General features: G+C 33.6%; 5 protein-coding genes across 13 annotated transcripts; 1 reads left to right on the forward strand and 4 right to left on the reverse strand.

Annotated features, from left to right (window-relative positions):
* Window positions 1-3,238: 3,238 nt before the first annotated feature.
* On the reverse strand, window positions 3,239-59,044 carry GLS (glutaminase). Of its 9 annotated transcripts, XM_070109285.1 has the most exons (10): window positions 58,968-59,043; window positions 58,100-58,902; window positions 32,396-32,496; window positions 17,289-17,318; window positions 13,180-13,419; window positions 11,810-12,067; window positions 10,924-11,039; window positions 10,533-10,813; window positions 9,369-10,115; window positions 5,615-7,765 (listed from the first exon to the last, which is right to left on the reverse strand). In XM_070109285.1, the coding sequence occupies exons 2-10, from the start codon at window positions 58,451-58,453 to the stop codon at window positions 7,643-7,645; spliced, it is 2,250 nt and encodes a 749-aa protein (XP_069965386.1). In that variant the 5' UTR covers window positions 58,454-58,902; window positions 58,968-59,043; the 3' UTR covers window positions 5,615-7,642. The 9 variants fall into 9 exon arrangements, with proteins under 9 accessions (XP_069965388.1, XP_069965386.1, XP_036219116.2 ...); XM_070109287.1 differs by lacking the exon at window positions 5,615-7,765 and adding an exon at window positions 3,239-4,477 and having other exon boundaries at window positions 58,100-59,044; XM_036363223.2 differs by having other exon boundaries at window positions 58,100-59,044.
* Window positions 59,045-65,011: 5,967 nt separating this feature from the next.
* Nup188 (nuclear pore complex protein Nup188) lies at window positions 65,012-73,265 on the reverse strand. Its single transcript, XM_036363232.2, has 11 exons — window positions 73,129-73,265; window positions 72,845-73,064; window positions 71,944-72,783; window positions 71,712-71,883; window positions 71,539-71,648; window positions 70,780-71,478; window positions 69,387-69,655; window positions 67,265-69,332; window positions 66,446-66,600; window positions 66,167-66,380; window positions 65,012-66,101 (listed from the first exon to the last, which is right to left on the reverse strand). Exons 1-11 carry the CDS (start codon window positions 73,149-73,151, stop codon window positions 65,154-65,156), a joined length of 5,718 nt encoding a protein of 1,905 aa, XP_036219125.2. The 5' UTR covers window positions 73,152-73,265; the 3' UTR covers window positions 65,012-65,153.
* A 3,756-nt stretch (window positions 73,266-77,021) lies between these two features.
* On the forward strand, window positions 77,022-81,807 carry LOC106621207 (uncharacterized). Its single transcript, XM_014239954.3, has 2 exons — window positions 77,022-77,208; window positions 80,413-81,807. The coding sequence occupies exons 1-2, from the start codon at window positions 77,160-77,162 to the stop codon at window positions 81,408-81,410; spliced, it is 1,047 nt and encodes a 348-aa protein (XP_014095429.1). The 5' UTR covers window positions 77,022-77,159; the 3' UTR covers window positions 81,411-81,807.
* LOC106621204 (uncharacterized) lies at window positions 81,775-83,473 on the reverse strand. The gene is made up of 2 exons (XM_014239952.3): window positions 83,033-83,473; window positions 81,775-82,528 (listed from the first exon to the last, which is right to left on the reverse strand). The coding sequence occupies exons 1-2, from the start codon at window positions 83,421-83,423 to the stop codon at window positions 81,888-81,890; spliced, it is 1,032 nt and encodes a 343-aa protein (XP_014095427.3). The 5' UTR covers window positions 83,424-83,473; the 3' UTR covers window positions 81,775-81,887.
* A 3,104-nt stretch (window positions 83,474-86,577) lies between these two features.
* On the reverse strand, window positions 86,578-88,476 carry Obp49a (Odorant-binding protein 49a). Its single transcript, XM_014239953.3, has 4 exons — window positions 88,379-88,476; window positions 88,254-88,310; window positions 87,062-87,214; window positions 86,578-86,986 (listed from the first exon to the last, which is right to left on the reverse strand). The coding sequence occupies exons 1-4, from the start codon at window positions 88,421-88,423 to the stop codon at window positions 86,612-86,614; spliced, it is 630 nt and encodes a 209-aa protein (XP_014095428.2). The 5' UTR covers window positions 88,424-88,476; the 3' UTR covers window positions 86,578-86,611.
* Between the last annotated feature and the right edge of the window lie 55,703 nt (window positions 88,477-144,179).

Consider the following 144,179-nt stretch of genomic DNA (forward strand, 5'->3'; position numbering starts at 1 on the left):
GTCTTAGATATGTCTTTTAGTTATTACACTGAGAAAATATAAATATTAATTTTACACATTTCTGGATCTCTCTATTTTCTTAATCATAACACATTTTTCCATTTTTAAGAATATATCTATCACTTGTACATGGTTCCAATTAAATATATGAAATATGTGCAAAGGAATCGGGTTATCTTTAAGTTGTGATACATATTTTACAGGGTCTCCTTTGTGGCAAACTGTTAAGGGTATAAAAAGCACACTCCCAGTATGTTAGTTAACCGATAAAGTCTATTCTGTTATAAATAAAAATTTAGCGCCAGTGTAATCAATAAATTTTGAAATAGAAGCAAAAAAAGCTGTGTACTGCTTTTATAAGTTAAAATATTATATACTTCTTGAGGTATTACAAACTAGAGCCAAAATACGAGGTAATACAATATTTTGGTATTTAATAATAATATTAATTTAGTATACAAACATTTCGATTACTTTATCTGCAGTAAAATCATTATAAATATTAATGATCTCAGAAGATAATTAAGTGAAAATAATGTCAAACATACATAAACAACTTGGCTTAGTTCCACCCTTTTCTAATTGATCGTCACTGTTTCCACTTATATATATACGATTGCTATCAAACCATGCTTTAGAACTGTAACGAAGGCCTTAAAATATCAAAATCAATACCAATGAAATATAAATGGGGTTCAAGAGGCAACTTATTACCATAACAGCCTTAAAAACAACATCCAACAATCGATTATGCCACAGATATCTCAAATAATTATATCTATGATATTTCGGCTTACATTATATTCGGCTACGCCTTTTTTTTATAAAATATGAGGTTATGGGGTCAAAATTATGGGCTGGACTTTTTCTCTCTGTCTGTAACCAATTAGAACTTTTCAGTGGAAAAGCCGGAAAAAACATTGTCTCTATAAAATGAAAGGAAAAATGGGTCTTTCCGACAGCGAATAACATTCGACTTTAATTTTCGCAATAAACCCATAAAATTTTTAAAATTTTGCCAAATTTCTTTTTTCTCTTAACTATTATAAAACAAAATTAAAATATTATTTTAAGAAAACTCAACATTTTTACTTATTTAAATAAAAAAATGTACCTCAGAAATTTTCTTTTCGTGTTTCGAAAATAGTATTTCAAATTTATAATTTTAATTTTTAATTGTGTTTAAAAAATTTTATGTTACTAAAGAAGCGTAAATTTTTAAAAACTCATTATTTTAAATTCTCTTTTCAAATAAAAAATTTTAAATCTTAGAATTCTCACGTTGAAAATTGTGTATTTGATATTTTTTTACCAAAAAATGTTATTCCTTTTATTTTAATTATTTGAGTATAAGTTCCAAGAAGATTTGCTTTAAAAAAATTTTCAAAACATTTTTAAAATTTTTTTTTATGAAAAGAAAATTTCAAATAATTTTGTTTCTCATGTTGAAAATACTGCATTTGAAATTTTTTTACCACATATTGTTATTACTTATAATTTAATTATCTGAGTGTTAGTTGCAAACAGTTATATTTTACAAAAAATTTAGCAACAGAAATTTTTAAATTTTTCTATTATATTTTTAGGTTGTTTAGTGGCACAAAATATTGTTATAGTTTGGTATAACTATTTTTATTTTTTTTAATAAAAATTATGTTTATAGTTTATTGTTTTCCGTTTAATTTTGCAGTGCAAAACTGTTTTTAAATCGTTCAATTATTAGTTTCAACAACATTAATATTTTTGTTTATTATTTTAAGCTAACTAAACATGTTGCGCGGTGTAATTTTTAACTTCCCGCTAAGAAAATGGAAAATTTTCTAAAAATCGGGAAGATATTGGTTTCACCCCATTTTGCAAAAATCGAGTTCTCAACAAATCTCGACGTTCTGAGGGTCGAGGAAGCTTCCCCGAACATTTCTACGATGATGTCCGTATGTCTGTATGTATGTGTGGATGTATGTGTGTGTGTGTGGATGTATGTGACCCTCTTATAACTATTAAACTGCTCAACCGATTTGAATAAACTAAACGGCATTCCAAAGAGTTTCATTGCACTTGAATTTCGTGTAAGTTTGGACCCAATCGGACCAGTAGATTTTTTTTCCAATTTTTTCCAAACGACTTGACCGATCGACACCAAAAACTAATCAGTTCTAAACCTTGAAAAAACACATCGTTTGCCGCAAATCGGGTCGAAATCGGTTGATTTACTTGCTAGATATCGAAAACGAAAAATTTCGAAGAGCTCAAAAGTAGTGAAAAAAGCGAAATTTGAACGTTAGCGTATGAAATTAGAGGGAAGTTGCAGGGATGGCCCTTGAGGCCAACCGTTTTCCACATTTTTTTAAGTATTTCCAACATTTTTTTCGTCATAATTTTGATTTATGTTTTAGAAAAAGAAGACCGACCCATTTTTTGTCAGCGAATAACATTCGCCTTCCGTTTTCCTAACAAACCCCTTAAATTTATATGGGAATATATCAAAGGCAAAAACGATTTTGCCACTTCTTAAAAGTGTTTGTCATCGAATTTGAAAAGTCTGGTTTGGTCACAGATTTTTTGGAAATATTAAAACATCCTAGCATCATTTACGGTTCCGGTTAACAATGAAAGAGTTTTTTGGAAAATATTCTACCTAAACATCCCATCAGATGAGGCCATTTGTGGCAAAATTGTGTCGGGTGAACTTATTTATACAAATGAGAGAGCTGTAGATCTTTTTATTACACATAACTTTAACATATAACTTTTTTCCATGCGATATTTGTATATACGCGAAATATCGATCTGAAATTTTACACACGCCCTTTTCTTCACAAGAAGCTGTTTATTTGTCGGAACGGCCAATATCGGACCACTATTGCATATAGCTGCCCTACAAACTAAACAATCGGAATCAATTGCTTGCATGGAAAGCTTTTCAATTTAACGATATGTCTACACGAAATTTTGCATGGATTATTCTCTAAGGCAACGGTACAATATCCTGAGAAACAGTTCAGATCGGACTAATATAGCATAAATCTGCCATACCAACTGACCGATCAAGTTCTTGGAAGTAATATTGTGTGTTTGTAAAGGGTATTATAGCTTCGGTGCAACCGAAGTTAACCTTCACTCTTGTTTTTCCTTTAATTTTTTATTTTTTTTATCTTTCTTGTCCAATGGGTTTCCTTCTAAAATTATTTTTTTTTTTTGCTTCAAAAATTATTTACCTAAGTGTAATGAAACAAAATTTGTTTATTCTTTCAATATAGTTTGTGTATTACACACTTTATTTTATTTAATACACATATATGGTATAAATATATTTTTGAATAAGTATTTAATGCATAAGTAGAGCATATTCATGCAGTTGTAAAAGCATTGCTAGATTCATACATAATTCCTTTATTAAATTTCACAAGTAGCTGAACTACAAACATAACTGACATCTTTGGAATTTTGTAAAACAACTTATTTCATTTTAACAGGTTTTCCACTGAACTCCTTTAATTTGATATTTCTAAGAAAAATTCAATTACTACAACGATTTTAGGAAATTGTTGCCTTAAACCAGAGCTTGGCATAGCAAATTGTTTGAAAGTTCCTTAAGAATAATCTCATTTATAGCTTCAGTGCATAAAAATACTAAATTGAGTTATGTTGTTTTGTCGAAATTGAAGATTTATGTAAAGTATTTACATTTGTAGTTAGCATTTTCACTTGCCTTTAATATAATTAACTTTTTTAACAATAAATTAAAATCTCGAAAAAACAGTTATATGTATGTATGTATACTTTAAACTTTTTCATAAAACTTCAATATGTTTTCAACTTTTATTTATATGTTTTTATAATTCTGCAAATTTTTTAGGTAGGTATTTCGTACAATATTTCTTTCAGTGTATTGAGGCAGGTTTGGAAATTGCATTCGTATGTTTCAACAACAAATTTGTAATATTTTTAAAACAAAATTTTCAAACTTTTTTATACTTTAAATTAAAATGTGTTTGCTTTAAATAAATATAAGTACATATTTGACTATATATTACATAAAAATTACATAAGTCGAATGTTATTGAAGTCTAGTAAAAACCAAACAAACTAATCACAGCTAAACATTTGTGTTTAATAGCATAAAATAATATTTTTTTGTTGTAGTTTTATTTTATTTTTGTGGTTTTTATTTATTTATTTTTTTTTTGGGAAACTTATTGTCTAAAAGTTTACAAACTGATGTTATTACAAAACACATTTATACATAAATAAGTACATATATATATTTCTTAAGTTTTTTTTTTTGATTTTACTATAAACAGTTTGTTACTTGGACATTTATTTACTGGCTCTATATAATTGACAAATATACAATTTTCTTTCAAATGGCTTAAAATGGCTTGAGTGTGTAGTCATTCGTTTTGCATGCATAATTTTTTCTAACTCATTACTTTTGCATTCATTACTTTTGAAATCTTCATTTCTTAATGCAAAACTGTAAAATAAAGAATTAATTAAAATTTCAATGTCATAAAAAATGAAACTGTGCGTTAGTTTTAACAAAATTGGTCATAAGAAGTGAAACATTTTTTTTTAATGGTATACAATTATTGTTTTTCAGTTTAGTTTTTCTTTAAGAAAATTCGCATTTTACTTTGCATAAAATGCAGCAAGTCCAATATTATTGTCATTTAGTAGTTTATTTAGGTGTCAATCGCACGTGTGTTTGTGTGTTGTTGTGGAGTAACGTGGCTTTAAATATTTTTTACTGAATTTTTTTTTTATTTAAATAACGATGTATGATGTTTAAGTACTTTTTAACCGTTAGTATTGTTTAATTTAAATTTTAATTAATTTTAAAGTGCTTTTTTTATTAATTTATGTGTCTTGCACTATTTAAAGTTAAGTTGTTTTCAAATTAAGGAAGCGGTTGTAGCTAAAATTTTGTATGAAAGTCATGTAATTGAAAAAAAATTACAACGATTACTTTTTAATTATTTTTATTTACAACCGTGCAACATGTTGGGGAGTCTAGTATATTTTTATTAATTTTAATTTCATTAATTATATGCTTTGAAATTTAAATTTAATTAAACAAAAAATATTTGATTAAATTAAAACATTTTTTTTAATTAAATTCATTTTTAAAATATTAACCGTTTGGCTTAAAATAAAAAATTTTAATCAAAAAATATTAATTAAATTTAAAAAATTAAATTATTTTAATTAAAATTAATTATTTTTTAAATATAAAAAATATTTAGAGAACTGATTTTTAGTAATTAATATTAAGATTTTTTTTTAAATAATTAATTATTTATTTATTTTTCTTAAAATAATTTTTCTTAGTTAAATAAAATTTGGAAATTCAATTTTTTGTATTAATTTATACTAATTAATTCAAAAATATTTAGGAAATTGTATTATTAATGAAATTATTATTTTTTGTTTCTTAAAGAGTTTAATTATTTATCTTTAGGTACTAACAAAAAAAATATTAAATTACCTAAATCATTTTATATTTAAATAAATAAATAGTTTAAAAAATAAATTTCCTGAATAATTTTTTGATTAAAAAAAGTTATTTTAAAAATTAAAATAAAGAATTAATAAAAAAATCCAATTTTCTAAATTTTTTTTATTTAAAAGTATTTAGTTTTTATTAATTAATTAAAATAATTTAATTCCTGGAATTCAATTAATTTCTTTTAATTTAAAAATTTTATTATTTTTTTATTTTTTATAAAAGAATTAGTAAATTAGAATTTAATTTCGCCAATGTTTTTTTACATATAATTTTAAAAACATTAAATTTTTACCAATATTTTTTTTATTTCCATTTGTTATTCGAACGTTTGCAGAAAACAAATTAAAAACTCTTTTGCTTTTTCAAAGTATAAATTTAAATATATTTTCGGGTTTAGATTTTTTATGTTAAAAAATATTTATTTTTAATTTAATATATTTTAATTATTATTTGTCTCCTGGCTTTTACGATTTAAAATTATTTTTAAAATTTAGTTTGACTAATAAGATAATTTTAATAAAAATCATAATTTTTTACATTTAACATTTTTGTTTTTTTTACAAATTTTCTTTTTGCATGTTAAAAATAGTTTTGCGATTTAAAAATTTTAGTTTTATTTTTTTGTTTTTTAATTTAGTTTCTCTAATAAACAAAAATTTTTAAAAACTCTTTGTTTTTAACAAGATGTTATGTTTTAAAAAAAATTTGCAAAACATTTTTAACATTTTTTTTTAAATTAAAAAAAATTGAATTTTAGAAAATGTTGTTTCTTATGTTGAAATTAGTGTATTTCAGAATTTTACCCAAAAAAATGTAATAATAGAGTTATACAATATTTAAAAAAAAAAATTTACAACAGAAATTTTTCCAAAATTTCTATTATATTTTAAACCTGTTTGTTGCCAAAAATAACATTATAGTTTGATAATTCTTACATTTTTGCAAAAAACTTAATGAACATTTTTATTACTGTTTTTAGTTTATTAAAAAATTGTTTTTTTGCAGTTTACTGTTTTCTGTTTAATTTTGCAGTTCAAAAAAGTGTTTAGAAATCGCTCAATTTTTATGTTGAAAAATTTAAAGATCTCAAAAATTGTATGCATAAATTTAAAACTTCAAATTAATATTTTTGTTTATTATTTCAAGCTAATTGTACATGTTGCACGGTGTATTTTTTATTTAAATTTTTCATTTATACTTTCTGTTTGCTTTGAAATCGCTTTTTACTTGCGTCTCTGATTTTTAAAACCACAGGTTTCCACATTTTTTCTTTTTAAAACTTTTTAAATTTTTTTAATATTTTCCAACATATTTTTCGTCTTAAATTTTTTTTTAGTTTTTATACATATGAATATTTTTCAAGTATAATTTATAGGAAACTTAAGCCGTCACTTCACTTATGTATTTATTATTTGTCAAACATCAAGATACTTAGTCTGTCGTAATCACTCACATAAAGAAGATATTGAGTGAAAATATGCAAATTTTAACAAAACTTTTACACAGATTTTTAAGAATTTTCTTTCTTTTAAAGTAGGGTGAAAAAATGTGCACAATTACTTTTAAACATACATTTTTCTATGCAAATTCGCAAAATGTGCGCTCTAAAATAGCTCACAATCGAGTGCAGCTCAATTTGCCACTCAATAATCACTCGCGAAACGCTCATAATATTGAGACTATTTGAATAAACTAAAAAGCAATACGCATGTAAATACTTATGGGTCAATATTTTAACAGAAAACTGTACTTATTTGCTACATACAAACATTAATGCCATTGTAACGGCTAAATAATAGAAGACTCTTCTTCTCAATTCTAGTAGTTGTGAGATGCAGAGGACCTAAAAATACAACTAAAGTACTAAACTATAATTAAGTATCGTAAATAAGTGAAATATTTTAAAATATGCATAATGCAGCTTAGAAGATTTGCAGTGTCTACCGAACGGAGTTCGGAGTTTTTTCTGTTTTCTTTTGTTTTTGGTACATAGGCTTACATTTCGTAAGAGATTCTCCAGGAATCATAACAAATCATTGTCTTAAGTATGTGTATATGTGTATTTGTGATGCGAATTGATGGGTTCTAAGTCTATAGGTGTGTGCGTGTGTGCGTGATGTTCATATGCTGAGTTTATAAACCAGGTTTGGTATTATCATCAATACCGCTGCTGCTGCCTGCATCCGACGGTATTGGACTAGCAGTGGCGCTGCGATCGTAGTCGGAGCTAATGCTCTGATTGGAAGTAATTATTTCCTATAAACGGCAAATGGTAAATATAATATATCAATCAAACTTAAACCGAGCTTAGTACGAAAATACAACAACAACAAAAACAGATAAGAAATTTATGCTAAGAACACAGTGAATCGGAGTGACTGACAAAAACTAAAGGAATAAAAAAAAGAGTCAATGTGATTAGTTTTTATACAACGTGACCCAAAAACTATATTCTACTACTGGATAGCTGGGCTTCACAGGCGCTTTACCAGCGATGGGCCACCATCGGTTCATACGCTGTCGCATGATTTTTTTGGAACAAAATCGATCAAGAGAGATTCAGTGAGCTCTTTGCCCTCAGTACGGCTAGCCTTTATCTAGTTGTGAGGGTTCTAACAAGTCATTGCCATATCGGCGCAGTAAAATTACCGGATGCCAACTTCAGAAACTGTATCGAAGAGGACGAGGTGGAAAAATTTCAACAATTCCTTCTTAATTGTCCCACGATTGTGAGATCAAGGCTTAAACACTTCGGAGCTCATACTTTTAGATATCCCACCGAGATGGTGGGAATAGAAATTAAATGTCTGACTAAATTTGTACTGACTACAAAGGGAAATATTATAAGACAGCAAATAATATCGAAAATATTTTTTCATAGCTTCAGAACGGACTGCATATAGTAGTCCATGTGCGATCTATGGAACAACCATCGAATTTAAGATAACCCAACACAAAGTTGAAACCGTTATATTATAAATGGCAGTTTTTATCGATTAACCACGCCTATTTACCGAATGTCAGATTATTAAGCAAAATTTAACCGTTATATGACAAGTGAACATAGTTTTTACTCAACATCTTTCAGGTTATGTAATATCAACAAGAAGCTGCAAACTCACCGGACCAAATCGAATATTCGTTGATAAAGCATACCCACGTGACACAAATATAAAAGTTTTCCATACAAGGACTTGAGTTGCATCGGTCAGTTTGTGTGGCAGCTATATGCTATAATTGTCCGATATTGGTAGTTCCGACAAATATTCAGCTTCTTTGTGAGAGAAGGACGTGTGCAAAATTGCAGGTTGATATCTCAAAAACTAAGGAACTAGCTCGCGTATATGCAGACGGGAATGGTTAGGTATAAAAATATGTAGAAATTATGGGCACACTTTCTAAGCAGATTCTCACCTCAACACGTTTTTTTTTTGTTTTTTGCATAAAACCCATTATCTTAGGATATAGGCAATCCTGAAAACATCCTTCTTATATTCTAACACTGAAGTTTGGCATGCATAAGTCCACGAAAACGTTTGCCCTAAAATCGTTATATGGTGAAAAGGCTTGCTATCAACTTCGTTATCAAAGTTAGAAAACTTTATATTTGAATAAGAAAAAACATATGCTCTGAAATTTATTACTAATATATAGAGCTGGAGTCACCCACAATTCAGTTAAATATCCCCAAGCAGATTGAGAACACCCTAATTGCTGCCAAAAAAAAATAATTACCGCTAATTAACCTAATCCCTCAAATGCATCAAATGCAGCAAGATCTTACATTTAAAAAAATATCCCCAATCCAATGTGCACTCAAATTTAGCTATCAATTAACTTACGCACTACAAAAACTCACCTCATCCGCTTCGGTATTCTTAATAATCGCTTCGGGTGTGTGCGCTTCGGCCGCTTCAGCCTTCTCTGCCCACTCTTTCAGGTAATCCACAATGGCATGATGTCCGAAATTTTCCGCTTCATCAATCGGTAAATTACCCCAACGATCCTTTGGATTATGTGGCACTTGACAGTGCTCCAATAAAAATTTCACACAGTCCAAATGACCTTCGGAGGCGGCTAAATGTAGTGCCGTTCTACCATCATAATCGGCCAATGTGATATCCATGCCGGAGAGTCGATGACGTCTCAATGCTGTCACATCACCGCTGGCCGCTGAGAAGAGCAAATTCACAATTGACAGTCCTTTTGTCTCGTAACGATGTTTACGTGGATCCTTCTTATCCGATGCATGTTTGAGATTATCATAACGATGGAAATTGAAGGCGCTCACTAATTCTTCACAGAATTGCACACCACGTACACTATTGCCCAATTTGTCGAGCGGTGGTGACCATGTAAATATGCCCATCACATTTGGTATGACCAACATCATGCCACCGGAGACACCAGATTTGGCGGGAAGGCCAACTTTGAAGGCGAACTGACCGGAGTAGTCATAAGTGCCGCACGAATGCATTATGGAGAGTACATCGCGTACGACTTCGGGACGCAATACTTTCTCTTCGGTGGTGGGGCAAATACCACCGTTAGCTAGTGTCGCGGCAATCACGGACATGGCTTCGCAGGTGGTCTCCATAGAGCAGCACTGTGGGGAAAGAAAATAAAAGTTGTATTGAATTGGATTTGTTTTGAACTTTATTTAAATGTCAGCTAGTCAAAAATTCTTATTTTTAAACAGGTTCCTATGTTGATCCCGATATAATTTCGGGATTGAAAATAAAAAAAACTTCGAAAAAGTTTATCATACGCATATCGTGTTAATATGCAATTTTTTAAGTAACCAATATTAGCCTAAGTACAGACTCAAAATTTTCTTTTGCTTTCGGGATTTGGAATTTTTTTAATCCAATTTGATACATTTTTTTTTTTTTATGATACTGATAATATTTAAATACAAAAATTGTCAGAAATTCCAAATTATTTATTAAGTGTTCCAAAAAATTAAGGTTTGAATATTTTATTTAATTAAGTTTTTAAATTTTTTTTTAATTAACTGACTCACCTGGAAGTAGAAGTCCATGACCTCTTTGAGATTCGTACGCTTCGGATAGCATTTATTTTCACGCATATAAAAACCCAAAGCATAATTACGATCGGCCGCCTCACGTTCCGACAGGAACACGGCATTATTAAAACCGATATTCTCCCCGCCCGACAGACGTTTAAACCAATGCAGTGTGTAATCGAATTTCTCAGCTGCCGTCATATCTGGTTTGATCAAAGCCTGCAGCAGTGAGCAGGTTAGAATCGCGCCCGCATTGATCATAGGGTTGTGTGGCTTGTCTAAAGTGACACAAAATGTAAATAAATAACAAAAACAAATCAATAAAATTAATTAAATGAGAAATTTTACAGTTTTTATTAAACGCTATGGTCGACTTCCACACACTTACTGTTATGATCCAACACCAATTCATTGAAATTGCGACCACTTGGCTCTTGGCCCACATACGAATGCACCACCTTCGGTCCCAGCTTCTCTAAGGCAATGGCGTACGTCAACGGTTTGCTGGAAACACAAATTGTGCAGTGATTTAAATCGATTGAAATAATTACGAACCTTTACATTCTTCAATGCAACATATGCATTAAAACAAACAAACACAAACAACACAAAATGAGTGAGGCAGTCGTGAAGGTGAAACATAGATATGTAGATGATTCACAGTGGCGACGACGACAACGTGGACTACCAGATACACCAGCGGCCGCAGGGTAGCTAGGTGGTCATAAGAAAACTCAAGCCAGCGTTCGAAGAGCCGCACACTCAATGCTGCTTGCAAAGACTTAAGTCACCGACGGACACGTTATCCATTAGATAAATGTAATGAAAACGCAATTTATCACCTGATTACTTGGAATACGCTCACAACACGCTCACGCCAAGGTGGGTAGCGAGCGCGCTCTGAAAGAAGTGTAATTAATTCGTGGAACATTTGCAAATGAAGTGTATATTTATAAGTATGTACGTCGGTATGTACTCGTAGGCAAGTATGCATGTGGGTCAGCTTCGCATCATCACCCAACGCCGGGAAGTACCGGTCGCACTGCACCAAACATGTTACGTTGCGTGTCGTTGTCCGCTTGCTGAAGCTTTACGGCAGTGATACGGTTGCTGGTACGGGTACGGGGTGTATCTTGATATGAACTGGTTATGTGTATGAAGCAGAATGAGCAACACCTGCTCACATACACATATGATTGCATGTATGTGATTATTTTCGAAACACATTTTGTGGTTTTTTTCTCGCTCTCATGCATTTCTATTGACAAATTTACCTGCAACTCTGCAAAGTGAACGGTATATCCACATCGCCAATGGAGTAACGTTGCCCGTCGATCGTACAGATGCTAACACCCCACGAATCGGAACTGTAGCGTGCCAATTGTGGTATGTAATTGGCTACGGCGCCATCGGCGTTCGTCTTACATTTCCAGTAGATATCCTCGACATCCTTAACGAAACTCACGAAATCAGGTATGATGAATTGTTGACGGAAAGCCTTGGCGATCAGGACGATATTCTGTGCTACAACACTGGAATGAAAGAGTAAGTGAAAAACAGAGTTAAGATCATTTCGGTTTACTCGAGTATATACATACGACTCAATGCTTTCAAATTGATTAGCGCTAATATCCTACTTACAGGTCACAGATTGGCATAAATAACGAAGATATAGGTATGCCGAAAGTGTGCATGAGAGAGATGCTGGAACACTTCCTATGCTTCTTTTCAACCTTATCTAGAGCTCGTTTTAGATATCTAAGAGCTTAATAGTTCAAAAGACTAGTTGAAGTATCAAAATTAGGTATCAAGTCGCTCTAAAAGTTCGCAAAAAGCGTTGACCTGCTGTATGACGAATACTTCAGGTCAAATTTAACTGAACCTCCATCTAGCATTACTAAGGCTCAGTAGGTCTACATCTGTATGGCATGATAGCCGGCTGGTATAACCTAACTTAACCTACCGGTAATGCAAGAAAACAAATAACAGTTAGTGGTTGCCCTACGTAGCCTAAATTTATATTTCTCCGAAACGTAAAGCGTTTTCCACTAGAGACAAAAATGAGTAAAAGCTTATTTTTTTACTAATTATACTTTACTTGGGCCTTTTCAAGTTTTTTAGTTCTCAAAAGTCGAAAAACAATAAATTTGTATAAAAATCCAATCAAAGGTCTTTCTACGACATAAAAAGCTTTAGCAGAAGTTTGACATACTTAAAAAAGAATGAAAAGAACGCTTACTAAAAAGGATAGATTAAAGAAACCGGTTTGAAAAGTTTAATGAACCATAATTTCTCGATAATGTAAAGGAGTTTTCGAAAACCTGGTAAGACTTTCTGAAAATGCGTTGAATCCAAACATTTGGCTCAATAATTATAGTCCTACCGGCAGGAAGGGAGATATTAGATTAGTTTGGGATCCTTCAAAATTTTAGAAAATCATTGGGTTCTTTCAAAAATATTTCAAAAAACTTGTCATAAAAGCTTTCAGCTGTACGTTGGAAGCTGTCCCATCATTTATCCAATCAAATCCTTAAGATACAGAATCATGGTGCTTTATAACTACCGAATTATTTTGATAAACTTATTCCGAACTTTATTAAATCACCAAATTTTAATTTTTTAGTTATTATTCAACATTACTTACGCTTTAAACGTTTCACGATTCAAATTTTGCGTTTCCGCCGACGAACCAGTCTCATAATTCGACAACTTATGCACCTTCTTCAAATTCTCCATCAATTCACGTATGCGTGGATCGCTGCGCCTAATGCCGGTGGTCTTGAGGGCGGCCAAAAATTTTCCCATCGATATAAGTCCGGTCTCCTCGTTGTAGAACATATCGAAGAGCACATCTTCGGCGTTGCGTTGCTCCTGCTCCCGATGACTGTTGTTATTCGACGAGGTTGTAGAAAGAATTTTGCAAAAAAATGTAAAAGAAATTAATTAGCAAGTGATTGGTAAGTGATGCTTTGTTTTTCTAATCTAATTTTCGAGCATTAGTTAGTAGCAATGTGTCAAAAGTTAGCAGAGTGAAAAGCTGTTAGTTAGTACATGTGGGCATCTTATTATGGTACATATGTAACACATGCACACACATACATATACATATACATGTATATACCAGCAAATGTTTACATATACATATGTAGTAAATATGTACATAGATATATACATATATGTATGCATATATATATAAATATGTATGTTGTTAGTATGTATCGTCTCGTTTTATACAATTGATGTTTGTCTATATGTATGTGGAAAGGTATGAAAGATTTGGTTGAAAAAACCCAACAACTATATACTTTAAGTACTTATGTATAAGTAACAGGCATATAAATCAAATAACATAACATATACATATATTTGTATGTATGCTGCACTTCTGTAGTGTCCATGCCATCGAGTATGCTTGAGTGGAGAGCAGAGATATGTATGAGCGCAAGCAAATGTAGGCAGGTGAATGTGAACGGAAATGTTTGCATACTTTTTGAGATTTAAGTACTTGTCATAAACGTCACTTAACTAACGTTATTTTCTATGTACACTGCCATGTATCCACTCATTCATAACAATCATGTTATTGTAGTAGAGAATGTATGAGTGAATATGAGTATACCTTAGTTTAGGCTATAACTAATCGAGGTGAGACATTTGTAAAGGAATTTGGACTCACAACGCTAATGAATGTTATTTTGAGATGATAATTACATAATAGACGAACGACATGCAAATCAATGTTTTGTCTGCATTTAATGTTATGTAAATTTTTTGGACGCCTTCAAAGAGTCGTACACACGTGTGTGATTCAAGTGTACATTTTTTGCAGGTTTTACCAAAAAAAAATACCTTTTTTAAATAGAAAATAATTTAATACTTATATATTTTTATATTGAAGGCTGCAAATTGCTTAATTAAACAAATTTAGATTAAAAATTTTAAATTGAATTTTTCAATCCGAAAATCGGAATTAAAATTTTTAAATTTAATTTTGAACTCAAAATCGAAATAATATGTTAGAAATTTGATTCTTATACGAAAATCGGCATCAAAAGTTGGAAATTAAATTTTGAATCTCAAAACCATGATGAATGAAATATTTTCTGTATAAAAATGTAATGCCTTAATCCGATAATCGGAATAGAAAGTTGGACATTTAATTGTGAATCCCGAATTCACATTTTTAATATAAAATTTTTGGATTAAAAATGGGAAATTTAATTGTGAATCTAAAAATCTGAGTTAAATGTTGGAAGTTTAATTATTTAATCCGAAAAGCATAATTAAAAGTTGGACATTTAATTTTAAATTCAAAAACCATGATGAATGAAAAATTTTTAGATTAGAAATTGGAAATTTTTTCGAAACTGCAAATTGGAAATATAACTTTGAGTACCAAAATGGAATTTAATGTTAAAAAATTTAGTTTTGAATGCGAAAATAGAAATACTCCAAAACTTTGCTCTTTCTTTCGCAATGCAATCTAAGATTTTTTAGTAATGAATTGTAAATAGGCATTAGTCGAAATCATTTCCCTCAATTTAAGCATCTAAAATACTTAATTGGTTCATCTTTTTTAAGTAACCTATTATTTACGTTAGAACATAACTTGATTTGATGAGAAATTTACTGACTTTATATTTATATTTGCTTGAAATTATGTCAACAAAAGATTTTGCTGCTAAATTCTATAATATTAAAAAAACTATTATACTCTGTAGCAACAGGTTGCGAGAGTATAAAAATATTTAGTTAAAGCGCTGTAGCATGTTGGAACCTAGACGACTTGAGTAAAGATATAGATATGAAAAAATTTGAATATAAATTACAATTTATTAATCAGTAATTTGAAATGATAATTAAGATAAAAACGGACAGCTAATAAAGGCTTGGATGTAGGAAAGGATTACATCTCATAATTGGGAACAAAGATCCAAACAGGATGGCATTTAAGGTTTATATTCTCACAACGGATAAAGTGTAGGACTGCTTTCAGACTTCTTTATAGTGCTAGGCTCAAGAGTAATTTGAAAACACATTACCATTAAAATGCAAGTTTCTTGGTCTCCAGCATATGACCAACTGTATCTCTAAAGCTCCAGATAGCCCGTTTCGAAATCCATATTCCACTTATTTTTTTTCGTTTTGCTTTTTTTTAGTTCAAGTCAGATTCGGAAGTTGAAAAATGTCAACTATTTATAAAGAACGATATATAACTTTTGTTAAATCCAAAAATTTATACATTTCGATGGAATTAATAAGTTAGAATATGGAATTTTGAAATGGTTAGGCGGCTATAAAGCGTTTATATATGGATAAATATATTTGCTGTTTCAGTCGGAAGTCCAGAATCATATTTTGAATTAGTTCAAACAACTACTACGATTATATGTAGGTTTCAATATGTGGATCTTCAATATCGGCTTCCAACTTCAAGGCTATCCAAAAGTTCGGCAATTAATCAGAAAAATTTTCTGGAATCGAAATGAAGGAAAAACCAAAAAAAAATATATATATATAGACAAATTATGTCTAAAGCTTAACCTTTCTAATTTTTCACATTATAATTATTGAAGATACTAATACACGATGGATCGCATGGAAATAATGTTTTATCATTTGAAAGCATCTAATGGTGTGTTCAAAGTAGCATATCTATAAAATTGGTGAAACTTTTAACGAGTTTTTGGGCTATACCGAAAAAACTGTGGCTCCGTATACTATTTAAGAGTATTCGAAGAATAAAGTGAAAAATTATTGCAAAAATTTGGTTTTGAATACTATCTCTATCAGCGACTATTTTGCCTCAATGGTTTACTAAATTTTAATCTACTAACATTAGACGTTCTAAGCTGTCCAAGTGAGATACCTGTTAAGATCGACCTCTTAACCTCATCTAACCTAACATTAGGTTAGTGCTTGCTGTCGAAAACTTGTGGTCAGAGAACTGATATTTCAAACCTGTGTATATTTTCTATATTTTTTTTTTGCTTTGCATTTTGTACAGCAACCAATAAGCAATATTTATTATTATGTAATTATTTTATAATATTTGAAATATTAACAAAAAATTAAAAAATTTTGAAAACAATTTTTTTTAAGTGTATATTTTTCTAAACCCTTACCCATCTGTTGGATCGTTTTCATCGCAGTCTGTTTCGCCCATATATACGTTAGAACCTGTGGTGCTAATCATAGAATATCTTTTGAGTTGTTTAGTGTATATTATTACAACAACAATAACCAAATTAATTAAGCAAAACAATGCGTTTATGCAAGCAGAAAACAAAGTTTTCGAAGCTAATACAAAACCAAATTTACTTATTTCGAACTGAAAATGTATATGCTTTTTAAGAAGCAACGGACAGACATTGATTACCAAAAAGTCGAAAAAAAATATCGAAAATAACGGTTTATTAAATACTATAGAAATTTTCAAAACTACACAATTGAAATAATGCAGCTCACAGGAGCAATTACTACAATCAATGCAACAGCAATAACAACAACAAGAGATAAAGAATTTCAAAGTAACGGAATAGTAAATGAAATTACTTTATTATATGCGCAGATAATGCATTAATAATGAATTTTATGAAAATGTAATTATATAAATAACGGTGTTTATAGAAATGATTAAAGATTTACTAAGAAGAAAACTTTCTAAAATTTATTTGTAAAAAGTAATAAATTAAATTATGCAATATTTTTCATGTTTTTTTTTTTGTTTGTTTTCGGAATAAATCTACTCACGGTCGCATCGATAAGAAACGCTTCTGTAGGCTAGACCAAAGCGAATTCGTTGTTGTGGGCAAAAAAAAAAACAAAGAAAACGAAAAGACATTGTACATACATGTAACGGTATTTAAAAGACACTTGAAATCGAACAATCTAAACAAATTAATGCAATTAATTTGAATATTGCTGATTTTCAAATGTGTTTGCTGTCTGGTATGTATATACATATGTATGTACATCAAGTATACATAAAGTCATACAACACTTCGTATGTGTATATATGTACATGTGCTGAGTTTGATAGACATTAATTTTGCAAAAAAAAAAAATTGGAAGCTTGACAACAATTGACTCATCAAGCAGAGAAGAGTTTAAATTTTATTTTACAGTTAACAGTTCTTTGTGAACACTCACTCACATATATGTATATATTGCTATAAACATTCGAAAGTGGCGCGTGCCAAACGACGCCACTTGACACTGCGAGATTGCGGTACGAAGCGATAAGTTCTCTAAAGACACTGTGCGACAAATAAAAGGCAACGAGAAATCTTTAATATTGATAAAGTGATGAAATTAGAAAAAAAATGTTTGACATAAAAATAAACTTCAGAGAAGTGAGTTTCACTTCGGCTTGGACATGTCCTAAATATTTATTTTAATATGTATTAAAATTTTTCAAAAGATAGTTTTTTTTATTTTTTTTTCAATATTCCAGAAAATATATCATAATAAAATTGTAAAATTGCATACCAATAATATTTGTAAAATTTAATTTAGCAAAGAATTTAAACTAAACTTTTACAAGTTGACAACTCTGCTGCTATCTTATTTTGTAAACCTTGAGACTTCTTACTAGATTTCGTACCCATGTTGAGATTTTCGTGAGCTAACAAATTTCTTTGTCTTCAAACTTACGAAGAATTTGCAACCAAAAATATCTCGGAAAGAAATATTGCCGAAACACTTATTCAGTTTTTGTAAAAACTGTTTTATTTAATCGATTTCATTGAAGAATAGTTTCAAACTGGTGGCAACCTTCGACAGATTTTCTTTGTGATGTGAAGTTATTTTTTTTTTATTTCAAATTTTCAAACACTTGACAAATTAACTCCAAAATATTTCCGATAGAAACCTTCCTCAAATATATTTCACTTAATTAAAAAACTCTTTTATATGATGTATTTTATTGCTTTAAAATTTGGAAAAGGTAGTAGCCGCTGCAAAATTTTTAATTTTTAAAGATCTTCAGTTTAATACCAATAGCAAATTGTTTCCTAACCTAATAATTTTTTTTAAATTAAAATTTTCAAAAAGTTGCCAGCTCTAATAAAAATTTCACTTCTGACAAAAATCTTTCCTAAATTTTTTTTATGCTCTACTGTAATAATTTCATATTTTTTCATTTATTTGAAAGTTTCAAACTGGTGGTAACCCTCGTAAAATTTCACTTTGTAAATGGGCAGACTTGCTACGCCTCTTTAGATTAATTGAGGAATTTAATTTTATATTTTTTTTAAAGTTTCAAAAATAAACTACTAAATTTTCTCCTACAAAACCTTCAATTATTATTCTAGAAATTCAGAACAAATATTAAAAATTTCGACAAATTACAAATATTAAATATTTAAAGCTAACACAGTAAATGTAGGCCACAGTTATTTTTGTTTTTTTGCATGAGAGATACAGTATTTTCTTTTAATTTTTTAATAGAATTTTGAAAACATATAAAAGTTGAAAAATTAAGAATTATATTATTTTTTATAAAATTTTAGAAAACTTAAAAAAATGTTTCAGAATTTTTTAGATATACATATGTATATGTATCTAAAGAATAATCTTTCAAAAGATTAAATGCAATATAATGACAGATAATTTTTGAAAGCAAAAAAAAATATAACCGAATAACATTAAAAATGAAAAGTAAAATAAAAAAATGCAAGGGTAAATACTCTACGAGTACTCTGTTGTCGGAAAGAGGAAGGAGAGGGATGAATTTTTAAGGGCTCAAACGCTTTATCTCGATTTCCGGCAAAACTACGAGTGCTATAGAATAAAGTTATATGGTAAAATCATAGGTAATAAAACAATCTAGAACTTTTTTATTGACACCTTTTTTACATAACCTCAAAATTGACATACAAAATTCATATAATCAAGTTTATAGTTTTTGGAGATATATTTTTCTCGTGTTTAAAGACAGATGGACAAACAGACGGACATGGCTAAATCGATGCAGCTCGTTACGATGATCATCCAAATATATTTACATATATACTTTATAGTCTCCGACGTTAGCTTCTGCGTGTTACAAACTTCGTATCAAACTGTTTAGCGTATTAAACGGGTAACACGTTGTTACAAATACAAACATATACACTTTTCATAAGTTCTACACCTCACTAATATATATGCGTTGCTGTTTATTATCTTTTAATTTATTGTTATTGTTCTTATGCAAAATTTTTATTTACTTTAACTTTTTTATTCATTTTTTATGCCCTTGACTTTATTGCATTTATAATTGATATATAATTTTATGGTTTTTCTTCCTTTATTATTTTATATATATTTTTATATTTTATTACTATTAACTGCTTGCTTTGTTTAGCTTGCCGCGTAGCATTTACCTTATGATTGCCGATATGGTACGTATAATGGTGCCACGCCTATGATTTAGCGCTACGCCTTCGATAATTTCCTCGATAATTTGTGTGGTCTCTTGCAGTTCCTTAGCTTCTTCCACTTTTTTCTCCAATTGATTTTTCGCTTCAGTTTCAGCGCATGTTTCATTAGTTGTTGGTATAATGTCAATTAAGGACTCTTCTCCATCATCATTCACTTTCTTAATCACAATCGTAATGCCCACATCACTCTCACTATCACTCTTTGCGTAAGCTTCCTCTTCAATTGAGCTTAAATTCAACGTATCCTTGTCCTTAAAATCAACACCAACAAAGCTATAATTCTCAACTGCACTGCTTTGGACCTCCATGGCGTATGCGCGACTGTTTATTTACTCAAACAACTTTTTGTTAAAAACTCTTATTAAATTGCTATTAATCAATGATATTCTCAATTTCTAATTAACACTGAGTACTTTTAATCGTATTTTGATTTATTATAATTTATTAAATCACCAAATATTGTTCGCTTATGAATTTGCACTTGTGCTCTGTCAGCTTGAACGCGCGCTAGTGACTTGCAGGTCCACGTTGTACACCAATTATATAGCAGATTTGTGATCGGCATAACAAGCAAAATCGCACGTGCCCCTGCCTAGCCTTCGACAACCCTCTAAACCGTAGTGTAAAGCGACCCCAACCCTCCGCTCCGCAAGCGTGAGACTCGTGCGCGCCACTCACCTGCGATTCAACACTACGCGTCTCTCCTAGCCGCTTTTTTATCGGCGTTTTTGTATCAAATTAACAACACTTTTATTAATGTTAAGATTTTAATAAATATTTATTAGCGTTTGCCAGCGGTTTTTGTTTGCGCGCGGCGAAAGGTGTTAATTAGCGCATCTTGGTGAAATTATTAAGAAATAGATAGTGATATATTAGATGGCAGATAATCTACATAATATTTGCTTAAGTATTTAATATTTTAGTACTTAAACTACTTAAGTGTTTTTAACCATTTGCACAAAATATTTGCTTGTGAAATTTATATACATATTATATATACAGGTATAGATATATATTTAAACCGCTTTAGATATAAGATCTATTGTTAGACATATGGTAAGCGTGCAAGCTGTTTTTACGCAGAATATATTATTTTAGAAAAATCGCATATCATATTTATTCAAATAATATAAATATAACCATCGCTTGTATTTACTTTTTGCAGAATGGAAATATTTGCAAACGTGCAATGGGAGCAATATAATGCTATTTTTAGATTTTGCAATAAAAGAATTAGACTGAAAATGGCTTATGCTTGTTTAGCGCCATACTAATTGAAAGCAGCTGACTTGGTTGGTTAAGCACGTCTACAATTTTCAAAATATTACATTTTTTGGCTACATTTCATGATCCTAAAATAGCGAAAAAATGTTGCTCTGCTTAATTCGCTGTAATGTCGAGACGTTCAAAACATTGTATAACTTGGATCTATCTATCATATATTTCTTATCACCAATATTAATAATTACAACAAGTGCAATATGTCCGAAATTGGTAAAGAAGGCCAGTCAAGGATTGGCCGAATAGCTAAAATTTTACCTCGTTTAATCAGCTGTAAGGTGCTAAAGCGTTCGTGTCAGCCAGCTTCACTACATAAAACCTTAAATGCGTTCCTCCATACTACCCAAATTGCCCAAAACGGACGAGGATAGTACTCGAAAGCTATCGCACATGTGTATTTTATATTTTTACTGTAGCTTCGCAATAAAAAAATAACTTATTTTTTAACAAATTTCTGCTCATTTTTTCGGTAAAAAATTCAATTCTTTTTAAAATTCCGCCCTTTTCGCAGGACGTATAATTAACTTGCAGTAACAAGTCTTATCTAAGATTAAGACCCCATGTATTATTTTGTTTCGGATAGCTCTGGTTCCTGGAATCACCGTCGTCCATCGAGGCTCTTTTGAAAGAGGTGACTCCGTAGATTGACCTAGTAGCCAGCATTTTGTATGAAAATGTCGATATATACCTGAACAGGGTATATCAAAACTGACACAAAATTTGTACTACCCAGAAAGAAACGTCGGAGACCCTCTAAAATCTGTATATAAATGATCAGCATGATGATATGAGTCCACTTAGCCATGTCTGTCTGTCCGTCTCTCTGTACATACGCGAACTAGTCCCTCGATCTAAAATTTTTCACACGGTACTTTACTCCCCAAGAAGCTGTTCATTTAACGAAACCGCCGATATCGGATCACTATAGCATATAGCTCTCATACAAACTAAACGATCAAAATGAAGTTTTTGAATGGAATCTTTTGTATATGGGAAAGGTATCAAAGCTTCGATGAAAGCGAAAATAACATTTTGTTAAAGTTCGGACTTGTTTTTTTATACACTCAAATATATGTTTCATAAAGCCTAAGACAGCAATTCGATTTCTTCTCCTTTACTTCAAGAATAAATTGTCCAAGTTATATATTGTTAAAGTGTTTTATGTAAAAGCTGCCATTTACAAAATTCATTTATTTTATAAGATAAGTGCAAACGAGTTCCCAAAAGATCCAATCTCCACCTCAGTTCGTTTTTGTGCTCTTTTCTATCACAGCCAGTGTATTAATGGAAACAAAGTTGGTGCGAACTTCCTAGAAAGATCTACCAGAATTAGCAAATGAATTTCAAAGACAAATAAGTTGAAGTAAGGTGTAGAAGATAGAAAAGAATAGTGCATCGGCGGATATAAATTGCGTTCGATTCGGGTAAGCAAACTCGGTCGCCGTAAAAACGGTCTTCAAGCTTTGTCTGAAGAAATTACTAATTATCTATTCACACACTGCTTTGGTAATGATATAATATCATATTAAAAATTACATTATTTTTTGTTCTGCAGCGCAACCTTATTTTAAAAGACCTTAAACTGTAGTAAAACTCTACTGATATTAAAAATCAAATTGAGTTAAAGAAGAAATGTCCAGAAAAATTGCATAATAAGCAATTAAGTTAATAACAAACTGATGAACAACTGATGAGTTATTATAGTCTATATCAAAAGACCTAACTGCAGCAACCATCAACATTTCCATGAACTTGAAACTACGTAAGCAAAAATAGGTTCGAGCTTTACAGGTTAGCTGTTCGATGACTAGCCGTGTTATCTCATTAAAAAAAAAAAACAGTTCAAGTTTATCTTCCATATATCTGTGTATGTGTGTGACGAAACAGGTAGTACAAATATTTATGGGCGGTGCAATAAGAAAATAAAGTGCAGAACTCGGTTTGAGTCACAAATTTTATCTAATCAGACGAGGCAAATAAAATTTAAGAATAACGCATTGCCTGCACGAGTACGAAGTCTGGTTAGTAGGCTACTAAACTGTAAAACCATACAGTAAGCATTTTTTCAATTATGGAGACCATAAAGATAAAGAAAAGCGTCTCCAAAAATAGCTGATTTTTCATTATTAAGTTTAAAATTGTTTTAATAGATCTAGGTATTTCTATATTTGCTTATAAATTGCTGTTACTTAAGATTCCATATTTTTTATAAAAGATATAAAAATTTGATTGTTTCGAAAATGTATTGCGAAAAAGTGGGTAGACCTTTGTCTTTAGCAAATCGGCGACACGTGCCAAAATATAATCATCTGGATTTATTGAAGGATGTTTATGTTGATAAGATTAGGTTCAGAATTGCAGCTGTGTATTGTTTTTTAAAAAACTGAGATTTATCGCATATTTTTAAACAATTTATTTATTATATATTCGTTTTGCTCAGTTTTGTTTTTAAACTTCCTTAGGAGTTACGCTAAATTTGTGGAGTTTTTATTCATTCATTAATTTTGTCATACATTTGTACATGTATAAGGGTCACCCATTAAACATTAAGGACAGCTCAGTTTAAGTCCGTTACTTGCCAAAAAAAATTACTTGGCCTACATTTAGGCGCAATACTTAACTTTACATATTTTAGCAAAGACACACACCAAAAAATGTCTCAAATCCTTGAATAATTAATTTAAACACTTTTTAACCTCAATACATACTTTTGCGGACAAAAAATATAAAAATATCTCATTTATGAACACGAAAAAAAATTAAATTCGATTTCTAGACATCCCACATACCATAGAGCCACACAAAGGTAAGCCATGAGATTTGTAACGTCCAGAAAGAAACAAGCCCTTTTATAAACAACTTTTTTACTAGATAAGATATCTTCACGAAATTAGGTATCAATTATTTTCCCGCACAGGGTTATATTCTCTGAACAGATCGGACAATTATCGGCAGACTGCCGTACAAACTGAACGATCAAACTAAAGTTCTTCTACGGAACAGTTTTTTATTTGACCAGATATCTTGGCACAGATTGTTATCCAAGACAGCCTTACAATCTTCAAAGATAGCTGATATTTTATAGCTGTCATGTAAAGTGACCGATCAAAATCAAGTTTTTGTATGGAAAACTTTTTTTTTTGTGAAGGGTATATAGCTTTGGTGCAGCCGAAGTTAACATTTTTCTTGTTTTTTAATAATTTTTATTTTTACACTCCGATATGTATACTACAAAAATGCTCTTTCGAAATTTTTTCTCCAACAACAACAACACTTTCAGCAATTTACCTCAAATATTTGGACACGATTTTGACAAAAGTCGACTTCTGTTGCTGCATGCAAATGCCTTCCACCAATTCGGTCAGCACAGCTTCATCATAATGATTCAATTCTAAATTCTCGTTTTTATCCAATTCCTGAGCAAGCGCTTTGTCACTCAGCATTTCGGCGCTGATCACTTTTAAAGAATTATCTAGAACGTTGAGATTCTCATAAGATTCCGTGCGCGAGTCAATATATTTACTATGGAAATCGCGTCCCGTCACTGCGAACTCGTCAACTAAACTTATAACATCCATTTTTATTTTACCGCAATTGATTATTATTATGAAAATAAAAACAAAAATTAACACACACGAATTTTTGAAGTTTTTGTGAAAATTTCAAGTTATTTTTTATTTTTCCCAAGTAACAGGCACCGCTTTTCTTGCGCTACTCAACTGATATCGTTCACTCGTGTTATCCACTGCAGACTTTATATTCAAAAGTCCGAACTTGAATTTTATAGGCGTTTTAGTTGGCAATTTTTACTTCTCTTTGTGTATTTTTCAAATTTTTCGAATAAATATGTTAATTGATATTAATTTTTTAATGTTTTTTAATTTTTTAACAACACACAAGACTTGCGTATAACACACACTTTCGTACACTCAAAATAAATTTTATCGCTTAACTGCAGCTTGTATTTGCATTGTATTCGCTTTTATTAACTCTTTATTAGCATGAAATTGAAAAAATCACCCAATATGATTAGAGCTGGCAGCCAAACGTGAGTAAAAGATGAGTTGTATTATTTTTATGTGTGTATGTATATATATACCATACACTGTGGTAATATATTTTGTGTATGTTTAAATAGATATGCACGAGCCTCGTATATTAAAAAGTTTAATGAAATTTTGAAGACTCACATTGGTTACTCATACGACCTGGTGGCGTACCTAAAGCACTGAGGTTCTGCCAATAATAAGCTCAAGCGCATGAGTAGCGGTTTTAAAGCAAGTTTTTTACAAACTTTATGATAATGTAATTATATAAGCAAATGAGACAATGTTATTCGTTTATGAATATAAACATACATACATGCCTAGGATATACATATGTATGCTTACGATTAGCTATGAAGAGCTTTTTTCTTAAGTTTTTTATTTTACTAACATTTATTTCGGTCATCTTAGTAACCTGTTAGTCTTCAGTTTGTGCTCATACAGGCATATAAGTTTTCTACTATAAATTCGTATACATATATAGTAAATACATACAAGTATATATGTATATTTGGAATAAAATTATATATAATACAATATTAAAAATTTTGGTTTCATGATTTAAAAGATTTAAAAAGTGAGCTGACTTAACTTTTTATAAGATTTAATATAAATATTTCGCAAGCCATTAAAGCTATATCAACCCACTATTCTGAGCACAAGTTATTCTAACACCGTCTCACATAGTGTGAAAATCATAATTTCAATTTAGGTTGAAAACTTCTAAAACTAAGGACGCGCTAAGTTCGGGTGTAACCGAACATTTTATACTCTCGCAACTTGCAAAAAAAAAAGTCAGCCGGAAGTTTGAAATTCTTATTCAATTTTCTTATATAAAGTATATGGGTGCTACGGAATATTTTGAACTGATTTTACCTAGTTTTGGTATTAAGACATATGATTACCAGAAATAATGCCATTAAGAAAAATCACAGTTTAATTTATATACGATATAAGATATAAAGTCAATCGTATGTTTGAAATACCGAATTTTAGGTATATGCGGAAGAGGGGCACTGTTGCCTTGAGTTTGTCCATTTTTGGCAAGAGGATACATTGCCATTAAAAAAAGATTATTTTTGTATTTCGGTAAGATTGCCTACATATTGATCGACTATGCGGTTTAACGTCAAGAGGAAGTTCGAAAATTTGTATGTATATTATATATATGGGAATTAAGGGAAGTATTGACCCGATTTCACCCATTATTAGCACAATGGCATGTTGTCGTCACAGAATTATTCTCATCGGGTTTTAATACTAGATCTCACACATTGACCGAAAAGTTCGGTAAAAAATTAGCTATATTCATTGGCGTCCACATATTTGGTATGAGGGTCCTTGAAAAGTTATATTCGAATTTCGAATATTTACGGGCGTAAGATGAAATACTTTTAGAGCACTATTTTGCAAAGTTTTATTCTTTATCTTTTATTTGCATAACGTAAAATGCAAAAGTCAAAAGGAATTTGAAAATTAGTTGTATAGAAGAAATAATCTGATTTCGCCCGTCGTATAATAGGAATGTTGAGATGATCGCACAAATCAGTTTTGTTGAAATTGATTAAGCAGTTTCTGAGATGTAGACTATTACCTAGTGGTGGACGGTGCCATGCCGAATTTGCAATTTTTAAAGCTGCTTCTGTAAAGCCCTCTACCAACTTGGTTGTGAAATTTAATATGGCGCGTTTGTTCAGTGAGTAAGCGCAGTTTTAGTAGTTTTCAACATAACCGTAATAAAGGGAGTAGGCGTGGTTGCCATTTGATTTTACCCTTTTTCACACTGTCGTAAGAACTGTCAAATGGATTTTTTCCGCGCAAATTTCAGTGGCATACTTGTAGCTTTTAATAGTTTGGGATATATACACATGAAACCTCTTAAAGGGCTGGGCCACGACCACTTTTTAAAGATTTTCAAACTGCTGTTGCCCCTCGTTGTTGCGATTCATTGTATCCAATGACCATTTTGTATCTTAATTTGCGGCTTAGTTATTGCATTTAATAATTTAAACTCATCACTTTATCCTGATTATTTATATACATATTTATAACTCCATATCTATTAAAATTAGTTTTAGGTTATATAAACAAACGTTAGGTAAACAAAACTATTATAATCTGTAGCAGCTGTTGCATAAGTACAAATAGGGTTTAATTTACAAAAATTGCAGTGAAAATTTAAGTTTTTTGGATATAGACTAAAGATTTAACCAAAATAGTCTTGATTATTAACTATTAAATAAATACCTATTTTGGAACTTAATCGACTCAATTAAGAATAGTTTTTGTTATATATTTAGTGTATAAATTCTCTGTTCTCGAAAATGTAAATAAAAGATAACTATTTTCAATAACATTAAATATTAACTGCTATAATAAACTAAAGTAATTTGCGTCACTAAGAATATTTTTTAATAAGTGTTCTCAAAATTTGAAACAATATTAGTACTATTCTCAATATAACTAAAAGTTTACTGCACGTTTTTCATGCACGTTTCTTCAGTATTAATTAATATATATATTATAATATATAATTATTATAAAACTTCTAATTGTTTAAACATTATTTAAAGTTATTTCTCAATATTGTGAAATTACTTAAACAAATCCTTCGTATTAACCAATCAATAGAGCAAATATTTTCCTTTAGTTAATTACAAATGTTCAAAACCATAGCAACTGTGATTACTCGCGTGTACTGTGTTAATTTGAAACGTTAATTATTTCGCAAAATATTTGATTTGAAAACAATACTTTTTAGAAATACATTTTTTTTTTAATTTTTAGTAATTGTATCAAAGCCACAACATGTTTTTGCAACAGCCACAGCACAACATCCTTATTATTGTTTTGTTATTCCAAAACCCCGATAAATAAGATTTATGGGCAACACAATATGCCAGGCAACAAAGAAAACATATTTAAGGCCCAAATTAAAAACAACTTGATAGTCATTATTACGCCGTGTTATCAAGTGTATTGCGGTTCAAAAAAGTTATAGGTTTTTATATAACAAATAATTCCCGAATATGAGTAAAGTCTCTCGCGCAGGTCTTTGTTCTAAATTTATAATCATGTTAAATTGTCAAAAATATTTATTCACACACTGAGTTATTCTAAAAATAGTGAGTGTTTTGTTTACAAATTGAATGCACGTGCCGTTATCAATTTTGACGTACGGCTGCTGCTACAGATTGCCGCTTGCTGTCGTTAGGTGAGGCAATAGCTGATCTGCAATTCAACTACCTAGCAGATTACAGTGGTTTGTTTGATATTGAGTGAGCCTCGCTGATTACTTAATAAAAAAAAAAATTACTTTCACAATCGTATGAGTTTTCTTTATCATAATTTTTTTCAACTTTTTTCCGAGTTGGTCTTTTTGACAGCTGTTATTTGATTTATACACAGTGCGGCTTGCTTATTCATAACACACAAACTTACTCCGGAACAACGTTTTCAAATTGTGTAAATAATGGTTCGGTTTGCGAACGCATCGCGCGCTGCGTTCAATATTCAGTCGACATATGTTAATCACCCAGCAAAGCCGGTAATTCGAGCAACAATGGATCGGTTTCGCACCTCGTTTACTTAAGTGGATAATGCGTATCCTCAGGGACGGCATACAGGGAAAATAATATTTGGTGCGTTATTGCCCACATACGGTCTCAAACTGCTGCAAAAAGTGTTTTAAAATTGTACTTCTCGGCTGAAACTTATTCGACGCAGCCGCGGCAGTCACTTGCTCGAAGTCATTTTTAAAACATAATGGCAACCCTTTTTTTATAATAAAGCAAAATTCTTGGTCATGACATTAAATTATATGCGTTTTATTTCTTCTTGAAACCCACATGTCTAAACAAAAAAAAAACACCCTTTGTAATACCCTTAACAAAACTTGATTTTCGATCGGTCAGTTTGTACAATATGACAGTTATGTGCTATATGGTTCGATCTGAACAATAAATTCGAAGATTGTACCACAGCCTTGCACAATAACGATCAAATAAAAGAGTTTTTCCTGCAGGGGCTTTTTTGTTTTGACCGTTCAGTGGCAGCTATATCCTACAGTGGGTTAATATATTTTTGTGAAAAAAAGGAAGTGTGCAAAATTTCAGATCGATATATTAAAAACTGCAGGATTAGTTCGCGTATATACAAACAAACAGACGAACATGACTAAATCGATTCAGCTGGTCACAATGATCATTTGTATATATATTTAACAGGGTTTGAGACGTTGTCTTCTGTGTGTTGCAAACTTCGTGGAAAATTACATATATCCCGTTCTGGATATAAAAAGTTTATACAACCGCTGCTATTTTATGTACCCTATAACCCAAGTTTCAAAGTTTACACTTCCGTCTGTCCGATAATGTTGTTGTATTGCTACAATTTGAATAGCAATAAACGCTGCTGTTGGACAAAGAAATAATTTCGCACGATTTGATCCGAGTCAGGCGCTTAGTGCCACCAAAAAAATATTTGCTTTTGGTAAGATTATTTGCTGCCGCTTAGAGAGCTGCTACAAATAGCAGTGTTTTCGCCAAGTCGCTAAGCTATAGTGTCAAGTCTATCTATTTTTGAACACTTTGATTTTATTTATAAATGTGTTAAGTATAAAAATAAATCCCGGCTTAAAATTAGCTCAAAGTTATGAAAAGCATATGAGTCGCACATTGCACGTTGTCTATACATGAGTCTATCACCTGAAATATCTACCTTGGAATATTCCCAATAGTTACACGCAGTCGCGGCGTGTTTGAGAAGATGCATTAAGTATCTGTATATGCGATATACTTGTATATATATATTTCATTAAAAAGGTATCACTTTCTGTGACTTTCAGTAGTTTACCGATTGCCGCATCAATCAAGGCGTTTGCTTTGCTTAATATGGGGTACTTGCAATCAATCAATCAAGCTTGACAGCGCATTCTATTTAATATTTATCTATTAAATATTTGCGCATTTCATACAATATCTTCATGGAAATAATGAATTCTTATAGTATTGCAGAATAGCTGGCAAAATCAATTAAACTATAAATTGATTGAATGAACGTTGTTATGCCATTGAAAGTGCCAAAATTGGCATGTGACTTAAGACAAATTAAAAATGTTTGCAGTTTTCTATTATAATTAGATTTTTATTCCGAATAGTTGATTTTAAATTCGTTATAGATAATATATATATAATATGATTTTTTTTTTCAACTTGGCAACACTGCTGATGGTAACCGATCTTGCTTGCCGTTCCCAGATATTTCTCTGAGATAGGTAAGGTGGAACTTGGATAACCGAACTGTAATTGTAGTAATTATATATTATATATATATATAAATATAAATATATATTGTCAGTCAGTATATTTCTTAATTTTAAGTATTAGAAACACTTATTTTTTAAGTTCATTTCCTAATCTGCACAAAATCACTAACAGTGAGCTCAAAGCTAGTCAAGGCGTGCATGATCTTACTAGCAATAGCATCAAGCTACTTCCATATTAAGCTTGGCTGGCTGCCTGACCACAGCGGAGCTTGCCAGAAAGAGCACACTTACCAAAATGCAAAGGTTTCAGTCGGGCGGTGGATCTATGGATTTCACGCGAGCTCAGCAAACGTTGGTCAGCAACAAGTACTTGTTGGGTTGCTAAAGCCTTCTGGTCCAGAGTGGAACGTAAAAGTTTCATTGAACTGCTAGCTCTTAGCAAAGTTCACATCGCCGCAATGATAGGTGTTCTAACTGCACACTGTCCCATTGACATTCACGCGGTGAGGTTAAAGATTTTGAAAGACTCAATTTGTCAAAACTGTAATGAGGATGATGAGGTAGAAACATCTAAAAACATTCTCCTCCACTATCCAGCTTTCATTAGACTAGCATCTCGCTTGTCATACTTTCTACGGTTAATATTAGCCGCCTCAATAAATTTGTGGCAGGCTCTAGGCGCCTTTGTGATCCATCTCTAGGAGTTCTGGGCATCACAATGGACGTGCATCTCTAGCTGTCTATGTGTGATTATTCGTGACCTCACAAAAAACAGTCTATTTACCTAACCTGTGTTAATTTAGCTTAATTTGTCATACACAATTTTTTATTTGAATTGAGCTGAACTATAAATTTTGAAACGGTAAACAAATTTGCCATACGAATAATCCCTGACTTCATATTGAGATTAAGTCCATACTAAAACAGTAAGGATATTTTCAACAATAAACAATTAACACTAAAAAAATATATCTTCCTTACAGACCCCTTTTGATGATGAGTTGTTTCATTCATTGGCAGTTAAATTACTATAGTGTCAAAAGCCTCTTAATGCGAATATAATTTAAGTCGGTTGGTAGCTTAAAATTCGAGTTCAAGGCCGCTATATAGGTCTTCCCTAGACAAAAGTCACCTATAAATCCTCGGACAACTTATACACCTATATATGTATGTATACTTACATAGTAGGTGACTTTTATCTAGGGAATCATATTGCTTTTCATAAAAATTTTGTCGATACCCTTTTAGTTTTTGGAAATTTTTGTAACTCTTATTTTCATCCAGTCTTACAATGTTCTAAAAAAATGCCATAATCGCCTAAAACTATGCAATACATTTGTGGACTTAAATATATACGCCTATATATACAATTATAACTGTTTTATATAGTTTTGTATTTACAATTTATTTAATTCCGCCTTAGAGCTAAGCAATAATGCATTTTTAGGGTAAAGTTGGACTCAGTAGACATTCAGCGTGACATCACAGCACCATTGGCGACAAGAAAAACATTTTATTAATATTAACTCGCACACCAAACGACAAACAATTTGAAAGCAAGCAATTAAAAATAATAATAATACAACACAACAAAAAAAAAATGATATCAACAAAGTTTAGCTTATTTTTTTTTTTTAACTGCAATATTAGTTGCATTATTCGCTTTAAAAGAGTTTTTTTTTTGTATTAGCTAAAGCTTTGTTTATTTATAAATTAGTATTAAACGAAACTGATATTTGTTGTTCTTTGTAAACCCAACGCAAACATTAGGTAAAATGTTCTGAATATTTTTAATGTTCATATTAATATGTGTATACACATATATATATATAGTATATTTACCGCATGCCGTCATCTCTGCCGGGAGTGTGACTGGTATCGTAAAAGGACAATTTCCGATTGGCAAACACTAGATTTAACAATGGTGCGGCGCGTAGGCGTTTCTGCAAAAGACAGAGGAAATTACAATAATGATTAAATGCAATTTGATATCTACAAACAACTGTATAATATATACATATGTACATACATATATATATTGTATATGTACATAAATATATATATTGTATATAATATATAAAAATAATTATATATGAAAACCCTTGTAGACGGACCTGTATTAAAAATATATATTTCATTATATATGTACTTATGCTTGTCTATGTCTGTCTGTGGTGCAGAAGAAAATTGCTTATGTTTTCCTTGCTTTCATCCCTCTTAACTACTTATTTGTGTTTCTTGCTTTGTAATTTGTAAAAAGAGCAAAAGTGTTGCGAGTCGCGCCCTGTCTAAGCCGATTACCGATTACTGTAATTTGTGCACATTACCGCCAGAGGTTAAATGTCAAATAGGTCATCGTGGTTGTCTAGCAGGTTTGTAATGCAAGTAAAAAAAAATGTCATGAGATAAAAAATATTTTTTTGGCGCGACTAAGTACTTTGAAAGAAGCAACAAGTGCAGAGTGGTTGAGTCGGTGAAAATTATATAAAATAACTAAAAAAATATTTTTTTTGCCAATTTATATTTAGATAGCTGTAAGGTTGTCTAGTATTTTTTTTATTTATACAAGTTATTTGTTTGATTCGTAATTCTTTAAAGTTTGTCGAATTGGGCAACTATGTTCGTTTCTGGCTGAGACTGATCTGCTTGTGGTATATCAAAAATGCTAAACGTATTTTGGAGTAATAAACTGTGTTGCAATTGTATTCATTGAAGAAAAAGCCCTCAAGACCCTTAAAACACTAAAAAAAACAGAGTGGCTTTGATATTATGACGATTATATGCTTGCCTTGGCGATTTTTTCAAAACGCAGATTGGAGTAAATACCAAAAAGTAACCACTATGAGTGAAAAAAGCTTTGGATATTATTTGAATACATCACTACCAAGTGGCGGAACCACGGGGAGACTAGGGTGTCAATCAGAGATTTTAATTCAAACTCAGAAGAATTTACGAAGTAATATCAAGATTAAAAATATGTTGGAAGAGAAACCCCCCAGAAATAAATTCTGGATCTGCCACTGTCACTACCACTTTAAGGCTGTGTGGTATTTAAATTAGGTCACATACAATTTTTGAAAATATTTTTAGGGGTTTACTTGTTTAATTGTTGAAACAAGTTTTGAGATGACTGATTAAGATTTCATGACTGCAATAAGTCTTAGCAGGAGGGGAGAAAACTAAAATAATTTTTTATAAGAAACTTGAGTTTACCATAGAACTCGATCTTAGATGCTTTCTTTCTACAGCTGTTGTGAAATAAGTCCTAATTTAATCCGATAACAGATTTACACAGTTGATGTATTTTAAGCGAAGATTTCTCAAAAGCTCATTGTTTTGACAATACCTGCCAACATCAAAAAATTCTACCTAAATTACAATACATATTTCCATCTTTTCGTCATCCTCATATCATTTGAAATCATTTTTACGCTTACTGCCAATTTGTTTGCTGTCCAACAATTAAGTTAATTTGTCTATCATTCTTTTATCATTTTGCAATAACACCAATAATGAATCGATAAAGTCATCACATCAGACGGACGCTATTGTGTGCCGTTATGAGTGAGTAATGAATATGACAGGCGATAGCAGGAAGTATGTTATACATGCATATATCTATATAAAAGTACATGTATATATATATATATATATATATGTATCTATATATAGTACACAAGCACATGTAAAAACAAGCAACAACAATGTAACATTGTTCGATATTGAGTTATTAATACAAAATAAAAATGACGGATCTACATATATACACACAATTTAAGTGTGGACCTTCAATTGCTTGCTTAATTTCGCCTGGTGAAAATGAAAATAAAATTCAAGGCGAAGGGCAATAAAATCGTGTATATTTTATTATTGTAAAGGGTGTCTTTTTAGACACTTGCTGTTCAAAAAGAAATTAAACGCATATAATATATTGTTATGGCCCAGAATTTAGCATTATGATAAAGATAAAGGTTTCCCATTATGTTTTAAAAATTATCGTCCTTATTATTAACTTTTTGCAAAAATTGGAATAGTATGTCAGCAGTAACATCACGCGCAGAATATTCTCTTCCAAGACTTCCTCAGTGAAATATGGAAACTAAAGATTTGAACAACGAGACAAAGATTAGCAAATATTGATTAGAGGTATCTTCACGAAATTTGGCAAAGATTATTATTCAAGATTTTGCTACAATCCGCGAATAAATTGTTCAGATCGGACCATTATAGCCTATAGCTACCATACAAACTGACCGATCAAAATAAAAGCTGCTTGATAAATATCTTTTATAAATAAGAACTAAATAAGCTAAACAATAAAAGCGTATCGGTTGTAAAACTTCTCTGATGAATTAACCTAATATTGAGAAATTCTTCAAAATTAGTTCAGTCTTCTTTTTTGAGTGTTCTAAAAAAGATTAGAAATATTCAGTTAGTTACTAAGTACTCAAACGAATAGGTTGTTCCATTATCTCATATACTTGTAGTATGTATGTTCTTAGCTTAATCGCAATAAAGTCCATCAACAAGTTCTTTCTTGTGCTAATTTCATGCGCAGCCAAATTTCACCACCTGCTCTACTGTGCGTTTTTATTTTGCACCAAGCGAAAATAGCACAAGGTAAAAAAATTGTGTGACTTAATATATAATATTTATCTGCAGTTGACATCAGTAAACAGCTACTAAGTGTTCTGTGGGTAGCACGTCCTGATAAATGAAATGAAAAATGCCTGGATTTCACAAACAATGAATGAGGTTTTAATCTGAATACTTACTCGTATATACGTATGTATATATAATATATATATATATATATGTATGTACATAGTTATAAAAAATAAGGTCAAAAGAAATTGAGTAGAAATTTGAAAAATTTTGAACCGACCATTTTTGTTAAAAATCTATTTATGTTTTATATAAAGTGTTACACATTCGCATGATGTGCGAAGTAACAACAACTTACATATGTACATATATCAGTATAAGATTCGACTACAAAACAGTTGCTACAAAAACAACAGATAAATAACAACATCTAAACAACAAAATGCAGCGAGTGGATGCAAAGCCATGTCTAAATGTCAGTGTCAAAAGCTACACAAATAATTTATTTGGATTTTCTATGTATATTCAATTTTTTTCAAACTTGTCAAAATACTCAAGGAACTACGAGAGAGAAATAAAGGACCAAGCTGAATGTATAATATAAATATTTTAAACAAATGTGCAAAGATCAAAGGGTAAAGTGCACTAATTTTTATATAAAAGGTTTTGCGCTAGGGACAAGTTGTCACTGGGTCTTAAAAGAGATGCAACTTATTAAAAAAAAAAACAAGAAGACACGTTAATTTCGGTTGCACCGAAGCTATAATACCCTTCACAAATAAATACAAATCATAATATTTTGATCGGTCAGTTTGTAAGGCAGCTATATGCTAAAGTTCATGAAGATATCTCGTCAAATAAAAAATTTTCTTCAGTTAGTATAATGAAGAGTTTCATGATGACAAAAAAAAGGCGCAAAATTTTAGATCGAGATATCGAAAACTGAGCGGCAGACAGGTAAATTTGGCTAAATCAACTCAGCTCGTCACGCTGATCATTTATAAATATATGTTGTAGGGTCTTCAACGTTTTCTTCTGGATATTATCGGTTCATGGTATAAAAATTATTTACCATTATTTGAGATATTTAATTTTATATATCTTTTTTGTGAAAAATCTATAGTTTGATGCCAAAATTGTTAATTTTAATATATTTCAACAATTTTATTGGCTTAATATTATATATTTTAAATACGTGGCAATAATTTTCTAAAATATTATACCAATTTATTTTAGTTTAAATGTTGAAAATATTGTAATATTTATATATATAGATTTTTCAAATGTAATGATTAAAATGGATGGCATAATTTATCAAAAATTTTTTTTTGAACTCTAAACCGTTTAAAACTTATATATATTATTTATTAGCTGCTGTTTATTACTTTTATTAACATACATTTTTTATATAAACAGGTGGCAATATTTCTAATATTGTTAACTATAATCCTTTTTTATATTCCTTATATATTCCTATGCTCAACATGTGATACTCAGTTTTTATAATTTCACTAAATCATAAATTTTTTTCATGTATTTGTATTTTTAATGATGGCAACCCTTAAAAAATGCCGCGATGTATATTATTCTTTGAGCATGCTTAGTTGAATAGCTTTATTATTTATCACTTATTATTTGTAGAATTTTAAATAATAGAAAACATACAAAAATCTGGCAACGTTTCTCAAAAATATTTTCAAAATTTTCTCTTTTTAGTTTTTCTCTTTAGGTACCTTTATCGTATTATTTTCTTGTATTGCAAATTTTGCTACATTTTAAATAGCTGGTAACCCTCTAACTATTTTGTTTTAAGTGATGAGATGAAGTTTACCAAATAATGCAAGAAAGTTATTCAAATTGGTTAAACTTTAAATATATAGTGAATATGGTTGGTATTTGCAAACGTGACGGTTTTTGTTTCGCTATACACAATCATTGCCTTCGAACAATTTAACTACGTGAGGAGGAGGATAACTTCAATATACTTGTATAGTATAAATAATATGGGTGTTTTTTTAGACGTGTGGTTTTCTTTTTGGAGTTAGTCTTTTTGACAGCTGATTTATACTCAGTTCGGTTTGCGATTTCCTAATGAACAGATTTACTCCGGAACAGCGTTTGCAAATCGCCAAAATAATGGTTCGGTTCGCGCGCTGTTGTATCCTCAAAAAATAACTGTTTGTTAAGCTCTACGCGCAGATGGAATCATTGGTTCACAACATATTTCTACAAAAATGAAGCCAGTCATAATGTTGCAGTCAATGGAGAACGTTAAAAAAACACCCTTTATATGATGGTGTCTATGTATCAGTTGTTGTTTTCAATCAAAACCAAAATGGTGTTTTACCTAAACATAATATGCATATGTACATAGATATATATACTATAATTGTTTAACAAACCTAATGTTCACAAGACTATATATGTACTTGTAAATGTTTAGATATATGTGTATGTATGGTTTTGTGCATAATTACAAGTGCAAAGCAAAGGTGTCAAAATCTCGCCGCGGCTGCTGAAAGTTGTCTAAACAAATAACAACTGCTTTTGCCAAAATTAGGCAGTGTTTAGAAAAGGCAAATAGAGTTTACAAAAATATTTGCATAAAAATGTGTACATACTTATACATACTTGTATACTAAATTTAACCACATAAGCGTGTGTAAAAGTTATTTTTCTGGAAGTTGTTGTGCTTTGTGCAATTAAATGAAATACAAATATTTTCTGAAAATGCAGACAAACATACATATATATATATATATATATATATTTATTCCTGTTTATGTGCATAAATTCAAATCCAGAGCGCTCACATGTCTCAAAGTAAATAAATAGGTGTGTTAGTGTTAGTATAGAAGTGGCGTGCTGACCACTTGAAATTGTTATTTTCTTAAAATCGCACCTTTTTTCTCTTATATATCTACAATGGGTTAATTGTTTTTGTTATTGTAGCTTTTAATTTTTGGCACACATGCTTAGCAGTTGCTTGCTCCATTTCACTGCCGGGGTACCTGCCAATTGTTGCCCCACTAATATGAGTGCTCTCTAGTTCTTAAATAGTTTTACGCTTTTGTTGCTTTTTTTTTTACTTTTTGACGTTCGTTTTGATCACGTTTCTGCAGTTGAAGACATAAATAAATTAAATGTATGTGTGCGTTTCTTGCGGTTTGCAGACCATTTGGCATGTTGCTAAGTCGAGTATGGAACACTAACTTAAAATACAAGTACATACATATCTAGATATGTACATACAGACATATACATATATACATATGTTTGTATAATAAATTTTGTGTGGAATTAATGTTAGGCGATCAACAAAATCTTACCTCGTGCTTTTGACACACTAAGCTTGTGCAGACCGGCACAGGAGTAAACATACATACACACACATATACATACATATATGCGTATGTAGTTTCGCTATAAAAATATAAGATTTGCGCGCAAATCAAAACACCGCCGTTATATATACTACTACATATGTACATATAGTACGCTTGTTTTTCAAAAATATACCGTTATGTTCGAGTGCACCGGAAATGGCGCAAATTATAAAATAGAAACATAATTAAAGAGGAAAATAGAAGATACAAGCATGTGTGTGGTCATGTGTACAGATATACATACAGCCACACATATGTATGTATATAATTTATATTTCTAATTATTTGCAAGTCTTATGACTGTTGTCGTTTTGTGCAAAGCACATATGAGCCCAATTCATTTTGATTTGTACACAGCAAGTATTTAGTCACACACCATTAACCATTAACTAACCGAGAGCTGACAAGAAAACTTTATTTCATATGACAAGTAAATATACAGATGCTGTTATTTCTATTTGGATTTAATTTTAAATATTAATTGTTAATTTTATTATTGTAATTTCTATATTTACAACTAGTTGGTATTTGCGAACAGGTGGCAACGTCAACTTGTTGTCTTATTAACAATTTTTTGCAAGTTACTCCGTTAAACAACATAAATTATTTTTATATTTATATTTACCAATATATATATTTACCAATATAAGTATATAGTACAGAAATGTGGCAACGCCGGTATAAAGTATACATAAGCGAAAACTTAAATTTTAGTTTTTTATCAATCTATTTTTTGATATCAGTTGGCAACTCTTTTTAATAAAATTGTTCGAAAACTCTTGCTAACAAATTTCTTTTGGTGCAAAGAAATTTTTATTTGATGTCAGGTGACAACTACGTTTAATGCGATATAATATATAAGATATATGAAATTGTTTCAAGTTTTCAACTATAGCTTACTAAATATTTTGAAAGATTTTTTTAGTTTAGAATGTTTTATTTTCATTCAGGTGGCAACTTTGTTTAAAAATTTTTTTCGAAAAAGTTTTGCTAAAGTATTTTGATTAAAGCAATTTTTGTTTTACGTCAAGTGGCAACTCATTATAATAAGATATTTTCAAAAAACACTTTCTAAATAACATTTCCTTAAATAACAATGTAAAGCACGAAATAATTTGCATATTGTTTTAAAACTCAACTATCACAAGTGGCAACTTTTTACAAGTAATTTGTGCGTGATGAGAGTTCAAGGAGATTTACAAAGATTTTAGAAGTTTCAAAGCGTTTGACAATTCATAAAAATGGTCTTCGAAAATTCCTCAAATACTTTCGATTTTTTATAAACAACATAAATTATGCACAAAACACGTGATCCAAAATTTTAGCAATAACAAATCTTCCAAATACTGTCTTCGTTTCGTTAAATCTTGTAGGCCAGCGAATAGAACAAACAACTGGTATAAATTAAATTGACTGACATAATATATATTGAAGATAGAATAGCAACCACTCCTAGCATTAACGATTCTTCAAGAACTGTTTTCGTTTCGTTGGATGGCTAGCAACTGGAATAATTTAAATTTATTGGCATAATATTACAGATATAATAGCTAGCCTTTTTTAGACCAACTGCAAACTTATTCAATTTAGCTATGAAATATTTGAACTTCAGCCTCAGCATTTCTCCAAGTGATTAAAATTTGTTGCTAAATTTAAGGGATATCAGAAAGTAATTCAGTATTGAACGTTTTTGAGACAATTTAACAAAAACTGGTCAGAGTATTAACTGTAATTGAAAATTGTGGAAAAAGTAATAAATAGGTTTTGTGATTATTTTACGGAAAAAGTATAATTGCTATAGCCAATTCAATTTATGAGTCATCCGTCACTAGCTCGTTCTACAACACATAAATATTATCACTTGCCTTGTGCGAGGCATATTTTTCAAATGACAGATTTTTTCACACATCTTTGACAACTTTAAATAATTGTCTATTTATGTACGTATACCTATGTAGTTCTGGGTTCGCACAAAATCACTTTGCAGTCTAAATAGTTTGCACAAGTGTAAAAATAGATCACTTGAGCAGTACGTCTGTTTTTCTTGTCGTAGATTGCAATTGTTATGTGTTTGCTAAATTTGAATTATTTGCCACTTAAATAAGTTAATGGAAACTTGGTGTTTGTTAAAATGAAAACAAAGAAGACTCCGTAGACCGTAAAAGATTTAAGTTAAAGAAAAAGTAAATGAACATTACCTTTAAGTGATTTTTAAGAAAGAAAAATAGCTGGTAAAAAAAAGAGCTTTTGAGAAGATCTATTTATATAAAAACCAAGGCCAGTATTTATGAATATGCACAAAAGCCTATTCTTAACTCTCTAGTTTTTGAATGGGTATGACAAAACGTTGATTCAGTTCATACTTATCTGCTTTGCCTTTAAGTATGGAGTGCGACTTTGGAAAACTATTTTAAGTCAAACATTGCTAATGAGTACATGTGTTCCAAATATTCGCTAAATGTAGTCATATAACTTCTTAAAATTGCCCATTCGAGTTATGAAGTCATTTCCTTTTTTTAGCAAACTAATATTTCCATGTTAGAGGTTAGCAAGCTAATTAACAATATTCCCCACACACATATGTTTCCATAATTAAAATATTAAACTGAAGATATTTAAATAATTTGCAAAGTTATTTAAAGGTTTCAGCATGAATCGGATATTTAAAAAATTTTGAATTCTGCATTTTTTAAATGTTTTTGAAGCATTGAGAAAGATTTCGAGACATCACAATAATACCATATTTATAGCGCTTGAGAATATCTTTTTTGTGATGTATTATAATATACTAAATTTTACACTTAATTTTTTTATATAATAATTTTAGTCTAATGTAATAAACAATGACATCAATATGCTCTGTTCTCGTTACCTAGTCCTCTTCTCAGGAACTTTTCAAACGACGGCCACAATAAAGCTTTTCAGTCAAAATAGAGACTGATTTGCAGCTATTCTATCTCTATTTAATTATGCCAGCATATGCAATTTATACCAGCTGTTTGTTCGTTTCGTCAATTTCAACGCTTTGTCAAATCTATGAAAGCTTTTATTTCATGATATCAATATGTTTGTTTTATACCAGTTGTTTGTTCGATTCGCTTTCGCACTTTAAAATGTTTGGTCAATGTAATAGCGTTTTCTTTTCTCGCTGAAAATGTTGTCTTATTATATGGACACATTATATAAATATTCCAATGCAACGTGACAAAAGTAAAAAAAATTGCTAACCAACTCATTCGCAATATCCATTATGGAGCTAAACAAAATTGAGCGATTTATTATAATTAGTAGAAAAATTTTATTTAAAAATAATAACTACCAAAAATTAAAAATAAATAGCGCCTAAGCAACTCCTCCCTATTGAGTTGTAAAATGTTGCACTGGTTTCTGGTTAGAAGTCAACGTTCTGAAAAAAGAACACGCAACTTTGACAGCCCGGACAGAAGGTAGAATAAATGTAACAGTTTTGTGAGAAAAGAAAACGTTGCCAGTTGTTGTTGTTCGATTCACGACTCTCCAAGCTGTAATGAATCAAAACAGCTAAAAGTCAATTTTTAAGTACGAGTTAGATAAATCGAATTTACTACAATTAAAATTTAAAATATTTAGGTTCTAATTGGTATGCATTTAAAATGTATAGAAAGAGGAAACTAAGTGTATATATTTATATTTCATTATACTACTTGATATTATTTATATATATATATTTATGGCAGTCTTAATTTTTATACAAGTTGCTTCTGAACTGAAGACAGCTAAAATTCAAGTTAGCCTTAAACTGGAAATATTTTAATACTTTATACACAACACATTTTTAAATATAAATGATCGGCGTGACGAGCTGAGTCGATTTAGCCAAGTCCGTCTGTCTGCCTGTATATACGTGACCTAATCCCTCAGTTTTAGAGACATCGATCCCAAATTTGTACACGTGCTGCTTATTTGTCAGAACCGCCGATATCGGATCACTATAGCGTATAGCTGCCATACAAACTGAAAGATTGGAAACAAGTGCTTGTATGGAAGAATCCTTCATTTGACAAGATAGCTTCTCGAAAATTGACATGATTTATTGCCTAAAATTTTTTTAAAAATTTTGAATAAAAATGTGAGATTGAATCACTATACAAACTGATCGTTCCAAATCAAATCTTTGTATGGAAAACTATTTTATTTGAGAAGATATAATATATGTTGCAAGGCAACCGTACATTTTCTGACTAAATTGTGCAGATCGAATCACTTTAACATATAGCTGCCATACAAACTGACCGATCAAGTTCTTATTTGGAAACTTTTATGTGTAAAGGAATATAATTCGGTGCAAACGAAGTTAAATTCTTTCCCGTTATATTATATGTACATGGTTAAAAAAAATCATCAAACAACTTTTTGAGACTCACATTCATTAATAACGTTTATTCTGGGCCCACAAATAATCTAACTTTTTCCCCAATAAGACACATTACTTTATTTGTCCATACATACCAACATAACAACTTTTTCAAAACTCAATTATTTTTCAACACTTTTTTACCATAAGTCAATCACAATTTGCTGTTCAAGTAACAATTTTAAAATTACAATTACACATTTGAATTAATATCTAATAACAGTAATTATAATTCGTTTGATAATTCTAAATTATATTATTTTAAATTGACGAAGATTTGTAAAGAAATGCGAACTTTTGTAAACGCGAATACATACTGAGTCCGCCGAAACAATTCAACATTTTCAAAGTGTGCTGAAATGTAAATCTTCAAAAATCAACAGCATGTCTGTATGTATTTACATGTTATACGAGTATATGTATGTACATACAGGTCCACGTAATAAACGTATTTACGGCGTATTTGACGCGCAAAACATAACAAATTTTTGTCGCTAAGATGTTGAACGCAGTGACAGGAAACAAATAGTGTTGATAATAATCGTCTGGGCATTTTCGTACTATGTATTGTTTTCAAGGATTATGTAAATGCTATTTTGAGTTTTTTGCTGGTCTGTTAATTATACTTGCAACATGCAACTTGCAACAGTATACTAGTTTTGTTCACCTAACGGTTGTTTGTATCACCCATAACAAATCGAGTCGAGGATGGTATTATTAAGGTTTCATGGGGCTAATACAAAAATTTTAAAATGGGCGTGACACTGCCCACTTATAGAGAAAACCCCATATCTCGGGATCTACTCTACCGTTTTACACCATATTCGTTGTATAGCTTTCCTCTGACATTTCTATGTTAGTGTGCAAAATGGAGGAAATCGGACTACAATCACTCCTACTTCCCATATAACACAATTTTAAATTCCATCTGTTTCTCTCATATTTTAGTATGCAAATCAAGCAAAATTAATGTATCGGTATACAACTTTACGCGAATAATGCTTTTAAAGTATGCCACCTTATGACCAAAAAGACCAAATGTGAACGCGGTACATTTAGTTGACTTTTTACCGAAAATATCGGTCAGTGTGTGAGATATATGTATAACTGAAATTCAGAGAGGATCCTTTCTGAATAATAGTATGTCTATGTATGTCTGTTTGTCAAAAATGGTTTGAATCGAGTCAATACTTCCCTTTACCTACCTAATATAAAGATTTTTTCGAACATCCGCTTCATATGATTGGTGATGGTAGTATGTGTGGTACTTAAATAAAACCCTGAGAACATTTTATTAGTCTGTGGCTTATTAGAAGTATGTGGTATTGCCAAAATAGATTAAACCCAAGTCCCAAATACTACATATAATGATTTTCGTTATTGTAACAAGTTACATGTCGGTCAGTGAGTATTATTCATATATTGAATTGTTTCAAAATATGTTCTAGAGTATACCTGAGCAATGTCAACACAAATACAATCAGCCCGTCCCTGTCTCTATCGCCAATATACCCGGTAAAAAAATTTTCGTCTTTCCACCTGTCTTTTAACCGTTTAGTTTGGTCAATCAATGAAGGAATTTGCCGGGTTTTGATTCTTGCAAGTTGTAAGAGTATAAAATATTTGGTTACACACGAAATTATCCCTTCTTTCCTTCCTTACAAGTTTTAGTAATTTTTGTTTAAATCTGTTTATTTGATATATAACTCTCCGCATAAAGCCAGTTAATAATTGTAGTTTTGGCCGCCGAGAATCATTTCATTTTTGAGCAAAATTCAAAATTTTTTCAAAGTCTTTATTTTGTTTAATTTCACTTTTTGCTGTGCTTCTTAAAAATGAATTACCATAAAACCTTAAGTTTTTATTAACAAATTCATTAAAAACTGAAAAGCCGAACTCATCTTATCTGTAATGGTGATATTTGTCGAACAGTTCGAGTTGTATCATATAGATGATGTTAAAACTTATTTAACTGCTTACATTTGTTTCGAATAAACGCATATGGAAAGCTGTGCTATTTTTTAAAGAATGATGGTTCGCCTGAGAATTTTGTGTATGAAGTATATAATAAAAACCGTAGATTAGGTTAATATATTGTCATTGGTAATTCGATCTTTACTTTAGCATTATACAAGTATAACTCTGCCGAAGTCTAAAATTTAAACACAGTATCCCGAGGATAATCCGAGAATGTTATATACGAATTGAACGAACCTCAAATTTGCATACTAACAAAAAGAGGAAGACCTTCATTAGTTTATGACGTCACCAACGTTTTTTTCTGTCTATTCAAAAGAAAGGTAACGGAACGAAACTGTCGTAATCTCTAGTTTTATAATTCCTGATTTGATCGTATCTGTTAAAGCGTTAGTGATCAATTAGGTCAATTGGTCGACTTTAACGTTTTTGTATATACCATGTGGATATTGGCCACTACACTGTTATTTCTCATCCCGAAAATCGCAGAAAAGCCTGAGTAGGTACAAATATGAGTATATGAAGTTAAGTCATGTTAAGTGGTTTTCAAAAAAGATGTGTTTTTGTGTTCACTTCGTCTGTTCTGACCTATACATTAACGATATTTTTTCAAGAAAAATAAACGGTGAATATTATTTACATATTTGGCAGATATTTTTAACTATTTTCAAAGCATCAAAGCTATGAGATTAGCAATATTGGACCACGAACACAGGTTTAGTGACTGGATCGTGCGATTTAACACAGCTGGCGTTTTATTTGTGGCCTTGGAAGAGAATATTCGGCGCGTTATTGCTGACATGCAGCCCCAGTTGATGGAAAAGATAATCGAAAATTGTGCCTCTTGTCCGGAATTTATTCGACCCATCAGCGGCAGTCAAATGCACGAAATCATTTTTAAAACATAGTGGCGCAAACGCGTTTATAGTAAAGCTAAATTCTTGAAAGAAAAACACCCTTTATATAAAAAATTGTATCTGCTTCGCTTGACATATTGTGCCTTATGAGCTGAGTAAAGACTGAATAGTCCTTCCGCATAAAAATTACCTTTTACATATTCATATTCTAAAAAGCCATAAGAGTAGGAGATTATTATGAATCATAAATAATTTCAAGGTCTAAAAAAAATTTTTTTTTGAAATGATCTGGTCAGATAAAGCCCAATGCCTAGATATCGAATTAGTTTTGAATCATTGCTCGTTTTAAAAATTCGAAAGTTTAAGGTTAGGAGATCGCCTTATAAAGCATCACTTGACAAGATTCCGCTATAGCGTTGCAGAATACAAATAAAAATTATTATAATAATTATTTGCTTTAATCACTAGAATAATTAGAAAATTGTGTGCCACCTTAATTGTCTGCAATATTATAATATGATTACGCAATTAATTTTTCACAGTACATTTATTTATGCCAAAACGTCAACTATACTATACATATGTATATACAAGACTAATATTGCAAATCATCAGCGAAAGTGCTTAAACTTACTTAGGTACATATGTATGTTTTCAAATACTCATAAAATCACATTTAACGCCAATCAACAAAATCAAATTACACACGAGAATCAACAAGTTTGATTTACGACGAAAAAGCGAGAAAAAAAAACAGCAAAGATATTAAAAATAAAAGAAATAATGCCATATATATGTATATAGATACAGATGAAATTCGATAACTGTAACTGAAAGTACAAAACGCATGCCAAACAATTTAGCTCGTGCCTCAAATATCATAAATAATACAGTAGATTAAGTTTACGTTCACTCCACTGACCTTTAACTAAATGAGATAAACATTTTCCGGCGAGTAAATAAAAAACCCCAGTATACTTATATGTGATGATAAACAGTAAATGCCGATTTAAGCAAAACATACTATATCTCCAGTAAGCTAAAGTTTGTGCTTATGTAGTTAGTTCTGTCTAGACTCCCATATTTTCACAGAAAGTTTATATGAGACCCTGGTTTCAACCACAAAAAAGTCATGACTTCTAATCGATAAGGTAATCGATAACTTATAATATTATATATGTTATCAAGGAACATATGCAGCCATATATGCTAGATATATTTTGCGCTCTGAAACGATTGATATGATATTTGGTGTCTTCATTCTAGCACTCACCGACTTTTTAAATATTTTACCTATTAGCTACTAATCTATATGCATAAAGCCATAATACCCTTCATAGGTGCATTTTTTATAACAGAAAAGGTAAAAACAAAGATCTTTAATATGGTTTTGATCGTTCAGCATTAATGGCAGTTATAAGCTATAATGATTCAATCTGTACGATATGTTCAGAGATTATAACGATGGTCGGCATAATAATCAATGCCAAATTTTCGTGAAGTTACCTTGATAAATAAAACAAGCAAAACGTTAACTTCGGTTGCGCCGAAGCTATAATACCCTTCACAAATACAAAGGCCCCTTACAAGAACTTGATTCGTTCAATTTGTTTGGCAGCTATATGATATAGTGATCTGATCTGCCAATTTCTGTGGAGAATAATTTGTTGCCTTAAGCAATATCTCGTGTCTAATTTCGTGAAGATACCTCGTCAAATAAAAAAAAATTCCATACAAGTACATTATTCTGATCGTTCAGTTAATATGGTGGCTATATGCTATAGTCGTTCGATCTATACAATTTCTTCGGAGATTAGATTAATGCTTTAAATAATAATACATACCAAATTTCGTGAAGATACCTCGTCAAATGAAAGAGTTTTCCATACAAGCACTTCATTTCGATTGTTCAGTTTATATGGCAGCTATATGCTATAGTCATCCGATCTATACAATTTCTTCGAGGATTGGATAATTGCCTTAAATAATAATACACGCTAAATTTCATGAAGATACCTCGTCAAATTAAAGAGTTTTCCATACAACGACTTGATTCCGATTGTTCAGTTTGTATGGCAGCTATATGCTATAGTGGTCCGATATCGGCCGTTCCGACAAATGAGCAGCTTCTTTATTAGAAAAGGACAGGCGCAAAATTTCAGATCGATATCTCAAAACTGAGGGACTAGTTCGCGTATATACAGACGGACAGACGGACGGACAGACAGACGGATATAGCTAAATCAACTCAGCTCGTCACGGTGATCATTTATATATACTTGTATACTTTATATGGTCTCCGACGTTTCCTTCTGCGTGTTAAAAACTTCGTGGCAAAATTAAGTATTTCAATGAACATTTATAAAGAATATTTAACATTTGTTCTACATATTTTTAACTTTTTAAGAGTAAGGAAGCTCTCCGTATTTCATCTGGGATCTACTTTATCTGAAGAATGGGTTCGTCATAGTCTGCAGTTTGGTTTGATATTATTCGTTAATTGGGTATTATCATTTCTTACTTTTTATCCTTACCTAATGATGTTCCTAGCGAACGTGTGTCTACTCAACAGACTAAAAATTAATTTTAAGCAGTTTCGGAGTTCTAATGTGTTTTACTAGGCCCCCAAAAATGATATTAAGACTTTGGTCGATCTACTCGCGTATATATACCGACAAATATATGATGGTCCTTTTTTAGGAATGTCAAAATAGAGCAGAATTCTAAGCATTAATAATGGAAGTACTTTTAAAACTGGAAATACTTTTAAAGGCTATGGTTAATAGTTGGGATAGTCTAGTATATTTTGGGGTCCTAGAAAAATTGTTCGTAGAATATTAAAATTAGTTTTCTTGTTTCTTGCTATTAGAAGAAATGGTTGCGGTTAGACATTTTCCATGGCTCTCAACTCGTCTAACTTCTTAAGTCATACAAGTAATATATTTAGGTTACATATTGTCATTAACGTCATCTAGGAAACTAGTTTTTTTCGACTGGATCTAGCCATAGAAAAGGCTTTTTAAATTAATTGACTTGAGTGGGGTGGTTGAAAAGGTGGTTAGTATAAAGCGAGGACTCGCTGCATGCAAACTTACATAATACTCGTTGCTTTCGCTACTACTTTGTGCCGCACTTTGTATGTCAGCGGTCGAAAGACTAAAAAGAAGACGGTGAAAAATATATCTGTATGACTTTGGGGCTTCTAAAACGAGAATTTCTTAGAAAATAACGGTATATTAGTTCAAAATCATGAGAATAGAGTTTTCGAGAAAAGATTTGTTGAAAGAATACGCCTTTAATATGACAAAATATAACATTGCATAAAACAGCACTTTCGAAAATTAATCGTTTAAAATTTACAAAATTATAGCATCCAGTCATGAGATCGGAAAACTCTATTTTATTACTATTTCTTATTATTTTGCCAAATCTGTTAAGCTTATAAATACATAAAAAACAGATTTTTGCCATACCTGCCGATAAACATACATGTGATCAATAAATTATTCGCTGGTTTGTTGAATAACTCCAACAAATACTCGATAAGATTAGACACGTTCATCTAACACGTAGAGAAACGTGCAGAGTCACTTGACTAATCGCTTAATGAACGCTTCGCGATGATTTTTTTTTATCACTATTTTGTAAATAACGGCATATAATAAGCGAAAAATTATATAATGCGCGGAATACCATATTAATAATTTATATATATGTATGTATATGCACATACATATGTAGGTTCTGAGCGTCATCAGATTTTAATGCGCCTTGGTATGAATTCACTAAGCATTTGCTCATCCATTTTTTGTTTTTACAACAGCTGACCTAATACGTTCGGAAAAAATACACAATTTTGACAAAGGCAGTGTTTTGGGGAATGCTCAAAAAATTATAAATGCATATGAATTGAAATATATGCATACCAGCTGATCTAATTTGATCCGAATTGACAAAACACCAACATTTTCACGTATTTTAATACAATTAATTTTAAAGGCCTTCAAAATAGGCTTATCAGCGCCAACTTTCCAAACACTTGTCATAAGCCTTGGCACGTATTTTGGTACGAGTCTAGCATTGACACACTTCATACCCAAAACAATAACCAAAATGTATTAGGTCGACCCATAAGATCTGTTGACATCCTCTGATGCCAACACGACGATTTTTAAACACTGTTTCTCTAACGATGTTATCATCATTGACAGAGGTGGGTGGCTAACTCGCATGAGGAAAGTTTGACTTTACGATATGGTCTTTACGAGACCAGTCAAATTTGATCAGTTGGTATGTGTATGTAATTGTGCCTGATAGGAAAGCAAGCTGAACTAGTTCAAATATAACGAGTTGGTCTATTTTTAGTGTCTACTGTAGAAAGCCACACGGCTTGTCATCTGCAGACACAGACATATTCTAAAAGAGATTATATTTTTGCCAAATACACGTTTTTTAGTAATATATATACTACTATATATATATATATATACACATGTATCTATGTATATGTATTTATATGTATGACTATATATTGCTTTGTTTGCTTTTGACTTCTTTCACATTCTTCTTTCTCGAATTGCATTAATGTGAATTTTTGCCAGTAGTCATAGAATAAATAAATACTAAACTGTTTACACTACGAAGTTGTTGAAATTGACACTCACACATACATATATACATCGGTACATACATACATCATACATACCTATGTATATATATATTGTACATATGTTTGCTTTAGTGGTAAAACAGCAACCCAACCGTTTTCAGGTCTTTCGCCAACTGAGAATCAATTAATTTGGTTTAATTTTGCACTCTTTTAATGGTTTTATTTTTTTTTTCTTCGCTTTTCAAGGGGTCACTTTAAGATGTGTGTATGTCTATAAGTATATTAATATTATAAATTTAAAAAAAAGCGTTAACTTCGGTTAATATGCTATTATACAATTATATATATGCTATACTGGTCCGAAATCGGCGTTACCGACAAATGAGCTGCCATTTAAGGAGAAATGGACCTGTACAAACTTTCAAATCGATATTTCAAAAACTGAGTGACAAGTTCGCGTACATACAGACACACATACCGATATGACTCAAACGACTGAGCTCTATATTTTTACAGGGTCTCCGACGTTTCCATCTGGATGCTACAAACTTCGGATCAAATTTAATATACCCTGTTCAGAGTATAAAAGTGGCAAAACCATTTAGCTAGTTAAATTTAAAAATAACAAATAAATAAATAATTAGAGATAAAAGAGAAGAGAAATTAAAACATTAATTAGTTAAAAACTGTTAAGAAAAGAGAAATAGCAAATCCAGCTCATATAGAAATGTATTTACATGAATGTTTTTGTAGTTTGCAACTTTACTTTGTGGTTAACAACTACTTATAAAAATTATATGGTATATGTATATGTGTATATGTAAATATGTATGTAAAACTATTTCGGCACACAAAAAAGTAAACCACATGTAAATAAAGTAAATGAAAGCTCAAAAAACTTAAGAAAGCAAATGAAGACGCCAAAAATAGCAAATTAAGAGACTCAAAATAAAACAGAGAGGTCATAAAAATAGTTTTGTACACATAAAAAAATCGTAAAATTGTTTTCTCCCCGTTATTATGCTATTTGCATATGCACCCAAAACAAAAATACAAATGTAAGTACATACTATGTACTATGTACAAGAAAGCACTTGCTTAGCTAAAAATATTAAAAAAAAAAACATATTTATAAGTAAACGAAAAAATATGCATAACTTTTTCTCGTTTTTTGTGAACATCTTTATGATTTTGTTAAGTTTGGGTTAGAAAAATTGTATTTTGTTAAATATATTTCACCATTGAAAAATATATGTATTTATAAAATTTTGAAAATCGGGAAAAATAGTTAAAAAAGATTAGCAAATTACTCGATGCTTAAGAACATATTTCAAAGACAAATACATACGTATGAAATGTTGAATGCTAATTATCTTTACTAGAGTTCTCATTTAAGAATTCTCATTTTAAGATTTCCTTGCTTGAGTAATCTCCGCTCAAACTTGCTTTGCTTAGGAAATCTTAAAAAAAAATAAAAATTATAAAGAATAAAATCTGTGTTATGTCTCTTGGCAAATTAATAGTATTAGTCGATATTTCTTTACCAAAGATGATAGAAGCAAAACTGTGATACGCTACGTTAAAAACGGAACGAATTGTCAAACTAATAATTATCAACATGGCGCTCCACTTAAGTAAGTAAGATCTAGTAAGAGGACGAAATTGTCGTAATTTTTATTTCTATCATTTGTACTCTTTACAAATGCAAAAGAACTGCCTGGACCTAGTTCTCGGCTGATGTTTACAATGAACCAAGCAGTAATGTTAACATATAGTACGATCTAATATGATTCCTTCAATTTATTTTCGTTTCAACTTTTGTACATTATAGAATAGTTTCCAACTTTTGGTAACCAAAAACGATTATGAAACCTAAGGCTGAACGCACAGTGGCGTCGAGAGCATACCTAAGAGTACTTGAAAGTGCAAAACACAAAAAAATAAATTCATAGAGAAACTCACATATTGTATAGTATTAAAAATATATATTGCTTTACTTATTGCAGCTTGACACTTATCTCTCTTTCATATTCTGTTTTTTTTTTATTTTTATTTTTTTATAAAATTCATTCTATTAATTATGACGTTGCAACCAAAATAATTTTATTCCATGCCCTATATATTTTACCTTATACATATGCATTTCTGTTTTTATTAAAGATATGCTCTGATTAGAAACAGTGGGTAATTAATACCAAAGCTATGTTAATGTAATTTGTAATCGGTAATTAGATTCAAAATAATTATATTTCTCAGAATCTCAAGACATTCACTTATATTTATATTGAATAGAATTTTTTTTATCTATTTTTAACAAATTTTGTTTGACTTTATGAACAAAAAGTTAATTTTCTTCCAAAAAATCCGGAACATGAAAGATAAGTAGCGAAAAAAGAGTTGAGTTTGACTTTTTTTTTAATATTTTTGACATTTTGATACAAAACACGGTTGCAAACTTTAGAGTCATACCATGCACTAGTCTCACGCCGTAAGTTAAATCATTTTTACCACATCTTTAATCAGCATGTTACACTGTGCAGATGCATAGTTATTAGCATAAGATGTTTAATTTTTTTTTTAATTAAGTTTGATCAAAACTAATATATGTAGCTATGTATGTATGTGTGTAATTATATAAGTTTAGCTTATTTAATTCTAATTTAATAATATTGCTTCATCTTTGTTGTTTTTTAGGTAAGTCATTTACATTTTCATGCAGTTATTTTTATTGCTTCGACCAAGTAAGTTTGTTTCCATTTATTTAAGTTTTTATAATTTTTACAAAATTGAAATTTAACGATAAAATTTACAAAAAAAAAAGTTTAGAACTCTTAGATTATATGATTAGAAAATTATTAATTCTAAACCCTTCAGAAATATATTATTTTCGAAAGTTTAATAAAACTGATAAATATAAACATATAAATTGTTAATTAAAATATACATTTGTTTTTGTACAAAACTATAACTAGGAGTGTCGTTTTACTGTTGCAGAGAATGCGTGAAACCTATGAGCCAAACCAATTAATAAGCAAGCAACGGAAGTTTCCCAGACCATAAAAAGATATCAAGTATTTCAATGCGTTATATTAAATTTTTTATTTTATCACTTCAGATTAGATCAAAAGATGCATAATTAAATATTAGAATAAAAAAGTTGCGTAAGGAAAGTTTATGACTAGATAGATTGGTATGGCTGAGTCTTGTAGGCATATTTTTAATAACTTTTTGTTTACATTGAAATATTAAGTATTAAAAAATTTATTAATTAACTACGTAATATAAGTGTACAGTGGATTGAGTCAGAAAAAAAACGAATGTTATATTTTTCGCTTGGTACTCTGCAAAATTGGTTGATAGACGCCACTAAAAAGTCTCTCCAAGTATGAGCTCTTAATTGTAACGGGAAGGTGCTCCGCTCTACAGTTTTCTATTTTTTTCTTATTACCAGATAGAAAAATTCATATCTCGCTTCCTATCCTTAACTATTTGAAAAGCTTTTTTGTTTCATGCGTTTCGTAGGAAATTGCATGCTCTACAACAAAAGTATATGACGATTTTTTCGTATACCTAACCGTTTAAAAGGTATTAACGCTTGAAATTTGATTATTTTAAAGCAAATTTGAACTTTTCTAGCAGATAACAAAAAACAAAATAGAAAACCGTTAGGCGGAGAACCTTCGCGTTACCATTAAGAGCTCATATTTAAAGAGACTTTTTTAGATGTGGCTATCAAACAATTTTTAGAGTACCAAATGAAAAAAAAAATTCGTTTGATTTTTACCCACGCCATAGCCAACTTACACTCGAGGTTAAAATCATTTTGTTTAGAAAAAATTTTTTTTGATCTATTTAATTTTTTATTTATTACAAAAATATTTAAAAAATTGATTTTTAACAAAAATACGGTTATATCTCCGCAAACAATAGAAGAAGTGGTGTTTAAGATGAGTTAACTAAAATTTAGCTGATAAACTTGGCATTTATGTGAGTTGTTTATTGCTAAATACCAACCAATAAACTCGTGTTTGCGGCAGATTACTAAAGGACTTGATAACTTCTACATAGGCGCTTACCGATGATACAAAAAATTTAATAACTATTAAATTTTACTTAGATTTGTTTCCTAAACGTTAGGGTCGTAAAAAAATTAATCGAAATATTCAAATTACAACTTAACAGTCCGATCAATTATTAAGTTGTTTTAGCATTAATTAGATAATTTATTTACATGAATTTGAGCAATTAACATAATGTAATACTTTATACAGGTGAAAGAAATACATAGATATGTGTGTGTAGTATTTCTTCTTCCCTCGTATAAATATAATCTCTTTTAACATATTTATCGATCTAATAAACTTTTTAATAAAACTAACCAGGCCACTATGGCAATATTGTTTGTAATTTGCGAACAAATAAGCTGAATTATTAGATGCATACACCCACTGGAATATTTAGCAACACCCCAAAGGGGCTTGGCAACAAAGTGCATAATATGTCCATATGTATTGTATATATATATATATAAAATATATAAAAGTGATTCACTAATATAGTCGTATATTCTTTCGTAAATCGATATTTATTTATTTATATATATATGTGCTTTATATTATTTTTTACTATACATATTTACTTATTTTGTTACATTTTTAACAAACAGCAGCATCAAGCAAAGTATTAAAGAATTGCCAAGTTTTTCTTGTGCAAAGAAAACTACGTCGCTAAAAAATATTTTTTGTCAACAAAATGAAATTTTTAGCGAAAATAAATGACACCTAAACGTTAATATTTGTTTATTAAAATACAATTTGCATATATGCTTATATATTCGTATATATGCTTATATATGTTGTATCGAAAAAACATGCATAGAGAAATTTGTAGTACTAAGTAATCAGGCGTGAATTGGGCATTTTTAGCAAATATACTTGTCGCAGCAGAAATGTCAATTAACAATGTGCACATACAATTTTTTCCGCAATAACTAAGCCTACAAATACATGTATAGGTACATATATACATGTACTATATAGTGGGTTACCGGCATCCATTAAATACCATACATATCGGTCACTTATTCGGAAATGAATTCCATTTAATGTTAATTTCGATATTTCGGGCACGATAAAGTCAACTTTTTTTAAATAAAAAAAAAAAACAGAATAACATTAACTTCGGCTGCACTGAAGCTACAATACAATACCCTTCACAATTTGTATGGCAGTTATATACTATAGTAGTCTGATGTGCACAATACTATCGGACATTGTAGCGTTACCATGGATAATAATCTATGCAAAATTTCGTGAAAAAACCTTGTCAAATAAAAAAGTTTTCCATATAAGAACTGTGTTTGGATTGGTCAGTTTGTACGGCAGTTATATGCCATAATGGTCCGATATTGGCGGTTTCGACAAACGAGCAGCTTCTTGGGGAGAAAAATACGTGTGCAAAATTTCAGATCAATATCTCAAAAACTGAGGAACTAGTTCGGGTATATAAAGACAGCCGCACAGGCAGACAGATAGACAGACGTACTTGGCTAAATCATCTCTGCTCGTCACGCTGATCATTTATGTATACACATATGTGTATGTACAAGTATATATTTTAAAGAGTAGCTGACATTTGCTTCTGGGTGTTACAGACTTCGTGCCAAACTTATTATACCCTGTTCAGGGTTTAAATATTCCATATCGTTTTTAGCAATAATTCATACCACCGAGAGAAATTTTACCTCTAAGTTTGTTATTAAAATCTAAGCTGGCATCTTAACTTAATGTCTGCTGAAACCTGAAGAATTCTCAAAACAATATTTATCGCCGTGAAATTATAAGGAATTCCAAACCTAATTAATTGCTATCAGTTAGGTCAATGTAAGAGGAGTTAAAAGCTGAGACAAGCAATTTGCGTTAAGAGACTTTCCGTAATATAAAAAAATAAAAGATATTTACTCCGGTAGAAAAAAGTATTGCCTACTCAGATTTAGATCAGCTGATTTGACCGAAACTCAAAATAGAAAACAGGTCAGTCAGGACATCTATTTCATTAGCTAACAACTATTATTATTTTCTACGAAAAAACTAATATGTTAAACAACTTCAAAAAAAAATTTGTTCAATAAAGACTTTTCCGAAATTTCAGCCAAATAAAATCAACCCTGATAGTTCCACGGTAGAACAAAAGTATATTTCTTTAATCGCTCTCTCTGTCCATTGAAACTGTCTCTGGCACTACCATTTTTTTATAGATAACGGTATAATTTCGTGAAACAACTAGAAATAAATATTGCTGTCTATTATTTAAACCCCTAAGAATGTTCAACAATTGGCAGATTTCAAGTGGGCATAAATTCTGCCTTTTAAGGACTTCCGTGCAGCTATTCTAAAAACATTAGAATATGAAATTTATAAAAAAAAATCAGGCCTATATTGTTTATGGCTTTTTCATAAAGCTATAAATATATCTTTCTAATATAATAGTTTAAGGGTTTTGGCTTTTTTATCAAAAATGTCGAGTCATTAATACTTCGGAATCCCTGGTTTCGCCGGAAATGAACTAAATTTAAAATTATTAGAAACATTATTGAAATTGTAAACTTTACTTAAGGTATCAAATATAAGTGTCAACAACCTTCATAACTCTCAAGGCACTTTTATAACTTTAAAAGCAATCGAGCGTAACAAATACCAGACCCTTAAAGTTGAATTTATATGCCACAGCTTCAAGATTCTATAGATTAAGTTAGACTAGGTGATTACTGTTTCGCTGGTCATTTGTACGAACCTCGAGCGAAACTTTCTTAAAATTGTAATGAAGAAATTACTTGAAATATTTGCTACACGAGCTTGAAGCGTTATAAAACCCAGTTATCCAATTATAAGATCAAAGATCAAAAATGCGCGCTAAAAAGTGGGACCGCAGACATAACTAGACCCTATGGCTGGTTATAGTAGACTAGTACTTCTCCTGAACTGCCATTGGGCTTGCAATTGACAGTAGATCCGTACATTTTTTATAAAATAATTTTTTGGATGAAGAGCTTACAACCGTCGATTTCCGAGTGAGACAGAGAGCTACATTCCTTACTTCAAAATGAAAAAGAAGTTCAGTAGAATAGCAGATATCCGCCTCGAAGTATTTGGGTAGTTTTAACAACAACAACAACAATTTGTTCACCTTAATATGCTGCTCAAGCGGCCTTACCTAACGTTTTTCTCTAATTAGGAACTTTTTACAGCAAAAACCTGTATTTAGTCATTATACTTAAGCATTAAAAGCATTTGTTGGAGGCGTTGCAGTAACCCATAGCGGTTTTAACGATAACTGATAGCCAAATTGCCGATAATTAGCATTGGGTTTATTCAGTTATTGCACCTTGGCGCAAATACGAGCGCACGAAGAACAAAATTTGACACAAAACACGCGCTTCTTGTTAATCAAACTGAGAGCACATAAAGCAAATTGTGGCATGCGTATCAAACACACATACAAACTTATTTTAATGGGTGTGTTGTGTGGGTGTTTCAGCTGTTATATCACGCGTGAAAATCGATAGTCATGACTGCGTTGGTTGGCAGGGATAATGTAAATGTTTTGGTTGTTGTTGTTATAATGGTTATGAAAACTGTGAATTCATTAAAAAGTTTAATTGCAACTTGTGCAACTAGTGCAGCTTCTTTGCAACAAAAGTCGTGTCGCTTCGTCACTCACCTCTGTGGCAATTTTCTCTTGCAACTCCTTGCCGGTGTGGCCATACTTGCTGCGATCATCTAACCACACCGTGTTGTTGTAGTATGTTTGTTGTTTCGCCTCGGTTAAATTGGTGGTAGTGTTGTTGCTAGTGTCGTTCTCGCCACTTTTGCTTTTCAACGCTGTCGTCGCTTTGCTATCTTTGCCGCTGCCGCCGTTAAGCCCGTTGCCATTCGCCGATTCATCCAAATTCTCGACCAAACTCAAAGCAGTCGCTTTAACACGCTTACTCACAAATCCATTAACGAGCAATGCATTTAAATGGGCGCTTTTGGACAACCACAAATTTTTAATGGACGAAGAACTTTTAATCATTATTTTTTCACACGACACTTGGGGGGAAGAAAACGGTTTTCTTTTGAATTTGACAAGCGTGCGTTTGTTTTTTTGTTATTGTATATGTTTTTTAAATTATTTTTTTAATACTTTTTTTGAATTTTTTTTTTTCAAACAATTTTTTTTCTCAATGTCTTTTGTGCGTCTCTTAGTTTTTACTTGCTTTTCCTGCAACCTCCGTGCGAAGGGGGCGAAGCAACAAAGTTCAAACAAAAGTGTGTAGAGATATTTTCCTAATTTCTATTAGACTTTTCGCTTTGCTTGATTTTTTTTCCGCCGATTTGCTGCGAACTGCTCAACGCGCACACACGTTACAACAAATTTATGAAATTTTCGTCGCTAAAGTTTTATGTAATTTTAGTTTCAGTAATTGAATTTCGTTTGTTAATTTCGTTTAGCACTTGAGCTTGTTGCTTAGAGTTTTTTCTCTTGAAAAAAATTATAATTTTTTTTATTTTTGCTTAGCACACGCTACAACAATTGCACTCCTTACTTGTAGATTTTTGGCTGCTTTGCTGCGTTGGATGACAAACGGTCACGTTGGCTTCTCACGAACTACTGAACGGCCGGGTGAACTCTTGGCGCTCTTGTATCTACCGAAGAAATACAACGTGGGCCGACTGTCGGCGGCGATGTGTAACACACACATATCCACAAATACAAAATATTTAAGTACATAAATACATACTTTTCATATAAGAAACTATACTAGTTGTGTGTAAATATGTAAATATACATGTTGGTTTGTGTATGCAGAGGGGCGCGCACACTCACCACATTGCCTCGTTTGTTGTAATGCCTCTGCCTTTCACAATTTGCTCACCAATTTTTTTTCTAGTCGCCTTCAGTCATTTCTATGTGTACAAGCATATATGTATGTATGTACATATATATGTATGTAATATATGTATACATATGTACAAACAAGTAGGTATGCTTTTATGTGTTTGCACTTTTCTCCACAAATTCTATGTTTGTTGCTATTGTTGGCTCATGCTCATGCTCAGTCGCGCAAACAGCTGCTCTTATTTGCTGCGAAACCTCAGCGGCGACTGCGATTTGGCCAACTCGTCCCTACCTAGTACTCCCAAAGGCGAAGTGTTCTATATAATTCTTTCTATGTTTGTATGATTGTATGTATGTATATATATACATGAAATATATATATATATATATATATATGTATGTATGTATGAATGCATATAAATATGCTCTCTGCTGCATAAACATAATCAGCTTATGACGTTGAGTATTGTTAAAAATGTACCGTAGAGGGGAGCGAAATTTATGCTCGTGCAATTTTTATTTAAAGGATGCTTCGATCTAAAAATAGTGAAATATTTTATAAAAAAATTAAAATAATAATAATTATAAAATAATCTAATTTAATAGGACGGAAAGTATGCATATTTTAGTAGTTCAAAAGAGCAGCCTTTAGCTTATAACTCGTAAATATCAACAGAAAAATAGTAAATTTATATTAACGCTAAAATCGATTGAAAAAAATTATGATTACAACACTAAATGAGATTTTGAAAAATATATGTAGCATGCTTTTAGGCGCACAAACTTTAAGTTGCTTAAAGACGCTATCTATGGAAAAATACTGGTTTAAGTGGGTATTCTAGTCTTGAAATAGATATATATATATATTTTGTTTTGTGTATATTTTTAAAGTTTTATTATTCAAGAATATGAATATGTCTACACGAGGATTTTTCAAAATTCAAATTATTTTCTTTAAACGCGCTTTTCTTTAAACTGTGAAAACGATACCCACGATTTCTCAGGTTCTACTGCAATGATTTACATGAAATTTTTAGAGAGACTTTTTTATAGACTTATCTATGTATGTCTATCCCGAAATTTCAATTTTTACTATTTTTAATTTTAAAAAATGCGAACAGTTTAAAAAAGTGTTGCAAAAATTACAATATTTTTCGAGCAGTCGCCATTTCGTAAAAAAAATGTTTTCCAACTTTATATTTATATTTTTTTCTTTTGGTTTCAAATTTCTAGGAGGTTTGAAATCGTGCGTATGGTCGTATGCCAATTTTTTGAGATATTTAATGTTTAAAATACGCGTTTAAATCGACAGGAGGCTACGAAAAACGATGTAGACTATCACTTTGATTTATAAGGAATCATATCGTTTGTAATTATTTATAAGTAAATTTTAAAAAAATATTAAAACTTAAAAAAAAAAGTAACAAATTAGTAAATGCTGCTTAAATAAGTAAATATATGCGGTCAATGAGAAGAAAGCTCAGTTTCATAGCATACGATCACTTCAAAAATCAGCTTCAAAAATTAGCAATAGCACAGTTTTAGGCGCTGGAAGTACTCATTGTTAGAAAAAGTAACGTTACTAAAACAGTTACAAGGCGAGGGTGTTCAAAAAACTGACATTTTCGTTTTGCAACTCAATTTTGAACATTTGCCTATAAAATACAATTTTTATGAGGAATAAAAATATAATTATAATTTTCGTAATTTTTTATTCTAAACTCTAATGTGAATTTACATTAATTCTATATGTAAATGAACAGTTTTCTTGCAATTTTTTTTTTTTTTTTGTAAATAAATTATCCCAAAAAGCGGTTCATTTGTCAAAACTGCCAATATCGGACCACTATAGCTTACTGCTGCAATACAAACTGAAGGATCAAAATGAAGTTCTTGTATAGAAAACTTTTTTATTTGTGAATTAATTTATTTAATTCAATTTACTTTTTAAAAAATAAGGTTTCTTATATTATATATTTGATTAATAACACAAATATAAAAATTAAATAACTTTTTTTATTATTTCACGTTTTTTTTGTATTTTAAAATTTTTTTCATTAATTTTATGTATTTTGTTTTATTATATTTATTTAATTTTCTTTTTTTTATTATTATCTCCTTTTTGGAAAATAAAATTAAATATATTATATATTTATATATTGAGTTCAGTTATTATTTAATTGAAATTAATTTTTTATTTTTATTTTATTTAATTTTTATTTATTATTTAATTTAAAATTTGTATTTATTTCTTTTTTAATGCTTTTATGTATTTAATTTTATTTTGTTTAATTATTTTCATTTAATTTTTTTGAGAAAATTTAACGAAAGGTGTTACCTACTAAAAAAAATATAAACAGAAAATGTTGCTATTCGCTTTGAAGTCCGTCTTCACACTTTTTCTAACAAACATTAATTCACACCTCTCCGTGAGCTATCAATTTTCATTAATTAAACGTAACGACGAATTCCCAACAAAAAAGTGGAGCTAATTTAGTCATAATTCCGCACATTGAAGGTAATAATTAATTGTAATTACAAAGTAAATATATGTCCATATGAGCATGAATACATTTCCGTTATAAATGTATATTTTTTTAATTCTAAAATACTTAAATAATTAACTAGTTCCACTTCGTAGCGCTGCGTCGTCGATTTTTACTAGTTGAACTTCATTGCTGTCAATGCGCAATTTCACAACCATTTTAAGATGAACTCGAACAACTCATTTTGCAAATAAATCAAATCACCGATACAAACATACAAACGTATGTATGAATATAAAGAAATTTGAGAAATTTGCTTCTACTTCGTTTTGCTGCTCTGTTGTAATAAAATCACACAAATGTGTATAAATTAGTCAGCAAGAAACCCACGTGAGCGCCTTGCTAAGCTGTCTCACCAGCCTCGACATTCAAGTTCATAGAAAGAGGTGCTCTCGCCAGCGCTCAGTGGTAATCTATTGCTTGTGCTCCGCGTACAACATTTGCACCAATATACATACAAATATACATATAGTATATGTGTAAGTATATAAGAGTACCAACTCGTGATTCCAAACTTCTTCGCCAAGAGACAACAACCACCATCACAATGCAGCAGAGTAATGACGACGGCAGTGGAGAAGCAGCGGCAACGCTGGCAGTCAGCGATGAACTCTCAACGCTCATTCGATAGATTTGGGGGCTCGTTTGTGCGCGCGTCAGCTAATCAATGATGAAGTGCTGCTGCTGATAGCATACATCTCTATACATATGTATGTATGTATGAGTGTGTGTGTGCATGGATGTCTTATACAGTTCGTATACATACAAGTATATTCACGTGCATATATTAGCCACATTTGGCCAGCTGCCATATGACTTACTATACATACATAGCTTCTAGTACAAGTATTTATAAAGAGTGATTTATCTTCGAATATAAATATATGGAATTGTGTATACTTATATGTATTTGTATGAATGTATGCATGTATGTTTGTAGATCGGTGAATGCATCAAATCCATCACAATCATTTGTATGCCGGTTTACGTTGTAAACCGATTGTTAGATAACAAATCTACATATATGAATGAACTGACGTAAAATCTGCGTATGTACATACATATACATGTACTTCAATATAAAGGTGAGCAGATAGTGAATCAGTTAGATAGGCGCGCTAATGACGAAAGAGCTGTTGTCTTTATGTTTAACCCTCCAAAGGTTAACAAATATTATGAGATATTTAAACAATTGTTATGCAACAAAATAAAAATAATTATGCAAGAATACTACTATAACTATAAAATAATTTAATTATTATAAAAAAATTAATAATTATGAAAATATTATTTTGGAACAAGTATAATATATGCACTTATGTTATTACGCAAATCAATTAATTTTATATACATATGTACATATCTTAGTAAAATATTAATTTACAACCAAATATGGATGATATTTGAATATTTGAAAGGAAAAAAAAAGTTATAAAAAAAATACTAGTTTTTTAATAAAAACACGTTTTAAAACAAAACTTTTCTTTCTAAAAATATTTATTTAACAATAAATTGAGTAAATAATTTACAGAAAATATGTATTCAAAAGAAAAATAATGCTAGAAAAATATAAACTAATGTTTGGATGAGTAATATTAAATAATAATAATCATAATAAAGGAGACATAATAAAACAAATTAAATCATATAAAGGTAAAAAAGATAAACATCAATAAAAAAATATATAAAAAATAAACGAAACGAAAATATGATAGAATTATAAAATACCAAATAATAATAAAATGAACCATAAAAACAAAACAAAAACAAATTAATTCAGCAATAAAAATATATGTACATACAGTATCGGACAAAACATTTGCAACTAAAGCGAAGTCCACGATTTTTTGTCTCTTACAAATGCCATTTTTCTTTCGAATTGCTTTTTGCTTCTTGTTTCTAAATGGCCGTAAGGAGCGTTTAAAATGCCTTCGCACCATGTTTGCAATTGAAAAAGCAAAAGATGTAAATAATTAAAAATATAAATAATTTAATAAAATATTATTTAGGAAAGAATATAATTGAATAAAATTTACAAAAGTTGAAAATAGAAGTTTGGAAGACAATTAATAAATATTATAGCAAAAAATTAATAAACATTTCATATAAATAATAAAAACAAATTAATAAATAAACAAAAAATATATTAATAATATAAAAAAAATTGATACAATTATATAAAAAAAAATATATTATTAATATAAAAAAATTAGTATTATATAAAAAAATTAATATTATATAAAAATAAAACTTAATATTATATTAAAAAATTTATATTATATAAAAAAATTAATAGTATATAAAAAATACAATTACTAATTAAAAAAATAAATAATTAAGCACAAAATGTAATACAAAAATAATATCTGAAAAATTTGGAAGAAATTAAATAAATATTATGGCAAAGAGAAACAATGTTTATAAAATATTTCATAACACAATAAATACTTATGAAACAATTTTAATATGCAAAAAATTATGTAAATAAAAATTTAATAATAATATAAAAAAAATTATAATAATAATAATAAAAAAATAATAATAATAATAAAAAATAATAATAATAATAAAAAATAATAATAATAATAAAAATATTTAATAAAAAAATAATCATTATAAAAAATAATCATAATAAAAAAATAATCATAATAAAAAAATAATCATAATAAAAAAATAATCACAATAAAAAAATAATAATAATACAAAAATTTTAATAATAATAAAATTATAAAAATTAAAATAGTATAATAAAACAAAAAAAAATATAAAAATTAAAATATAATAAAACAAAGAAAATTATAAAATATATATAAAAAAAAAACAAAAAAAATAAAAAAAAATTTTTTTACAAAACAATGAGTAAAGATTTGTAACAACCAAAAAAAATATTTTGACTTTTTTATTAGAAAGTTAATAAGTCGATGTAAAATTTATAAATAAAAAATTATTTTAAGCGAACAAAAATAACTAAAAAATATTTATAAAAAAATTAAACAAAAAAAAATATTTATAAAAAAAAATAATTTAAAAAAAAATAAATATTTATACAAAAAAAAAAATTATAAAAAAAATATATTTATGACGAAAAAATTTATTTATAATGAAGAAAAGATATTTGTGAATTCTGCATTTTAATATACATAGCTCTTTCACTTGTCTTTACGCTTACCTTACTCCAAAAATTCTTATAAAACATAAACTCTGCTTTTTCATACTAAACTATATTCTCATTGAAGTTATATAAAAAACACTTAAAATTGTACTTAAAATAATTTCTGCTTCTTGCAACGACTGCAGCGCCAAAAATAGGCAGCATGAGACATATACACACTTTCAACCGTTGTCCTTTAATCGCTTTGGCAGATGACCGTAAAGAGATTGGACATAAAATGCAAGTAATCCTCCTCCACCAGTTGCACATAGGAGAGAGGCGTATAGCTGGGCTCCTCAGGTGGAAAATATTGTATTTCCTCCAGCACTTCCACCTCATCATCATCTTGAACATCAACAATTTGATCTCTGCTGGCGCTGTTACGTTTCACCTCACTGCTCAACGGTGCAGGATCGCCCTGACGGCGCAGCGGTGGACGCGGCAGCTGCGGTGTGGAAGACGCTGCTGTTGGGTGCTGCTGCTGCGCATGCCCTCCGGCGCCAATAGGACTAATCACACGCGACATATCGAAGGCTGTGCCTGATGGCGTCTGCTGGTGTTGCTGACGGCTGTGCTCTTGTTGCAAATGCAGACGACGCACCACATTCACACGCAAATCGTTGGAGTGACGACGTGCACCCGACTGCGTCGGTGACAGACGTGTTGTCGTAGTTGCCGAACTGCTCGCTGTTGCGCTGTTAGCAGCACCAGCTGATCCACCTGTCAATTCCATAAACACCAAGCCATGCTTGCGGCGGTACCACATTTCGCGGTGCTCACGATGATCGATCAGCACCTTTTTGCGCACGAATTCATGGAACGTCAAGAGTTCGGTGCTAATCTCACGCCGCACGATTTGTTTTTCGCGTGCCGGCAAGTAGGGATTTTTCAGCGCCAACATGCTCTGCGAGGCGGCTAACATTAGTACATGTTCGAGTGCGAGCAGGCAAAGTTCACCATCCAGATTGGTCAGCAGCTCGTTGGGTGGGCAATTCGCTGAGGAAACCGATGTAATAGAGACGGATTTCGAGAATTGTCGTTGTGAGCGTGCCAGCGCGGTTGCGCCGCTGGCATGCGGCGTAGTGACGCCATCTCTGCTGATAGGTAATACGTTGAGCGGCACTTCGTGGAAGCCGTGACCTTGCTGCAAGCGTAAAATATGCGTTTATTGTATTTGTAATATTTTATGTGCGTAAATATTTCACTTACAAGATTGAGTACTTTCGTAAAAACACCAACAATGCTCAGCACTGTGCCAAAAGTCAGCGTTATGGCAGTCTCGTTCAATTTGGGCGCGCCAAAATGTATTTCGAAAATCGGTTCCCACTTGCTGACCAAAAATTCAGGTGCGCATATCAAGTCCAGCAATTTGGGGCTGAAGCGCTGTAGGCATTGTACACTTAACGTAATGATTTCGGTGAGGCTAAATTAATAAAAAAATATATATATGTATATGTAAATATTTGGTGTTGAATGGGTGCCACTCACTTGTTGAATGCGTTGATGACTTCGTCGGTGAAACCCGGTCGCTCAATGTCTGATAATATGTCCAATTGCAAATTGCGACCGGCTATGAGACATTTCAGATTTTTCGGCTGATGAAACATTGATATGGCATGCCCCATTAGCACTTGTACGGAGCGCTGGGAATAAAAAGGAGGGCAAAGTTAATTAAAATAAGAAAAAAATTAGAAAAGACAAGAAAAAACGTTAATTTCAGTTGTACCAGAGCTATAATACCCTTCAAAAATACAAAATATTCCTTACAAGAACATGATTTTGATCGGTCAGTTTGTATAGCAATTATATAATATAGTGACTCGATTTAAGCAATTTCTTCGGCGATTGCACTATTGCCTTAGAAAACAATTTATGCCTAATTTTTTGAAGATATCTCGTCAAATGAAAAACTTTCAATACAAGCACTTAATTCCGATCGATTAGTTTGGATGCCAAACTTAGTATACCCCATTCAGGGTATAATTAATATTAACTCTAGTTTTGTAGATAACAACTGTTCATCGATAAGATTAACTTGATTACTTTATTTGTTGTTTTATATGGTAAACATGCATCGAGCGTTATTGCGCCTAATTATATGCAACGTTTTTGTAAACACGAACGGATAGTCTACTTTTAGGATGAGCATTGAATTGCTTACCAAAAACTTCAAAGTACAGTCTACTTTGAGGATGATGTGATAAAATAAAGTAATTACTAAGAATTCTTTCAACACTCCTATAGCAACCTAGCAATAAAAAATCCGACAACTCTATACACTTTAAATATATACGAAACTCCACTCACCATTAAATTGAACAACGACTGCGAGTGTTCCAAACGCCACAGTGTCTCGAACTCAACCAAATTCGACACCAAAGTAACTGAGCTCTTGATCAGCTCCATTGCCGCCGGTTCCAGCGTCTGTTTGGCCAACAGTAGTGAGTCCACCAAATATACCTCATGAATACCCACAAATTGTAAGGCGTGTTTCACAAAGTAATGCTTGTGTTTCTCGAACAAGATTGTGACCAAGGTGATGCCACGCGTATAAATGGGCCACCATTTCTGCATCGTCCAGCTATGCTCCTCTGCTTTCGTTTGACCCAGCACAGCGAAGTTGGACTGCAAGAGCTCCTTTGGTGGCAACAATTTTAGCCACAAATAATCGCCGACATCGCAATGTAAAAATTCCGCCGAGCAATTGCCCTTCGCAAAGACAATAAGCACATCCAGCAGTTCGACAGACAGTTTTTGCTTGCTATACAGCTGTAATATGGAGCTGGCGCAACTCAGCAAACGTTGAAATACTTTATTGACAATGAATGGCAAATCCCAGTTACCGGGACCGGCATCGTGAAATATGCTCGCCACCGTTTTGAGTAGATTAAAGCTCAATACGAGTGAGTTTGAGGAAGTCTGTTGCAAATTCTCCAGCTCCTGTTTTGCTTGCTTCTCTACACGTGCGCTATTCTCCAAGGTTTGCAATTCCGAGCAAATAATGCTTACGACTGAGTAGAGGAAATTTAGCGCGGCGTCGGAGTCATTTAGCAACTCTACAGCCAGCAAATCGGCACATTTAATAGTAAAGGCGAGACACGCCTCTTTGGCGCGCAAATGCAAATCTTCATAGCAGGAAGATAGGCGACTAAGCAGTTTAATGAGCTGTTTCAACATTTCAACATCCTCCTCGGGACTATCTGTGTACGAGAGTTTGAAGCTAAGCAATACAAAGAGATACAGCTCGCTAAGCACGATAAATGGACGTAAATCTTCGATGAATTCAGCGCGATCCACGAGCGTGACAAGCGTTTGCTCAGCCAGCTTCTTCAATTGTTTGGGTGGCACTTCAGCGAATTGCGGTTGCTTCTTCAGCAGTATTATTAGAAAACTTTTGAAAGCTGCCAGACGACATAGCCACTCGGGCACATCTTCGCTAAACAGCTCTACAGCGCAATACGGATTCGCTGCGGCCGTTTTTGGCATATCATATACATAGTTAAGCCATTTAATGAAATTTGACGTCTGGAAGAAGCGCAAAACAACTTCCTTCAACTCACTATTGCCATTCGGTGGCGTGGAGAATATTTCAATGGAGAGTATATTCAACAGCTGTGTATAGACACGCGCATTTTTGCCCAATGTGCTGAATAGAGGATTACAAAGTTGTGTCCAAAATTTCGGACGTTTAGTGAGCTCTTCCACCAGACTCTGCATGCCATTCTTCCAGAGCGAATGGAAGATGTTCATTATTTTATTAGGCAACGTATGCTCCACTATTTGCGAGTCCTTTGCCACCGCCTCTAGATAGTCCTCTAAGAAAGTTAAAATGCTATCAGCAATTTGCACACCAGCCTCCTTGCCCAAGAAGCGTTTCTCTTGTGTGGCATTCACTTTGAAGAATGCCTCCGTCACGCCAGGCTGCTTTTCAATGCATGCCTCCACCAGCTCCAATATGGCGACCTTTAACGAATCGCTCTCCAATTCATCAGGTAAACGCTGCAGAAATGTTAAACGTATCTGATCTGGTTCCATATCGAGACATGCCAACAAAGACATATTAAATTCGAGCGCTATGCGTCGCAAGAGCCGACACGACAGTATTGGCAGCCAGCGATCGAAGATATTGCTCATGTAGCTCGTAACAACCGGTATGATGCGTAGCGTATCGCGTTGCTTGGGTTGCGTGTAGATTAAGGCTTCGAGTGGCGATAAATCGCTGGTCTCCTGCGTAGCCGGTTTCAAGCGCAGCAATTGCATGAGTATGCGCATAGCTAAACGCACGAGCAGCACGATGCCATGTGACTGTTGTATCATCCAATTGGACTCCATCTCCATGGTGTGCTGTAAGTAGGCATTGCCCAGCGCGACAAAACTGAAAGAAGTGTGGTTATTAAAAAAAAATTGTTTAAGGTTATGTTTTGCTTACCGCAATAGAACCATGCCGTTCTCGATATTCGACAAACTATGTATGCATATGTCGCGCAAGAATTGCTTTTCTGCGTTTATTTTTTCATTTTTGTCATCCAGGCTGGTGACCGTATCCAATATGTCGCATACGAAACCCATAATTTCGGTATAAATTTTGTGACGCTCTGTTTGTGACTGGAAGCCCCAAGCATGCATATGTGGAAATACTTCGCGCAGCAAAAATATTAAACCGGGTATCTCGATTTTAAAGAAGTTATTGCGTTGCAGCTGTTGGCATATGAGAATATAATATTAAATAAATTTGAGATAATTAATTAATAAATAATAAATTCAAAAATATTATATAAAAATAATTTAAAACACAAAAAAAAATATATATATGTAAAAAAAAACTATATAAAAAAAAATAAATAAAAAAAAATAAATAAAAAATTAAATAACAAAAAATTAATTTAAAAAAAAAAGAAATAAAAAAAATCAATAATAAAATTTAAAAAAATAAACTTAATAAAATAATTTTAAAAAAATTTAACAAATAAAATAAAATAAAGAAAATAAAAAATAAATATTTAAAGAAAATTTTAAATATTTAATAAAACAAATTAAAAAAAAATTTGAAAAATGTAAATAAAAAAATAAATTACGAAACTAATAAAAAGATAGAAAAACGTAAAAATATATAAAAAAATAACAATAAAATTAAATTTAAAAATTTAAAATAAAAATAATACTAACAAAGAAAAAATTAGAAACAAATAAAAAACTTAAAATAAAAATCGTTAACTTTCATAATAATACCCTTCACAAATAAAAAATGCAGCTATATGCTATAATGTAGTGTTGCCTAGGATAATAGAATATTAATTCAAATCAAATTTAGTAAAGATATATTGTCAAATAAAAAAGTATAGCCATACTATGACTTGATTTTGATCGTGCAGTTTGTATGACAGCTATATGCCTTTAACAATTTCTTTGATGATTGCACCGCTGCTTTGGGCAATAATCTATGCCAAATTTCATTTCAAAAATTTTCATACAAGGACTTGATTTTGATATCTAAATCTGCATGGCAGCTATATACCATAGTGGCCCAATAACGGCGATTCCGACAAGTTATTAGCTTTTTGAGGCGAAAAAAACGTGTGCAAAATTTCAGATCGATATATCAAAAACAGAGGGACTGTTCGCGCTCATAGACTAACGGACAGCAACAGCTACATCAGCGGTGACTCAGCTCATGACGCTAATAGTTTACATACTACTACTACATATACTTTACAGGACCAACATCGTTTCCGACCGTGTGTTACAAACATCATGGCAAACTCAATATATCCTGTTCAGAATAAAAAAAATATGTATAAGAAAAATAATTTTAAATTAGTCACCTTAGTGTACGTGCGCAGAAAGCCTATATAGGCTATCAAAAAATCATAGCGCTCCAATTTCTTCTCCACATCAATCAAATAGGTGCCGACAACACGCGAATCGAAGCAGATGCCCAGCGCATATTCTTTGTAATTATCGAGCGTTTCATTAGTTATAGCTGGCAAGATATGCAAATTTACGACGCGTGCGTAAATCTCTGCATCCACTAAAGGCAAAAGCATTGTGCAAACATTTAAACAATTGGCCAACATCTGCACCGGTGGCTGCGGCACCGCCTTAAACTTATTCAGCAAATCAATACACATCTCGGTGGGATGCACCATTTCAGCGCTGATCGCGCTGAGCGCCTTTGTGCGTTGCAAAACATTTTGTAGATACTCAAGACCCGCATTAATGCGACGCACGCGTTCATTTTGCGACCAATCACCCTGATTCTGCCCCGTCTCCGCAAGTAAACAGTTGATTTCGTGATGTAGAACTATAAAATAATTGAGTGTGATACGAAAATGCACACAATAACCTTCGGGACGTGACATGATAGCCGCTGTTGTATTTGCCGGTATAATGAAATCCAAATGGGAGAATGGCATTATGTCGGCAGTGAGTATGTAGTCTTCTTCATTGATGGCGCGCAAAGGATAACGGCTTTCATCGTATATATCAGTGTATATAGGTAGTGATTCAAGCTGAGTTTTTATCTAGAAAGCAAGTAAGAATGTAAGTAAGGTTATTGGTAATGCGCCTAAAGCTATGCTTACAAAATTTGACATGCCCGCTTTGGTAAGTGCACTCGCAAGCATTGACAGATGCACAAAATCTATGGGAAATGTCTCCAAAAGTGTATTGAATAAGGAACGCACACCTTTTTCTGAAAATAAGCAATATTTGTATAATTTTCCACTTCTCTTTGGTAAGCTTTGAATAAACTCACCTTCATCCGCACAAAACTCTTTCGCCAGTGTTGGCCACGACAGCAGCTCGCACAGCAATTCATATATGTAGGGATGACGTGCACACGAGCCATCACTATCGAAGAAATTACACATATGCGTAAGCATATTATAGACAGTCTTTCTAACTATGCGCGACACCAAGCTGTCATCCTGAAAATATTATATAATTCTTAATACGCTTACAATGTCAATATAAAGCAATCACACTACCTTAAACATGGAACTTGTTAGCAGGTTGTGCAAATACTCAAAACAACGCAGGTCAATGGCGCGTTTACCCATCAGCTGGCATGGCAGAAAGGCTTCCGCATCCTCAATGGCTTTTGTAAAGCGCATTTTCAGCAACATCCAACCTAGCAGTAGCGGACCATTTTCGGGATTATGATACATACGTATGATTTTCTTATCCAACAAGTCGATAATATTCAGCGCTAAAGCAGAGGCTGTGTCGCTCAAATCGATACACTTCAAAAGCAAGATGGTCTCCGAGTACGCCAAACGTGTCATTAGCTCATTATGTAGCGGTTTCGCAATATCCAAGTAACTTTGTTGTCTGCCAAAAGTGTGTTGTCGAAAGCAGTCGAATATTTTCTGTATATGCTTCAATTCGAATGGTGAATGTTCACAAATGAGCAACAGGATGTGTAGTACTTCGTTGATTTCGCGTGCATTGCCCTCCGACCAGACAATCAAACGTGTGTGATAATCGAAAAACTCACCGTTAGCCAGCTGATTAGGTGGATATGCATTAATGAGTTGCTCCAATTGACTGAGGTAGGAATCACGTAGTTTCGGCAGTGTAATTTTATTCAAAATCTCTTTGTATTGCGTGTGGTAGGGATGATTGGGTGTATTGTAGAAGATTAATAAATTTTTAACAATTTTGAGTACGATCATGCGTTCAAGCGTATAATAACCCCAAATATCATCGAGTAGTTTGCTCATATTACTCTCTGATGAAATATGTGTCGCGAGCGAGCTGGCGGAGCCGCGATATTCATTGGTTAGATAGTAGCAGAGTATTTCCCAGCATTGTTGCGACTCCAAATCCTAATGCCAAATTACGTGTATGTATTGTATATATTTAGTAAAACATTTTTAAATAACATACCAACAACTCTTGCAAATTCTGCGTGAATGGCAGTAGTTTCTGCTGCTTCTTCTCTTTCAGCAAGTCTTCCAATTTCACATTGGAGGCTGCACGTTTGCGAAATTGCAGCACACCATCTTGTAGTTCCTTCGACACATTCAACAATTCTTCACGCACAGTGCTTTCTGGTGTTTCATGGTGTATGCCGGACACAAGTTGCCACAGGCGTTTCCAATCGGTGCTGTAGTGTTTGTAGTGTTGCAATATATTTATTTACTCGTGGTAATCTATAATAAATTACTTACATTACACTGCCATTTGCACTCATTGCTTGCTGTTTGCGGTTTTTCAGTATCTTCTTAATTATTTAGCAGAAATTTCACTTAAAATTTGTAAATTAACTACGAACGTGAAATCCTATGCATAGCTCAGCTGCCAAATATTCCGAAACGATGCGGTTGTCAATTGTCAAAAGCAGCTGTTTGTTTTGGCACGCTATTGTAATAGATTCGCTGATTAGCTTGTGCTAAAGTAGTAGCGCATGGATTTTTAACCGTTTGAATTGTTTTAGCGCTTTTGTGATATTTAAACAATGCTGTTTTGTTTAGAGTGATTTATTTTATTTTAAAAGTGAATTTAGATTAAGTGTAGTGAAGTCTATAAAACTCTATTTGAACTTTTGGTGGCCAGGTTGAGATGGTATGTTATTTCTACAGGCTTATAAAGTAAACCTAGTCATAGGAAATCTTGCTGTCTCTTGTACAACAACAACCTTAAGCTATTTCTTTTCTTCTTTTTGTTATTGTTGCGTTCCTTTTCATATTCATATTTCCTTAAAAGTTTGACATTTGAGTGCCCGAATTTTGTGTGATTCTAAAGAATAGTGCTATATAAATCGAATTTTAATTAAAAGCATTTTAAACTAATTACGTGTAGATTTAACAAAACATGTGTATGTATTTCTTTATATGTGTGCGCGAAATTAATGCATTTTTTGCTTGATTATAACAACAAAATTTTAAATAAGATCAATGACATATTTTCAAATATGTGCAAGTTTTTATAATTACGTGAAAAATTTAAAGTAATAAGTGATTTTTTCTAGGAATATTGTCAACCAATTGTGTACATTTTGACCACACTACACTTTAAGTCAAGGTAAGCTCACTAAGTTTCAATAAATTATCTTATTTGTTATATAAGTATGTTATATGATCAGACGGCAATATATGCATACATAGATATATATACATATAGTTGTTCTCGGCGATTCTCATATTTGGCATATCGAGACTAGGAAACTAGTTACAGCCCAATTTTATCAATTTTTGGCAGCGAATACCATATGGGCTGAAAAGTCTTCGAACTGATCGAGACATCGCCCATAAACGTAAATCTCTATTCTTGCCTTCGAGCGCTAACTCTAACTAGAATACTGTCAGAGTTTCATTTCATTTCATCCAATTATTTTCAAGTTATTGGTCTCAAGGTTACGCTTCTTCTGCTATTTTTACTAATATTTAAAAAATTTAGTTCTGTGTTTTGATAAAACACCGTTGATCCTAAGAAATCATTTTTTTCCTCTCGCAACGCGAGAAAACAACGGAAACATTTAAAATTTTTTTTTGCGTGACCGTAAAATGAAATTGATTGAGTTAGTTAATATCAGAGGCTCATAGGCAGGGGCGTATCCAGGCTTGCGGAAAGGGCAAAGGCGGTTTTGAAAAATTGCTGTTATTTAGAAGATAATTTTTTAACAGCAGATGTTAATGAAAATATGGACAGTGCTCGTATATCGAATTATTCAAGAATATTTGTAAATGAAAAGTGGGAAAATTGAGGTGAACCTGCTAGATTTGGCCACAAGCGACTATTTGCCCTAACTCAGCTCAGAAAGTAACTCGTTGAAAAAATATTTCATTCAATTGATGGTGTTAAGTCAAAACCAAATACCTATTTAGAGAGTATGAAAGTATTCATGTTAGAGGACCGCCTAACGCTAGATGGGGATTAGTCGAATAATAAAGCCATATTTTCAACGAAAACAAAAAAAAACGTTAACCCTTGATAACTCCAATAATATCCTTCACGGTCAGTTTATATGACATCTATGTACATATGTACATACAGGTTGGTTGAAAAGTTTCTGCGCTCGAAATGAGAAATTACTGTTTTTGGTACGAAATAAATTTTTTTTATTCTATATAATGTGCCTTAACTTCAATACATTTATTCCATCCCTATTATGACTTTCCGGAAGCTCTGCAAAATACTTGTCTACGACTGTAATAGCTTTTTCTCTAATCTGGTGAATACGTTAGATGCTCAAGCAATTCGTACTTGAATTCGTTGAATTTCGTCATTGTTAAAATACCTTTGTGATCAGCTACATTGTCTTGATGAAAAATTACTTTTTGTGCTGCAAATCAGGTCTTTACTAACGTTTTTTTTTTCATCTAGCTGATCCAAAAGGCTGCAATAATAATCGGAGTTTATTGTTTTACCTTTGTGCAGATATTTAAACAAAAAATTTCCTTTTGCACCCCAAAAAACTAATACCATAACATTATTTTCTGATCGTTGTGACTTCACCTGCTTTGGAGCTGAACAACCAGCTTCAGTCCATTGTAAATGTTCTTGTTTCAATTTACGATAATGGTGGTAGATCCAAGTCTCATCCATAGTTATAAAACCAGAGAACGTAGAAGAACGTTCTCTGATAAAACGACGCAAGAAATCGGTTTTATTCAGCTTAAAACGCTCCAAATTATTCTGAGAAATTTGTTTTCGATCCAGTTTTTGTTAAATTGTTAATGTGTGCGGCACTAACTCTCCAAACAGCTTGTTCATATGTAATTCTCCAGGTAAAATATGAAATACTCGTTCGTCTGAGTTGACTATGGCATTAGCCATTTCACGCTTAGTCAAACTTGGATCTTCACTAACAATAATATGAATCTGCTCAATGATTTCTGATGTGGTTGCGGTTTTTGGTCGTCCTTCGCGTGGATCATCTTCGAGCCTAGTACGAACACGTTTAAATTCACCAGTCCCAAATTCAACGGTTCGTTTTGAGGGTAAGAACTCCTTATACACTTTCAACAATTGTTCATAAGTTTCCATCACCTTTCAAAACAAAGAATCAAATCAATGCGCGATATTCAATTTTTTCAAATTAAAATAAATACTCTGACACGTCAACTTCAAATGGCTTTTAAACAAAGAGTTAATTGACGGAGTGACTTGTAACTTAGCATGTGTTCTCACGACAGATTTGCCAATTTGGAACTAGTAGTGCTATATCTTGATGAGACCAACCAACTTTTCAACCAACCTGTACATATGTATGTATATGCTATAGTGGTCAGATCTTGGCAATTTCTTTGAAGATTGTACCGTTGAGTGTTACAAACTTCGTGGCAAACTTAATATACCCTGTTCAGAGTAATTTCAACCCATGCAATATGTGTCCAGAACATTGAGTTTACATAATTTTATAGGGAAGAAGAATCAACTTCATAAAGGTAACAAAAAAAAAAATTGATGTTTTATTTAAACTAATACTATAATTTTATATGCGCTACAAATAAAAATACTATCCATTAACACACTAATACACACGCATATACATACATATGAATATTCGTATACATAAGTATTCATTAATAACCTCGCACCAGACTTCTCACTCACTACTCAAGAGGGTAGTTTTCGAAATTTTGCTTTTTGCACTGCATCTCTGGCACATATCAACATTTCACGAATTACTTAGACCTCTCAGCAAGCAGCAGCCGCCTTACGTCTGTCGTTCCGTATGGATGAGCGCTAGCTAGATTAACGGTAATGCTGATGCTAACACGAACATAGTCCACATAGCCGAGCCGAACACGCGCACAAAAACACACAAACAAACATGAACCACCATATACACGACCTCCTTCCACCAGCCCAGGTCGGCCGCAAACCCAATAGTCCGACCGACCCCAACAACTGCAGCCAGGCACTACTGTAAGTGCGAGCGCCTACCCGTCAGCGCTTACAGACCCAAGCCAACGCGAGCACACTGAGAGCAGATCTAATGACGAGAGCGACAAGCGAGTCAGCAACACATAGAAAACGGTAAATCACAAGGCGAATGTGCTAAACGAAGCTGTGACCGCAAGGATTTTTATAGCATCGCTAGGGCGCTTGCGACAGCACGAAATTAGTTACAGAAAACTGACGCTACGCAGTAGATCTAGTGCTGACAGCCAGTGTGTATATACTTGCTTAAAAAGATTAGCAAATAGGAAACATCAATAATTCCGAGTACATATTAAAAGTGAATACAGACGCCATGTCGCAAAAATCTATACCAGCGGCGCATACTTTCGAAAATGATAATAGTAAGTGTGCCAAAAACAACTAAAGAACAGTAAATTTGCAGTATTTTCCTCAACTTACTACACACGAGTGGCTGTTTGTGTGCACGTGTGATTTGCCATTATGTCACTGATTTACAGCATAACAGATTGTCTGTATCCTGACAAGTGGCTGTGTTGCTGTGCTCTTGTTGTAATACCTCCAATTTAGCTTCTTTCCTGCGCTTAAGTTGCTAGCTAGTGAAGTGTTTGTTTGCTTTTTCATCGCCAAAAATGTGTATACAGCAACAAAGTATAAAGGAATATACATACATACATTTGTGTATGTATGTGTTGTGTTAGTGGCTGCTTGGAGTACGTTATCATTACTGGCGAAGGACACAAGCGAGCAGTTGAATACTTGTACGCTAGCTGCTTCTATCGTCCTCCTCTTTATTGCTTTATCAATTCTGTTTTGCTTTTTATCTTCACCTCCACATTAGTTGTCGCTGCTTTCTCGTCGCTGGTTGTTTAGAAAAACGAAAAGGATTTAGCTTCAGCGTGCAGAGAAAGAGTCGGTTGGGCTGATGCTGTGAGCGCCAAGTCAAATTGCGGGTGTTTAGCGTGTATAAATCGTGGTGAATATCGAAAAATTATTCGTTTTCACCGCAAGTTTATAAATAAGATATGCTGTGAGCCAATTTTTTTTGCTTTGTATTTATTAAGTGACTAGCTTAATTGTCATAAAGAACCAATGTAAGAAAACCAAATAAGGGAGTCATCTCACTAGTCTTGTGGCAAAGTACATACCAATGTATGTACATATGTATATATTTCTGCTGCCTAACGGTATAATGTTACTCTCTTTATTTTCACTTAATTTTATTGAGATATCTTACTATAATACCGTTACATCCGATATAAACTAAAACAAGAAAAAACGTTAACTTCGGTTGCTCCGAAGTTGTAATACTCTTCACAAATACTAAAGATTTCATACAAGAACTTGATTTTGATCGATAAGTTTGTATGACAGCTATAAGCTATAGCGGTCCGATCTAAATATTGTAATTTCTTCGGAGATCGCATCGTTGGACAATAACATGTGCCAAATTTCTAGAAGATATCTCATCAAATGGGAATATTTTCTATACAAGTTGTATGACAGCTATATGCTAGAGTGGTTCGTTATCGACGTTTTGCGGCAAATGAACATCTTTTTATGGAGAAAAGGGCGTGTACGAAGTTTCAGATCGATATTTCGATAATTCTTGTCCCGCTGAACCAGAAGGGGAAGAAGAAGAAGCGAAAATCATTGTATCAAGTATATGGAACCAGACCAATACCAATTTATTCACATGGAAAGCTAGACCACATAGATTGAAGTTTCATGCATATTGACCGATGTATGGTATATGTTGTAAATACATCTGGTAATGCCGAAATTGGTATATTGGGACTAGTGCAAATACTAAACCAATTTTATTAATTTGTTGCAGCAGGTTTTTTTATTATCAAGTAAAGATTACCACTTATTTTTATTCAGATATCTTTACGGACCGACCGATATTTTTGGTCTGAAATCAGTGTCAGACACTAAGTTATTCATATTAGGTATCTGGTGACTTGTAACGTTAACCGCAAGTCTAATTGGATCATTTTTAGTTGGGAGGTGTTGTGTCGTTTGGACGCTAGACGTAGTTGAAGTCGGATTTTGCGTTTTTTCAGTAAGCAAAGTGATACTAAAATGTCGTAGTAATATGTTGAACCAGAGTTAGTTAAAATTGGTCGAGTAGTACCAGCAACTGGTATAAAAAATTCAGCAGAAATCTAAAGCAAGAGTGTTGTTTCTCGGTTTATAGAACCTTTTTTTTAAATAAAACACAGGAAAATTGTAGAAAATTTCTCTATGTTTTGGCTTTGTTTGTTCTCAATTTTTATGAGATTCAATATTTGCAAAAAATGTCCACCATATGGCAACAGTACGTGCAGATTCTCATATCGATCCAAATTTGCCACGCCAAATATTGATTTCTAGGCATTTAGTCGTAATAGGTTTAGCAACAGAAATCATTGACTTGGCGTGCTCACGCAAAAAAGAGTCTGAAGGAGCCAAATCACACATCCTAAATGACCAGTTAATCATTTTTCGATATCATTTGGTAGCAAAAAATTAGATCCAATAAAGTGATGGGCTTCAGTATGGCGCTGTATGATTTGTTGCTAACCTTATAGAACCATTGAGCACTTAAAAAAATTTATATTGAGGAAAGGGTACAAAAAGTTGGAAACTATTGATCTGTAGTGCTCACCAATGACGGTAACGTTGCTCTTCCATCTTCAGTTGCAGTAAAAAACTTGGGTTAATAATGCCTTCACATTAGAACATGAGCATTAGAGTCTTTCTTTGTTCTCTCTAAAATAAAATAAATTCAATATCTCTATATATTTTCTAAACCAATTTCTTTCCATTTGGCTTATGAACGGACGACGTGATTTTTTAAGTAGTTCTACAGAAGACTGTTCATTTACCCAAACCAAGTTGCTTAAAGAGATCAAACCAGAGTGTCGATATCACAGAATAAATGAGACTTGTACGCGAATAATAAATGAATCGAAAGTAATGACTTTGCATACCACATAGCTATCAATTTGAAAAAAATTAAAGCGAAAACAGAAGCAAAGTTCTTTTTCATTAGCTCTTACATAGGCAGTAACTATGAACGATAGCTCAAGAACTACAAATAAGTCTATAAAGTCGAGATGCTTGATATAGCAGGAGTCAAGTAGTTCTCCGATTTAACCTAGAAGCCCTTTTGCTCTCAGTTAGATTGCCAAGCGTTAATTAAGGTGAACTGCTGAGTCAATACCTAGCCTGAAAAAGAACAATTATTGAAATAAGTATCTATAATAATCTTTTACAAGTTTTAAAAGAATCACAAATATTGTAAATTTGCGTATAGTTTTCTACAGAGGTTGAGTCCTTTTCCTTAAATCTCACTTTAAATTTACTTCCTAGCAGATGAAGCTTAGTGATTCCAGATTGTAGAATATGTTGTATTATATAACGAGCCGTTCCTTCCAAGCAAATACTCGTATCTTAGAAGTATTTCATTGGTATAGAGTTTCGAACATTCAGTTTGTTCCTCAATTAAACAATATCGATTGTGTGATGTGTGCTTTGGCACAATTCAAGTTCTTAACTCCTTAACACATATATTCTCATAAAATCGCATGCCCATCTTACAGATTACTACCAAATCAGCGATGAAGATCTCGAAGACTGCGATGATCTCAACGATGACTGCCTACTAGAAGAAGTGGTAGAGGGTAGCAATGGAAACAGCATCACAATCGGTGGACGTGGCCCCTATGAACGTGCTTGGACCTCCGAAGCAACGCGTGCGCTCATACACATACGCGGACCGATGCAAGGCATGTTCACGGAGGGACGTCAAAAGCGTACAGCGCTTTGGTTACACTGTACGCGACAGCTACAGAAATTGGGTTTCCGTTATAGCGCTGCGAAGGTACAAAAGAAATGGCACAATATATTGATTACGTACAGCAAGAATTTGCCGAAGAAAAAGTCCAGTGGCTATGTACATTGGGAGTTCTTCGAGGAGATGCATAAATACTTAAAGGATAAGCAAGTAGATATATATGATTTTCAAATGCAATCGACCCCATATACGAAATCAGCTATACAACAACAACAACAACAGAAGCAACAACTACCGCAAACTGCAGCCTTTCGTGAGCTCAAACAAGCGCCCGCACTCACGAATGAACTGATGGCACAATTCGACGGCAATCAACTCTCGTTGCTGGCTAACACCGCCGAAACGAATTTGGACAAATCCAATGATGAGTTCGACGAGGATTCGACCATAATGTCGGAGTTGAAACAACCAAAAATGGAATTTAATGACAGCGAATTGCCATTGGAAATATCACATGCAAACGGCTACGATCATAGCGGTAATAAGTGCGACAACGCCCATTTTCCGTCTGTCGTCAATGCGGCGCAGGACGATGGTGTCTGGTGGAAGGACTATTTCGAGCGCAAACTGGATGTGGAACGTGAAAAAATCCAATGTCAAAAGGAGTTGCATCGCGAACAAATGCAATTCCAAAAGACGACCGCACTGCAACAAGAGAAAATCGAGCGCTTGAAGATCGATGCAATCAACAATTTGACGGCGACGCTGCAGAAGCTGGTGGAGACGAAGAATCGCAAAGCGTAGTGGACTGTGAAATGATGAATTTTCATTAATTTTTCATTGTTTTAGGTTAGTTAAGTTAAGCCTTTGATCATTAGTCGAAAAGGCTTAATAGGAGTTACGATTTATTTGAGTTCATGCCTCTGGTATATTTGTGGAACATACATTTTTATTTCATACACATATAAGTATATTTTCGGTGAAGTTTCATACATTGTTATTAAAAAGTTTGACCTTAGAAGTCATAATATTTTATTTTGGGAACATGAATCAATATTCAAATTGTATTTCTCATAACAACCCACATTCGAGTTAAGTTAGTTTGCCTGGAGGCCATTTCTGTTTGTGTACATAATCTTAGATATATTATTAAATGTAACAATTTTTAAAACCTGAATATAAAATAACGAGTACAACTTTACACTCACATTGTTTTATTATGTAACACATTCAAAATTACATCAACATATCTGGTATAATTTACTGCATTTAAGGACCACCCTACAACTGCCAATCGATTTCCAACACTGTAGCTATTGAAGTGGCTTTACTTTCGACCCTCTCAGTGCCATAGCTGATAATCCACAAGTCCGTTGAGAAAACCAAGCATTCGCCAGCACCTAAACGTATATTCACCACAGGACAGCGATCTTGACAGGGTTGCTTCGGGCGCAGATGTATGTCAAAGTGGCCGCTCAGTTGCTGTACGAAGATCAGGCCTTGTAAATAGATTTCATTTAATTTTTCTTTCGCATAGTTTTGCGACAGCAGCAACCAGCTTGAGTAGAATGGCTCGAGGTGTAGTGGATAATAGTAGGGTCGTGTCACGTAGCGACGGGAAGCCTTTACAGCGGCTCGCTGACAATTACGCAGCTGTAGGAACCATTTATTGTTGGCTGGTGTTGTGCTCTTAATCTTCTCCAAAGCTAATTCTAAATTAAAGAGCTTTTTCAGCATTAAATTCGTGGAGACATCGCACGGTTCACTTTCTAGAAAATCCAATGAGGAGTTGTACGCTTGATTGAGCAGCGTGGAGAGTGTACGCGGTTGGTGCGAATCGGTCACTATTACTGGCCAACCACGCTCGAGGTACATTGATTGCAATGTTGAGAAGGTGATATTCGATGTAGTGGGAATGCGTTCTGGAAGTGAGAGATTATTGAAAATGAAATTACGGACCGATTTCATGAGCAGCTCCTTGGGGAGTAAACAACGAGTGCAAAATTTCAGATCGATATCTCAAACCTTGAGCGATTAGTTAGCGTATATTCAGACGAACGGACAGAAGGACAGGGCGAAGTCGACGCTGATCACGTTTTGTTCTGAATGTTACAAACTTCGTGGCAAACTTAATACACCCTGTTTGAGGTATAAAAATAAATTTAGCATCAAAACTTGTAGGAGTAGTTTCCACTACCCAAATTTATAATCCCACCGTATTGGAAAATTTCCCAAAGTTAACGACAAGGATCACAAGCGGATGAAACAACGAAAAAGCTCTCTCTAGTGGGAGCTTTGAAAAGAGACAGTCGATGTATCGATATATGTCGACGTATATTTTCACAAAAATCACAATTACATTTTTTTGAAGCCCCAATTTAAATATAAGACATCATATTACTACAAATTCCGTGAGCAATACTCACCCAGCGTCTCACAGAGCACACAATTTGTCGCTTCAGTTTCGTAGCGCTCCGAGATCTTAGTTGTAGGTGCCACATTAGGCTCGTCCACCTTATACACCGTACGTTCAATCAGACAGCGACTATTATATAACGGTGTCCAATCCCAATAGGGCAACACCTGTATCAGCAACAATCGTCCAATGGCGCTGACAAACCAACTGAACTCATCGCACCAATTGTAGAGGAGACACAAAGCACCGAAGACGGCCAAAACAACGCATGCCACCGCCAAATATCTGTTGCGGTGACGTTGCAATAACGGCTGACATATGGCACGCATCTCGTCGTCGCTGAAGCCCTGCTTCTTGCACTCAGCGAAGAAATCGACAAATTCTTGCTCCAACGTTGCCATGATGAGGCGTCTGCACGCGAACTCTTTGCGGTCCCAAATGAGCGCCAGCAGTTCCCCGGTGGCGTTAGCTGATGCAAAAACGGAACGTGCAAATGTGGCAAATTGCTATTTGAGGCTGCCACAGCACATGCGCGCTGCTCGCATGCCTGGCTGCCAGCACATTTGTCGATAAGCGAGTTAAGGAGTTTAAATCGAATTTAACACTTCATTGCATGCGAAATTGAAATTGAAAGTGTGGTGCGATTTGTCGGGCAAAATTGTATAGGGGAAAGCAGAATTAAGAGTGAAAGGAAAATTAAAAAAAAATATATGTATATTAAATTCACAGACACTTACAAGTATGTATTTGCTGCTGGTATGCTGCCCCCAAGCTGATCCATATTTGATTAAACAAATCGTTAAATTCTTAAAAGTATGTAAAAGAATGCTTGTTTTAACCTTCGAAGAAAATAAAAAAATATTATTTAGTCTTGCCATAAATTCTGTAACAAAGTCTACAATGTATACAACGAGTACAAATTCACAGAAAAAAGTACCGTTATTTTTATAATAATTTTTATACAGTGTAAACTCAAAAGGTGGAAAAAAAGCAAGAGAAATTTATGAGATTCTCAAAAAATTTTACATTTCGAGAATGTTTGTTTACCACATTATTGATTGTTTCTTCCAAACGTCTACAGTTGATGACAGAAAGAGAAGTGGCAACCCTCGTGTGATTCAAACCAATTCAGGCATATACTGTTCTCGAACGCACTCACTGAAATCCCCTTTGATCACATAAAATTATGTAAAGGGAAATGTATATCGTATATCGACGAGATCAATGTCAAAACTTACTCGAGATAATCTCCACATGAAAGCCTACCGTCGGTCAACTCGTCATCTTCTGACAACACGCTTGAAGAAGTTTTAGAAGGCGTGGTAAAGCAGTTCAGCAATATTCTCTTCAGCATTGGATCCTCCAGCAAGATCCTGCTCAGCACACAAGTTAAAAACCACCGAGCAGCAGCTTAAAAGCAATATTTCTGGTTTCATAACTGCAGATGATTGGCCATTTAGAAGCCTAGATTTGAATGCAGCTTGTGATAAAAGTTTAAGAACATGGCCTGTCAAATACCCCACCAAAAATTTTGAAAGTCTCTTATAACATATGGTTCGAGCAGCGTCGTCAATACCAAACGAAACTGTGCTTGATGCTATATATCAATGGCCGAATCGTTGGAGAGCTTGTGTGAAGCAAAAATTGACCATTTCGAATAAATGGTTGTCATTTAATATTTATTAATGCATTATTAAATAAAATCAATTTTACTAAAAAAAGTGTTATAATTTAATTTTTATATCGATCTGAACTTGTAACAGAACTTATGGCACTAATAAATATATAACAATTGCTCGGACTATGATAGAATAACAGACTCTTTCTGACGTCACTTAAAGAAAAAAGAAGATATCAAAGCATGAAAAGTCCCTAAATGTTTGAATATAGTGTTGACAAAACAGCAGGACCAACCGTTTTTAACTCAAACAAGTGTCATTTGTGGATATAATAAATATATAGGGTCGAATCAAAAATAAGTGAAACTTGCTCGTTTGTTTTAAGTTTAAGAAGTCAATAAGAAGTGAAAAATTTAAGATATTTCATAACGACATTTTTTTTAGACATTATTTAAGGGAATCGCATTCAAACTGAACGACCAAAATCAAGATGAAGAACCTTTCATACACGTTTATACTTTAAAAAATGCAGTCGAAATTATGTTATTCAAAATTTGTTGGCAACGTTTCTCATTAGCATCTTCGTTAGAAATCATTCTTAACCTGTTTACTTCGATTACAATTATGGAAACCATTATTTAAGTATTTTAATAATCATGATATGAATATAATGATCAAATAATTATAAAGAGTTGATGATCCTTTTCTAAAATATCAACCAGAGGCCTAGCCTTCTATGAATATTTCCTTTAAAGGATCAATTTAACTGATAAAAAAACAAGAAGAAACGTTAACTTCGGTTGCATCGAAGCTACTTGTATAATGCCCTTCACAGAACTTGATTCCGATCGTTCAATTCGTATGCCAGCTATATGATAAAGTGATATAATCTGAACTAATTTCTGCGGAGAATGCATTGTTGCGATAAATAATAATCCATGTAAAATTTCATGAAGATACCTCGTCAAATAAAAACGTTTCCCATACAAGTACTTGATTTTGGTCGGTCAGTTTGAAAGGCAGCTATATGCTATAGTGGTCCGATATCGGCCGTTCCGACAAATGATCAGCTTAGTAGAGAAAAGAACGGGTGCAAAATTGCAGATCGATAGCTTAAAACCGGAGGGACTAGTTTGTATATATACAGACAGACGGACTTAGCGGTAAACTTTATATACCCTGTTTAGGGTATAATTAACAGACGGCAACTCTTCGCAAAAATATTTTCAGCGAATATCACTTTGAATATACATACGTATTATCAAGTTTGTTGAATTTATTTTTTGATAGCCAAATTGAATAATTTATTAATTTTGTCAACTGAATGAAAGAAATAATTCTAAAGAGATATAAGCTCCCCTCCAAAATATTTTCAACTTTAAGCTGTTTTGAGTTTCTTATTGTAAATTAATTGATTTAACGGAATGGAAATATGTAAGGATCCTTCTCTGGCCAACTTTAATGCCATACACCTTAAACTATTTTAATATTATTACTTTAGCTTATCAAATTTATGGTATTAAGTTTTTTAAGTAGGTGGTAACCCTTCACAAAAAATACTGCATTTATAAACTTTCGCATCTGTGATGATACCCATAATCACCACTTGCTACAGAAATAAATATGACTCTGAATTACTCACGTTCCTCTCCGATAGAACCGAGACCAATCTATAGTATTTTCCAATATTTCTAGGAATATGTGGATTGATTTCATAATGTTCCTTTAAAATTGATATAACACATTAATGCCTCTTAATTGATCTCAGGACAGATAGTCCAGAAGTCCTATTAACATTTTTATCAATCAAGCATAAATGGTGTTCCAGTCAGGCTTTAGGGACAAGATTGCTTTAATTTTTTTCAAATTTATAATCTTCGTAAAACTTTTATTTCTCAAATTTTTTTTTTTTGCTCTCAAATAATTCGACAATATATGTATTTTAATTATAGGAAAATAACTTCCTTCATTTAATTGCCGTCTTTAGGAAACATACACTGCGTAAAGAAGTTACGAGACGCGTTGCACTCTGCATTATCATTCCAAATAGAGGTGGGACAATTTTTGTAGGTCTCCACATTGACGCAAGTCATCAGCACGGCGCTTAATGGCGAACATTTACCCATTCTATCCTCAAATTCAGGGTGTTTGCTGGCCTTCTCAGCTATTTTATCCTTCAAATCGCTAAGCATCTCTACGCAAGTCTCGAATGATTCTTCCATAACGGCAGCTATTTCTTCATTATCCATTACGACTGTGTCGAGTAACGCGCTAAATTTGTCAATATCGGGTTCGCCGTTTTCGCCCATCACTCCGGTGTTGTTGAAAATGCACTCGATCAGGCACTGTCGGATGGGATGGTTAGTAAAAGTAATTTAATGTTCAATATTTATCTTTAATATATACAACCCAGCACTTACAGGTGGTGGATGATGATGATGATGATGATGGTTAAACTTTGGTGGACCGCCACGTCCCATCGGCGGTGGTGGTGGCGGTTTGTTATATTCAGCACATTGCTCCTTCAGTTCATCAGTACTGATATCTGGCACTGGGCAGCACATTTGTGGCGGCTAAAGAGAATATATTTATACATTTATGTAAAAACTTATTCAGTGGAATCTAAAGAAACATATTTCGTACGAGCGTGAATCAATGAATTCTATAGTTTTTCAAGATTCCATGACGCAGATCAGGTTAGCTTTGTGGGGACTTGTCTTTGCTAGGAACGTTATCACTAAAATATACTGAATATAAAGTCATCTGGCTAGGTATTCTGCCAGTTCTATTCTCTACGATTGTTGGACAGACTAAAATACGATTATATGATCCCTATGTTTAATGAAGTTCTGAGCTCAGAAAATTTGAGCAGCTACCGAACTTAGTTTCTAGAACCACAACTTTTTATATTTTTCTACAACTTATAAACTCGTCATGAAAGAGAACTACGAAATTAGGTCGAAGCAGTCGAATGTGTCTAGTTGAGAAAATAGTATGCGATACAGTCCTACTGTTAAAGTTAGATTGCTGCAATAGAGTAGCTTTAGAGTCTGAAACGTCGTGTCATCATAAACGAAATTGTGGGATCACAATCTTTTGAGCTTTATTTGGCTGACCTTCTTGCTTGTGGTGCGAGTCTGCTAGCGTTAAGCTTTCTCTGCGCTTTAAATTGTTGTGTCGATTTTTAAAGAAAGACTTTGATTCCATCGGAATCGAAACTGGCGATACCTCGAGTAATGAGTAGTTATGCACTAGATTATAGAGGTCATTCACTATAAACTACACAGCTTCAAAGCTTTCGCTTATAATGCTGTCAGCAAAAATGTCGAACACTTTTCAGCTTATCTGCGTTCGCAGATAGCTTGGTGTTGGGGTTCCAACATGGTAACGAACTACGAAGAATAGTTGTCAGGTCTTGCCATTATATTGTAATTAATATTATAATTTCATGTAGATAAGTTGCAATCGCCAAACTCCGTCTTCAATCACCAAATTTCTGTTCATTTAAGTTCAGTATTATCGATTTTCATAAAATTTCGGTTTTTTTAGAAGAAATTTTAATTTGAAATAATTTTTTGATCTACGCCCGTCTATGAAAATGCAATTACTTACAATATGACGTGGCGGCTTAGTGCAATCAACAGTTTCATCATCTGCGCTAGCGTGGCACTAAAAAATTTTTATTTTGAATATAACACATTAGCACACATATTGTGATATTAAATTAAATTTCTCACCACAAATACAAAAATCACTACAAAAAATCCAAAGTCTGCCTTCATATTTGAAATTTGGCTCAGAAATGACAAATTTCAACTGATGTTTAGCAGGTCCAGACTCGGCATTTTATACAAAGTTCTATTCTATAGTTTTAAATAAATAAAAAAAATGGAAAAAAATTTCAAATGCTTGCACGCTTCAGTGCCGCTAAATTAAATCACGCTTGGAGTTCATTTGATTTGATATGATTTTATTATATATTCATCCTATATATATATATTTATATATGTGTACATATATATGTAAAAAAAATAATTTTTTGCACAAGTGACGGTTTGGCGCTGAAAATTATTATAAATAAAATTATAATCAATTTATGAAATGATTCGAAATGTCCAAGTCCTCTTCCACTGTCCATACCTATTGACATCGTGATTTTTTTTTAACATAAATATGAACGAAGAATAACTTCGACACTCTTCAGTTCTTATTTATAGTTTAGTAGAAAATCCAAAATATAATAATCCAACGCATTCTGCTTAGAGCTAAGTAGACAATTGCTTAAAGCTCTCACATTAAAATGTTCATAGCTCCACAAGAAATTGTTAAAATATTGACAGTCAGAGCTACAAATTTTTTCTACAAAAAATTTAGATCAGTATCACCTTAAAAATTGAACTGCATTCGAATAATATTGAAAATATATACATTTTTTTTACCAAAGTCAAAATCGCGAAGCTCAAATAGATAGTTTAACGAAAGCTTAGAAATAATGAATGTTTTCAGGCGATTTTAAACTCGTTCAGTAACATAGAAACTGTCATTTGGCGTAGCACAATGCGCCGAAGAGAACAATATTTTCTTAGAGAGTGACAGTTTCATAATGATTTTGGATACATATTCAATCAAAGTGCGTTTATAAATATTATTATTTTTCAATCGTTGGTAATATGCCCAAATTTAAGCTGTGGACCTTTAGTTTTTTTTGAAATGAAAAGTCATCCCGCATTGCCTATACCGAAAACTATTTCTTGCGGTTTGGTAATCGTATATTCAGTCTCCAATAATATACCACAGAAACTATTGTAGGATCACTTCACAACTTTTGATGATTTGAGGTGGTCTTCACTTGTGAGCAGATGAGATTTCGGTTGACTGACTTGATCTGCCACGAAGTAAAACAATTTTCCAATAAAACCAATATTTTGGTGGTCAGAGGTTCTTTAGAGATAAATTCCTGAAAACATTACGAAAATGATGTCGGTACCCCTACAAAAATTTTTTTGGTAAGTCCCCTGGAATCTAATGTTTGCGAAATAAAATTAAATAGCTTTCACACACTGCCTGTTTGTTTAACAACAAAATTTCATTAACTATGATTACAACAATTATTATTGCGAATTATTAGTTCTAGTTCTAATTAACGGAGAATAGATTTGCTGTCAACGATTATTAAACTGGTGACTGAACCTCATTTGTGGTATTATATATTTGCATAATTATAAATATATAATATTTTGTATTAAATGATTCACAGATAATATTTGTTTTTTGTTATTTAAAGAGCTAGCCATATAACAAGTGGTGAAAATATTACGTTTTAGTTCACAGTTCTACCTCTCAGGTCAACCCATTTTTTGAGTAATTAACTCATTATCGAATCAACAATGTAAACTCGAATAAGCTCAGCTCCCCATGATAAGGTTTCCAGTACATTTTTGTAACTTCTGTTAAGACTCTTCTGCTGTTTTTCTAAATGAGTTGAAACGTGCAACACTGGTGGTATTGGTGGATTCGCCGTTAACCAACAATTACGACAGATTAAATGGTATGAAAATGATGGTGTTCTTAATTTTTTAAAAACTGAACAAGTTAGCTTTGTTAAAATGAGCATGAACATTGCTTACGAATAAAAATTCGAAAGATTTGCTGAAAGATGAAAGGAATAGAGTCCTGATCCAGGTTCAGGTTATAAAACTTACTAACCAAGCTCTTGCTATAGTAATGTCTTACAAGTTCTGCTTATTACTCGGAAGTATTTTTCAAAACTCTGCTGTTAAAAACCGTTTGAAGTTCTATCTGAGTTTTCGATTCGGCTTATAGCGGTTCTCTGCTTCTTAGACTGATTGTACATAAGTATTTCCTTTTCGAATAAGTCGTACAGTCATTAAATCGGCTCTCGGTTGTAACACGTAAATACTAAACAATGCAAAGCAGCTCTGAAGAAAAAATTTAAGTTTAGAGAATCTCACAACATTTGTTTGGACTTTCAAATTGTTTGATTTTCCTCATTCATTGTTCAGAAGCCTAATCGGTTTACCATCTTAATTCTATTCGATGAAATTTCAGGCTAAAATTCAAATGATCAGGAAGCAGGTGGTTGCAACAAACCACACGATTTTCAGCCTTAATTAGTGTAGCTATAAAATTCTACTTGACAGGTATAGTAATTGACGAAATGTATTAAATATTTCGGGATCGGCAGGTCATTGTTAGATAACAATATTTGATATTGATATTGGGTTGTATTGAACTTGGTTGGGATTGCACCATTGTTTGTCTCGTCGTCCGGATCTCAGCATTCCAACAAGTTGGATTTCCTAAAACGCAGTTACTGACATTCTCTTCCTACTGATATTTCTGGTAAATTAAGCAGTCACTTCTATCAGGGTGGTACTGTTGTAAGTCGGGTATCGGAGGAGAGGTGGATGATATTATGGACTAGAAATGTGGACCCATCAGGTTGTTTTGTTTGTTGGTATATGAGCGACAATTAAGACTTTATGTAACATTGATCATTTTGAAGAGTTCAAAGCAAATGGTAAACTTATGCGTTCAATACATAAATATAACGGAAATCCGAATACCCAGTAAGGACTTATGGCTCTCTCAATAAGCTGCCGTTTGATCACTGCTTCTAGTTTATATACCATATGTAATTCTTGCCATAAATATATGACACTCGACAAAGCCATATTCTTATACAACCTTAATGTATGAAGTTTAATTGTTACAATTGCAGAAACAGAATTAAATTTTTAGTTTAAATTATTGATTTCCAATTACTATCATCACCACTCATTCACTTAGCCTAACTAATTTCAACCGAGACACAGTTCAAGCTGACTGATACATTATTATACATATGCTATATACGTTGTCTCTTTTCCAACAATAAATCGGACTCCTTCGGCGTATCAGACACCGACAAGAAAAGCTTTTAGCGTAAATTTAGCAAACAAAGATAAATGTAAAGAAACGTTCCAATTGTTCCTGTATATACATATGTACACTTGTATGTATGTAGGTGTACACATTAACATAAGTCCGACCCAGCAGCAGCAACTACTTTTACTTTTTATCAATAAGCCAATGGTACTGCCAGACAGGCAAACGTAGTTTATTGCAAACAGATGGGTGTAAATCGTGCGAAGATAAATACTACCATGACGACTACCTATGGACAGTTTAACCTTCCATGTATATTGGTAGGCAAATATATGTACTTGTATGTATGCAAAGATTTGTATGTACCGTTAATTAGTTAATGGACTTTACATCAAAGAGAAAATCAACGATTAGAAATGGTGAAGGTTGAGATGACAGGTTGTTGAAGTGATTTTATGTATAATAAGGTGAAATAGAACAATCATAACCAAAATAACCATTAGAGGAAGCTGAACGCCACCGAGAACAACTTATCAAATTGAAAGGAATGAATGAAAATGCCGAAAAACTCCCGGAGTTTGCGACAAGACAATATCTGCCCATTATAACTCGGCCTCATGTTGCAAGACCGGTTAATAACTATTTGGAAAGCACCGGCTGTGAAGTTTCATCCGCCTTATAGCCCAGACCTTTTGACAATCGGTCGATGCAGAACGTCCTCACTGAAAACCGGTTCACATCAGAACAGAGTATAAAAATTCTGATTGGTTATGTTATAGCTTCAAATGAGCAATAATTTTAATAATACTATTAGACATGTTTTCCTGAAATAAACGTCACATTTTTAAAGTCAAATTGTTATCGGAGGTTTTTATGTTATATCGTAATGTGGCATGGTGTAAAAGCTATTCTCGATCGCTAAAGCCAATTCTTTGTTTTCACTTAGATCTTTGCGGTGTGCTCATCTTTGACTATCGAGTCGATACATTTTTTTAATGAGTATTAACCTGGTAAAATAATACCTATTAATATAGTATGTCTAAAAATCTGAAATCCTTATTGTCGAGGAAATTGCTTATACCAAAGTAATGGGCTGCTAAATGATGTTCACAAAGCTATTATTTATTCATTAATAACCCAACGATTACGATCCACACGCCCAAACGACGCGAAGAACGCTACCGCATACTTGCGGACTTAGTCGAATCATAAAAAGCAATATTGCTTTTTAAACGTCGAGATCTAAAACTGTTCCACTAAAGACACCAAAATTTCAGCAACAATTATTAAGAGATTTATGTTTTATTAAGAGAAAATAATATAGTTTTTTATTGTTGAAAAGTGAGTCAGATAAATTAAATGTGCTCGAATTATAATTAAAATCATGGCAGAGGTAGGTTGCATTTTAAATTTCGTGATAAGAAAACAAAAATTAATTTTAATCATCGAAAATCGCTTTATGACTTTTTAAAATATTCACCATTAAGATCTATACCTTTCTGTATGCGTTTGAACTAATTGTCGAAACACTTTTGCCACTATTATTGAGGTATCTTCAAAACATGCGTTCTAAACGACGTGCAATGAGTGCTCGCAATGTCGTGGTGAAGAGTGATTCGTCTTCGGCTTTTGGTTTTCCTGATTTCTTGAAAAACAACTGGCAAACAAATGGTTGTGTACTACTCATAATTTACTGTTCTACGTTGTTATTATATGTTATATGTGATTTAAATAGTAAGGATCTGAACAAACTGGTCTCCACTATTTTAGAACCCCCAGTTCTGGTAGTAATTTCCAATGTCAGTTTTTTTAAGTCTGAGAGTCCTGCGAAGTAGAGGAAAATTATTAGACCAACCCAACCATATTTGTTTCATACTTGTAATATTCCCGCTATAACCTCTTGACGTTCATAAAAAATGTGTTAAATTAAAATACAACCCCACCCACATCTAATGTAACGCCATTTTAAATGATTCCAGTTTACGAAAAATATCTGAATTAGTGTTTCCAACTTGACACATGACAGTTCTTCTAGAAAAAGTTTTTCTTGAAAACAAGGACCTCCGCTCTGCCAGTTGACTTTTTACTATATAGTATGTATATCGGCAAACATGGGAGATATCTTAACTAAATAAAGTGGATATAATTAGGTTAGTAGAAGTGCAGCCACTTCGGTATTGTTACACTATTCGTAAGATCCTTAAATTTTGCTACCACGTTTAATCGTTGTGTTCAAATCATTTGGTGCCCTCATCGAAACTGCGTATCTCCATTATTTTTTTTACAGATAGACATTCAAGGTTTGGTACCTGATGAATTCCAAGAATTCTATGTCGGGTTTGTGTTAGAGCTGGGCACTCACAGCGGAAGTGTAGAACTGTTTTCTCGAGCTTGCAACTGCGGTAAATACTGTTATAAGATATTCCAATCTTTAACGCATATTCTCCGAATGGCCATAGCCACGTTATGGTTGCTGTAAATCTACATATACTTTTCTTGGACCCATTTAATACTTCTTGTCTTGTCATATTTTGGCCGTATCTGCTTTGCTATATTGCATGTGGTTATAAATTTCCATCTGTTTTGAGCTATTTGTTCAAATTGTGTATTGAGCTCACGCGGACGCGGTATTATCTCTGCTTCGGATTCGTCTAGAATGGCTCCTGATTTGGCCAACTCGTCTAATTTTATATTTATATATATTCCTACGACCGGGAACCCAAATTATGGTCAAGTGGTGTTGACCTGCCAGTGAGCTTAAACCCTTCCTATATTTGTTTACTAAGCTGAAATTAAACTTTGGCTACGATAAGGCTACCAATGCCGCCTGGCTATCTGTATAAGTATATATGGTAGCTTACAGCATCCTCCCGTAGTTATTCAGTAGAACATTACAGGCCTTCTCTATGCTAAGTTCTTCCGCTTCGAAGCTGCTAGCTGAGTTTGGTAGATATGCAGAGAGATATCATTAGATATACTTTCTTTAGCAAAATATGCAAAATATACTCTTTTTATCGATTTTTATTTCTCTGGTTTATTTTGTATCAAGTAGTTCGATCAGTAGTTAAGATATTTTTAATATTTATTTACTAATATTTTAATGAATGGAGCTTGTGTTTTAAGTTTCAATTACATTTTAATACTAGAATAGAATAGTATTGATTCAGCTCTTCCTACACTCTAATATGGTGAATGTATTGTTCGCTTTTGTAATATAGATTAATTTAGTGTAATGGAATCAGCACTTTGTCTAATACAATGTTCCGATACGAACGGCTTAAAATCTCAATTCATCAAATGTAATTATAAAATGTCTGCGCTATTTTTGTGTGTTTAAAACTTAACTACTTAAATTTAATAATATTTTACATATTCACCGACGCATTCCTCTTTTACCATGCAATTATTCAACGGTCACTTCGTCTGGCAAGACTTAATTCAATTCCTGCTGTCAAATTGTAGCTTGATAATTTAACTAAACTAAGCAAGCCTTCGAACAATTCGGCTATTGTGCAATTATCAAGTCTAGACAAATGCTTATCAGGTGTCTCAAATCAGAAATATTTGCATTTTCATATGCCGTTATGAGTCTCTAAGTACTTGTATGTATTTGTCTTTGTGTTGATGTATGAAAGTTTGTACGCGCTTAATGCTATTTTGCAAATATGCCAAACTTAATATAAGTACTCCTTTTCATATCTGTGCATAATGACCAGGAATAGTTGACTAAATATTTTTGGAGAATAATAAATGCTAAAAATACTACACATTTCAGATTATATTGCAATCATAGTTACATGTATGAATATCTCCTCGTATACTTTTGCATAAGTGCCTGCAAAGTGTAAGTTCATATCCCACCTATTTGTTGGCATAAACAGGCGCTTGATGTACACATTATTCACAGAGATACCCTACTTACTAAAGATTGCCTCAAATCGACTTAACCAGTGGAGCTGATGAATATTAATTTACTTTACTCTCTCTTTACAATTTATGGTATTAGTTGAAATTTTCAGTTATACTCAATATGATTTTAGCTTGGATCAAGTACTTATTTAGTAGCTATGCGATACAACAAGAAAATTTTGCTAAAATCGCCATAAAAAAATTTGCTCAAAAGGAGCGCTTTTTAGGTATGTAGGCCACAACTCCTGTATTCGGAAATTTTTTCCAGTTCTTGTTTGATATACCAAAAAGTGGCTTGATACAAATTATATGAGCACCGATGACGATGCACCCCAAGGATGTCGAACAGATCCAAGGAGCGAAAACTTCAATAAAAATTTACAATATGATTTTGGATAACCGTAAAAAGAAGTTGATCGAGATAGATGACATTCTAAAGCTATTCAACGATGTTTTTGATATTCTAAGAGATGTCACGTACTCATCTTCGTGATAATATACTAAATATGGTAGTTTCATTTATTTCGCAAGCACCATTTGTTTTTTACGCCCGCCTCCTGAGCAAAGAATAGTTATGTATATAAACGAGTGAAGAAGGACTCTTATAAATTCCTACCAGAACCGGTACTTCGTTACCGGATTCGGTTTTTATCTGGCCAACGGATATTTTTTCAGAGATTTAATCCTGTTGGGATCGTCAGGTTTTTAATATTTCTCTAATATCGACATAGAATGACAACCACCGCCTAATTCCTCTGATGGCTTGCTGACACTATTTCACAAATTAAATATTTTGTATGGTGTAGCCAATATGATTTTTATATGAAAATGATTTGAAAGTTGTAAGCGATTTAAGATTTAGACTTAGAATATGAAGTATTTCTTTTTCTACACAGATGAAACAGAGTTACCTCCCACTTACATATTATCATACAAATTAAAGAGTCAGCACATAATTTATTTTTTAGTAAATTGTTATGAACTTAGTGATGTCGTAATACTAAATAATTTACATTTTAGTCCCCCATAACTCCTGTAAATAATAAGTAGTTTGATAAAAGGTTAAGTTATAGATATACTTATATACAAGTATATATATTATATAAATATGTTCATATGTGGCAAGTATATGCTTTTAGAACTTGCTTAATATACTAAACTGCACATTTCTTATTTAACTGAGCGAAAGGTTAACTTCTTCTCTCAAAATTATTTATGATATACATAGTACTATACAGATTGGTTGAAAAGTTAGTTGGTCTCGCCAAGAAATAGCACTACTAGCTCCAATTTTTTTTTCCTCAAGTTGTTACATCTGTCGTGTGAACAAATGAAAAGTTACAAGTCATTCTGCCAATTAATTAATTCTTTCTTTACAAGCCAATTGAAGTTGACGTGTCAAAGTTTTTAATATGGACAAAATTTAATATCGTGCAGTGATTAGATTCTTTGTTTTGAAAGGTTTAAAAGCAATGGAAACTTATGAACAATTGTTGAAAGTGTAAAAGGAGTCCTCAGCTCCAAAACCAAACGTTGAATTTTGGGCTGGTGAATTTAAACGTGGTCGTACTAGGCTCGAAGATGATCCACGCGAAGGACGACCAAAAACCGCAACCACATCAGAAATCATTGAGCAGATTCATATTATTGTTAGTGAAGATCCAAGTTTGACTAAGCGTGAAATGGCTAATGCCATAGGCATCTCAGACGAACGAGTTCTTCATATTTTACATGAAGAATTACATATGAATAAGCTGTTTGAAAAGTTAATACCGCTCACGTTAACAATTCAACAAAAACTGGATCGAAAACGAACGTTCTTCTAAGTTCTCTGGTCTTATAACTATGGATGAGACTTGGATCTACCATCATGATCGTAAATTGAAACGAGGACGTTTACAGTGGAGTAAAGCTGGTTGTTCAGCTCCAAAGCAGGTGAAGTCACAACGATCGGGAAAGTTATGAATGTTATGGCATTAGTTTTTTGAGATGCAAAAGTAATTTTGTTGATTGATTATCTGCAGAAAGATAAAACAATCAACTCTGATATTGTTGAAGCTTTTTGGATCAGCTGGATGAAAATCAAGAGAAAACACCCGGTTTGCAGCAGAATATTTTTTATTAAAACAATGCACTTGCTCATAAAGGTGTTTTAACAATGACAAAATTCAACGAATTAAAGAACGAATTGCTTGGGCATCCACGGTATTCACCAGATTTGGCAATTACAGCCGTAGACGGGTATTTTGCAGAACTTCCGAAAAGTCATTATAGGGATGGCAAAAATTATTGGAGGATCATTGGAATAATTGTATTGAAGTTAAGGGAGATTATATTGAATAAAAAAAAATATATTTCGAACCAAAACCAATATTTTTTCATTTCGAGCGCAGAAACTTTTCAACCAACCTGTAGAAGGTCAAGATTGCTAAATAGTACCCTCATTCTTTTCAATGCAAAATTTCCTCTCGTCATGGGCACAGAGGTCCATTAGAAGTAATTAAGCATTTAATGGTACGATATACATATACTTGTATATGAGCTCGTATATGCTACGCTATAAAACTATGAGCAGTTGCCGATTGGTAAAATGCTAATTTTTATATATGCAATAAAGGATATACATACATATCTATGTATATTGCATAAAATATGTGGAATATACCGTATTTAAGAAAATAAAAGATAATTGTAAATAAAAGGGATGTCCAAAAAGGGAAAACAGTTACAAACTCTCTACACAGTGCATAAAGTAGCAATTTATTAAAAAAGCTTAAGTCGACATAAGTCAAAGGAAACTCATTGAATTACTCTGAGCAACTTATACGAGATCCCATGCATTGTTACCTGTAAAATACAAGAAAATAGAGAAAAAGTTACGAACGAACTTTTACTAGAAATCTAAATAGCTAACATAGCTTAAGGCGACTTAGGCAATTTTACTATTATATAGTATATACACATATGTACAAGTACATATACGTATGTATACCATATATTATATTTATGTAATTTTGTCTAGTGGCTCACTGTTATTACATTATTGGGATTTACATATGGCGGGTGATACTAGTGCGTGTTTAACGCTAATTAAAATTCTGTTTACATTTCACACTGAGCGGGGCGTAAAATTATTTTAATGAAGAATCAGATCAGATACGATTTAAGTTTTGGCTTTGTTTAAGAACAAAAATAAGTATTTTTATACTTTGACCTTCCTTTAGTGAATCGTAGTTTGCTTTGTTATTCCGATAACCGTGAACAGATTCTAATTAATATTGAAATTAGGTGCAATTTAATAAACAAATGTAACGAAACTTTATTTTTTCTTATTTTGCTTGTAATTATGTAAAAACAAAAAAACAATAAATAATTTACAACCATCAGCCAATTTTTGCAAAATTCTGTTTGTTGAGGTTAGGTTGTGAGTCTCTGAGCGGTTTTGGGTTGCACTGAATTTCTAATAAATTTTGAATGCTCTAGCGACGTGGCGGGTATTTTGGCACCAATAACTATTCATAGTAAAAATGTAAGTTGCATTGCATAACCAACCCCCACATGAGTTGGCAGACTCTTCGTGTAACCAGAGAACGTAATCTTCTAAGTTCTCTGGTGTAACCACGGCAGCGGAAAAGCTCTCAGTGAGTCAACAGTATTGTCCATAGACTTCGAAAAAGCCTACTTCTACTATGTGTTTAGTCATCAAGAGGCTGGGATAATTAATGGACAAAAGATATTTTATGTTTTGACCGATAATTTCGATACAAAGTCAGGCATAGGCACTATTATCCTTATATTAGCTATCTAGGGGCCTGAAAAGTTATAGTCCGATTTCGATGATTTTTAGATGAGTGGTACCATAGGTTGAAGTCATCATTTATTTTAAAGGTTCAGTTCGATATCTTTATTGTTGCTTGATTTATATAATTAATGTGAAAGAATCTGGTGGACCTGATCTGTTTTATATATGAAATAAGCGTAATTCGATTTTTCACATTTTAAACTGTAATTTCAAGTAAATATTATAAGCCAAATTTTGCTAAAATTTGTTGAGAGTTGCTGAAATATGAAATTTCAGTTTCGGTTGTACTACGCAGCTATATCTTTTAATATATTGTTCAAGTTCGCATCAACGTATTTAAACCTTCTTGAAGTCGTATAATGGAACTACTCGCTCAATTTAGCACAGTTTCGAAAAATCATTTTTAACTTGTCACAACCTGACAGTTTTCCTTGTACTTTAACATATATGGTAGTGGCTGCTTTTGACTCCTTAAACCTTGCAGAGTATCAAATGTACTACTGGCATAAATCATATAAACTGGTCTAAAAATAGAGATAGAAGAATAAGCGAATATATCACTCTACTCTCTTATATTCTCTCGTATTAAGTTCAACTAGGTAACCTTGTTGCAGCCTTCATTAGATAATTGAAAAGATAACTCCCGGATAGGTGGCGAATCGAACACGACTACTGTTAATATGCTTGTGAGCGTAAAATATTTCAATTAAGTATGCTATGCTAAACAAATTTATTCGCACTTGCCCTGTGATATTTATAAATATTGACCACCACGTGTTGTGCTCTCATTCATTCGTAAGATCACACGTGCCATTCACCGGTCGGTCATTGGTGCATTCATTCATGCACAATTTATGCGAGTGGTCGTCGACGTAAAGTCGAAAGTTTCAGTGCGCTGCTTGGTCATTGACTGGAATTCTGTGCTAGCAAACATACGCAAGCTTACATATGTATATACATTTGTAAACAAATATATGCATTCGAGCGCAGAGAAACCTATTTACATATTGGCCTAGGTATACGGCTGGTCACATATATGTATATACATCCATGTAAATAGTTGTTGATATCTATGGACTTGTGAATTTTTTGGCAAACCAAGCATTTCCAAGATAAATTGAAGCCAAGCGGCAACAATTGCAGCAGTAACACTTAGCACACAAGCAACAACCTGAGTTGCCGTTATTGTTGTTGCAAGCATTAGCCCTCGCTTGCCCGCTTGCCTCGACTCTGCCAACAGTTGCAGTTGCCGCAAAGTGCGCTTTGGTCAAGCGATAAAAAAAAGGTTCAATGGCCCTTTTCACGAAGTGCCAAAGATGTCGAAAAAGCCGCGTTGCTACACGACATGCCGCGCCCTGCGTTGCCAGAGACACTTAAAAAGGTAAACAACCAAACTGACCACAAATGTGCTTTTCTAGATATATGAGTATACAAGTATAATCGTTTGTGTAGGTATATATATAAAATATATGTTTCCTAAAGAATATATGCATCCACATGGATAAGTATGTGTATGAGCTGTCTAAATGCAATATTTTATGCGAGTTTATTTGTGCAGTGAACCCGAAAGTTGTTTTAAGTTGGATTTATGAGTTTTGATGTTCAGTGCTTCTCCAAGTTCAGTCTATTTTTATTGAGGAAATTGCAGTTATCAACAATGTAATGATCATATATTTTATGAGCATAACTGTATGCATTGTGGCCCATTTACCACCATAATAGTGTAATAATTGTAGAAAATTACTGAAATGCTTACAGACAGGTATAAATATCGTGGAAAAAATTCAACAGTGAACTTTTACAAACTTAATTTATCATTTTATGAGATCTAACCTAAAATTTCACTCTTTGAACCAGCCGAAGGGAAGGTGTGAAGCATAGCGGAAGTCTATCTTGCATCAGTTTGGTCTATTCGGGGTATATATTATATATAACATAGTAATCCAACTGCTAATCTATAATGTGGTGAGATTGCGGTGTTTTAAAGTCTCTCATAAAATTTAGTTCTTTTTAAGAGGCATAAATTTTTTTTTAATATTTCCTTATGTTGCTTGTTAATTGGCAGCTTCGATACGCCACTTCACTAATCGCGTTGTTAGGACTGCGCTATTTGGTAAAAAAATATATACATATATTTTGAAGCAAACACAAAGTCATCCAGTTGATCCTCCAAATTAAATTTAAAAATATATTTTTATTACTAGCATCGCTGCCAAATATAAATAAGACAATAGGATTCTCATGAATTACAGCAGTTTCAGATCATACAGAATTATTGTGATTTTTCGAAATATTCCAGGAATCAACCTTCATATATATCTGTTCTATGTAATTTCTAATATTCTTGATCTATCTAACAGATCAACCTCAACAAATTGCAACAGGCTCAACGCGCTTTGTCAAAATGCGTGGGTCCACACTAAGGAGAACTGTGCACCACATATGACCGGTGTTTCTAGCTGTTTCTATCTATCTGAGAGATACTCAGTTTAATTTCAGGCGCATATAAACTCTTTGCACTCACTGATTGCTAATATTGTTAGTATTTAAATTGAGTATATCCTGTTTTTAACTGACTTAATAATGTATGATTTTGTTTGTGTTGGACAGCTAAGAACGCCGGTCCCATATATGGTTGTTGATCAACGCTTACTAAGCTTCCGCGAAGTTAATAGATTAAGTGCCAGAACGAAAGAGTGCAGGGGAACACCGACTGGTTCCCTGATATGATGAAATTTGGAATGGTAATTTCTTGCAAGCTCATCGGCTTTGCAATTTTCAGTAATTCCGCAGTGACCACATACTGATCTAATACAAGTAGATTGATGTTATTGCTACTGATACTCATACACTTCTTGACTAGCGTTGAGCGCGCTATCAGCGAGTTCAAATCCTGTATTGCCATTCTGCTATCAGAGTGAATGCATATCTCTTTGAAAGAAGTAAGCTTTGGAGCAGTAAATTTAGGGCCCAGTGTAGGATTTTCAAAGCTTTATTTTTTTTGCGATCGCAAAATATTTTTGAAACAACAACAACTTTTCAAATCGTATCGGATTGAAATATTTATCTAAAGCTACATATACAGACTTTACTAGCAATTCGTATGTAGACTAAGATCCTGTCTTTAATTTTGTTTCAGATAGCACGAGTCCCTAGAATTTACTTCGCCCGTCGAGATCCTTTGAAAAAGATGCTGCCAATGGTACAGTAGTCGCCATTTTGTATCAAAATCTTCCTATACATTTTTTTTAAACACCAAAATACGAAAATTTGATTTCTTTTCCTCACTCTCACAAAATACCTAAATTGTAAAAATTAGACAATTTTTGAAAGCTCTAGCTTGGCCCGACCTCATAACGAATATCATCCTCCGAAGTAATATTAAACTTGGTCGCTTACGGATTTTTTTAATCATACTTATGTAGTTGTAAAGTAACAGCTACAGCCACCTTTAGTTCTGCTCTCTTGTCAAAAAGAAATTACTGGTTAAAATAAAAGCAATCAAAGTTTAAAAATCCAATTCAATATATATTATATTATAAGGTTGCCTGATTAGATTTAAAAATTTTGCATTTATTTGATTAAAACCATCCTACTGATTTCTACCGGACGTTTGTTCTATTCGCCGCCTTTTTACTTTTCTAGCAGAAAGAAAATCGCCTAGAAGCGCGCAGTTTGGCCAACAGGAGGGAAATTGTCTTCCATGAGCAGCAGGCCACACACACGATAGGAATCGGCAGGGACGAGAGTTTCAATGAGATAGGCACTCTTACTGTCATAATAACAACAAGTTATCGCACAAATCGGTGCATGTTTGACCTAATTCAGATCATTCTAAATAAAACCTTCAATTTAATACAAAAATCACGGATTTCTTTTTACTAGACCTGATATTATGAAGTTGTGGATTTGATAACTGCAACCAACTATGCAAGGCATATTACAAATACAACAAAGGCTTCAAAAGAACAATGAAAATAAAGATTATTTTGAGAATTGCCCGTGTGTCTACATTTTTAAACACTGAAAGGTCTTCAAAGGTCTAAGCACACCTACTTAGTGTCTCATTAAAATTTCGAGCAATTGTGACATTTGGTAGCGTAAACTATTCAAATTATATGGGATGCCAAAGGTCTTCTTAGCAGACCGCAATTCTATGGATTTCAGAACAGTGAATGAACAGATGTATTTTTTTTTATAGGGAATTGTGTTTGAGTAAATAGCAATTAACTTTTACACATATTATATTTACATACTTGTATGTATGTACGATACAACATTTTCTTTATGAAAAGAATTCCTCATAAAAACTGCTTTTAAATGTTCGATGCCTCAAGTGCGCAAGAACACGCAATTCTTAATTTACAACTGTGAATTTACTTTTAAGTTGATATTAAATTACCAATTGACAAATGTGTCGCATCGCAAATAGACACGGAGACAGCGACATCGACCCTCACTGCAGCCTCGAAGGGAGATGAGTATGAAAAGAAGGTGGAGGTGAGGTAGATATTTGTATGCGCCGCCAAAGTCAAATAGAAATTTTTCATTTATCAGCTCATTCACCAAGGAAATTCATCATTCTACACCTTGGTGCGCTGACGGCAACAAACGCGTCTTTTGGCATGCGCCTCCACAGCCAACAGAGTCAGCTGTCAGCGAAGGGTGACGGCGGCAGCAGAAGGAGTAAACCCATCAGAGATGAGTGCTGCGTGCAGTTTATGACGATCATGCCATGTTGAAGAGGCTGAGCACACTTATGCCGACGCTCATATATGTATGTGTGTGTGTTTGTCTTTGCTAACTGCTGCCACGCAACAATTTCGAACAGGCTCTGCCTCTGTTGCACTGCTGCTAATGGCTGAATGGCGTTGGTGAGAATGAGTGCAAGAAATCTTATATTGCTATGTTTGTACAATATATACATATGTGTGTGTTTCTGCTACTCGGTGGCACATTTCGTGCCATTTACGCTGTCAAATGCACTTCATTCCAAGAAGCTTCTGACATTTCACTGATTATGCAGCGATGATTGAATTGTCAGCCACCCCAGCAATGCCGCAAATGTACATATGTACATACGTAACATAGGTATAATATATATACATGCATGTATGACTGTATCAACATGTTATTTAAGTATTTTTAGAAAATCAATCATAAGTATGTGACCAGGCCTTCAAGTGTCTCGGTTACACTCTTAAAGATTCATACATACATATATACATATATACAGTTATGAGTATATACACATATATGCTTGCAAAAAAAGGGGCCAAATGCTGCACTTCATTGCCTCATTTTATTCATATCTACGCTAGTGTCTTCGAAAGGTGGCCCAGTCAGCAGCCAACTATCGGAAATATGCACCAGCGGCAGCATTGCGAAATCGTTGTGGAAAATATGAATTTAATGTGTATTTATACAGTGTTGGGTAAAGTAATAGAAGCGCTTCAATGAATTTTATGAAAAAAAAGACTGAAAAGTGTGGTAAAAAATTCAGAATGAGTAAAGCTCGACTTAAGACATCTAAAAGTAATAAATTACCAATAATAAATATTGAATGTGCCAGTAGCCCCATTATTTTTCATACTTGAACTGTACTCTAAGATTCTTTTTCTAAACATATTCATTGCTTAATATATTTCAAGTAAAATCAAGCGAACTGACATGGCTGAATTTGGACTCAAAATATTTTTAGAAATAATTAATTTTTCAACAGAAAAATCATTCGCCATATGGTGAACGCATAAGTTCTTTTCAACCGTAATCCCGGAGGTTCTGACGATCGATGTGTGTGGCCTGGTATTGTCCTGTGGGTACAGAATTTCTCTCCTGTTGGTGAAGAATGACAGCTTCTGGGCGGATGCTTTCGCCTGACGGTCCATTTGTTGATAGTACAGGTCAAAATTAAGTGCTTGGCCATAGGGGAGAAGCTCATAGTAGATGATTTCCTGCCAAACTTACCAAATACATAGACACACTTTCTCGACAGTCAATACTGGCTTGACCCATTATGCAATGTTTAACCTAAGTATTCCTGCTAAGTATTCTTTTGCAGCTGTAATAGGCCATATACGCTTTATTTATTCGTTTTTCAATGTTAGATTTCCAAATCAGTTTGGTATCGCTAGGTATTTAGCTGTGGGGGACAAAGAAATTGTTATACCACTGAAAGAGGGAAGATGAAATTGGAGTGATTTGGTTTTACTCCTCAATAGCAGCAGTTCTTTTATACGAGGGTGTGCACCTAGACATTCGTGCCTAGGATGCGGCCCATAGGTATAATCTTCGTTGGACTCTTTCCTTAGTTTCACTGATTTTGGAAGGTATTCCTTATAACTTCAACACTATGTCGTCTGCATATGCTACTTTCACTTTTCCTCCGTTGAGTTGAATCATTTTTCCATTTAGCGCCGCCACCTTCATGGGTGGGCGGGGAAAGGACACCTCCCTCCTTGAGGAGTGGGAATGGATCACGATGATTTTATTTGGTTTCTACAACAGCTGATAATAAACCAAGGTAAGAAGCTTTCTCACACTTTGGAAGAAGCAAGTGTAGGAAAACCCGTCGGCATTCAGGTGAATTATGTTGAGTTGAGGCCTTAAGCATTCACATTTCTGTTGCAAGCATTCTATTATTTTTCACATAACTGTAAGAAAGTGTATTAAGGCACCAATATATCCGCATATATATGTATATATTTGCGCATAAAAGTAATTAAATTGCTGCAGTCTCCACACCCACAAATAATATCCTTAAAAAGCCAACCTGCAAATCATCATTTTTCGCGCTCCATTTCTTAGCAAAAAAATACAAATACAGCATATATAAAAGAAAATGCTGAAAATCCAGTGCGGGCGGCAGTAGTGCAGCTTGAGAGATTTATATGTCTGCATTAGTAGACATCATCATTGCGCTTATTTCCTGCATCCGTTCAGCTTGCTGCATGCTGCTTTCTATCGCGAGTATTTGACGCTTGCCTTTGTTGTTAGCTTCTTGTTGTTGGCTGTTTGTTGTTTGCGCAAAACTAATAATTCGATGGTGATGCTGGTGCCGTTGAGGGCTCATCGACAAGCGGCACTAATTAGAATTGAGGTGACTATGAGTAGGAGTGCACACAAGTGTGGATACATGTGTTACATATGTACGTGGAGCAAGTGGCATGCCACATGCCGCAAGTGCTGCTGATGAAGCAATGAAGAGTTCATTTGTATGTGCATTTACATGTGTGTTAAAGTTATTTATATATGAATATTGAATATTTGTGCATGCCTTTTGAAACACACACACACACACACACATACTTACGTACTTGTAGAATACTTGTGTTCTTTAAAAAAGGATTATGGCCATTTTATGACACTCATTTACTTTCTTATATGTAAATGCTTTAGAAATGCAGCGGCGGCATTTGTTTGTACTCCAACAAACACACACACACATATTTACTTCAAACACTACACTCGCATACGCATACGCTTGTATGGTTGCACATAATATTTGAGTTATTTTTAATTTTTGTCATAAATCTAAAAACGTCATAAATCCCGTAAAAGCCACAAACTCTCAATGAATGAAATGCGTGCAAACATGCATGAGTCTGTCATATATATGTAAATATATATATTATATATATATACTTGTATGTATGTCTGTGTAAATATTTCCACTTTTTATGATCTTTTGTTGCTTATTGAGTGCAGCTGCGCTTTTCTTCTGCTTGCCACACATAATTGCTGTGAAAATTTTATTGAGTTTAATGCAATATTTAATTTGCAATGACATATTTGATGTTTAACGGGAATTTTGTTGTAATTGCATAACGAAGTTGTCACATTTATGGTGTTTTTAAATGTTAATGGCATGCTGTGCTACTATTTCGGATCAACAAAGACACCTACAGGGCGTTGAACCATTGCTTAAAGCTAATTTAATTATCTAAAGCGATTTGAAAGATTTCGGAAATAAAATTTTTACACGGAAAAATTATCTCAGCTCATGCGAATCCCAACATTAGATTGAAATAAGAAAAAACGTTAACTTCCCTTGTATCGAAGCTATCATATCCATCAGAAATAAAATAGCGTTCCATACGAGAACTTAATTTTAATCGGTACGTTTTTATGTTAGCTATATGTTATAATGATCCGATCTGAACAATTTCAACGGAGATTATACCGTTGTTTTAGATAATAATGCTTGCCATTCGCCGTGAAGATATCTCCTTAAATTAAAAAGTTTTCCATGGCAGCTATATGCTATAGTGATCTGATATTGGCGGTTCCAATAAATGAGTAGTTTCTTGGGAAGTTCGCGTATAGACAGACAGACAGACAGACAGACAGACAGACAGACAGACAGACATGGCTTCACCGACTCCGACGTTTTCTTCTTTTCTCTTTTTAAAGTAAAAACACTTCTTCTGAACAAAATCTGATTTCACCATCCCCGGAGGTCGCCGCACCCATTAAAGCGAGCTTCCAACTTTTCGAAAAGACATTTGTAAAAAGATTGTTCTTCTGCCACTTTTCAAAACAGACCTCAGTCTCGACAATTCTTTTTCAAATCACCTTTCTCTTCAAGTTTGAGTACACAAATGGGCTACCGGGGGTCAGATCCGGAAAATATGGTGGGCTTGGAAGCATTACCATTTTGCTACCGCTTTTAATAATGTTTAATATGTACGGTGAATCATTGTTAGCTCACTCGATACTCTTTTTACACAGAGTTCTAGGATACCCAAATTTTAGTTAAAGATACGGTATGTTATGTCCAACACGTTGCATTGATATCTTAAAAGTAGCTCACACTTTAATTTCTCGCTCTCTCTCTCTCTTGTGATTAACCTAATTTTAATGTCTTCCAAAATAACGCTGTGAAGTTTCTTAAGTTTCCGCATGCTCCGTCACAAACGACTAACGAACCTTTGCTTCGCCTAGAGTAGAGACCAGATAACACTCCTCCAGCCATTTTGTTTCCTGTCAGCAGCATTTCAGTCCCCAAACAATAGTGTTGGATTAATGAACGAAATTCTTTTTTATTCAGCTTATCAATTGTAAAATAAGATACTTACTAAAATTTAAATGAAATAGGTGATATTTTCTTTAGTTCAGGGTGGTTAGTTCAGGACATAATAGAGTAAGTGGATTTTAGTCCCGGTAGTTTCACAATAGGCCTCCCAAAGGTCTAGATGCCTAGTCAGACATTCACTCTACCTACCTATGGTATTTAGTAATGTGGGAGTTGGGGAGAGATATGAAACGATTGATAATCAATTCCAACTTGCTCACGCAGGATATCTCAATTAGTAACCGTATTTACAATCAGACATATCATATCTTGGATTTCGACAATTTTTGGAGAAGAGTTGCCACATAAAAAGGTCAATATTTTCATTGAGTATTTTCTAGATCGCCAAAACCAGAAAGTCATGGATCTTCAGAAGTCTTTCACCGTTGTTTGGTATTTCTGTCAATTCTGTTCCTGAATTACCTCGCTACTTTAGCTTAACATAAAGCAGAGTTTTTTAAGTAGTTTTATAAATGTACGACTTTTCAATCATTCAGTAAGTTCCTATAAAAAATTCACCTGGCTCAGAAAATCGAAGTGAAAGTTTTAAACTAAAATGACCAATTAAATAAAGAGCGATGTTGCACAAACCCCGCCATGGTTTGGATTGATCCAAATATCCGACTAACATCACAAATTTCATTTTGTAAAACTTGACTCCATTATTCTCAATCATTGCTCATCTTTCGCGCGCCCAGGTATCCTGTCAGTAGTTTAACAATAACAAATTTCCGACAGATTTTATTCTACATAAGTAAATTGAATCTCTGCGATCCACATAGCGATATTCACATCGGTCTAACTTATGTTGGAAATAGCAATTCAGTAGTATCAGAGTCATTCCTTTGATCATCGCTACACAAGCGGAGGACCAATTACAAGGTATAAGATAAATTTCACATTTGGCTTGGAATATGAAGAACGTCGTGCACGCTCAACAAGTCTAAAGAGGAGGAACTGGAGGTAATACTCGATAAAAATTGTTTTCAAACACAAAAAGGGCTCACAGAATCTTTGGAAGTCACTCAAGTAGCCATTGCAAAACGTTTAAAAGCAGCCAGATACATTCAAATGCAAGGAAATTGGGTGTTATATGTCAATATAAGCTCTTAAAACCGGATGAAACCATCAATAGGGAATGCTACCGACAACAACTCACCAAATGGAATTCGCGACTTGACACGAGGCAATACTTTTTAATCATAAGAACACTCGTCCAGGTTGCAAAAGCGGTTAAAAAGTATTTGGAAAACAGTGGCTGGAAAGTTTCACCCATCTTATAGCCCAGACCTTTTCCCTCCTGACTACCTACTGGTCGATTCAGAACGTCCTCAATGGAACACGGTTCACATCAGCATATGCTATAAAAATTGGATTAGTTATGTCATAGCTTCAGAGGGGCAATAACGCCCCTTGCAGACCCTGCACCTGCTGTCTACCATTTGTTCTGGTCGATACAGAACGCTGTCACTGACATACGATTCACATCACAACAAGGTATTAAAAATTTGCTTGAATCATGCTTGGCTGCCAAGACGACGCAGTTCTTTTGGGATGAAGTGCAGAAATTGCCAGAAAGATTAGAATATATTGAAGCTTCAGATGGGCAAGATACTGTGAAAAGGCAAAGTTAAATAAGCACCAGCGACAAACAAGAAATGTATAAATCCTGAATCTTAATTGATTTGAGAAATACTTTGTTTTCTGATGAATTCAAAACTAATATTTTTGGTTTAGGCGGGCCTAACATGGACCTTCAGGTAAGGAGGCTGTCCGACGAGAAATTTTTATTATGAAGATAGCTGGTATTATGCGTTTTATTTATTGAAGTACTATTAATAATCAATATTTATTAAAATAAAATTTATCAAAATCGAAAAATTTTCGATCGAATCGATTGGTCACTCTTTGATCATTTTCTTCATCGATTTCACATTTGTGTTATTCGCCCACACACATTACCTAGACGTGACTATTGCTAAGTTTTTGACTTGATTTTTTTGAAAGTTGTAAATAATTTAATCCCGCAAATTTCTATTAATTTTCTGAAAAAAGCTTGTTCAAACTGGTATCTGTGTTAAAATATCTTTTAGCGTTAAATTAATTTATGTTAACATCGTTAACAGAAGCACAAAGCTCATTTCACAGCTAACTTTTCTAATTTCTCGCTTCTTAACAAAGAAAGATTAAATTATTATTTATATTATTTTCACCCGCCAGCTGCTTCTGAGATTTATTTGCGATTTTGATTTGCTTAACGAATTTATGAATTTGCCGAGTCTTGATTTTAATTAATAATTTTCCGCACACAAACAGCTGAGCAAGAAGACAAACGCTGCACAAAAGTTGCAACTGCAATAAAAGTTGCGCTGGAAAAGTGCGCTGATGGATGGCATCCACATAAGGATGTCCCATTGGGTGTATGTGAATATGTGACCCTTTGTTTGCAGTCATATAGGCACTGTATGTATGTATGCATGTGTTTGCTCAAATGGAAGGAAGCATATCCGCCACAAGAAATGCATTCACTCACGCCTCACTTCGATTGTATTCAGCAGTCAAACACTTACTTAGTGAAATCATGCAAACATATATGTAATATATGTATATATGTATACAAAGAAAACTAAATATCAGTTGTAATGCATATCCGCACGTCGCACGGTGGGATCTTGGTGTACAATTTAGGTATCTTTGGTCTTGCCGTGAAGACATCATTTTATCAGTGTAATCAGTAAGGTTTGCCATTTTATCATGTCACGTTTAACTTTGGTACAACGCGTAAAAGTTGTTCAAGATTATTACCCAAATTTACGTTCTCCGGAAAATCCGGAAATCCGAAAAATCATCTTCTCAGATGAGGCCTATTTATGACTTAATAGCTTCGTCAACAAACAAAATCGTCGCCATTGGGGGGAGTCAAATGGCAGCATGCGATTGTACGCCTCTAGATTATTTTCTCTGGTTGTATGTTAATCAAAGATTAATGCCAATCAACCAGCAACGCTCGAGGAGCTCGAAGACAACATTCAGTACACTATAGCCGAGTTTCCAACCGAAATGCTGCTTTGAGTCATCGGAAATTAGCATAAACGGGTGGAGATACCGTGGCGGCCATTTGGTCGACATTTTGTTCAAATCATAAATGTCATAAAATTATCTGCATAAAAAACCCAACAAAACCCATTTTGACCAAATTCAGTGTTTTATTTCATTTTAATATCACGTCGGTCTTGTTGGTAGGCTCTTTAGTTAAGAATACTACTCTTAAGCAACTCAAAATGGCTTCAATTCAGACTTCTCCAATATTTTCGTGAGACTTCATCAAAACTTTTTTAGTTTTTGATTTTTGGTTTGTACACGGAGTTATAGGTTAAAATTTTCAACAGTTTAAATAAATTTTTAAGGCCAAATTTCTTTGGAGTTCTTTTTCCATTAGATTGAGTCATAAGTAAAATAAATAATCTCTCCGTGTTTCGAAGTGAGCCGAAGCTAGTTAGTGTTTACTGGTAATGAAATGATGGTCACTTACGACAACGTCAAGTGAAAATGGTCGTGATCGAATTGCGACTTAAACGATAGTCAAGCCAGTATTCACGGTTAGGAATGTTTTGCTATGCGTTTGATGAGATTATTTTGACAAACTCTTATTTCGGATCTTTACTGCCAACATTTGGACCGTCTGAGGGAAGCACTCCCTCAGAAGTGGTCAGATTGGCCAATAGAAGAAGAATTGTGTTCTATCAGGACAACGCCAGAGCAAACACTCAGCGATAGTGAGTAGCCAGAAGCTCCGGAGCTTGGTTGGGAAGTTCTTATATATTAACCTTATAGTTTGGGCATGGATTCAAATGGTTACTATCTGTTACGGTCTAGGCGAATGGTTTTGCTGGTAAAAAACTCACTTCATAAAAAGCTTGTGAAAATCGACCATGTCCATGTTTTTTTTTGTCAATTTGGTTCAGTGTGATTTTCATAATATTTTTAAGGCTTTTGAGGTTAGGTTTGAATGTGAGGAATGCTTTAAAACAAATATATTATAATTTTTATATCCTGAATAGAGTATATTGAGTTTGCCACGAAGTTTGTAATAACCAGTAGGAAATGTTGAAGACCCTATAAAATATATGTATTTAGAATTGATCAGCATGACGATCTGAGTGGATTTAGTTGAACTATGCCCATTCGTCTGTCTGTACTAGTCCCTCACGTCCTTTTCTCTCTAAGAAGCTGCTCATTTGTTGGAACCGCTGATAACGGACTACTATAGCATATAGCTACTATACAAACTGAACGATTAGTATCAAGTCTTTGTATGGAAACTTTGTTATTTGACAAGATGTCGTCATGAAATTCGGCATGGATTATTTCCCAAGGTAATGGTGCAATCTCTGAAGAAATTGTTCAGATCGGATCGCTATAGCATATAGCTGCCCTACAAGCGGACCGATCAAAACAAATTTCTTGGAAGAAATATTTTTTAATTCTGAAGGTTAACGTGTTTTCTTGTTTTTTTTTTTTCAAAAATATATACGAGTTTGTCCCACTGTGGCGGAGCCTTGCCACTTACGTTGTATATGATCGCCAGCGAAACTCCTGCGTTTGCTTTCGCGCGAGTGCTGCAAGTCGTTGAACTTCCACACTTGCACTTTTATTTGTGTGTTCGCCTTTTAGCCGAAAGTCTGTCTGGCAACCGTCTACGAATGCGACGTGGTAATGGATGCCTTAACGTTGCGGCTTTAAGGACAACGAAAATACGTTAAAGCCACAGAACAATATGTTTGTGTGCGTGTGAGCTGTGTTTTAGAAGCACATACACACATTCACACACAAGCATGCATATGCACATACACTCACGTAGTGACTTGCGAAATTTATCGCATATATGGGATTCAAGCGTGAACGATTTGCACTCGCCGCAGTTCAAAGTTTCAAAAGCAAATTCCAAGAAGAAATGAAAAATAAGAACAAACTATAATGAAGAAAAGTAAACATTGCTTATGGAGTTGTCTGAGTGGACTAAGCTGGTGCCTGGTGTACACACACATCCACACGTTCACATTTTAATTTGCCATATTTTTTGGAAAATTGCACTTTTATTACTTTGTCACTTATGAGTACATATTCACTCACATCCTTATATGTACATATGAATGCATATGGTCGGAAGTCCTTTGCAAAAAAATGTAATAAAAAAGTTTTTTTTGCTGACTCTTGAAGGGCGACAAATCGCAAACAATTTATTTCGTGTCCTGGTTTTGGCATTTTTTTACTTTCCCCTGCATATTCTCAAACATATACTGTAGTTGCTGCAGCATGTGACTTTGTATATTTTGGTTGATGGTCGTTTGCGCGGCAATTCCTCGTAAGTGTCATGTCTGCCGCCACAGACGAACAGAGGCCCATTTAACTTCCGCTTAGACGGTAGACAGCCAACGGATGGGAGTGGGAGGCCATCATAGGCGCCAACGGGCTCAACACGCAACACTTCGAGGAATCCATTAAAAACGTGTTGATGTTGCGTAGTCCGATATGGTTGGCTTATGATACAGTATGCTTAGATTTAATTTTGGAAAAAATACTATATTTTTAGAAAAGATATAGATGCTCCAGATTTCAAGGACTCGGTTGCATAGATCCGACTAAAGTCTTGCCATTGAAAGTCTGTTATGTATGTTCGAAAATTTTACCCAGAAACCTCGGAATAAGTCCAAGATCTGAAGACGACGAAACTCTGACGCGTCGATCCTGCTGAATACATTGTATGGATAATCAACTTTGAAGAACTTCGAACCCAACCTCTCGCGTAGTCTATTTTATTGCTAAGAAAGTACAGAAAAATATGCTACTAAATAAAAGATCACAAAGTCGAATTTTAGCCCGGTTTTTGAAGCTTGTAGCCCAACTTAGTCCAAATTGTCATTGTCTCAAATTAGAAGACTCATAATTTTTTTCTAGTCATTTTAACGGTATTCTATTATATATAGGGAGGATATAGATATATGGAGAATTCTGAAAAAAAAACAGGTATGCATTCAGAGGTTTTGTAATATCTGCTGACTGGAGATTTCCTTAGAAATGAAGACTGGTCAATAACAATCAATACAGCAAAAATGACAATAATAGATTTAATTTCTAAGCGTTTAACGGAGCCTGAAATTTACACTCTGTAAGATCTAAGTGACACGTAAAGTTGTCTTTAGGAGCTTGGAAGTCCGCATTGCTACCGTTTTTATATTCGGATTGAAAGATACACATTTTAACACATGTCCACCCGCTTTACGGCTTTGCCTATTTGTTCTTTTCTCTATAAGGGAGGTTTTCATCTTTTGAGATTAATTCGTATAATTAATCGCCGAAATTACTGGGACGAAGAAAATGTAACGGTGGTAAATGTCTACTTGTAATTGGGCTTTCATGTCTGACAGCTTGCCGAAACATTCGCATAACAGAAGACAATCCAATTCGAATATAATATAGCTATGCTATTATTTTTATATCATGAACAGAGTATACTAGGTTTGTCATGAAGTTTGTAACACTTAGTAGGAAGCATCGGAGACTCTATAAAATATATTTATATGTGAATAATGAGCTTGACGAGCTGAATCGATTTAGCCAAGCCCATCTGACTAGCCCTCTGGCCGTCTGTCTGTATATACGCGAACTAGACCCTCAGTTTTGAGATATGCACTATAGCATATACTTAGCTACCATTAAAACTGAACGATCGGAATAAAGTGCGTATATGGAGGGCCTTTTCATTTGCCGAGATATCTTTATGAAATTTGGCATGAATTATTGCATAGGACAATTGGGCCATCTCCGAAAAAATTGTTCAGATCGGATTACTATAGCATATAGCTGTCATACAAACTGAACGATCGGACACAAGTTCTTATATGGAAGGCTTACTCATTTAACGAGATTTCTTCAAGAAATTTGGCATGAATAATTGTCGAATACATTGGTGTAAATCAGTATAGCATATAGTAGCCATACAAACCGAGCGGTCAAAATTATGTCCTTGTAAGAAAAACTTTTTTGTTTGACGAGACATTTTCATGAAATTTGGCACGGATTGTTGCTCTAGGCAGCGGTAGAAACTGCGAGGAAATTGTTTAGATCGGACTATTATAGGATATAGTAGTTATTCTATGAAATCTTTTGTATTTGTGAAGGCTATAATAGCAATTTTTTTTGCCAAGGTTATAAAAAACTAAAAATTCCCCAAAAGATGTAATTAAATATTTTTAAAAAAATATTTGGAGGCCATCTTATGTTAATTCAATAATATTGAATTAAATTTTTTTACTTAAATTTGACATCACCCCACTGTAACCTCTGCTTAACGCATGCTATGACGTTAGTAATTTAGAATTGACAAAAACGCGGCGACGTCATAAAACTGCCATTCCAGACGCGGAATTTCACCACCGCCACAGCGGCAACAAAACAACAACAATTACAACAACTTAAGATTCCTAAAAACACAAAGTTTGCAGCATTTTCAATTTCTAACTGTCGAGTATGCAAGATATTTTGCAATAAACAGAACTGCAAAAAAATACAACAGCAGCTTTAACAACAACACACATATGTGAGAACAAAAAAATGGCAGCCACAAATTATGGTCACACAGCAAATGACTTTTCAACCAATATGAGCGACATTAAAGGCAGACGGACACGTGTCCTTTGGATGAATGTCTGAATAACGGTATAAATTTATATGTATGTACGTGTGCGTGGTGATGAAAGGAAATAATTTCAATGTCATTCACTCACCACAACTGCATTGCAACTGTGTGGCAAGCTGTGTGGCAAGCGTTGGTGCAAAGTTTTTAGTCTTTAATGTCGCTAATTTGCAACAATCGCCAAGATGAGTTGGCTTTTTCTGCGCAGATAAGTAGAAGAACATCGCCCCCCACCAACGAGTGGCAGTGTGCCAGCGAAAGCAGGATGCAGTCACCTAAAGGACAATAGTGAAAATGCAAGCCGCCTGTTGGCTAAGCACTTGCAACCTTGCTTTGTTGCGACGACTTTTGTTTACTCACTTCAGCGGCAGTACGCACACATGTTTATATAGGTAATACATATATATGCCTGTGTGTGTTTTAGTGTTCTGTTGTGCTTGAATTGTCAGTTCAAAGCCAAACTTTTCGCTTTCACAAACATTTGACTGCAACAAGCACACGGGCGCCTTAACATATGCATCTATGTATGGAAGAGTGTGTGTAACTGCAAATTGTTTGTTTTTATTGCAGTTGTTTTTGTTATTATTGTTATTAGTATGCTGATATTCCTTTCAATGTGTAACTTTCGCTTTTGTTTCAACTCTGCTTCGTAATCCCCGTCGCGTGCCCAACGACACGTGTGGCCAGCCCCAGCCGCCAACTGCTGCTGTCAGCTGCCAAATGCCAACAACAACAGCAACAACCAATCTGCTCAGCTCGTTCTCACTGCAAATGCATTGCTGCCGTGTCCTGTTTGTAGTCTGACATGTCGCGGCGATACGCTTTAACGTCACACACACACATACACATACATATGTCCACACATAGGTGTGTGTTTGCGCAGCTACTGGCAGAAAGCAGTTAACCGAGCGCAAAAAACCGTGTGCCATTGCAGTGCAAGTGAATTGCGTTGATTTGTTCACAAGCCCCCATTTCCCCACCACCTGCAGCAACTTCCACACAAAGTACTATCTTTATTTGTATGCATGGCTATAAGGTAATATTATGTGTTTGTATATGCTTTATCCACTTTTACTGTTGTGCAAACACATTTCTCATATTTTAATGGTTTTTTATTTGTATACATAGCGATTATCTACAAATAGAATTTACTTTATGGTACGCATCCTCGGAAGGCAATGGCTCACAGCTTTGCTTGGCAGCTTCTAAAAAATAAAAAAAATTGAAAGTAGATTTTAAAATATTCTAGTACATATTTGTCTCATGTTTGCTAAAAAATCTTCTTCCTTTTGTGATGTGTGAGTTTCGATGTTATCCAAAGACTATGTAGGTCCCTCATCTGCCCGTGAACGATCATGAATTTTGTGAAAAGTGTTTGTTTTTTAAGCCTGAAACAGCTGAAGCTTGGAGACTTGCTTTGAGAAAAAGGAAGGAAGGTAGGGCAGCGGTTGCGCAAGAAAACAATTTTTTTTTAAATAGTTCAAAAAATGCGATCAAACTTCTCCGAACTAGTAATATAAGTACGCACCTATAACCACTTTATAAAATCCACCGCCATCCGAAATATTGGGTCTATAACTATATTTGTGTATATACATATTGTACATGTCTGATAGGTCTGGGCTATCGGGCGAGTGAGGCAAAACTACCCAACCGCCGTTTTCCAAATAGTTTTCTACCGTACTTGGAACATGATTTTCTTTGCGTTTAGGGTTGTCGTAATTGATTCATTTGTTATCACTGGTCACAATCCGATGCAAATATTTTTGTAGCGTTCAAACAGCATTTCTAACATCTAAAATGGTCTTTAAACGTTTCTTGACTTCAATTCATATGGCACCCAATGTGCTTGCTTTTTAAGCAAGGACTCTTTTATTGCTTGAGTGACTTCCAAAGTTTCTGCGAGCTCTTTTTGTATTTGGCAACAATCTTCATCGAGTAATGCCTTCAGTTGCTCATCTTCAAACTTTTTTTGCCCGCCTAGACGAAGAACGTCCGTCTTCAAAGCTAAAATCACATTTTTTAAATCGTGCAAACCACTTTTAGCTCCTTGCTCAGCTAGAGCATGTACTCTATAACCATCCACCAAAATACGAAGACTTTCAGTTGAGCTTCTCTTCATATTAAAGTAATGAAGAAGCCATAAACAGCACACAAATTTTTGTGAGCTTGCGATGCGTTTTTCCCTTTGCGAAAATAAAAGAGCAAAATATGACGAAAGTGTTCCTTTTGATCTTCCATTTTTCAACGAACGCCAAACGAAAACTACGCAACCAATCAAAAACCTTTTTCTTACTGATTGACAGCTGAATTGCCAACTATCAAATAACAAAATGTGTTTTACATTTGGAATACGCCAGCAAACCTAAAAATTCAACTGAAGCCATCTATGAATGAAATCCGCAATTACTTAGTTGCCAACCCAATACAAAAAACGATCATAAGTTCAGTATTGTTCCGAGGGATGTTCGGAATATTGGAACCGTACGAATATAGTTGCGGACCCAATACAAAAAAGCAATTCGACCCTGTTAACACAAATAACTCGGATAGCAAACGATACCGAAAGTTCAGAAAATAGTAAGCGCATCCCAAATTATAAGATCATTATTGATTGCCAGCCAGAAATCCATTATCTTTATATACCCACAATCGTTAAAGAGGCATTTAAAACAGGATTTCTACTAAAATAACCACGGAATGATAATGCTTGACCTGAATGGCAATTCACCTTTTGATTAAGACAAGTTAAAAATTTTCTTTTTATTGCATTTTATCTTCAAAACTACGCCAATTATTCATTCCATAAATACACGCTAAACGCAGTTTTAGACGTTCACGTAATTAAAGAATTAATTTAACAGATCTAAATTGTAAGCATAGAGTCCATTTTAACAGCTTCTACAACGCATTACTGCGTCTTGGTGTTTTGTGTGGCTAGACATTACTTTTAAATAAGGTATTTGATGGCTTCCAGAAATATATGTGTGCAACATATTCGAAGACAGCAAGGGGTTTTACTTTTATTCTCTTTGAGTGCATGCTTCGAAAATACTGCTTGTATAGAACCTTGTTTCCCAAACAAATAGTAATCTTCGATTACTATATAGGGAGCTAAAGTCTCTTAATTGTACATTTTTGATTTCCCTCTTAATTTATTTGGGATAACTGCTCCGTATTCTCTATGATGGGTCCAATTGTACCGAACTTTATATTTCGCTGGAATTGGCATATAGGGAGCTCTTCATGAAAGTCCCCTGTTTTTTGTTTTTAAAACTCCGGCCTACCTAATAATTTTATATTCGTATTTTTCAAAAGATAATCCTTAAAACCGAGCCATACGAGCTGAGTTCCTTAATTAGTATCATCGTATGTTTATTCCACGAACAAGCTAATTTGAATGCCTGAGTTAAAAGGAGATTTTTCTAACACATATTTGGTTGGTTGAAAAGAGAGGCACATGATTATAATTTGCTTTGATTTGTACCCACAACACATGTAATGTTTGCTGTTGTTGTATAATAGTAACCGAAAATATTGTCCAAATATTATTAAATTTGGCTATATTGTAGGGTTTAAAGTATGCTATGCATATAAATAATCGTAAATGTAAGGGTTTTCATTGTATTTGGCTAAAGTATCTGAGTATTGAAAATATAGAAATCTACTATCAGATTTTCGTAATCCATCTTTTTTAATCAACCATTTGTTGCATACTTGAAGTGGTCACAGGGTAAGATTTCCATAGAGTATGAACTTTTATCAGTTTCTTTTCCAAGAAATGATTTTAATTTTTTGATTATTTTTGTTTTTTGTTTTACTTAGCTCATTTCCATTTAATGTTCCTTGTTTATTAAGATTTATTTGTCATTGCCACACTGTGCATAGATAATTCTCTTCTCTGTCGCTCTCCTCTCTTAAATAAATATTAAAACGGTTTCTAGCACGAGTATAAGAGTAGCGACAGAAATGTTGATTTTATTTTTTGCTCAGCATTTTGTTTACTCACAAAAAAGCCGGATGTCTGCATTTCCATTCAGTTTTACATTTCGTTGTATCGCAAAAAATTATATTTGAATAAAATTGATGAGGTGCTCAATAATTTTTGATTGGTGTATTTTTTATTAAGAGTAAACTGAGTTTATGAAAGTAGTCAATGTAAATAATCTATTACGTAGTTTGGGTGATGCTTCTTAGTTCTCTTAATATTTGGTTTTAATTCCAGCAAACAAAAAATAAATAAATAAATAAAAAATACATATAATTTGCAAATATAATGATTATTATATTTAATTACTTATATTCGTTAAATGTTTTTGTAATATTCGATTTTTTTTCTACTTTAATATTCTACTTAATATTTATATTATACGTGCATATTTACATACCTATAATTAACTGTAATCACACGCTGAGTTGCAAAGTTGCAACATTGCGAATTAACAGCTGACTCTCGTTAATATGTTTTTGCTCTCGATTTTTACTATTTCGCACTCACCTAATTCTTGTTTTTTATTTTTTCTTTATTGTTTATAAATTACGTATAAACAAAACTGTTCTCACTTATGTTTCTTTTTAACATATTCCGTTCCGTTACATGCTAGATTTAATATGAATAAGAGAAATGTTCTTCTAAGAGAAATACTTTCTAATTAGAGAGTATAAACAAAACAAAATTAACAAAGTTAACTCATCTTTCATATTCTTGTGTTTGCAGGGTTGTTCGAAAAGCATTACCTACAAGTATATCGTATTGGAGATATTAACAGCTAACCGCGCTGTGAAGTAGTTTTTAAGTAAATGAATAAATTATCAAAAGGTAAGCTATGCATTTAATATCAAATTAAAAAAAAATAAGTGAGGCATAAGTCTAAACGAATTTTTTTGCTTCGTTTCCTTCGGATGAGTTAAACCAGAGAACTTAGAACAACGAAAAGGTGCAAACTGAATTTTGTATGATGCTCGATTGGACGGCTAACAGAGCTGAAAAACATCGAGTTTTAAGTTCTCTAGCTAAATGATATACGATTAATTCTGAAAAAAATATTTATCTTTTATTATTGAAATCTGCAAACTACAATAGTAGACCTTGATCAGAACGACCAAGTTTAAATATTTGTGTTGGTCCAATATTCTTTGAGCTGCTTCGAAATATTTCTACTTAAGAATATGTCATTGTGGGTTGTCTTAGTCAAGGCAGATAGTCTCCAGAATTCATCTTCTGGTAGTCGCGGGCTTGGAATGATTGGTCTGTTAATCTACACCTTTCACAGAATGAGACAATTTTCATAGCATGCTAGATTAGACACATTTGGAATAATTTAATTATAAATTTGTTCTTCAATATTAATAATTAGTAGGTAACCAATAGGATTTAGTCTTTAGAACTAACCCATAACCACAGTACGATCCAACATAAAAATATTGTTCCAAAAAGTTTTGGATCTTCGTTCACAAATAACTTCATAGCATAGTCTAAAACATTATAAAAGGTTTTAATGAAGATTCTTGCTGCAATAATGATCTCTTGGGAAAATTCGAGTTTCTTATACCAAGCTAAGAATTTGGCTTTTATCGGCTATTGAAAAAAAAATATATTTCATATATTTTAGAATTAAAGCTGACAGAATCAGTGACGTTTATCTATGTTTACCTACGATATATATACTTCTATAACTATATTCAATTTTTTTTTATTTTTTAAATGGTATCTGTAGAATGATAATATTAATATCAATATAATTCCTGCTTCTCTTTATCAAATGAGATCATGTTGTGATGACCCAACCAGAATAAATAGGAGTTTAAGATATAAGCGATGTGAGGGCTAACCTTTGTCTTCTCTTTTTGAGAATACGATTTATACCATCCGTTTTAGTAGATATCATTACTGGAAATAAAAAAGATTCTCAATAAATAATTCTTCTTCTTTTTTTGTAAACACTGGTATAAAATCAAATTGATACAACAGTTTTAGCTTATGGGCTAAATTTTCTATTTTTAGTCTGAAAGTCCAGAAAATATTATTTTTAAACGACCAATAATCCCCTAAAACCAATTATTGAAAAGTGGTACAAGGAATGAAGCAGTATTTATAAATATAATTAACTACCTCTTTCTAACCAAGTTCTATACATAACAGGCGTTTCCTACCTTAGTTAATTACTAAAAATATTTGGGAACGAAAACCAACCTGTTTTCCCAAATTGCAAAACCTTTAGATACAAACACGTAACCCTTTCAGTTTTGTGTCTCGCTGTGAAATTGCAAATGAAAATTATGTATGCTACCAACTTCCGGAAATCTTGTTAACTTCTTCCGCTAAGTATTCCTAAAATAACCACTTTTTTCAACACCTTAACGATTCGCCACGAAATCGATACGCTGAGTTAATTAACCAATATTTTTGGCAGCTTTGAAAAGCAATTAGCAGATAGTTGAAGCGTTATGCGGGAAGAAGGAAAAAAGGAAATAGAAGGCCGGAAGATACCTACCTTTTTTATTCGTTTAATGCGGTTAAGTGACTTTGGAGTAGCACAGTTCCTTACTACATACATACATATGTGTACTGTTATGCTTGATTGCAGTTAGGCTTTCACAGGTGATTACTTCCTGGTTCTTTGATCATTATTTCGCTGTCTCGGTTTCGTTTTCGGTCTTGACTTAAATTTTGGTTTCAACTTGAAAATGTCTTCTCTTTTGGGTTTTGGTTTATCTTTTTCTCTGCAAAATTTTCGGCCACAACACGGGAAACAGCTATGATTTATGAGCACTCGCTTTGCGATAATGTTCATTCCAGTAGGAAATTTGAAGCAAATATGGTTATTAAACATTGTTTTAAGGAGGAGCTAACGTTATTAAGAAAGTATTTTCGTTATTCTGTTCGAACGCAAGTCCACTGTGCATCTCTACCCATTTAACTACGGCAACCGTACAAAAAACTGTTATACATTATCAAAATAAAGTGCACAGTCGGCTTTACTTTCAGCTAAATTACTTATAAGATCATACTTTTTTGCAAATTTTGGATTTTTTTATAGTTTGAAAACCTCTCCATATGTTTGCAAAAGCGAAATATGCTGCGAGATTGGCGGCGTTAGTTGAGTTTTCTACAAGAACCTTCGAACATAGCTTGATAAGCAGGGGGTTGGTGAATAAAATAGACACATACCCTTACGCTTTATCTGGGAAGGAGGATCTCAAGCCGCATCAAAAGAGGCTGGATGGCGTAGAGGGCGCCGGAATCGATTGCGCGAAGCCAGATCAAGCTTCGATCGGCGATCCTTCAAGCTTCCGGAATACGGAAAAACATTGAAATTTCTGAAAGAGCTGACTGGCCGATAAGAGTGAGATGGAATGCCTTAAGGACGTACAGGAGTGCTAAAATCATGAGTAAAGGCACCAAAGGAAAACACGTCGTCACCTAGCCTTAGGTATCGAGAAGCTTTGCAGTTTGAAGGACTATCAAGTTTCGAATAAACTGCACAAAAAGCGTTGACGTCCTATATGCAAGACTATATTTTGGACACATCGTTAAGAGCAGTCAAGTGACTACTCTCCAATAAAACTGATCTCTGATGTGTAAGGCTACTAATGTAGTAAAATTTTAAGAACCAGGATTCGGGATAATTATACTTAATATGGTAACAGAATTAGAGGAAGGACTTCATCTCTGGGTAATCAAAAATCTGTGTCGGATCAGTAAACTCAATCCTAACAAATAATTATTGAGCCGACAACTGAGGAGTTCTGAAGAGTTAGAAATAAAAGCAATTAGGATAGGCGGTAGGTTTTTATAGGATGCTGATATTAGCGAGAGTTACGGAAAAATCCATTTAGCAGCTCGAACTAAATATTCTTCTTAGCGCTTTATTTTTGGAATAACTAGAATTGGGTGATTTAAAGGAATCAAGCCCACACACTTATAGGGACATTGTTGATCCTCCAGTCAACAAAGAAAATTAGTACAAAACCGACAACTACTCCAAGAAAGAGACACATTAATACTGTTTAAATAGATGTAATGGTAGTAATGGTCGTACAAGAATCACTCCAACACAAGAAGACTTCTAGGAATGGTGTCAGTATTTTTTTCGATTACCACAACTTGACGTGTCGCTACACATACCATTATAAAGAAATTTCGATTAAAATGTATCGTTTCAAAGTCTTCATAATCGTTTTTCTCTTGGGATGGTATACGAGCTCATAGGTGTTAACCACTTTTTGCCTTCGTCATACCAAAGCAAATGCGGTGAATTTGTTAATTTACGTCCAAATAAATGAACCTAGAAACAAAAATTACAAGAAAAACTAGCAATAACAATAACAATGCGACAACAGTAAGAGGGAGCAGCCGCAAACGGATGAGCCGTCAAAAGTTGCGGTCTGATTGTGGCTGTCTCGCTGACCAGCACTGCCACTTCCCCGGTCCACCACACTCCCCAACTGGCTGAGACAGTGGTTGGTCTCCACTCTGCTACATATCTGTGTATGTATGTCTGTTTGTTTGGTTGCGCTCTTACCAGTCGCTTTGCTCTCAGCCGGGCGACAGTCCGACATTATGTTGGCTGATTTGTGGCGCTCACCGCACTTAAACATTTTCAATTTCACACCTAAAAATCCAAAAAAAACTTAAATTCGAAAAAATAAGTTGAGATATGCACACAAAATGACATGCACAGATGCAAAACGGTTCCGAGTTGCCTCCAAATAAATATGTATGAGTGACGCTGTGCACACATATACATATCTGCATACATACGAGTATGTGTGTGCGCCTGCAACAGTAATTCACATGCATAAATCTCGCTGTCTGTCCGTCTAACTGCGTGCTGGTCGGTGGTTTTGTAAATATTTAAATGAGCTAACACACTAAACAAATCCACGCACACACACACATCCATACAGGCGTATGAATGCATTGTATTTGGACGTCCAAAAAGCTCAGCGCACTCAGTATACCATAAGCATTGTATGCAATAGAAAAACAAAAGCAACAAGATAAAAAATGCAAATAAATAAAATTCGAAATATTTCACGAATATTAAAATTGAATTTACAAGCGCAACACATACTCACGCACACACACACACACTTACATATATTTACATGCATTTTTGTATTTACATGTAGTCTGTCTGCCTACCATTTGGCAGCCAATTTTGAGGGCTTGCGAACGAGGTTGCTGAACGGCAGTTCTACGCGCTCCGAAAATCCAATGGGCAAGCAACCCAGCGTCAGTCAGCCAGCCGGCCGCATTGACATATTCGAGTCAGAGTTTAATTTATGGTCGAATGCCTTGTGTTTGTTGTTGTTGCTGTTGTATTTGTGTACATTTCGCATGCACTATGATAATTGTTGTTGTCGTTGGGCTGACATTGATACTTTTTGCTTTTGAATTCGTTGTTGCTGTTTGTTGTTGTTGTAATTTTCGTTGGCGCTACTGCTGTTAGTTGGCCTTAATGCATTTCTCTGCACTGATAGTTGCTACCAAATTTATGGCATTTCTAGATATTATATATTATTTAAAAAAATGTTGCAGCAACATGTTGCTGATTACTACGCAGACATACTTGCAAGCAAACATAGGGGCATGTAAGTACACAGCTGTACATGTATGTCTGTTTGGATAAATGAGGTCACTTGTCGGTTTGCAGCTGCCCAATTAATTAGAATTTACTATATTCGAGTGTGAGAATGATAGTATTTTGATCAACACGTCACGACGATTTCCGCATGATTTGATATTGAATTTTTTGCTTAAAGAATTTTTGTAAAAATGCTGAGAATCACGAAGAAAATTAATTTTCTATTTGTTGTGGCCTCATTTCTTGACAACTGGGTCATATTGATGATGTTGGTCACATGTGATTAGCTGTTCGTTCATTACATCATATGATACCAAATGTATAAAAATATTTTTAATGACTTTCAGAAAAATAAAAATATAACACTATTAATTTCTCAGCTTCGCTTTCTGTGTAAAAATGTAAATTTGTTTAACAAAACTTATCATATGAGCAATAATATCACGTGATGTTAGATCATATGATCAAAAAAGGAAAACTAATTTAATTTCGCTTCTTGTATAAAAATTAAAGTCTTTTTCTAAATGGAAAATATTAAAATAATTATCATATGACCATAAATATAAGGTCATATGTTAGATCAAATTATCAAAACAATTCAATTAATTTCTTAACTACGCTTTCTGAGTAACAATTTAAATTGTTTTCTAAAAAACGTAATAAAATTATCATTATAGGATAAGAAAAATGTAACACAAATTGAGATGAGATACGATATTTCTGCATTTCAAAGAGTTATGTTAAACAACAAAAAAATATTATCACATCATATGATATTTTAATAGTCAATTGCGGTATAAAATAAGATTATTTGACGGTTAATAAATGCTTAAACCATAATAATGTGCAAGATAATCAAAAAAAAATTTCTTAATAGGTAAAAGAATTTCTAAAAATTTTGACAATAACATCATATGGTGCGAGATTCACATCATTTATATATATTGCGTTACTTCACTAAGTTTGGATTTACAGTTATATTGAATTTTAGTACTTTTGCATGTGTAAATATAAAATAATAAAATTCTGAATTAAATATCATACGATCTGATCACATCATCGACTCTATTATCATAGGATCCATTTTCAAATATAAATATGCTATTGAATGTTTGTTTACAAAAGCAAAAACAATTCCAGATAAGAGAGATTTATATCATCTGATTTCAGATCATATAATAATGTGGTCATGTGATATGATTAATTGGAATCAATTTCAATTGGGGGTAATTTTGCATCAGGTTTTTGACAAAGCGCCCACTTTGTTATAAGTACGAAAATATTCACGATTTATTTCCATTTTTTGGCCGAGATGAATTTTTTAAGTTACTGTAATCAACTCTCTAAGAATTAACCAAAAGAACACAAAGATATTTAGTCCAACAAACTCTTTAGAGATGGAAAATTGTGAAATTGTGTTAGTTTCATATTTCATATATGGTGCGTTTCAGCTCGAGAAAGGTTCGATGAGCTACAAATAAGATATTATTTGTTCATTTAATTTGCGTAAAAAACAGGCAAAACTAACTAATTATCTAAAAGTACTTATATAGTTTATAATTGTATTCCTTATTAATTAATTAATTTTGTTTACAAAGGAAACGTTACTTTTGACTAACTTAAATGCTTATTTATCACAGTATTGACAGGTATCCATTACGTTAATGAGATATCCCAAACCTTACCTTTTTATTTTCTAGCAAAAAATATGTTCTTGAGAGTAAATCTACCCCTACCTCTCCTTATCGAAATCTGGTTGCTAACAATCTTATTAAAGTCACTGACTTACTGCTCATTGTAGCATAAAAGGATATTGGCTTTGCATGCCGGAATCTATTGCTTGTCGAGCTACAATAACTTATTGCATTACTACATCATATGTGCGCTTATTTATTCACTCTCCCGCATATATAAGCTCTACTAAATTGAGTCGTATCAGCTAAAATTTCATTTTAAATACACACAAGAACTCGATTCATTTCGCAACTTTTTGTGACTGCGCCACTGCTACCCAGCCATGCGCTCAGTTGAGTATATGTAAATTTAATTTTTTTTTTACATTTAAGCACATACCGAACCTATGTACGTATGTATGTTTTCGGGTGTGTACCCTTTTTGCGCTAAATCACTGAGCAAAAAAGGAATGGGGAGCAAGAGAAGGCTTGTATGTTGCTAGGATTTCTTATTAGTGGCGCAGCTGTGTTCTTGTCCTTCAGTCGCAACATACGAAAACACAGGGTGGTACAATGAAAAAAATTAGACACACCAGGTGTACCGTTTTTTGTTTGTGGTAAAGTAAAAAAATCTATTCAAAGTATTGACCATTGCTTTTTACAAATTTTGACCACCTTTCTGGCAAATATTTGCCGTCTGTTTGTTTTGCAACATTCAACATGACTGCCATTTACTTTTGACCCAAAATATCATTTTCATCCAATATAACTTGCCTTTGACGTCTTGAAACTTTTTTGATAGTCTTCAAAATCATTATGAATTGAAACTATCCTTCGCACGTTGCTTCTGATAGAGCAAATGAAAATAAAAAATGAATACTTTCCGCAAATATGATTGTAAATGACCCTAAGGTTATTAAATATGTTTAACAGATGCCATGCCAATCAAACAGAAAAAAAACTAAGGCTCGTTCACAACAAATGTCCCTATTTGTATCTTAACGCTCACTTCGTACCGGTACAACTGGTAAATAGTTCTCAGTTTTTCGTTTTTAACTAGCAGCCCATATTACCTTAATTATTATTGTGAGGCCGGCCTTTAACCCTCTGTTTACTTGTAATTATACAGGTTAAAGCCCAAACTGATGAGCTTAAGCCTTGCATTAGGTGAAAGACGGTTCATCTAGTCCAAGATCCGTCGAATTTGAAATACTGAACAAGGAAAAGACGTTATTATACCGAGAAATATTTTAATACCTATACTTATTAGCGTTGATGCAGAATCATACTCTATTTAATGCGCTATAAAGATATGTGACCCGCTCTAATGTTTGAGGAACAATTGTAGTATTTTGACATTATTTAGGAGCTTTTTGTTTCCATTGAAGAATTTGATCTGGAGTAAATTCATTAGTCCAACGGTTGTTTGGTCACAGACTTCGAGAATCATATTCAGTAACTATTGGAAAACAAGCTAAGTTTAATAACCATGAAAATATATTATTTGAAGGGATGTCTTTTTGAAAGTTAAGCGAAGTTAAGTCTTCGCCAACTATATCATTCTAACGCTTCAAATCCAAATTTTTATCGCCACCGCGGTTTATATCGAATCAAGTCTTCAGAATTGGAGAGGTTCTAAATATTCATTCGAAGGATTCTATCCGAAAGTCTGCCGTACCAACTAAATTAAGTAGCTTTCAGCTAAATTTCCTTCTTTGTTTGGCGTTTTCCAAGACTTGCCGTTGAGGTAGGTTAGGGAAGCTTGGCAGTCATCTACATGTTCAGAATAGATTTCTGCAGAAGATTAAAATTAGACTATAGCCAGCATTCGCATGATGACCCTTTTAAAACTCGAGTATCATACATTTGAAATCATGTAAATGTATATCTTTCATGGTAACTGTAGTACATGGATGAACTATATGATGACTCCGAGTCTGTTACCAAGAAGAAACTCGTTCTCATAAAATTATAAAAACTTAAAGGACTAATTAGTATAAAAATAGATGTATACGTATACGATTACACAGCAACAATAATAGAAGCTTTGGTAAGCGTTATGGCGACAATAGACGACCAAATATTTAAATATTGACAATATCACAGTACTCTGCTTCGTTGCAATAATACACAATGTACCATACAGACATACTATACTATTTTTTTACATAGGATTTTTTGCACTTCCGTATACTTTTCGTATCCTCACGCGTGTGCTTGTGCCATCTTAGGTTGTTGTCCTGCGAAATTGATTCTGTTTGCATGGCACAATTATGTCTCCACGCTTGCCATGTTTGTCTGTCTGTCTAGCTCGGTTGCTTTACTGGCTGACTGCTGCCGAAGTATGTGGGGGAATCTACAACCATCGGACGGATATTGCCCTGAATATTTTGTATGCAAAGGATACTGGCGCTAATTCAATTATAACAACGGAAATAACATTACGATTTTTGGTTGGCTTTTTTCCACCAGTTTTAACTGGAAATTAGGAGATTTAACAAAAGGCAGACTAAAGGGTGTCTTCTTTGAAGTATTCGTATTAAATTTCTAAGCAAAAGTCGCAGAGTGGGGTTGACTAGAAAAAATTATATACGATTCTTCTTACACCTTAAAGAAAATTCCAATAGTATTGGTACGGCGAATAGATATGAAAGATATCCCTGGTTTATTGAATGCTTACTCTTCAACTGTATCGGGCAGAGCTTTGAACCACACATACTACCAATATTTAGCCAGCAAAAAGAGTAGAGTAATAAAAAAATACCACACACTATACATGATTTTCGTCTCGTTTTCAAGGTCATACAACTTTAATAAGGTACAGATAGTACTCGAGAAGATACTGCTATTAGAACTGTGTGCATATATGTATATGTGTGTGTCATCTTTCTCTTTTCAAAGTCTGAAATCTACAGTTTTTAATCACGTTTCTATGGTTTCTGTGATGTTTCAAATACATTAACGAGTATGTGTTCATGGATAGTAAAAATAATCCCAGCAACGACGAATTGATGATAGACACCGACTCCGCTGGTCACCGAAGAAATAAAAACAATTTTAAAAACAAGTAAGGAAGTTCTAAGTTCAGGTGTAACCGAACATTTTATACTCTCGCAACTTGCAAGGACCAAAGCCCGGGAAATTACTTCAGGTGTTGGCAAAATTTTATATTAAAGGAAGTATTGTTCCGATTCAACCCATTTTTGACACAAAAACATTCTATTATCGAGAGTTTCATTTATTTATTTTATTATATGAATTATATATCGTACACATTGGCCAATATTTTCGGAAAAAGTCAACTATAGGCACTGGGTCACTACATATTCAGTACCCAGGGCTTGAAGAGTTTTGGTTCGATTTAGACAATTTTTGGTCACAAGGTGGCATACTTTAAACGTATTATTCACTCAAAGTTTTTCCCCGATATAATCATTGTTGCTTGATTTGCATACTGGAAAGTAAAAAAATCAGATGAAATTTAAAATGGTGTTATATGGGAAAAAAGCGTGGTTGTAATCCGATTTCGCCCATTTTCGCACTATAACATAGAAATATGAGAAGAATGTTATGTACTGAATTTGGTTGAAATCGGTTAAGCAGATCAGCGGTTCTTGTAAAGTCATCTCATACCATCCCTGAGATAAAATTTAATGTCTCTGGCGTGTTTAGTGCTTGATTTATCGCGCTTTTAGTAGTTTTTAACAGTACCGTTATATGGGGAGTGGGCGGGGTTGTCACCCGATTTCACACCATCGATAGAGGTGATAAAAGTATTTGTACTCAGTGAATTTTGTTATTGTAGCTTAAGTGGTTTAGGAGATATGCACATTAAACCTTTTAAACGGCGGGGACACGCCCAGTTTTAAAAATGTGATCCTGTGTACCAAATAACAGTCTTGTATGTGGCAGTGGTCCGATTACGCCCATCTGCAATACCAACCGTCTTGTGGTACCAAGAAACATGTGTACCAAGTTTCACAAAGATATTTCAATTTTTACTCAAGTTACAGCTAGCACGGAGGACGGACGGACATACAGTCACCCGGATTTCAACTCGTCTCTTCATCCTGATCATTTATATATACATAACCCTATATCTAACTCGATTAGTTTAAGGTGATACAAACGGCCGTTAGGTGAACAAAACTATTATGCTCTGTAGCAACATGTTGCGAGAGTATAAAAACAGCCTGATCGGCAGCGAACAGTCACACACAAAGTTAGACAAAATCGGGTTAATATAAGTATATCAGAAACACACAAGGAAGAAGACGAAATATGTTTATGAGCGATTGCCGAGGTCGAAAGTTATTAATAAACAACTGCTTGACCCATGCGAACTCTCTTCAGTTGTGTAGAAAATTGGTTCTAGTAGAACTAAATAATGCCGTTTGAATGTTTGCGGCATGAACCATGAACGGTATCGCAAATTGTTACGGCGAAGCCATCGGAAATACAAGTAGAGGACTCAGAAAAAACGCCGCAACAACTAACTGTTGATACGCTTACAATAAGACCCCGAAAAAGAGGGAATTTATGTATGTCTGGCTATTTGTAGATATTTAATTGACAAACATGTCTCTATAGAGTCAATCCTTAACTTTTTCAACAAGCAGACAAACGTGTTATAAATGGATCAATGAAGCATGAGGTGGAAGATGAAGAGACTATAGAACATCTTCTATGCGAGTTCAGGGTTTTTTTTATAAGACAAGAATCGCAATTATTTGTCGGGAGTTTCTTGACAATGTCTTGGAGGTTGCCAAATAAAACCTTTTGTGTTGAAGAAGTTCATCAGGAGCACAATGTGGTTCAGAGAGGACAGAATAAATAAGCGGATTTTAGTCCTGGTAGTTCCAAAATGGATCTCCTAAAGACCTAGGTGCGTTTTCAGACATCCACTCTGCCTACCTAGCTACCTAGGTCATCCAACAAGTTAGGAATTCATAAACTTTTAAGCTGTTTCCGAGTTCGTTTTTTTTCATATCAACAGACAACTTGTGGTCTACATATTGGTCCATTAATGTAAAGCTGTGAAAAAAAAGCCAACCAAAAGATTTTCGACTTGGCGGAAACTTTTTAGAGCGAAAACTTCCCACTGTACTTAGTTTGACTTTTAGAATGCAAAGCTTGCACATAACATATTCTAAACGAATGTAGATTACAGTGATATGGTCATATAATTTTATTATGCTTTAAGTGACTATGATTAGAAAGCTGCTTCAAATCTTTTCCATTCACATATATAATATTAACATGAGAGTATCGGTTTTCACTCTGTGGCCACACATTGGCTTTTGTTCTAGTCTTCTTCCATGCAGTGTTACTTCATACCGTATTAGTTGGAGCCAGAGGGAAAGCTTGCAGCTATCTTATGGTCTTATTACCACACATGGGTTCATTCTACTCGCTCGCTTTGTTAAATGCAACGCTGCTTAAGCCGTATTTAGTTGGGGGTTTTCATTAGAGCTATGATGGAGCTGCTGCCATCAAAGTCGGGCAACATGCAAGATAACAGCAACTAATTGCTGCTGCTACTGATATTACTGTTGCTGTTGCTTGTGATTTTATTGTTGTTGCTGCTGATGTTCCCACTGCAGCGCTTGTTGTCGTTCTGTTCTGTTTACTGCGTACGCGTTGAACCAGGAGAATCACTCACGATTTAAACACAAGAACACTCGTGCAACAACAATGCGGACGATTGTATTTTTTCTCCTTTATCATGCTCTGCTTTCCACTGCGTTAATCGTTGCATTGCATGCCACCAAACACAGAATGAGTGCTAGCATGGGGAGTAGCGAGCGGCAGGTCGCTGAATGCAAGCAGTGGCGGAACATGTTTGACAGCAGCGCGACTCTTGTTACCAATTCATGTGGCTTTCCTGACATATTTCGCATTAAGAATCACCAAAGATAGGAACGCACGCATTTCCACATGACCAAAACCGGGATGAGGAACTAAAGCAGAGGGGACATGATAACATACATACATACATATATATATGCATTTATATCAGGCAATGGATGATACTTGCTTACACACTTTGGAGCAAGAATGAGGTTATTATACAAGGCTTTTGGTCGAATGGAAAAAATATTCCGATATTTCCTTTGGCTTAACTTCACTTTCAGTTTTGTATATCCTTGTAGTAGTGTTTCAAATTACTTTTCTTCAACCTAAATTCTATTGGGGGGCCAACTTCGACTGCATTGAACCCTCTCGACAATGACAGAAATAAAAATATTCTTTAGATGTAAAAGTAGGCTATATATTGGACCTTAACATTTGAACAGGAAATTCACCTGCCCCAGCCTAATACAAGCTTTCTCATGCCCTTAGTTTCTTTAGTAAATTAAGAAAGTTGTTATGGCCTTAATTGACTTATCTTCGATTCTTTCTTTTGTTCTAAACTTGTATATTTTTTATTCTGTCTGAAATTTTTAAAGCCTCTATTATAATTTCAATACTAATACGATGACGTTCAAGTTCCTATAAATTTTCTATGCCGTCATATAATATGGCAAATATTTATACCCTGAACAAGGAGGTATTAAGTTTGATATGAAGTTTGTAACCACCAGATGGAAGCGTCGAGAACCCTATAAAAAAATAAATAAAGGATCAGCTTGAAGAGCTGAGTCGATTTAGCCATGTCCGCCGGTCTGTATATACCCGAACTAACCCCAAAAATATGGGATATCTGTCCGAAATTTTGCACACGTCCATTTTTCCCCAAAAAGCTGCTCGTTATCGTCGGAATCGCCGATATCGGAGTACTATAGCATATATGTAGCTGCCAGACAAACGGGTGCTATAGTTTCGGTGCAATCGAGCTAGCCTCTTTCTTATTTTATTTTCAAGATACTTAGTATTCGTAGTCAGTACCTTTACTATATTTTAATATTTTTCGGTTCGTTGATCGGTCTTTATGATGAGATGTTACCAGCCCTTAAAGGTCTAGTTTACATCTTGTTCTGACATTCTCTCTAACACTATAAGGGTAACTTCATGCATCACTTCTTGACAAAAGCAACTTTTTCTAACCCGAGATTATTTTCAGCCTTTATACTGATCCAAGATTGACCAAAAGGTTTGCAATTTCAAAGTCAACCTTTTGAGTGAAGTTCAACCGCAGTTACATTCAAATATTTAACATTTTAGTTCGTTGGTATAGTAAATTATGGTAAAATTTATTTAGTGAAGATCTATTGATTTTTCGAGAACATGTAAATACGCTCACTGATCGTAACTGATTATTTTTACCTCGATTATTATTCGCTTTTTTCCTTGTACAATGTAGGTAGGAAGGAAAAATGTATGCCAAAACTATATATTCCAGTACCGATCAGTTTAGTTAAATGCTCCAATAGATCTTCCGGTAGGGAGTCGCTATGTCTGAAAGCAGTATTCCTCGACTCGGCAAGATATGTAGGAAATGTGCTAGAACTGCTTAGTTCTGGCTAGATATTAATATAGGTGATCATCTCCCAACTGAAGTTTTCACAAAAACAGAACCTTATCAGATCAATCAGCGGACTGCCAACCAGCTTCTTTCCGCCCAACATTGCATTTTTTATAGTCGGATAAAATAATATCGATCTTGGGGTTGACCTATGTAGTTCTGAGGACGATATAACTTATGTAATTATATTATGACAATAATAAGCGTTTTCAACCAACTTTTACTGCGATCTTGAGGTACACCTCGAGAATGTTATCGAACTTATTTATATATAACTTATATACATACTATTATTTGGGGCGGAAAGTTCCGTCTTCTGCCTTTAAATACAGAGCTAGACGGTATATATGTACTAGGTTTAATATTGCCCGCAGAGGATCTATTATACTATATCTATGGGTTATGGGGTTCTAAAGTTCGATGCGGCATGCCAGGACTCCAGAGCTCTAGAACTCAATAAACCTAGCTACCAACTTTATATACTCTTCCAAGACGCACGATTACATAGCACTTGAGACCATGAAGCATAAACTTAAATTCATGTTATATCTTTCTCCACATAATCTTATTTTCTCAGTGGAGTAAGATATAGTTGCGGTTAAGCACGTTTTCAGCACTATTCATATGTGTCCTCTGCCATGTACTGCATTCGGGTCGCTTGGCATTTGTTTTGGATATGCAACAGCCAAAGTATTTAGCTGCAAGTTCCGCTACCGTCGTGTTGCTTGCCACATTTGACGCACACCACATGCCTCACTCGTCGCTAACCGGCGCGTCGCTGTGTGCGGTACATTTGCCCATGCGCAAAGCGCAGAACCGTGATTTTCTTCAGCATGCAACAGCTGCATACATATATATATATACGTACAAATAGTGGCAGTGCCAGACAGTAGCTGTAGCGAATGGCAGAAGCCGACATGGAGGCAATACGAAAGCTGCTGGGGTATCGATTACATGGCAAATGAGCGTGAAGATATTCTTTGCCGCATGATTTTTTATTTGCATGAAAGCTTGTGTGTGCGCCTGAATGTGTGTTTGTGCGCGCGCGCGTATTTTGCCCTCTCAGCATGTTGGGTCAAATGCATTTTAATACAATATGTTGCATGCAACCGCGCGCTACATGCGTAACAATTAAATAAGAAATGTGCAATAAAATAAACGAAGTTGAAACGCACAGAGGCGTAGAGGTGTAGTGCGGCCTGTCTGCCGTACGCGCTAATAGCGCGCAATGCACTTACAAGACAAAGGACTAATTTACAATCAAATTTACTTGCGCGCGTCTTTTATGCGAAAAACGATGAAATGCAATTAAAGTAAATTTTATTGCCGCCATTAAAAGCGTGGCGGCGCAGACTGACGTTGAGGATAATAGCGCGCGGTGGTGACGGCGCTTGGCCGCATCGCTGGCGGTGACGACATGTGCAGACACATTTGCAGTGTTTGTAGTGTCGTTCATGTCGTGCGAGCTGTCAACATTTGCCAGTGCGCATTGTACATGTCCGAAAAGCACTAAATGTGTCAGCGCCAGACGCAATCGCAAATCCCTTCCAAGCGCAATGTAACAAACGGCGGGTGTGCGCGCGTGTGTGGCTGCGTTGTCATAGGTCCGCTAAGTTCGATATATCTTTTGGCAAACAAGCTCGCATTTCATATGCTGTTATTTGTTTTTATAATTCACGCGCAGACACTCAATTTTTCACTATCAACTGCTTAAGTCGCACTTACACCGCGCCGCGCGTCGCGTGCCAGCGCTCTACTTATATATTGTGATATGTGCATACGCGCTTGTGTATGCGCGCACGCGCGACATTTTCGATTAGGAACTGTGATTGCTGTCACTGTGACTACTCGTAACCCCCACAACAGCAACAACAACAAGCACTACTCTACTTCATTTCGAAGCACCATTATCACCAACACTACCGCCACCGCCGCCTATTCCCCAAAGCCATCATCTTTGAAGTGCGTTCGCTGCGGACATATCGAACAGGATTTACTACATTTCAATGTGTCAAGTGTTGGACTTTTGATACCCACTCACTCACTTAAAAGTTGGTGGTACTTACCACACGCACACACAGCCACACTGTCTAGTTGCATGCAGCTAATCGGCAAAGCGGGCGTTCAGACAGTTCAACAGGCGGACATCTATAGCACACACATATGTACATATGAATGAATATATTTATCTATATCCATACTTCAAGTAAGTGGCTATTGCACTCTCTGTGTCTTGCGCTTGCGGCTTGTCTCGTGTATTCCCAGTCATCGTGTTGTTAACACAGTCAATTCAGCAATGCGATTATACTCGTAATATACTTACGCGCTTATCATTTTAAAATTCAGTCGAGGCAAATAATTGAATGATGCCTTTCACTTTCGCATATGATGGGATTATGTTGGAATTTAATGGGATTACGATGATTACGACGATGAAATGGAAAATATCAAAGGATGCATTACAAAATCAGTTGAGAAAACACATATAACAGCATATTTGAGCATGCCATATTCCGGTTCAAAATCCTAGGGTACTATGAAAAATAAATATCCCGTAGAATCACCTCGATTACAGCATTGGGGCACGTGACGGCTATAGCCAAAATTTCATAAGTTCTAACCTTTTCAATCTAGTTAATTGGTGTCCATTGTAGAGTGATTGTTGATCTCTACTTTACTGATATACTAACGCTGATTTCGTCAAAAAGTTTGTACTGTGTACCACTCCACTGGAGCGATATCCACTCTTCTGATCGAGTCTTCCATAAGCCTTTGATTCTGGTATCAAAATATACCACCTTCGTAGTTAACATGGTATGACAGAAATATTAGATGGTTAGTTGAAACTGTGAAGGGTGAGACCTATTGTGCTCCCGGGTGTTAACCAAACTAAGCCTTATCCAGCAACTCAAACGATTTGGTAAAAAAATCGGATTTGATACACCCCAGCTGCCCAATATCTCATGCGTCTGAAGGCTGGGAATTCGCATAAATAATGTTCCAGCATCTCATCATCCTCCGTACATGCTCTGCATTTCGCCGAATCCACTTTTGGGATCTAAAGGATAACTCTCCTGTGATGATCCCTACAATCTACACAGACACTTTTTGCCTAGAAGTAGAAACCTTGCTATCCCAAAGTAACTTTTTGGTATGCCCTGTGTTGCTTGTGTTCCAAGACCCAAGATGTTTCTGTAAGGACCATTGCTTTAAACAAACCCTTGAAGGAGCTGAATGGTTTCGGGCAGTTTAGGGGAATTGTATTCCCAGCTGACTGCGAGCGGACCAACTCGTCTACCTTTTCATTTCCTTCTATTTATATATGATTACCCAGATGTTGTTAACCGAGTTACTTACTGAAAGCTTGTTTATTTTCTGCTTGTCTAACGCAGTGAGACTTAGTATTGGCGCTACAGGTAGCCTTCATTGCCGCTTTCTTATCCACCAGAAGGCTTATGGACTTGCTGGTTAGAGCAGAAGCCCACTTGACATAAACTCCACTTTGGGGCAATGGCTCTTAGGCAGGAGTTCCCAATTCGAAGTACTTTGAATGCCGTGCTCTTAATGTGTTCTTTCCAGCATACTTTTTTTACCAACTGTATTTAACTATAACTTCGAGAATTTGACAGAGCTGCAGAACACAACTGTTCTAGACCTTAAAGAGATGAGATTGAATTGTGCAGTTTGAGTCCTTCTTGTGAAAAGGAACATATTTTTGGGCTTCGGTATTAAACTAGCTATATAGGTCTTTCGTTATTTTGACTGAGCTACATTTTTCGGTCATAGAAAACTGTACAGTAAATTCAACAGCACGGCATTTTAAAGTGCTTCGCTTTTAAAATACACAAATATAGGATATCGTCCAAATTGGATAGGGTCCAATTTTTAGTTGTTCGTCAATATGTTTTGCTAGCTTTACCGCAATGCTTAGGTTAGAATCTTATACAAGACCTATGGGTTGAGACCAGCGTGTTTGATCATTTTCTATATTTTGAATAAGATAAATTCAATTTAAGTTCAGCTAGAAAGAGCTTCTAATTATTGGACCAAATATTCCACCTTCAAAATTTTAAGTTCTGAGTTCTTCTACCATCGCTAAGAATAAAGATTTTCATCTGATGAGTTTCAACAATGTTTATTGCAGTTCTATTTTCGTATGTAGCACAGTTTGATTGAGCTATTTGGAAAATAGACGACGTCAGTCAGCCACACCTTTTAGTGAAGTTTAAACTTCTGGTGCAAAAGAACAAATTTAACAGCGTTTCTCAAACTCTATTACGTAATGATATTGTTTATTTTGCTTATCTCAATTGTATCTAATTTCACATGCAAGCATTTATTCGAAAATTTTCAAAAATTTACCCAATAGACCACACAAATGCGACCTCAAAACGTTTACCTAAGTAGGCAAGTAAGCAACATAGGCAACCTAAGTAGCTGCATTAGTTGCATGCACCGTTAGCCAAACCCACCGTATTAACTTTATTAAAATGCATAAGACATTCAAACGAAAATTTATTAAAAACCACTACATTATGCTAAGTGCATTCAATTTAAATTAATTTCAGCATTTAAGCGCTGCCAGCGCTTGTTGTTTTGTAACTGTAATTCACAGGCGCTTAGCCTTGCAGTGCCTTAGTGAAACAGAAATGGCAATGCACATGCCGCATAATCATATGCAGCAACAACAAGTAGCATAAGTGCCGGTTTGCTTTATTAATATTTTCCATAATTTTTTTATATTTTGCTTTTAGTTGTTTATTTCTATTATTTCTTTATTTAACTTCAAACCAAACCCAGACAAATGCGACAAATATTACATGCAATTCCGTTCCACTCCCAGCAAAAAAAACAACAACAAAAAAATAATAATAAAACAAGTAAGGAAAAGCTAAGTTTGGGTATAACCGAACATTTTATACTCTCGCAATATTTTTTCCAAGACTTCAATCGTCTCTAGCTTTGCTGCGTAGACAAGTGACGTCACGTAGCCTCACAAAAAATAGTCCAGCGGTATTAAATCGCACTATCTTAGATGCCACGCCACAGGCCCACGATGCGAGATAATGCACTCACCAAAAGTTTCCATAAATAAATTAATTGTTTTGATGGTCGTATGACATGTAGCGCCATCTTGTTGGAACCAAAGGTCGCCTATATCAACATCCCTCAATTAAGGCACGAAAAAATCATTAATCATGGCTCTATAGCGTTCCCCTTTGACTGTAACATTATGTCCGACTTCATTTTTGAAGAAGTATGGACCAATGAAGATGTAACGGCGTCTCAATAATGGCTTGTGGATTATCATCACTCCCGTGACGAATTTATTCATTAACCTACCTATTCCATGAACAGCCAGCTCGTTTTGGACCATTCACCGAACGTGCAACGCGTTTGATGGTTGTTTGGGTTCAATTCTTGCACGAGTTGGATTTTGTAAGCCTTGTGTGCTTCAAGATCCATGCACAAAATCTTCCATAAAGTGGATGGACTCAGTTCCAATTGTTGCGCGCGAAGGCGGATGGACTCATTCGGCTCCTTTTCGATACGCATCAGCAATTGCGTCTTCGGTGCGCATTGTACAGCAATTCTGCGGTTGCGCATTATCCAATAGAATAGAGTTATGTGGTGGTGCGAAACCGATCAATGGTTGCTCGAATTATCGACTCTTATATGCGATTATGTCAACCGAATATTGGACGCAGGACAATTCGAACCATTATTTTGGTAATAAATTTGCAAGATTTGCCATCGTTGCTCCGGAGTAAGTCTGTACATTATCAAATAGCAAACCAAATTGAGTATAAATCCAGTAATGTCTGTCAAAAAAACCAACTCCGAAAAAAGTATTTGAGGTCCAAACTTCGACTATTTTTGGACGTGGAATCGGATACCTTAAGTTTACTTTGTAAGCAAAGTTTTATTTCGATATCGTCAGAGTGAAAGAATAATATGGAATTTAAATTTGTGATATATGGGAAATAGGTGTGAATGGAGTCCGTTTTCGCACTGCAAGTTAGCCATGTCAATATAATATTATGCACCGAATTTTGTTGAAATTGGTTAAGTAGTTCCTGAGATATGTGATTTCACGAAAAAGAAGCGATGCCCCCTATTGTCCAAGACTTACATCGCTTCACTTGAAACCCTTACCAACATAGCTGTAAAGTTGTATGCTGCTGACGTATATATTTAGCGAGTTATCTAATTTTTTGTGGTTTTCAATATAACGGTTATAGAGGGGATGGTCGTGGTTATCATCTAATTTCATCGAACATCACAGTGTATGGGGAAGTGCCAAAAGAGCTTCTCCTTAGCAAGTTTGGTCGATATTACTGGTATAGTATGTGAGACATGTACATTTAACCTAATAGAGGGCTGGGCCACGCACCTTTTTTGAAAAATGTTAGCCCATAAACGTTAGATGAACAAAACTATTATACTCTAAACAACATGTTGCGAGAGTATAAAAATTTAAGCGCTCGCAACTAGAAGGGAGTGAAAAATAATAAATATAAAAAAAAGTGTGAATAAAAAATTATTATTTATTTCTTTTCGTTTCTTAGACAAAAGGGGCGCCGTTAGAATGACGAACGAGTAGCGACTTACCTGTAGCATAACGTTTACTCAAGTAATTTTTGCCATTTATGCAAAAGTGACAGCGTCAGCGACGCGCTGACAGCGGCTGTGACACAGACTACAGAATACAACAAAATAAAAATTCCATAAGTAATTGTTGTTGTGCGCTTAAATATAGCTGGAAAATCAGTTGCGAGTGACAATGTTGGCAGCTACAGCGCCGCCGACTGTCGCGCTATTTAGTTATTCATAAACAATAACTACTCGTACAATTGTCAAAGTTGACAATTTGTAATTTATTGTGCGAGCAGTGGTGTCAAGCGCAGAATAACAACAGCAACAACAGTAGGAAATACAATATTACAATGCAACAATTGTTAAACGCCAGTCGCCGCATCACGCCTTTACGTCAAGCGAGAAAGTGACAGTTAATTGAGCTTAGCGACGAACCTAATGTTCGGCCACGCCACGACGGTAGAGACATTGCTTCTAAACATTAATCTCGCAGAAAACGATAGATTAACGATTTTGACAATGACAATGAGTTATGGGTTCGTCGTAGTCAAGTGATTCTTAATCACCGTTGCGTTGGTATCTTTTTTTATGGCAAAAATACTTCCTGCATGCGTTCCATGCATGACTATGGATGCCTAATGGATCGATTGGTAGGTTCTGTGGTTTGTAGACAAATTAAGACTCGGGGTGTGGGGCTCGATATCTCGTAAACTAACATGCTTTAGATGAAGTCTTATATAGGACATGTTTCTAGTTACGTCTACATAAGAAATATGTAAGAAAAAAAGCAATCAATAGCATAAAACGACTTCATTATAAAACTCTTCTGTTCATAGCGGAATTGCTGAAAACTTATAGTCTAGCTTATCGATGAGCAGGAGGGAACAAGTGCGATCCCTGTTAGGATCGACCTTTTTAACCTAACCTAACCTTACCTATTCTCATAAATGATGCATGCAGATTATATAATATAAAGGCGATACACATTCCGGTTCAATTGTGTGCACAATGTCCTCAGTGTCTTCAAAAGAATGATTCTTTAAGAGATTTATAAAATTGTTCGTGTTTGTGGGGTATAATTTCAGTATTAGAGAACAAAAAGCAAAATAAATCATCCAAAATCGCTTTATTGTTTTCAAAATGTTCTCCATTAAGATCTATAAATTTTTGGTTACCATGAACCAATTGTCAAAGCACTTTTGCCACTCTGATTGAGGTATCTCCAAAACATGGATTTTGAACGCATCAACCGCCTCCTCAGTTGTCGAAAAACGTTAATCTTCTAGTTTATTTTTTACGTACGGGAATAAAAAGAAGTCATTCGGTACTACATATAATACAGGAGTATCCAATAGATGACTCACCAAATCGAAGTTTCGAGTTCTCAAAAGCGCTTGTACCAGTAGATGTGTGAGAAATCGCACTATCGTGGTGAAGAGTGATTCGTCTTCGGCAGTTGGTTTTCTTGATTTCTGAAAAGACAACTGGCAAATAAATGGTTGTGTATCACTCAGAAATTACTGTTTTCCGTTGTACTGTTCTCTGGTTGCGAAATGTTCAGTTTTCAAATATAAAAAAAAACAACCAACCATTTGCTTGGAAGTGCTTCGCAAGTGAACAACTTTTGTTGGATTCGGCTCATTTTAAAACACCCATACAGTCGACTGCTGTTTACTTTCGGGCTCATCCACTATTAATCACCTGTCACGATGTCATAGACGTGTTTCGAAGCACTGCTTTCCTAATTTTTTAATTTTTCTCTCTTCCAATCGATACAAGGCTTTTTTTCCAGCGTTTGACAAATTGTGCGAGATCCAACGTGAACAATTTTGTTTTTATAGTCAAAAGTTTCAAACAATATTTAATGAATGTTGGTCCCTGTTATGACTATAGTTGTCTCAATCTCACGCTAGGTCACATGACGATCTTGCGATATCAGTATGCGCACAGCATCCGGAACAACAACTGATTTTGGACGAACTTCACGAAATTCCTCTTGCAGTGATCTTCGACCCCGATTGAATTTCATATCATCGATAAAAACTGGTGCTTGATGAAGCTTCATCGCCAAAAATTGAAATATGTTCATCGATGTACTGTTGCTGAGTTTATCCACATTGAAAGATGTAAAAAAATAATCGGGCGAAAATGTTCGGGATTTAATTCCATTTTTTGGCCGAGATGAATATTTTAATTGCTGTAAACAACACAAATAGCGCTCGTATGCCAAAACGTTCTGAGTATGGTAAAACATCAAAAATGTCAAACTTTACGTTAAAGTTCTGAATAGCCAAATTGCAGACTAAGGTTGCCAAATCCCGTAATATAAAAGGTAACGCTGTAGGGTTTATTATACGCAAGTAAGATTGAGAGCACAGCTTTAAGAAATATATTTTAGCGGCTAAAAAACATTGATCCAGAAATACCAGTAAAGGCCGCAACACTTTTCTATGCAGAATAGCTTGTATAAAATGTTAGCGGAGAGCTTTTTTGTGTTGGAAATGTCGAAGACTTTATTTAGGGTGAGCATTGATGCCGATTTGTGGGACGAAGAACAAAATACTGTTGCTCTAATCTAATTCAGACGAAATTACTCGCAAGGTTATAGTAGGAATTAAGAGGAAGCAAAGTTTTTTATCTTCTGATTTGTATGTTCGTTTGTATGTATAGTTTCTCTATCATATTCCTACAAGCTTTGTATGTAGCCTGCCTATAAAAATGTGTATTGTTTAATTAAAAAAGAAAGAAAGAACTCTTGCGATTATTAAATAGAAGAATGTGTCCAAAGAATTTGTATAAAAGTTAAGCATTCAAATTAAAGCAAATGGAAAAAAGTCGCGCGCTT

The sequence above is a fragment of the Bactrocera oleae genome, chromosome 4, assembly GCF_042242935.1.
Source record: "Bactrocera oleae isolate idBacOlea1 chromosome 4, idBacOlea1, whole genome shotgun sequence".
Lineage (NCBI taxonomy): Eukaryota > Metazoa > Arthropoda > Insecta > Diptera > Tephritidae > Bactrocera > Bactrocera oleae.

What these genes read in the sequence shown, in the direction of transcription:
- GLS (XM_036363223.2), bottom strand. Translation starts at nt 58,453, where the DNA reads ATGATTAAAAGTTCTTCGTCCATTAAAAATTTGTGGTTGTCCAAAAGC. An exon ending in AAGAGAAAATTGCCACAGAG is followed by an intron (nt 32,497 to 58,099) that starts GTGAGTGACGAA and finishes TGTCTTTTGCAG; the next exon opens with AAACGCCTACGCGCCGCACC. An exon ending in TCATGGACTTCTACTTCCAG is followed by an intron (nt 10,116 to 10,532) that starts GTGAGTCAGTTA and finishes CTTTCCCCACAG; the next exon opens with TGCTGCTCTATGGAGACCAC.
- Nup188 (XM_036363232.2), bottom strand. Translation starts at nt 73,151, where the DNA reads ATGAGTGCAAATGGCAGTGTAAT. An exon ending in AAGCGGGCATGTCAAATTTT is followed by an intron (nt 71,479 to 71,538) that starts GTAAGCATAGCT and finishes CTTGCTTTCTAG; the next exon opens with ATAAAAACTCAGCTTGAATC. An exon ending in GTCATCAACGCATTCAACAA is followed by an intron (nt 66,381 to 66,445) that starts GTGAGTGGCACC and finishes TTATTAATTTAG; the next exon opens with CCTCACCGAAATCATTACGT.
- LOC106621207 (XM_014239954.3), top strand. Translation starts at nt 77,160, where the DNA reads ATGTCGCAAAAATCTATACCAGCGGCGCATACTTTCGAAAATGATAAT. An exon ending in TACTTTCGAAAATGATAATA is followed by an intron (nt 77,209 to 80,412) that starts GTAAGTGTGCCA and finishes CCCATCTTACAG; the next exon opens with ATTACTACCAAATCAGCGAT.
- LOC106621204 (XM_014239952.3), bottom strand. Translation starts at nt 83,423, where the DNA reads ATGGCAACGTTGGAGCAAGAATTTGTCGATTTCTTCGCTGAGTGCAAG. An exon ending in TGTGCTCTGTGAGACGCTGG is followed by an intron (nt 82,529 to 83,032) that starts GTGAGTATTGCT and finishes TCTCACTTCCAG; the next exon opens with AACGCATTCCCACTACATCG.
- Obp49a (XM_014239953.3), bottom strand. Translation starts at nt 88,423, where the DNA reads ATGAAGGCAGACTTTGGATTTTTTGTAGTGATTTTTGTATTTGTG. An exon ending in CTAAGCCGCCACGTCATATT is followed by an intron (nt 87,215 to 88,253) that starts GTAAGTAATTGC and finishes TATTCTCTTTAG; the next exon opens with CCGCCACAAATGTGCTGCCC. An exon ending in ATCATCATCATCCACCACCT is followed by an intron (nt 86,987 to 87,061) that starts GTAAGTGCTGGG and finishes CCCATCCGACAG; the next exon opens with TGCCTGATCGAGTGCATTTT.